This window comes from Podarcis gaigeae (assembly GCF_964106915.1).
Source record: "Podarcis gaigeae genome assembly, chromosome: 17".
NCBI lineage: Eukaryota > Metazoa > Chordata > Lepidosauria > Squamata > Lacertidae > Podarcis > Podarcis gaigeae.
This window is the reverse complement of record NC_139694.1, coordinates 38999664-39121559: the sequence shown is the minus strand read 5'-3', so window position 1 is coordinate 39121559 and position 121896 is coordinate 38999664. Positions and strand designations below refer to the sequence as shown.

The 121896-nt window shown below is 47.9% G+C and overlaps 6 protein-coding genes across 10 annotated transcripts; 3 read left to right on the top strand and 3 right to left on the bottom strand.

Moving 5' to 3' along the window:
- The first annotated feature begins 548 nt into the window (after positions 1–548).
- Positions 549–4821, top strand: NUDT16 (nudix hydrolase 16). 2 transcript variants are annotated; one of them, XM_083719935.1, is made up of 3 exons: positions 549–765; positions 2526–2798; positions 3525–4821. In XM_083719935.1, the coding sequence occupies exons 1-3, from the start codon at positions 625–627 to the stop codon at positions 3708–3710; spliced, it is 600 nt and encodes a 199-aa protein (XP_083576061.1). In that variant the 5' UTR covers positions 549–624; the 3' UTR covers positions 3711–4821. The 2 variants fall into 2 exon arrangements, with proteins under 2 accessions (XP_083576061.1, XP_083576062.1); XM_083719936.1 differs by having other exon boundaries at positions 579–765; positions 2526–2814.
- Positions 4822–19763: 14942 nt separating this feature from the next.
- On the top strand, positions 19764–67594 carry ARHGAP4 (Rho GTPase activating protein 4). Of its 3 annotated transcripts, none has more exons than XM_083718629.1 (23): positions 19764–20214; positions 38068–38263; positions 41393–41555; positions 42497–42559; positions 44386–44577; positions 46227–46355; positions 46771–46992; positions 47071–47172; positions 50958–51152; positions 51654–51738; positions 52510–52537; positions 52778–52865; positions 55951–56011; positions 56200–56277; positions 58355–58489; positions 58976–59081; positions 59192–59422; positions 59612–59688; positions 60275–60428; positions 63369–63455; positions 63639–63794; positions 65763–65844; positions 65965–67594. In XM_083718629.1, exons 1-23 carry the CDS (start codon positions 20148–20150, stop codon positions 66187–66189), a joined length of 2922 nt encoding a protein of 973 aa, XP_083574755.1. In that variant the 5' UTR covers positions 19764–20147; the 3' UTR covers positions 66190–67594. The 3 variants fall into 3 exon arrangements, with proteins under 3 accessions (XP_083574755.1, XP_083574757.1, XP_083574756.1); XM_083718630.1 differs by lacking the exon at positions 52778–52865 and adding an exon at positions 53061–53088 and having other exon boundaries at positions 19766–20214; XM_083718631.1 differs by lacking the exon at positions 63369–63455 and having other exon boundaries at positions 19765–20214.
- Positions 67588–74135, bottom strand: LOC310835178 (caveolin-3-like). Its single transcript, XM_083719981.1, has 2 exons — positions 73879–74135; positions 67588–68605 (listed from the first exon to the last, which is right to left on the bottom strand). Exons 1-2 carry the CDS (start codon positions 74020–74022, stop codon positions 68255–68257), a joined length of 495 nt encoding a protein of 164 aa, XP_083576107.1. The 5' UTR covers positions 74023–74135; the 3' UTR covers positions 67588–68254.
- Positions 74136–81295: 7160 nt separating this feature from the next.
- On the bottom strand, positions 81296–84738 carry LOC310835182 (caveolin-2-like). The gene is made up of 3 exons (XM_083719986.1): positions 84259–84738; positions 83739–83926; positions 81296–82272 (listed from the first exon to the last, which is right to left on the bottom strand). Exons 1-3 carry the CDS (start codon positions 84409–84411, stop codon positions 82122–82124), a joined length of 492 nt encoding a protein of 163 aa, XP_083576112.1. The 5' UTR covers positions 84412–84738; the 3' UTR covers positions 81296–82121.
- A 2641-nt stretch (positions 84739–87379) lies between these two features.
- AVPR2 (arginine vasopressin receptor 2) lies at positions 87380–94731 on the bottom strand. 2 transcript variants are annotated; one of them, XM_083717965.1, is made up of 3 exons: positions 94464–94731; positions 90605–91460; positions 87380–89047 (listed from the first exon to the last, which is right to left on the bottom strand). In XM_083717965.1, exons 2-3 carry the CDS (start codon positions 91452–91454, stop codon positions 88845–88847), a joined length of 1053 nt encoding a protein of 350 aa, XP_083574091.1. In that variant the 5' UTR covers positions 91455–91460; positions 94464–94731; the 3' UTR covers positions 87380–88844. The 2 variants fall into 2 exon arrangements, with proteins under 2 accessions (XP_083574091.1, XP_083574090.1); XM_083717964.1 differs by having other exon boundaries at positions 88360–89047; positions 94480–94731.
- An 11103-nt stretch (positions 94732–105834) lies between these two features.
- Positions 105835–109171, top strand: LOC310834473 (EKC/KEOPS complex subunit LAGE3-like). Its single transcript, XM_083717961.1, has 3 exons — positions 105835–105964; positions 107069–107197; positions 108791–109171. The coding sequence occupies exons 1-3, from the start codon at positions 105906–105908 to the stop codon at positions 108900–108902; spliced, it is 300 nt and encodes a 99-aa protein (XP_083574087.1). The 5' UTR covers positions 105835–105905; the 3' UTR covers positions 108903–109171.
- The last annotated feature ends 12725 nt before the right edge of the window (positions 109172–121896 follow it).

Sequence of the window (121896 nt, the reverse complement as noted above, 5' to 3'; positions counted from 1 at the left end):
AAGGTGGTGCACAACATAAAAACGGAATATTAAAAAACTAAAAACACAACGAAAACAAACCACTAACCCCCCTCGCCTCAGGCTTGGAACTGGGTAACCCTTCAAAGAGAGGGCTTCTCCAGGCAGAGGGCTGGTTCTCTTTAAGTAGGCCACCCGGGCCGCTTTCTGGCGGGTCACCTCGCAGTCTACCAGCCACACTGCTGGGGTTCCTAGGGGAGCTTGGAGGGCGCAGGCCTCGGTGCTTCTTGGCGTGAGTTCGGCCTCGACCCTTAAGCGATCCTGAGCGTGCACTTTTGCTTTGCGCATTTAAAGCAATGAGGCGGGGGCGCAGACCAGAGGGGTTCGTCCTAAGGAGGAGAGGAAAGGCGACGGGCTCCTGCGTCGCCTCGCAAGGTTTCGCAGGAGCGCGGCAAGCAGGCGCCCTCGCGCGGCCACCGCCGCCGAACTGCATGAATGGGGAGACCCCGCGCGCCTCCACGGTTTCCTCCTCCGGAGCCTCTGATTGGCCGCAAGGAAAGTTCGGTGCGCGCTGATTGGAGGCGCGGTTTCCTCTCCGGCGCGGGGGCGGCCGTGGCGGGGGCGCAGCTGGTGGACTCGGAAGCCGAGGGGCTCCAAGTTAGGGCGATGGGCGAGTCCCGGGCTCTGAGCAGGGCCGAAGCGCTGCAGCTGGCGCCGCCCGACTGGCAGCACGCTTGCCATGCCCTCCTGTACGCGCCTTGCCCCGGACGCCTCTTCGGGAAGTTCCCGCTGCGTTTCGCAGCGCTGGTGAGAAATGAGCTGGGGGGGGGGGGGAGACGGGTGGAGATCTGCCGGTTAGCAGGAAGAGTAAGCCCCCCGCGAATTAAAAAAAAATGGGCGTTTGCAGACCACGCTTGGCTTGCTCAAAGCTCCGCAGTCCCGCGACCCGTTTTTAACGTCAGGGCTGCTTGCCTTGAACGGAAAGCCAAGTGTTCCTGGATGTTGCCTTTCGTTCACGGGCTGCTTTGGAAGGGAGGGCGGGATAGAAATTAAATCGTGAATGCTTCCTGCGGGTCAGGCCTATTTTTCAGAGGAACAGCGTTGTAAATCTGTTGCAGCAGGAAGCGACGAAGAGGCTTGAAGACTAACGCATTTATTGTGCCACGACAGATTTGTTAGACTTTAGCGTGGCCATAGTTCTGGTTTACAATGGCTTATGGCTGCAAGCAATATTTATTGAGGCTGCAGTTTGAGGCAGGTGTGATTGAATCACTGCCGCACTTAGATAATTTTAGATCCCGGACTTAAGGGTCTTCCGTCCCTGCTTCTTAGAAGGCAGCGTGTATTATTTAACTTAAACCTGTGGTAAGCCAGTCGTGTTGCTTTTGAGGGCCCGCCTGCTTCTTGAGCTGAGCTGGGGCCCTGGACCTTTGCTTCCAGGCCTGATGGTCCCACAGGACTGAATGCTCATCTGTTAAAAAAACCACACCACTAAGAATAGTGTCCTGGCAGGGGAAATGATTATCCTAGCCTAGCCTTCTTTTTGATAGCTCCCCCCCCCCCCCAAGTTTAGCAACTTAGTGATAATTACCGGTAAGCTTTAGGGGGCAAAAGTTATGTGCCAGAAGGTGTGATTTTGAGGCATGTATTTTAGAAATTAAACAGTGCTGTCTCAGAACTCCTGGTATAAACACTGGGGTTGATTTTGATGAGTTTGAAGTGGGTGGGGAGGTGGGCTGTTATCTTAAGACAGATGAGCCATCAATAAAACGATGGTTATTGTCTGGTGACAAGAAACCAGGTTGTGCTTGAACTCTGTAAACCTGTGGGCTGCATTAGGGATCCAAGTGAGATCAGCAGGAAAAACTAACAGTTGCCAATAATTTCCTTTCTCAGCCTTTTCTAACAAGGACATAAAGCAGCCCCTCGAGAGCACTTCTGTGTCAAAGGGAAGGGCAAGCAACCTTGCCAAAAGGGGGGCAATACATAGAATCATAGGGACCCTGAGGATCATCTAGTCCAACCCCCTGCAATGCAGGAATAGGCACCTGTCCCATGTACTGGGAATGGAGGAGAAAGGCAAAGAGTGTGGAGTTAGTTGATTCACCTTTGTAACAAATGGCCTTCGCTGGAGCACACCAGTAAATAAGAGGGCAGAAGAAGACCAGTTCCAACAATCTCGGTGAGCAGGGATGTTGAAAGCCTTCTGCAAAAGGCGAAACTGTACTGGAGAAATTTGCAGGTGATGATGAACAGGAGACCCAGAAATTGAAAAAAGTGAAGGTTAAGTGTTACTGAATGGCAGATGAAACTGGGTATGTTTTAGAGCTATCTTAGGGCAGTTCCAGACAACCTACCTCACAGGGTTGTTGTAAGGATAAAATGAGGGTGTGGAGGATGATGTATGCAAACTTGAGCTCCTTGGAGGAAAGATGAGCTATAAATGCATTAATTAAATAATAAGGGCAGGATCCCAAATCCAACCCACCATTTCATAAATCCAAAGTCGTATCCAGTGTTGCTGCTTTAAGAGACCCAAAGCCTTGCTTTGTCTGTTCCCTTTGCAGATGCAGATGCGGTTCGATGGGCGCCTGGGGTTTCCCGGTGGATTTGTGGACCCGCAGGATGTGTCTCTGGAGGAGGGTCTGAATAGGGAGCTGCATGAAGAGTTGGGCCCTGGCGCTGCCTCCCTGCACGTGGCTGAGGACCACTACTTGAGCTCCCATGTGCCCGAGGGGCCACGGCGAGTGGTGACGCACTTCTACGCCAAGCAGCTTACCCTGGAGGAGCTCCGGACCCTAGAAGACAGGGCCACGCAGGCCAAAGAACACGGCTTAGAGGTGTGGGAAATACAGGGTAGGGTGCGGCTGGTCTTGTCTGGTTTGGGGACTGCCACACACTGGGCTGGTGTATGTATCCTGCATTACGTATTATGAACTTCTGGGCCAGGATAATGCCAGTTTCCCCCCAGAATCAGCTGAATTCTGCAGCTTGCCTGAATTACGTGAATTAAGAAGAATTATGCAGATTTTCTTAATTTGAACAATTTTCTCATCTATTTCCCCCAGTTTTGCATAATTTATTCTGGCCTTAATAGTCATGGAGTGGAAGAAAGAGCTTTGCAGGGCAGTGGCGTAGCGTGGGGGGTGCAGGGGGGGCCGGCCGCACTGGGCGCAACATCTGGGGGTTAGGGTTAGGGGGCGCAAATCCACGGGTTAGGGGGCGCAAATTACTTGCCTTGCCCCGGGTGCTGACAACCCAGGCTACGCCACTGTTGCAGGGAGCTGAAGCCTCATCTCTGATCACTCAGCACCTTCTTTGGTTCCTGAGATTTGACCAGGTTTTGCCCCAAAATATTTGGAAGCCATGGGCGCTAGAAACTAATGTTGTTATTTAAAGGAAGTTGAAATCTTCAGGGAGCTAAATTGTGTGCCCAAATATGATATCCTGCCCTCTTCCTGAACTCACATACTCCTGGTTGCTTCATGGGGGGGGGGGGGAGAAGGAGAGGAGGGAAGGGGTCAGAAGGGCATTTTTGACCTGATTTCCTTCCTCTGTGGCTTCAGGTGATGGGGCTCATCCGTGTCCCCCTCTATACCCTGCGCGATGGCGTTGGGGGGCTCCCAGCTTTCCTTAGCAACACTTTCATTGGCAATTCCCGGGAGCAGCTGATTCACGCCCTGGATGCTCTTCAGCTCGTGCCAAGAGAGCAACTTCAGAAGGCAGTTACCATGACTCAGAAGAGACCTTGAGTGTCATTGGTTGTGGCTGCCACGGTTCTGTAACTGAATTCCCCCGTGAACTTTAGACTCTTGAATGGAGCGGATGTAGCAGAGAAATCCAAGAATGTGGGAAGAGAGTGGCAATGGACCTTTCCCTCCCCCTACCCAAGGTGAATGGCTCAGTTCTGGTGAATCTAGCCCTGAAAAGGATTTAAGCATCCAGATGCCTGTTTAAAATATTGAAGATGGTAGGCAAGGGTTAAGAGAGTGAACCATCTGATCTTCTATGTGTGTAGATATACAGTATAAGACACACACACACACATGGTTTCTTGCACTTGGAGAATGGCACTACAAATAACACACTGACTCATCTGTGGTTTCTGTTTTTCCATCTGTAATTTCAAACCTTCTGTCTCTGAGTTCCAGTATTTGTATATCATGGAAGTCGGGGTTTCCCTCCCCACAAAAGCCCATTGCACACCCCTATTGGTGTATTATTACTTTATCATTTCACAGCTGGAGTCTGCCTTTCTAATCTTTTACTAGTGCTTGAACAATGGCTTAAGACATTTTGTGGCTCTTGACTCCTATAATATTTTTTATTAGCTCATATGGAAGTGGTAAACGGCCACTAGAGACAGTCATTATGTGTCTCCCTCCCACTGGTTTCTCTTTTTCCAATTTTGATGATGTGCTGACATGGGTGTAAGAATTGTCAATTAAAGACTAGGAAGCTGCCATCATTCAGTTCATCAGCAAATAAATAGTTGCATAATTGGTTTTGCTGTATATGGGCCTTGGAAACACAAACTTCTCTGCTTGGAACAAATTATGCACACTTCATGGCACCAGTGTGATTTACTTTTTGTTAAATCTCTGGTTACAGAATTCAGAATACCTTGTTGAGGACTGGGAATGGAAAAGGAATGGAAGAGCACATAGAGATAAGTGCTGTATGTGTCCCATAATAATATCCATGCATCCATATGGCAGTGGGACAGAACTCAGCCTCTGGAAGGTCTCTGCTATCACTTGTTTTTAGGAACAAGTTTGTAAATCTTGTACTGATGAGAAGGGCCTTACAAGTTTTCTTTTTTAAAAAAAATATTTTTATTAAAGATTTTCTTGGTTTACAAAAGTGCCTTGTCTCTTTTTTCAGGCTGTACAGTCTTTTCTACAGATCAGCTACATTTGTTGTGAGACATTAGTGTTGAGTACAGTATAAGGCCAGGAAGAAGATGGGGGGAGAGGAGGGGTGGTGGTGAAATTTTTATTTTTTTACAGTGTACATGTGGGGTTTTGTGTCAGCATCAACTGGGTAGGTTCTCCTTCTATTTGCTTATTACATTTCCTTGGTAGTGAGAGGGATTGGGGGAGCCTAGGGTGTGAATGGTTGTCTGTGGTTGTCTGCAGTGAGGTTTGTTTGCATTTGTGAAGTGGGGGGGGGGCTTGTTGGGTCAAGTAAGCCAGATTGATTTGTATGCTGTTGGTGGTATTCTTCTTGTCATCTTGTTGGGCTGTGTATGAGATAAAGGGAAGCCATACCGGGTTGAAAGAGTCCTCTTCTATTTTTCCCCATGTCAGTTTCAGTCTGTTGCTTAGCTTTTCTAGTAAGGCTGTTTCCCATTTGGTACCAGTGGTCCATGTTTACTCCTGAGAGGTCTCTCCAGTATCTGGCTACGAGGCTTCAGGCTGCTGAGAGTAGGTGGGTTATAAGCTCTGTATAATGTGGGTGGACATTACTATCTTGGAAGATGTTTGGTAGAGCCGGTTCAAATACCTGTTTAGTTATTTTCCATATCTCTTGTAGGACTGATGTCCAGAAAGGTTGTATTTTGGGGCATTCCCACCACATGTGGAGGCATGTGCCTGTGGAAGTGCAGCCTCTCCAACATTTTGGTCCGGTTCCTGGGCATATCAGTGCCAGTTTCCTTGGTGTTAGGTACCATCTGTTGGTGAGTTTGAGTGAGTTCCCATCTTTTGGCTGAGATGGATTTAAAGGGAGGTTTAGATCACATTCTAGTAGGTTTGAAAGTTTTCTGAGTAGTTTTTAATGAACTCTCACAATTCATAAAGGACTAAACAGGTGAAGAGGCAGGTGAGGAGGCAAGAAGAATTCCTGGTGGTCAGATTGCTTGGCCTTTTCCCATGAATAAGTTAAACACAATTTTAAAATTGCATAAATGGTGAGACCTCTCTTAAATTAAATTGTGCAGAATTGTATTGGTATAGGGTCATTTTGAAAAAAATGGCACAGCATCTCTTAGGATTTTCTGTAAACTCTGTCTCATTGTCAACTTCTCTGCAGTTTTGAGAGCTCGAAAAGAGTTGTGCAATTGTACCCTAACCCAAATTCTAAATTAGCATCTCATTTCAATCTGTTCTCCACTGAAATCCCCATTAGTCGGGAGTCAGGACTATAATGGGCCTTAAGTAGATAGGAGGTTCTGACCACATCATGTGTGTCTGCTTGTTTTCAATTAGCAACCCAGAATCTTTGTAGCAAATTATTGACTGCGTGCAGGTTGGGTCACTAAGCACCTTTAAGGGCAAATACTGTTGAAAGAGTCTGCCTAATCAGCCACTTGACGTGACAATAATGTTTCACCTGGCTGCACGCATGTCACACTGGTGTTCGCTGTGTCCCCAGACATGCAGTGGGCATGCTGCCAATGGTGGCTCTGGCCATGGCTGGTCCAAAACATTTTGGCCCTTGACGTGAACCATGAAATGGTGTCCCCCTCCCACCAGGGAAGCAGAGAAGTGAAGATCTACATCAAGAACAAGAGAGGAATAAAGATCTACAACAGGATCTGCAGCCCCTGTGGCTCCTGCCATCTGAGGCAGTTGCCTCACCTCGCCTCATGGGTGGGCCGGCCCTGGCTATGGCTCACCAGCACATGTTTCAGTGTCCCTGGTGACTCATGACTCCCTATCACAGTGTTACGGCAAAATCTGGGTGCGAGGCTGCTCTGCCACCCAGCTCATCGGACTAAGTCCGTGGGTCCCTGCGGAGGAAAAATGAGCTCAGCCGTAGACAGGAGCAAACTGCAGAAGATCCAAGTTTATTGCGCAACAGGTTCAAGGCGAGATTGAACAGTGAGAAAGGGGTGACATGAGTTTTTGAAACTCCCTCCATGTCCCAGAATACAGTGCAAAACACGTCATGAATACATTAAAGAGAGGTTTGGTTACACAGATTACATCATGAATATATTAAAGGGAGGTTGGGTTACACAGATTAACATATGGAGGAGGGAGGGGGGACAGTGGCGTAGCGTGGGGGTGCAGGGGGGGCCAGCCGCACCGGGCGCAACATCTGGGGGTTAGGGTTAGGGGGCGCAAATCCACAGGTTAGGGGGCGCAAATCCACGGGTTAGGGGGTGCAAATTACTTGCCTTGCCCTGGGTGCTGACAACCCATGCTACGCCACTGAGGGGGGAATATGCAGAGCTGGAGATATGCACAGATAAACACTTCCTGGGGATGAGAAAACAATGGTCTCAAATATGCATAGTCTGCCACCTGACATTGCCTGGAGGAAAGGCTGATCAGAGCGATTTGACAGGATTAGGGTCTTAACACCTTGCTTGAGGGATTATGCTGGACAGGGGAGGTGTGATGGAGTCCTAGAGAAATTGAGCAAACTGGCACGTTGATTTTCTATGAATTTTATAGATTTTAGTCCCTTTTGACATTGACAATTGGAAATAAATTGATATATTGCAGCGAAGAAGAAGGTGAAGAAGACATGCCCCCCCCCCCATTCCATATCAGTCCCCCATTCGGAGATAGATTTGCATTAAAGTTCTGTAAGAACTTGCAAATCTTTTCTCCGCACCCTAGATCTCGGTGAAGGTAGGGGTGCCCTGTGAGTGGGAATAGGCCCAATGGAAAAGGAGGTGGGTTGAGCAGGGCAGCAAAGGAGGGAGCAACACGGACCAATACAATGTATGTGTATGTTATATAGATAGGCATTAAATAATAACTTTGTATCTACCGTACTAGATGTGTGGGTTTGTGCAAACCTGAAGGGGACTTGCAAATCATGCCTCTTAAGGCCATTTGCAAGTATAGTAGTGCAGATAGCTGGATATAGGATATCGCATAAAAGGACACCTGTTGTATTTTGTTCAATAGTGGTCTATGCTTTACATTTAGCAGGAAGGTCCACTACTGACTGGAAAAAATGCAGTTTGCTTTGTCCCCCGCCATTTTTGTGTTCTCAGGTGTCAAGGTAGCTCTTCTGTGGTCTCACAGTAGTGGCAATCCCTGGTGAATCCACTTAGGGCTTTCATATTAACCATGTTGCCTGGCACTCACCCCAGCTGGCACAGGTTTGGGCACGTCAGGAGAGAAATGTCCTTGCCTAGCCATTCTATGGGATTTTATTATCATAGGCTCTGGTCTTGCAGTCATGGGAAGTTGCTCACTTGTACATTAAGGACCAAAAAGCTAATTGCAGCCTGGATACACTTGCCCAATTCAAACTGAGTCCAATTTGAATTTATCTTGCCCCATGGTTCTTAACTTTTAAAATAAAACCATTCTTAAAGGGCACTCGTCCAAATAAGTCAATTTAACTCTATAAGGGATTATTCCTGCTAAACCAAAGCATATTCACCTTCATGTATCTTAGAAGCTTCTCCTTGGTAAAGTGAGTTTTTAGTACATTTTAAAATGGGTAGGGAAGTTGGCAGAGTGCCAGGTGAAACAACGAAATGTGGTTATAAATTTATCTAATTCTAAACATTGGACTACATGATTGCCTGATCTGTGAAAAAAGCATAAAATGTATGAGGATCCTCCACTGGGGTGTAAGGAATAAGACATTAGACATAAAACACTTACACACAAAAATAGCCACAAAAATAGCCCCCCCATTTGTGGAAATGACACACTGTCAGACACATTTGAACATTCCTACGTAATAACACATAATACAAAACAAACTAATTAAATATCAGTTGCATATCTTAAGACAATTGGGATATGTTATGTATGTATCTTGAGGTTCAAAATTCAGAAATGTCCTTGTAATTCAACTCCACCCCCCTTTGTCAGCCCCACTCCCCCGGCAGTCTATATCCTTTGAAAGAGATAGCTGTGGCCACTTTGAAAACTTTGGTGTCTTCTGTTGTGGTGGCGAAGCTTTTCATTGGATCTGTAGTAACACACTTGTAGAAGTGATATCCTGTAAGGGCAGGGTGGACTTAAAAGACACAGTTAAATAATAACACACACACACACACACACACACACACACACACACACACACACACAATGACCTATGAGGAACCAAAATAAATAAATGCTAAGACACAGAATTTTAAGAAATCTGAAGTAACAATGAAAATAAAAGAGTGTTTCTTGATGTGACAACATCGGCTAGAATGTTAATAGCAAAATACTGGGAAATGACTTAATACCATGAAAAAATGAATGGCAATTTAAAGTTGTGCAAGTACCTTGAACTAGCCAAAATGACAGAATTAATAAGAAATGCTCAGGCAAAAGGTAAACAAATACCATTCCACAAACAATGTTTGGTTGTGCTTCGATTAACTTCATAGACATCATGGAAAAACGGATTAAATAAATGAAAACAGATTATTTGTAACTTAAAAAGTGTCAAAGAAGCCTGTCAGGAAATGCTGTTCCTAAAATGCACACAAACAAAGTATGCTTTGATATTTACCTGTGAAAATAATTTGGCATGTTAAGATTTGGAACCTGGAAAGCTCTTGACTTTTGATGGGCTAGGGTTTTTTTTTGTTTTTTTTAACCCTTTTGTCTTACGTAGCCCTTGGAGCAAAAGACACATTAAGGGTGATTTCCCTCAATGGTTCCAAGATTTGTTGTTGTTGTTTAGTCGTTTAGTCGTGTCCGACTCTTCGTGACCCCATGGACCAGAGAACGCCAGGCACCTCTGTCCTCCACTGCCTTCCGCAGTTTGGTCAAACTCATGCTGGTAACCTCGAAAACACTATCCAACCATCTCGTCCTCTGCCGTCCCCTTCTCCTTGTGCCCTCCATCTTTCCCAACATCAGGGTCTTCTCCAGGGAGTCTTCTCTTCTCATGAGGTGGCCAAAGTATTGGAGCCTCAGCTTCACAATCTGTCCTTCCAGTGAGCACTCAGGGTTGATTTCCTTCAGTATGGAGAGGTTTGATCTTCTTGCAGTCCATGGGACTCTCAAGAGTCTCCTCCAGCACCATAATTCAAAAGCATCAATTCTTCGGCGATCAGCCTTCTTTATGGTCCAGCTCTCACTTCCATACATCACTACTGGGAAAACCATAGCTTTAACTATACGAACCTTTGTTGGCAAGGTGATGTCTCTACTTCTCAAGATGCTGTCTAGGCCTGTCATTGCCCTTCTCCCAAGAAGCAGGCGTCTTTTAATTTCGTGGCTGCTGTCACCATCTGCAGTGATCATTGAGCCCAAGAAAGTAAAATCTCTCACTACCTCCATTTCTTCCCCTTCTATTTGCCAGGAGGTGATGGGACCAGTGGCCATGATCTTCGTTTTTTTGATGTTGAGCTTCAGACCATATTTTGCGCTCTCCTCTTTCACCCTCATTAAAAGGTTCTTTAATTCCTCCTCAGTTTCTGCCATCAAGGTTGTGTCATCTGCATATCTGAGGTTGTTGATATTTCTTCCGGCAATCTTAATTCCGGGTAGGGATTCATCCAGCCCAGCCTTTCGCATGATGAATTCTGCATATAAGTTAAATAAGCAGGGAGACAAAATACAGCCTTGTCATACTCCTTTCCCAATTTTGAACCAATCAGTTGTTCCATATCCAGTTCTAACTGTAGCTTCTTGTCCCACATAGAGATTTCTCAGGAGACAGATGAGGTGATCTGGCACTCCCATTTCTTTAAGAACTTGCCATAGTTTGCCGTGGTCGACACAGTCAAAGGCTTTTGCATAGTCAATGAAGCAGAAGTAGATGTCTTTCTGGAACTCTCTAGCTTTCTCCATAATCCAGCGCATGTTTGCAATTTGGTCTCTGGTTCCTCTGCCTCTTCTAAATCCAGCTTGCACTTCTGGGAGTTCTCGGTCCACATACTGCTTGAGCCTTCCTTGTAGAATTTTAAGCATAACCTTACTAGCGTGTGAAATGAGTGCAATTGTGCGGTAGTTGGAGCATTCTTTGGCACTGCCCTTCTTTGGGATTGGGATGTAGACTGATCTTCTCCAATCTTCTGGCCACTGCTGAGTTTTCCAAACTTGCTGGCATATTGAGTGTAGCACCTTAACAGCATCATCTTTTAAAATTTTAAATAGTTCAGCTGGAATACCATCACTTCCACTGGCCTTGTTATTTGCAGTGCTTTCTAAGGCCCATTTGACTTCACTTTCCAGGATGTCTGGCTCAAGGTCAGCAACCACACTACCTGGGGTATACGAGACATCCATTTCTTTCTGGTATAATTCCTCTGTGTATTCTTGCCACCTCTTCTTGATGTCTTCTGCTTCTGTTAGGTCCTTTCCACTTTTGTCCTTTATTATGGAAATCTTTGTACGAAATGTTCCTTTCATATCTCCAATTTTCTTGAACAGATCTCTGGTTCTTCCCATTCTATTGCTTTCCTCTATTTCTTTGCATTGCTCGTTTAAGAAGGTCTTCTTGTCTCTCCTTGCTATTATTTGGAAATCTGCATTCAATTTCCTGTATCTTTCACCATCTCCCTCGCATTTTGCTTGCCTTCTCTCCCCCGCTATTTGTAAGGCCTCATTGGACAGCCACTTTGCTTTCTTGCATTTCCTTTTCATTGGGATGGTTTTCGTTGCTGCCTCCTGTATAATGTTACAAGCCTCCATCCATAGTTCTTCAGGCACTCTGTCCACCAAATCTAAATCCTTAAACCTGTTCCTCACTTCCACTGTGTATTCATAAGGGATTTGACTTAGATTGTATCTTACCGGCCCAGTGGTTTTTCCTACTTTCTTCAGTTTAAGCTTGAATTTTGCTATAAGAAGCTGATGATCTGAGCCACAGTCAGCTCCAGGTCTTGTTTTTGCTGACTGTATAGAGCTTCTCCATCTTTGGCTGCAGAGAATATAATAAATCTGATTTCGATGCTGCCCATCTGGTGATGTCCATGTGTAGAGTCGTCTCTTGTGTTGTTGGAAAAGCGTGTTTGTGATGACCAGCTTGTTCTCTTGACAGAACTCTATTAGCCTTTGCCCTGCTTCGTTTTGATCTCCAAGGCCAAACTTGCCAGTTGTTCCTTTTATCTCTTGACTCCCTACTTTAGCATTCCAATCCCCTATAATGAGAAGAACATCCTTCTTTGGTGTCACTTCTATAAGGTCTTGTAAGTCTTCATAGAATTGGTCAATTTCAGTTTCTTCAGCACAAGTAGTTGGTGCATAAACTTGGATTACTGTGATGTTAAAAGGTCTGCCTTGGATTCGTATCGAGATCATTCTATCATTTTTGAGATTGCATGCCAGTGCAGCTTTCGCCACTCTTTTGTTGACTATGAGGGCCACTCCATTTCTTTTACGGGTTTCTTGCCCACAGTAGTAGATATGATGGTCATCCGAACTGAATTCACCTATTCCCGTCCATTTTAGTTCACTGATGCCCAGGATGTCAATATTTATTCTTGCCATCTCATTTTTGACCACCTCCAACTTACCCAGGTTCATGGTTCTTACATTCCAGGTTCCTATGCAATATTTTTCTTTACAGCATTGGACTTTCCTTTCGCTTCCAGGCATATCCGCAACTGAGCGTCCTTTCGGCTTTGGCCCAGTCGCTTCATCAGCTCTGGATCTACTTGTACTTGCCCTCCGCTCTTCCCCAGTAGCATGTTGGACGCCTTCCGACCTGAGGGGCTCATCTTCCAGCGTCATATCTTTTATATGCCTGTTGTCTTTGTCCATGGAGTTTTCTTGGCAGGGATACTGGAGTGGCTTGCCGGTTCCTCCTCCAGGTGGATCACGTTTGGTCAAAACTCTCCACTATGACCTGTCCATCTTGGGTGGCCCTGCACGGCATAGCTCATAGCTTCTCTGAGTTATTCAAGCCCCTTCGCCACGGCAAGGCAGTGATCCATGAAGGGGATTTACAAGATTTACATAAGGAAATTTGGCTAAATTTCCCCCTTCAGCCCAGGCTCCTCTCACTCCCTACAGTTCCCCCTCCTTCCTCTCTCTCTCTCTCTCTCTCTCTCTCTCTCTCTCTCTCTCTCTCTTCTTTTCCTATATCTTTTTTTTTTTTTGGTTAGCTGACCTAGTCTCTGTGCATGTGTGGAGTTCATGTCTCAGGAAACCTTTTATACTATTGAAATGTTGCATCTTTTGGCAAAATTAGAATTTGAATAAGGGAAGGGTAAGGAGTAGATTTTAAAAGAGGGTTAGATTTAAAACAAAAAAGAGAAACTCAGCAATTGAAGTATTCAGCAACAAAAGCTAGCAATTTCAGCCCAAGCAAAGCGACTGCTTCCTTTATGTACAGGAAAGGGCTAATATCCCTCTGGCTATTCCCGGAACAATGCCACGCCCTTATATATGGGGGAAAAAATGGCCAGAGAGTCAGAATTCATAGGATATTTTTTTTTAACATTCTAAGTTATTTCGGCCTTACCATTTGCAGACAAAATTTTTCCTGCCCCTTTATTTACAGGATTGGTCAAGGCCCATATGTATTTGTATGTGTTTAAACTTTGAATTGAATTTGAAGTCTGATTTTTAAATAGTAGACAAAATGATAAACACTGTAATCACTCAAATGCTTGATATTACCAGTTGTGCTTCAAAACATCACAGCTTCACCTCTCACCTTTTTAAAACTAAAGAGCAAAGCTAGGCTGAATTTCAACTCCATCACCACACCAGAATTTAAGAATTACCCTGCAATGCTTGCGGACACATGTCCTTCCACACAGCCACAATTTGGGAGAGTTGAAAGGGACCCTGGGGTCATCTAGTCCAACCCTCCAAAATAAAGGGTACACAGCAAGATTTCACAGCAAGATTTGTACTACACACACATACTTATGTACACAGGCACTACTGGGGAAGAGAGCACAATCAGTGCTCCTATTATGTACTAAGGAAGAGGGAAATAAAAGTACCCAGCTTTATCTAAGCATAGGGTTATTTCAGTTGATATACCCACTCAAATAATAGAACCAGTCCTGGATTTGATTTAATGTCTCTGAACTTGCATAGGAATGGTACGCCTAACTACGATTTTTAAATAACGATACATAGAAAGGTGAGATGTCGGGTACTTTAACAAAGAATGTGCCCCCTCCCTTGTTGAAGGAAGCTTACTCAGGAGTAAATTCACTTGGCACAGAAGTAAGAAGGGGGGGGGACCTGAAAGAGACAGAAACAAGTGGGGGAGGTATTTTCCACTAAGAAGCCAGGAAACCCTGGTTGATTTTAGAGACTGGTATCAGGACTGGACTCTATAGATAGACTATCAAAGCTGTTGTCTACCAAAGCTTCTACCTTTTATGTGCTTCATGAAATAAATACACTGCATTTTAGCTTGAGAGAGCAGTTGTGCTCAACTACGCTTTTGCAGCAGAAACATCTAGTTCACATTAGAAACATTCACATTCCAAAATAGACTGTAGACTCACAATCTGAAAAGTTGCGGCAAAGCAAGAGGTGGGGTAAACATTTGCACCCTTCATTCTCATTTGGTCTTATTTAAGACTGATAAGGTCCAGCATGGCTTCCTTAGATTTAAAATTTTGAAGCAAGCTTGCAGTTTAAACTATGCGCGCTTAAGAAAGGCAGTCTGTCAGAGACAGAAGGAACAGACAACACACATAACAGACAACATGTAAACACACATATTCTCATATATGTATTAACACACAACACACATAACAGACAACATGTAAACATATATACTCTCATCCTTTAGTTGGTTATTGCAAGGAGTTGGGCTGCTTCCTTTAGCTTCCAATACGTGATGACAAATTGAAGAGGAGAGTCAGGGTCCTTCTGAGACCGGGATGGCTTTCTAGAAGCCTTCCTCCCAGAGTGAGCCCGCTCGTGTTTGGAAGCCTGGGTACCCATTTTATGTCTTACGCGCGTCTAGACAGAAAGGAGGGAAGAGAAGGGGGTCGGTAAGGATTGGTATATCTAGGAGATTGGTATAATTAATACAGGGATTTATAGTAAAGAGGGGTCTTTCGTCACTTGGCAACTTCCTTAGAGAGTTTTTTAAAGAGCTCTAGCTATCCGGTTCCTTATATTTCCTTCCTATTTCCTTAGTCAATAACCTGGGGTCCTTTTCCACTCTGCCGATCCCGCCCAATTCCTCATGGGCTATCCCTCCTGGCAACCTCCTACCTATCGTCAATCTCAGGAAAAGGGGCCCTACTGAACGCCCGCGCCGTGCGGTGCCAGATCGGGTGATCCCTGGATAGAGTTTCGAACCGAAAATCCCCCTTGCTTTTGGAAGCGGGCTCACGCACGATACACGTGTTACGTGGCACCGACCAGTGCGGCTGGGATTGGATAGAAAGCAAGACCACTTCCTGCCCCCTAGCAAGGACGCTCGGGAAGTTCGGAAAAAGAACTCCAACCCCTTGCTTTCAACTGGGATACCCGTTGCGGAGAGTCGGCTATCTTTCAAGTCGGGTCTCTCCGTCTTACTTTCGGACTCCCAATTGGTGCGGCTGGCTGGAGGGTTTTTAGAGAAAGAGATAGAGCTCAGAACCCCCCTTTCAGGTCGAGCAGCAGTCCACGGTCTCTCTCACCAATTGGACCAAGAGACAGGCGAGAAGGAGCGATAGAGAGGAGGGCAGAGAATTCAGTTGCCAGGAGATTTCCACCCCTTTCCCACCAGTGCACTGGATTTTTCCTTTTCCTTATACTCACGTGTCTTCTATGATGATCCCGGGATTGATGAATAAGCCGGCTGGATCCCTCTTTGCTCCCCGGCTGAACTCCTGGGGCTTTCAATTACCGCCCGGAAGATGGCCGGGGGTCCAAAGGATCTTCCCAGGCAAAATGGCCTGGTGCCGGCTGAAGATTTCGGGGCCCCCGGTCAGCAACGCGGGAGAACCGCATGCCCCACGTTCGGGCGCCAACTGTTACGGCAAAATCTGGGTGCGAGGCTGCTCTGCCACCCAGCTCATCGGACTAAGTCCGTGGGTCCCTGCGGAGGAAAAATGAGCTCAGCCGTAGACAGGAGCAAACTGCAGAAGATCCAAGTTTATTGCGCAACAGGTTCAAGGCGAGATTGAACAGTGAGAAAGGGGTGACATGAGTTTTTGAAACTCCCTCCATGTCCCAGAATACAGTGCAAAACACGTCATGAATACATTAAAGAGAGGTTTGGTTACACAGATTACATCATGAATATATTAAAGGGAGGTTGGGTTACACAGATTAACATATGGAGGAGGGAGGGGGGAATATGCAGAGCTGGAGATATGCACAGATAAACACTTCCTGGGGATGAGAAAACAATGGTCTCAAATATGCATAGTCTGCCACCTGACATTGCCTGGAGGAAAGGCTGATCAGAGCGATTTGACAGGATTAGGGTCTTAACACCTTGCTTGAGGGATTATGCTGGACAGGGGAGGTGTGATGGAGTCCTAGAGAAATTGAGCAAACTGGCACGTTGATTTTCTATGAATTTTATAGATTTTAGTCCCTTTTGACATTGACAATTGGAAATAAATTGATATATTGCAGCGAAGAAGAAGGTGAAGAAGACATGCCCCCCCATTCCGTATCACACAGTTTTCCAGGTGCACTGCAACCAAACCAGTTAAGTACAGTTGCTGTCTGATGATGACACTCCCTTTCAGAAGCACCCAAAAGCTGCAACCGCTTAGTAGCTGTGATTGATATTAATTGATCATACATCTCCCCACTTGCATGTGACCACATATATGTGCAGCATTAGGAAATAAATAAATAAATAGATTTGATATGCAAAAAGACATAAAAAGGACAAAAATGGCCCGAAAAGAGAGAGAATACAGCTAGCTATCCTAGGAGCCTTTGCAACGGCAATCCCATGAATCTTTGGAGCTGGTTTTTTTTTGAGATGGCGCCTAAATGCATGGCATCGTCCTCTTCCTCTGGTGCTGAGAAACCCAAGAAGCAGTGTGTGGCTTAGAGGATGTTTACAGGCGTTTTAGATGGTGTTCCCTCCCCACTATGCATGATTTCATGTATAGGAGTGGTACCCAGGAACGTAAGCCCTTTGTAAGGAGGGAGATGCCTGTAGCATTGCTTTTCTAGAGCTCAGATCAGTGCTCAGAAATAGATTTTTAAATGTATAAAACTTATTAAGGAAGCCTACTGCCTCCCGGTAGAAACAGCAGCTTGAATAGAAAGAGGAAGACCTATTTCCCCTCCACAATTTCCCCTCCTGCTGAACCCCAGCTGCCCTATGCATGTAGGGCTCTTTCTGCCTAATTATGCGTGTAAGGGAGGGGCTGGACTGGGCCTTAATGTGAAGGCAGCATCAAAAATTTGACATAGTAAGCACATCTTTGCTTGGTGAAAGCTCTGCAAGGAGGTTGTCAGACAGGACCTTGGTGATGTGGCAGAGAGCCCTGCTCCTAGCCCCCACTTCATCAGCGTCCCCAGCTCCTAACTACCTTTTGATTTGCTGCTGCTGAGAGCTTCAAACACCACTTTATTATGAAAAACCTCTGTTAAGTGTGAACCCTGTGTTTACCTAGTCATTCCCCAGTGGCTCTCCATGTGCCCCCATTGACTGGATTATACAAAGTGCTAGCAGGGGTGCTTTAAGTGTGTGTGATGGGCAAGAAAGAATGGGCTGGATGACCAGGGAGAGGAAAGCCTGTGGTTTGGGGGCCAAAAAGTGAGGTTGTCACCATCCCTCTGTCCCTTCCCCTCTCACCGAGTTCCTCATTTTTCCTCAAGTGCCAGCTATGGTCTGCTTAGCAGCCCTGCCGAGGCCTCCTGGCTCCTGAGCGGCAGGCATGTTGCTCTTGCAGCTTTTGCCAGTGCACCCCCTCCCTGCCTCTGCCCCCCACCCTGCTGCCTCCCTCCAATCCCTTTTGCCTGTGAGAGGAGTGTGAAAATACTCTCTGAATAGATCTTCTTTGTGTATGTGTTTATATATAAATAAAGCCTCATATATGTATAATTAGAGATGTGTGGTTTTGCAGGCAGAGGGTAGATAATCTCCACTCTGAGAGTGCCTGTTCAGCTGCTCTGGGGGGGGGTGTGCATGCAAGAGGACATCTGAACTCTGCTGAGACAGCGCAGGGTGTGGAATTGTAAGCAAATCAGCTTCCTGTGCTGGGAAGTCCCACTTGCAGTGGACTGCAGAGTGTGGAAGCTCCAGTTGCAGCTTGTGGGTGTTAACTATGGAGAGCTACAGTTATATTGGGTCACACAGCTATCGGTCATAGAGGGCACAAAATCAGGGACATTAATCTTTTAGTTGAACTGTCTTCCGTTTGTCTTTTCCAAAGAGCAGTGCAAAGTTGTGAATTCTACAATTTAAAGACTTACATAATGTATTGGTTTATTTATTGCACTCTGCCTTTCTGCTATAACCCATCCTCAGGGTGACAATTTCATGTTCAATCATAACGGTTCAAGTAATTAAATATCATAGCTGATTAGTATCTGTACATTTGCATGTTGCTGAAATACTAGATAGAAATATTGAAGGGTAGCTCCAAGCACTTAGCTATATTGCTGTTAGCGATGTCCTGTGAACCCAGATCTACAGGTGATGGATGCGACACCACTGGCAAATAACCAAGCATTTGATGGATAAGTGAAATGCTGCACCAGGGGCCCAAAGCAAAGAATTCATCCCAGAGTAAAGGACCATATACAGTGGTACCTCGGGTTACAGACGCTTCAGGTTACAGACTCCGCTAACCCAGAAAGAGTACCTTGGATTAAGAACTTTGCTTCAGGATGAGAACAGAAATCGTGTGGCGGCAGCAGGAGGCCCCATTAGCTAAAGTGGTACCTCAGGTTAAGAACAGTTTTAGGTTAAGAATGGACCTCCAGAATGAATTAAGTTCTTAACCAGAGGTACCACTGTAAACAAGAGCATCCTGGTTCTGAATGTAAGTTCACAGCTCTGTGGAGGTGTAATCTATCTCTCCAGAGAGCTTCTGGGTTTTTCAGTAACACACTAGGACCCAATGGAAGGAACAAAGCGCCTCATCCAGCCTTTCCCAACCTAGTGCCCTCCACATGGATGCCCAACTCCTATCAGCCATTGACCAAGCATGATGGGAGTTGTAGTTGAACAGCATCTGGAGAGCGCCAGGTTGGGGAAGGCTGATCTAATCCAGTGTTTGTGGAATGCTCCCCGAGGGAGGCTCATCTGGCGCCTTCGGTGCCTATATTTAGATGCCAGACAAAAACATTCCTCTTTCCCCAGGACTTTGGCTGATTAAACTATCTATATGGCCTTTTAATTTGGGGGGGGATTATTGATTTATTTATTATGTTATGTGTGTTTGTGTTTTTATACTGAAAACTGCCCATGATCCTTGGATGAAGGGCAGTATATAAATTTAATAAATGAACAAATAAACATATGGCACTCAATAGACACAATGGTCTGACTTGAGAGCAGGCAAGTTCCTGTGTTGCTGATTCAGTCAGTCAGTCGCCCTGGAGTTTGTTCACAGATCCCCACAGGATGTATGTAACAAGCATGTAACAAGGTGGCTGCACCTTTCCCTGACACCTCTACCCAATGTCCACGCGCGTGCCTACTTTGGGGTCGCGATGCCTGCTTAAATGAGCCCAGGCTAACTGACCTAGGTCATATCAGCCTATGCCTGAACATTTGGGGCAACCCACACATTGCTGCGGTGTGGGTGGCTGGGTGGGGGGCGCTCGTGTTTCCGAAGAAGAGCCCTGCTGGATCACAGGTCAACCATCTCGCCAGCCCCCTGCTCCCCCAGCAGCCCGCCAGACGCCGCCGCCGCCGCCGCTAACGAGTGCAGTTGCCCCAGTTGTTGAAGAGACCCGTGTGAGCCGAGTTTTAACTCGTCGCTAGTAATTGCCAGGAAACGGGGCGGCGGCGGCGGCTTTTCAGTTACTCCAGCTCAATTGATGCGCAGAAGGCGGAGGAGGAGGAGGAGGAGGGTGTGATCTGGTGGTGCAACCGTCGCTCCCGTCTCCGTGGGGCTTGTGGCTGGCCGGGCCTGCGTTGCCACAGGCTGGACAGGGCGACACAAAGCCTTTGGCTCCAGCCCTGGGAGAGGGAGAGCGAGCGAGCGCGCGCGCGCCTGGCACGGGCTGCGCTTGTGGCTGGCACGGCGAGGAGGGGAGCCGGAGCGCAGCGGGTTAACGGCGCCGCTCCAGCCCCAGCTTCTGCCTCTGGGGAAGGGAAGCAGCAGCAGAAGGGAAGGGGGCGGCGCCTCGCCCGGGAGCGCGGCACACCGCGCCGCATCTGCCGGGCGCATCTTGCGGACAAGCCGGCCCTGCTGCGCCCCGGCCCGCACCGCCGGCATGAGCGCGCCGGGGAAAGCGCGCCGCGAGCGGGGCAGCCTGGCCGAGTACGAGACGCAGGTGAAAGGTAGGACGGGGGGCGGGGGGGGATCCTGGGGGGGGGGGCGCGGCCGAGGGAGGTGCGCGGGCTGCAGTGGGGGAGCCGGGGAGAAGGGGGCAGCCGGCGACGCCTGCGGGCCGGACAAGGGGCATCGCTGCGCGGGGAGGGCCGGGGGTGGGGCTGCGGACGCAAGGGCAGGCCAGGGGTGGGAGGGCATTGTGTGCCAGGGGAGGCATTTGCTGGCCGGGGTGGGCAGCTGTCGGGTGGCCGCTGCGCCAACAGCGCCGAGGGGCGGGCGTCGGGAGCAGCCAGCCGGACATCTGCCTGCAGGTGCAAGTGGCGGCGGCAGCGCGCTCTCCTGGCCCCCCTGGGCCTCGCTCGGGGGCGCGGGGGACCCGGGCGCCGTTGCTCCTCCGTCCTCAGCTGCGTGACCGACCTCCAGCCGGCCAGGGGCCTCCCCCCCGCCCACACGCCGCCCCCTTCGGGGGCTCCCGCGTCAAATACCAGCCGCGCTGGATTTCACTGCAGCTGCATTTATATGGCTGCGAGAGGAACGCTGTCTCTGTCTCTCTCTCCCCCACCCAAACCTAGAGAAATGTGACCCAGATTTTGTAGACGGGAGAATATTGTTGGTGGTGGTGGCGAGGCGTGACTGCAAACTCGGGTTCTTAGCGGGAGAGACGTGGTCGAGGGGTTGGAGCAAGAGGTGAGGTTCTTAAGGTGCAGAAAAAAGAGAACCGTGCGCCGTGCCCGCGTGCCGAACTGACAGGAAAAGGACCCGGGCGTCCTCTGCCTCCCTGTAACCTCCCTCGGCTGTAAAACACTAATTTCCACTTCCCCTGTTAAGACACCCTTGCACAGCAAAGCTGTTGATTGTAACGCAACATCCCTTCTTGGGTTCCGGTCGTTCAACTTCCTCTAGGCTGGGTGAGTTGATCAGCCAGCAACGCTTCTCTCTCTGCCCCAGCGCTCCTCTGCCGCTCACCTCCTCCTCAGGATCACAGCACCATTCCGGACCTGCCTAGGCTCACTGCTATCTTGCAACAAACCTCGACTGCCAACTCAAAGCCCTTCTAGAGCTCAAAATGCTACAAGCACAGACACCAGCAAACCTGGCACCAAGGCAGTGCCCCGGTCCCACTAGCAGGGCTGGTTCAAGGCGCTTTGGGTATCGGCGCCAGGAAGGCCAAGTGGTCCCAGCACCACACGCAGCAGTTGGCGTGGAGCACAGTTTTGTTGAGATGCTCTTGTCCTCTTGCATGTGCCCTGCGAAAAGACAGTTCGTCTTAATGGATATTTGCACAGTGCATTGGAGCCTAGCTGGTCACCTCTGTACATGCACACCATATATTCCCAGAGTGGCTTAAAAACTAGTCCCTCTTCCCAGGCAGTTCTGGGAACTGCAGCTCTGTGAGGGGAAGAGGGGTCTCCAAACAACTCTCAGCAGCACCCGTAACAAACTGCAGTTCCCAGGACGTTTTGCAAGGGGAGAGGAGCCATGACGGTCACCGTGGGTTTAATAGGGCTTTAAATGCATGGTGCAGATGGGGCCTTGTCTCCCTTTCTGCCACTGGAAAATATACAAGGCGGAAGGCAGTGGTGGACCTACGCTTCTGGGGCCCTGAGGCTTGAAGTGTCATGGGGGCCCCTTTGCAACCAGCAACAAGGTCTGGGGAACCGCTGTTCTCTTCTTCAATGGGGTTGTTCCACGACAGGCCACCACACTTTACAATATCTGTGCTACCAACTCTCAAACTTTGGGATTGTTACAATATATACAACAAAAATTGATCAATTTTACTCAAATCAGTGAGCCTCAAATTAGATCTACTAGACCCCAAAATTTTAAGCAAGGGGACTAAAGTCACTTCTGGGGCCCTTCTGGGATTAGGGGTCCTGAAGCTTAAGCTTCATTAGTTCCATAACAGACCCGCCCCTGCCTAAAGGAGCTGCTTTGTCTTATGGCAGCAGCCTCTCCCTGCTACTAGGTCTAATTTCCTCTTTGAGTACCTCGCCAGACCTCTTGTTACCACTACTCCTATACCCCCAATGCTTTACAAAGCTGGGCACCATTCCCACGGTTGGTGCCTGCCCCACTCTGCCATTCTGCATCTTAGGTGAGCAAGAATGTTTCAAACTTCATACTGTAGTCAGGTGCTTTGAGCAAGAGAGAAGCTGAGGTTAAATATTCTGGAAAAACAAACCCCTCTCTCTCCTGCTAACAGAAACTGCCCTGCCAGGAAGCAAAATGTGGCACAGCTGTGCAGGGCTGGCCCAGGATGGTTGCTGCCTGAGGCAGAGCAAGAAATGGCTTAGCCCCCACAACCCACAAGTCAAGCTGCATAGGACCCAAGTCCAGTTCAGTTATTTGGCACCTGAGGTAAAAAACCCCCCTCCCAGGCAGCAAAAACACAACGCTCAATAAATGAAAGAACCAACAACTGCAAACCTTCCTTTCTGCCAGGCAAAGAAATAGTTCTGCTGCCGCCTCAGATATTATGTCAGGTTTTGGCTATTTTGATTTGACAAACTGACAGGTTTTTACTAAGATGGTCACTTCAGGGGGCTGTCATCATGGAGATGGACACCAAGCAGGGTGTGTGTGTGTGTGTGTGTGTGTGTGTGAGAGAGAGAGAGAGAGAGAGAGAGAGAGAGAGAGAGAGAGAGGCTGCCCTTTAGCTTCAGGAAGAGAAAAGGCTGAACCAGCCTGTTTTTAAATGCTGTGATCTAAATATCAGCTGAGGTGGAAGCTGGCAGGTGAACTTTGGTGGAGTTTATGCCCAACAGACATTATTATTAATTCCATACCCTGCCTGTCTGGGTGGGTTGCCCCAACCACTCTGGGTGGCTTCCATAATAAAACCAAACATTAAAACAAAATTGTTGTTTATTGTGTATTTATTAAGATGAGTTACTCCTCATCCTTCTATTGCAATCACAATATTCAAAGTGGCTTACAACTTTATTTTATTCTTTTTAAAAATAAGACCACAAATTTCAAGCAGGGCAATCAGTGAAACCTCTCCCTCTCTTAATAAGCCATGTTTTTATGAATGAGAGAGCAAATATTGTTTACCTGCGCTGATGCTGTGGGATACGGTGGGCTATAAATCTGACTGCAGGCCCTTGAACTTCTGACCTCTGCACTTGTCAGTGCAATCACACACACCCTTTCCCCCTCCCCTCCTCCGCCACCACCAGGGCCGACTGGTACAGATGCCTCCAAGAGGGGCTCAAAGCGCCTTCCGATCTTGTCTTTGGTACCAAGCCTCCAGCACCTCCACCTCTACACCATGTTCTCATGCAAGTATTAAGCCATACACAGTGGGGGTTGGACCTAGATCCCCCTAATTCCCCTCTCTGTCTCTCTCTCTCTCCAGCCAACTCATTCCCCTTTCCCCATTTCCCCAACTGAGCTTTCTCTCTTCCCTCTTGCTCATTGGGTTGAGTTCAGCTTCCAAGTTGTCAGTTCTGATTTTTCAGAGGCTTTTGTGAAGAGGGTTGGGGGAAGGGCTGCGGACCATTTCTCCATCCCCTTGCTGCTTTGCCTTGGCTTCTGCTGATAAAACTGGGAAACGAAGGGGTCTCTCTGTGCCCTTGCTTCCTTCTGCTAACCCAGCAGACTCCTAGCTGCCTTGGCCCTGCAGGGCTGCGAGCTTGAACTCTTGCGTCCTGAAGAGAGGATTGGGGGAGGTTCAGCCAACCCTCTTCCTTTTGTTCACTTTTGCTGTTTTATTCTTGTTTTGCTGCTTCCTCTACTTCATTGCGGCCCCTTTTCTCTGTCCAGGCTATGAAATACACCATGGGAAGAACATAAATGGGAATTAAGTAAAATCAAAATTCTGCACAATGGCAACCCAAATCCTTCATCAACAAAAGCTGAATCATGTATATATAGCAGCTGGGATGGCTCAGTGGGTAGAGCATGAGACTCTTAATCTCAGGGTCCTGGGTTTGAGCCCCACAGTGGGCAGAAGATTCCTGCATTGCAGGGGGTGGGATGAGATGACCCACATGGTCCCTTCCAGCTCTACAATTCTATGATTCCATGTCACCCAGATAGATTGTGGAAATTGAGAAATTATGCTGTATTACTCTTGTACTGCTGAATCCTGCAGTTATATACTGTATATAAAAACATTTTATGTAAATCTACCCTTGTTTTGGTAATCATGTGGAAAAGTGAGAATGATGCATCTCACTTACTTCCTGACCCCTAGAAAAATTATTCAGCCCACACTTTCAGGCACAACTTCACATTTGTGAGGAGTAGAAACTTGCTTTAAAAAAGCAGCAGGTCAGATTCCCAGGAAGCTTAATTGCCCCCTGATACCACAATCTGCATTGTTGCTGCTCTCATGCAGAACTGCATCACTGACCCAGTCCCCTTTACAGCACAAACTCCAGGTGTGGGCACATATGGCTGTCCAGAACCAAGGGGAGCCATGTTTTGTAAAGGAACAACTTTCTATGCAGATGAAGCCTTAAGCTGCTATCTTACTGAGATGATGTCAGCAAAACTTACTTGCCCACAAAAGTTTTTACTAGCCTGTTTGATCTCATATACCTGGTTAGCCATCTGCGTGTGAAGTGGAGTGGGGTATGTCTTCTAAACTATGAAAGCTTCTCTGCCAAGTCACCTGGAGCAAATTCTTACAAGCTGCAGGCAACTAGTAACATGGTTATTTACAAGCCTGCTGCCTCTGAGTAAATCAGTCAATTTCTTAGACCAGCCTTCTCCCACCCACCCTCCAGATATTTTGGACTACAATTCCCATCAGCCCCAGTCAGCAAAGCCAACAATCTGGGCTGATGGGATTTGTGGTCAAAAACACGTAGAGGGCACCAGGGTGGGGAAGCTGCCTTGGACAAAATTACCAAGGCCTGTAGTGCACCCAGCTTGGATGATCAGCAATTTGCCCATTATCCAGCATGGCTGGAGCACCTGCAAACCCTTTGTGTGAGATGCCTGCTGTCTAATGTGTATGTGAATCCGGTCTTGGGTGTTTGATTTTCGTTGTTGTGTATACTGTGTATATACGGACAATGACAATAAATTTATCTATCTATCTAACACTTGATGAATCAAACCAGTCATAGCTGTACTGTTTGTCTCAGAGCATCACTTCTTAGGCCCTGCAGTCTTTCAATACAGTGGTACCTCGGGTTACATACTCTTCAGGTTACAGGCGCCGCTAACCCAGAAATAGTACCTCGGGTTAAGAACTTTGCTTCAGGATGAGAACAGAAATCGTGCTCCGGTGGCGCAGCGGCAGCAGGAGGCCCCATTAGCTAAAGTGGTGCTTCAGCAGGTTAAGAACAGTTTCAGGTTAAGAACGGACCTCCGGAACAAATTAAGTACTTAACCCGAGGTACCACTGTATTAACTTTCTGCAAGCATGGTGGTTCTTGAGTCTGTTTGCAGCCGGCGATCAATGCCAAAGTACAAAACACACGCATGCTGTGAGATTTTTTGAGTGGTACACACTTGCCTGTATAAATTGAACCATTTCTGTTCCCAATGAATACAAATGGCCATGGAGAAATGATTGGATTCCCTTTTGCATACATTTTAATGCCATGATTTATATGCATGTGTGGCTTTCCTATTTGTGTTTTAATGTCTGGATACATGGGAGTTGCTCTCAGCTGAGCCAGTACAGTAGCGTTATGCATGTTCATATACCTTGGTGGATATATGTATATGCTCAAAGCCATGATTTTTGCTTGGCTTTGCATTTCTGGATACACCAGTGCTGCTACAGCTGTTTTACATGTGTTTATCACACATTTTTGTCTTTCTGTTTGCTGTTGTTTGGTTGGTGTTTATGGTTCCTCCTTTGTATGTGTCAAGTTTGAGTGTGTGGATCAACATTTAATGTCCTGCCAGGTATTCTAGAATGCAGTGACTGTCTGACCTGTTGCTAGATGGTTATTTTAAAAAAATACTTGGTATGTGGAAAATGCAAATACAATGATTGGGGTTCCCTATCTATTTTTGTAGGTACTGTATACTTTAATTGTTCTTTTAAAACTTCCACCCCCCAAATTAGCTTTCCATATGATGCTTTTACGAAGGTGGTTCTGCCATGAGGTTAGTGAGGTTTTTGTGAGAGAATTTGCCTGAAACAAAGCAGTAAATCACACACAGAGAGATGCGCGTCATGATGCATATAGTTGATATAGTTTGGTCTGTAGAAGCATATTTTTTAGACCAATGAAAAGTGAGCATGAGGTGTTCCCAAGCTGTTCGTATGCTCAGATAAACAATCAGAGCCTTGGAAAGGATCAGGCACAATGAAATCGTGTATGGGAGGGTTACAACATCATCTATAAAACCGAGGAGTGTGTACACAGGTCAGAAAGCTTGAATAAGCATACAGGTTTTAAAGAGCTGTTTAAATGCCATTACTGTCTCTGCTTCTTGAATTACCTGAAGGAGGGCATTCCAGAGGGTGGTAGCTACGACTTTTATCTTAACAAAGGCCCAATATTTTTTGTGTAAAAACTTGAGTGGGTTTTTCTGTCAGATTAATGAAATTTATTGAAATTTATTAGAGAAATTTATTATATCAAATATACCAATACAGAGCAGTTCTATACAGTACATCAACTACACCTGGGGTGGACAAGACATTTGCTCCTGTGGCTACACTGGTGGAACAACTGTCATATCCTATCTTCCCTCTGCCCGGGGGGGGGGGTGCGGGGGGGTGCGGAATGGCACAATCAGAAGACATGAAAGCCGTGTAAAAATGGCAGATCTGGTTCTCAGCATCCTTGGAAACATGACCATAGCCCACCAATTAGGGAATGTGCTGGAGATGATGCCCATGCGTCACCCATATGTGAAGGGAGCCAATTCATTCAATACTGGGACAGTGAGAGTTTCTTCCCCTTGTAAATAGAAGGGGCATGGTGTTGGAGTGGGCAGTTCCAGTCAGGACTGTGGCAAGGGCCCCTCCCCATGCTGTGGCCCTGATTCTGCTCCTCCCTCCACCCCAGAGTGTAGTTAGGTAATTTTAGATTCTAGACATAATGCTGAATTAGATGGTAATGTATATTACTTCACTGACTTAAAATGGGTAAGCCAGCTCTGCTGTGTTCAGGGGGCTGTTCTGCTCAGTGGGGCCCTGGATGTCTGTCCTCAATCCTGTCCTGATGGCACCAAACTGCCCCCCACAATGTGCTGTTAGTTAAAGTATTATGAACTACATAATGCCCAATGGTCCCATTTTATGCAGGACATCCCAGATTGACAGAAGCCTCCCCAGCCTCTGATCTCAATCCCAGATGTCCCATTTTGGCCAGAGCCCAGGACCAAAAGATGGGCTTTTTTTGGTCCCACCCTGTGGCATGAGCCAGTTGGCCCATACCAGAGTGTGGAAGAAAATAAGGGAAGCAATACCTACCTTGGCCCCGGGCATTACTGCTCTTCCTCTTCCTTCCATCTCAGCACTTCCGGAAGCTGATTTCTGGAAGTATGTCTGTGGCGCTGGCAGAGGGGGAGGAGGAGGCCATGGACAAAGGTACAATGGAGGAGGGTGGGTGACAGCAAGCAAGGGAGGCAACAAGTAGGTGAGGGATGGAGGTATCGAGAGGGTGGTGAGGTGCCTCGATTTGCCCTCAATGGCAAACTATAGTCACCGCTAATGTAATGCTTAGTCTGATCTTAGTTTAACACAGTGGTGTTTAATTTCTTGCCTGCAAGGAACCCTTTCTGTTATGTACTGAGTCGAATAGGATCCAAACTGCAGCAGTCTGATTGGTCCTAGAACAATAGGATTCAGAATGCAGCAGTCTGATTGGTCCTAGAACAATGCAGCAGTATGATTGGTTGGCAGGAACCACCCAATCATGCTCCAGATTGAAGTGAATCCACAACCTGATTGGTTTACAGTACAATTCCGGAATTAGCCAATCATGTGCAGCCCATTGTGTAAATAATGTATATAAGGCAGATACTTTGAGGGGACTTTCATTCATTCCTCCTCACCACTATGAGCTGAATAAAGAGCATGAAATCACTTTGCAACTCCGAGTATATTTCACTGGCGACGAAGGTGGGATCCCGCTGAGCTGACTGCCACACACAGCACCGCAGCACCGCCACCTGCCACACTGCTGCCTCGCACCGTGTATCCAGGCTTCAGCTCCGGGACACAAGGAACTCAGAATGGCAACTGACAGCAGCTTCTCGCCTTTCAACCCAGCATCTGGAGACTGGGAAGCGTACGCCTCCCGTTTCACCTTCCTCCTAGAAGCCAAAGGGGTCACCGATGATGAAGACGCCAAGAAGAGGGCAATATTCTTCAGCGTCTGCGGAGAGGAGACATTTGAAATCGCCCGGGCTCTCCTTGTGCCTGAAGACGTGGCTACTGTTCCATACAAAACAATAATGGAACAGCTGAAGGGGCACTTTTCGCCACAGCCCTCAGTGGTGGCTCGTCGAAATGCCTTCTACGCAAAGCGGCAAGCCCCTGGGGAAACCATAACTGGGTTTGTGACCTCTCTCCGCCAAGCCGCCCGGTTCTGCAACTTCTCAGAGCTGGAGAACATGCTTCGTGACCGCCTCGTCGGTGGCCTGAGGGATGAGAGGCTGCAACGACGCCTCTACGCTAAGAAGAACCTAACGTTCCAGGTCGCTCTGGAGGAGGCCCTGGCAACGGAAGCTGCCGAGAGGTCGACACAAGAGGCACGGCCGAGCCAGCCGTCCCAACCGAGGGTCCACCATGAAGACCTCACCGACGACTCAGGATCTGACAGGGAGGAGGTGCACCGAGTACAGCAGCGCACTCAAGCAGCCCACATACCACAGCTGCCTCGACGAGAAGGAGGGAACTGCGCAAGCTGTGGAGAAAGTCATGAGAGGAGGACCTGCCGTTTCCGCAATGCAGAGTGCAGACAGTGCAGAAAATCGGGACACATCGCCCGGGTGTGTCGGGCTCGGCCCACCCGACGCCAGGCATCAGACGACCAATCCAAGAGCCCCAGGTCCCGGGGCCCAACGCACCAAGGCAACTCGACGGAGCTCACGGACTTCCAGGGATTCCTGGCGTCACCCCCTTCTTCGATGATGTGTTGATTGCCGGGCCCACACCAGAGGAGTTTGAGGACCGCCTCCGCACCGTTCTGCACCGTTTCCAGACAGCGGGTCTCAAGGTAAAGCGGGAAAAATGTCTACTAGGAGTGCCCCAGGTGGACTTTCTGGGATTCATGGTGGACGCAGAAGGGGTCCACCCGACTGGGGACAAGGTACGGGCCATTTGTGATGCCCCAGCGCCCAAAAACAAGACTGAACTTCAGGCCTTCTTGGGACTATTGAACTTTTACCATTCCTTCCTTCCCCACAAGGCGGCGGTAGCGGAGCCCCTACACAGACTCCTGGACAAGTGGGCCCCTTGGGTGTGGGGCCAGCGCCAGGAGGCCGCATTCCAGGCAGTCAAGGACTTGCTTGTCTCAAACTCGGTCTTGGCACACTTCGACGAGAGGCTGCCGGTGGTGCTAGCATGCGACGCCTCACCCTATGGCATTGGCGCTGTCCTGGGACACCAACTCCCAGATGGAAGAGAGGTACCGGTGGCATACTTTTCCCAGACACTCAACGCAACTGAGCGGAACTACTCACAAATCGACAAGGAGGGCCTGGCAATCGTGAAGGGAGTAAAAAAATTCCATGATTTCTTGTACGGGCGGCCCTTCACCGTGGTGACTGACCACAAACCGTTGCTTGGCTTGTTTGCCCCCGAAAAGCAGACCCCCCAAGTGCTGTCTCCTCGTGTCCTCAGGTGGTCAATTTTCCTTGCCAGCTACCAGTATGCACTGATTCACCGCCCTGGGAAGGCGATGGGCCATGCGGACGCCCTCAGCAGGCTACCACTACCAGAAACAGGCCCCGACCCGGCACCTGCACAAGAGGTTATGAGCCTGGAGCTGCTTCCCGACCGCCCCATTCAGGCACAAGAAGTTGCACACCATTCCAAGAAAGATAGGGTCATCTCCCGGGTCCTGGACTGGGTGTGGAGGGGATGGCCCAGCAGCAGCCCCGGGCCAGAATTCGCCAGCTACACAACCCGCAAACATGAACTGTCGGCCCACAAGGGGTGCCTGTTATGGGGAAGCAGGGTCGTTGTTCCCCAGCCCCTCCGCAAAAGGGTCCTCACAGCCCTACACGAGACACACCCAGGGGTAGTAAGAATGAAGGCCCTTGCCAGGAGTTATGTGTGGTGGCCGGGGATTGACGGAGAGATAGAGGCCTGGGTCAAACACTGCCAGGCCTGCCAAGAATCCCGCCCAGATCCCCCAAGGGCCCCAGTCCAGTCCTGGGAGTCCGCCCGAGCACCATGGTCACGCCTGCATGTGGACTTCGCTGGCCCCTTTCAGGGGAAAACATTCTTCATAGTGGTGGACTCCTACACCAAATGGCTGGAAGTCGCACTGGTACCGTCCACTTCTACATCCGCAGCCATCCGGGTACTACGCAGGCTGTTTGCAACCCATGGGCTCCCTGACACTCTTGTCTCAGACAACGGGACTACATTTACGTCAGGAGAATTCCAAACCTTCACAGCGCAGAACGCCATCCGCCACATCCGTTCGGCGCCATTCCACCCTGCCACCAATGGCCAAGCAGAACGCATGGTGCGGACCACCAAGGACACCCTTCGCCGCATGACGCAAGGGGATTGGGAGTACCGCCTTGCCACATTCCTTCTAGCACAGCACAGCACCCCCAGCTCAACGACTGGCCGGAGCCCCGCTGAACTACTAATGGGTCGGCGCCTTGCAATCAGATTGGACCGCCTTCACCCCGATAGAGCTCAGGATGAGGTAGTGGTGGGGGAAGGCGGGAACCCCCGGACCTTCGAGGCCCAGGACCCAGTGTACGCAAAGAATTTTGGGGCAGGCCCTGCATGGGTACCTGCCACAGTCACCAGGGTCACTGGCCCCGTGTCGTACGAGGTGCTAACGGATGGGGGGCAATGCTGGCGCCGCCACTGTGACCAGATACGGCGACGATTCCCGGGAGAAAACCAGGAGGAGGAGGACAGGTCAGAGGAGTCCCAGGGGAACAGTGGGGCAGTGAGGCCCATAGAGCAGCAGGGGCCAGCAGGAGAGGCAGAACCAGTAAATACAGAGAGGTCCCGGGACGCCGAAAGGACACCGGAACCAGAACCACGACTGAGCGAGCCGGTGGCGCCAGACCAAACAGCCCCATCACAGCCAGCATCCTTGGAACACGAGCCAGAACCTGAACCCCGGACCAGGGAACACCCCAGGCCGCAACGCACACGTAGGCCACCAGCGTACCTTGAGGACTATGAATGCGACCTCCCGGGCAGGACTGGAACTTAGAGGGGAGGGGTGTTATGTACTGAGTCGAATAGGATCCAAACTGCAGCAGTCTGATTGGTCCTAGAACAATAGGATTCAGAATGCAGCAGTCTGATTGGTCCTAGAACAATGCAGCAGTATGATTGGTTGGCAGGAACCACCCAATCATGCTCCAGATTGAAGTGAATCCACAACCTGATTGGTTTACAGTACAATTCCGGAATTAGCCAATCATGTGCAGCCCATTGTGTAAATAATGTATATAAGGCAGATACTTTGAGGGGACTTTCATTCATTCCTCCTCACCACTATGAGCTGAATAAAGAGCATGAAATCACTTTGCAACTCCGAGTATATTTCACTTTCCTTGCCTGCCAAGGACTCTCATTGTGTTGAAAAGATTTTTCAGACAAGTTCAATGGTGCATTTTCAGATCACGAAGGGAGCTCCTGAAGTTTTATGGCCTCACATGAGCACAGAATGCTCAGTGCTCTTCTTCCCTGTGTCCATGTGCTGCAGAGAAGTTACTAGTGCTAATGGCATGCAAGGTTGTCCATCATTCCTGGTCCATCACTACTGCCCCTTCCCCTGCTCTCCTGGGATTAATATGAACCAGGGATCAGCCCCTGAACATGTATGAAATAAGTATATGCATATGTATGTATAAGTATGTTCAGAATGCATTTTCCTGGTCACTAAGTAACATAAAATCCCTGCATATGAACTTGGAATTATGAGAATAGGACTCTTAATTGGTGACATTAACCTGGTAATTACCGTATTTTTCGCACCATAACTGTTATGTAGTGAAGTTTCACCCTGGGCCAGCAGGGGGATACTGTATATAGTTTTCACTCAGGTCTGTAGATAGTTTTCACTCAGGTCCACGTCAGTTATTTTAGGCGGGAACTCTGGGCTGTTGTTGCTACAATGTTGACAGCCGGCTGCCTATAAAAGCAGGCCGGCTGAGCTGTTTGCAGTCAGTTCTATTCCAGCTTACAAAATAAAGAGCTACTTGGAGAAGTCGCTGTGTCGTCTACTATGTCAACCCACAACTTAACACTGGCGACGAAGGTGGGATCGATGGACATCAGAGCACAGCCAGATGCGGCCATCCTCTGAACTGAGCTGAATCACTGAGCTGAATCACAGAGCGAAATCACTGAGCGAAATCACTGGACAGAACCAATTCAGAGCTGACTGTTCTGGCTAGAGCACGGTGTTCCATCCATCGCCCTTCACGCCGGCATCGGAATCATGGCTTCACTTGTGCCTCTACCGCCGTTTGCGCCAGCCTCTGAATCATGGGACTCCTACCTCGCTCGGTTCGACTGCTACCTCCAAGCCAACGAGCTGACAGCAGTATCAAAGGATCGGAAGCGGGGCCTATTCCTCAGCCTCTGTGGGCCTGAGGTGTTTGAGACGGCCCGAGCATTGGTTGCGCCTGAAGCAGTCCAGGCAACACCATGGGACACGATCCAAGAGAAGCTCCGCAACCACTACGCACCAAAGCCGTCCAAGATTGCTGCCCGCCATGCGTTCTACCACCGGAACCAGGCAGAGGGGGAGTCAATCAACAACTACACCACCGCCCTGCGACAGGCTGCAATGCACTGTGAGTTCCGAGACTTAGACGATGCCCTGATGGATCGAATCGTCTGCGGGGTCCGGGACATCCATCTGCAATGGCGTCTCCTTGCCAAGCCAGACCTCACGCTGCAGAAAGCCATTGAGGAGAGGAGGCTGTGGCCTCAGAAGCTGCTGAACGCTCCGCCCAGGAGATCCGCAAGTCCAGCAGCCCGTGTCTTGCTAGGGAGCCAGTTCCGGTGCATCATGAAGAGGCCAGCAGTGATGAGGCATCCTCCAGTGAAGACAATGACGTGCACCAGACAAAGCGGGAGCGCAGGAAGTTCCAACAGAAGTCCAAGGGCCAACCGGAATGTGCCGGCTGCGGAGGCAACCATTCCCGTGCCAAGTGTCGATTCAGAGACGCCATCTGTAGGAAGTGTTCCAGAAGGGGCCACATCGCTAAGGTCTGCCGATCGGCTCCGTCTGACACCCCCCCTTCATCGACTCGCAAGTCCAAGTCTTCACTCCAGTCTGCCAAGGAAAGTTGTTTCGCTCTCACCAACTGCCGCTGCCCGTCTGGAACCACGATTGGCCAAACCGACTCGCCTACGCGACGCAAGCTGAACGTCACGGTGCTCATTGAAGGAGCTCCATGTGACATGGAGATCGACACCGGGTCTGCCCTGTCCATCGTGTCATGGAGCACCATCAAAAGACTGGTACCCAGAGTGTCCAAAAGGCAACTCGACTCTCACCGCGTACACCTGAGAGACTACCAGGGAAACGACATTCCCGTGGTAGGCGTTGGCCGGTTCCGGATCGCCTTCAAGGATTTTTCGGGCCTGCTCCGGTTGGTGGTGGTCGAAGGTCAGCGGCCAAGCCTCCTAGGGCTAGACTGGTTTGATGCCCTCGGCCTGGAAGTCACCGGCATCAACTGCATCTCTAACGCAGAGACTGAGGGTCTGGTCAAAGACTTTGCCGAGGTTTTTGACGGCACCTTGGGGCAATATACAGGTACGCCCATCTCCTTTAGCCTTGATCCACAAGTCGCCCCCATCAAGCTAAAGCCACGCCGGGTTCCCTTTGCTCTCAAGGCTAAGGTGGATGAACAACTGGACAAACTGATCGCCCAATGAGTTTTGGAGCCGGTTGACCACGCCAAGTGGGAAACCCCCATCGTCACGCCTGTCAAGCCAGATGGGTCGGTGAGAATCTGCGCTGACTACAAGTGCACGATCAACAAGGCACTTCAGCAGCACGCTTATCCGGTTCCTGTTGTCCAACACCTGCTGCATTCCCTGGGTGAGGGTAAGGTCTTCGCTAAGCTGGACCTTGCCCAAGCCTATCAACAACTGCCGGTCGATGATGCCACTGCTGAAGCCCAGACGATCGTCACCCACCGGGGGGCATTCCGTTGCCACCGGTTGCAGTTTGGGGTGAGTGTGGCTCCTGGCATCTTCCAAAGCCTTATGGAGCGTCTCCTGCAAGGGCTTCCGGGCGTGGTACCATATTTTGATGACGTCTTGGTGTCTGCAGACTCACACCAGCAGCTGTTCGAGCGCCTCCGTGCCGTGCTGACCAGGTTCCAAGAGGCCGGGCTCAAGGTAAAGGGGGAGAAGTGCCAGATCGCCGTTCCACAGGTAGAGTTCCTGGGCTATCTTATCGATGCCTCCGGCCTTCACCCGACCACATCCAAGATCCGCGCTATCCAGCAGGCCCCCACCCCAAAGAACAAGACGGAGTTGCAGGCGTTCCTGGGGCTGCTGAACTTTTATAACATCTTCCTGCCCCACAAAGCCACAGTGGCTGAGCCTCTTCACCGACTCCTTAGCACTAAGACGCCTTGGGCCTGGGGTCATCGGGAGACGGCGGCCTTCAACGCGGTCAAGGCTCTCCTTTCATCAGACAGTGTGCTGGTACAGTACAGTGAATCCAGGCCGCTGGTCCTTGCCTGCGCACCTGGACCGGGGAGACTGGCATGAGCGGGTCGCCGAATACTTGTTCGTGCAACACATCACCCCTCATGCGGCCACAGGGAGGAGTCCTGCTGAACTGCTTATGGGCCGCCGCCTCAGGTCGCCGCTCGACCGGCTACACCCGGACTTTGCCGTGGCTGAACCCCCAGGCTGTGCCAACGCGCCACGGTCATTTGTCCCAGGAAACCAGGTCTTTGCCCGGAACTATGTGGGGGACATTCCTTGGGTGCCAGCCACAGTAGTGGGAGTCACTGGACCTCGCTCGTACCAGGTGGCACTCGAAGACGGACGCTTGTGGCGACGGCACATTGACCAGCTTAGGCACAGGGTTGGGGACTTGGACACTACCGAAGTGCCCCCAACTTCGCTTGCGGCTCCAGAAGAGACACGTACAGATGGCGAGGCCCCACCTACACCTCCCTCGCAAACTGCCAGCGTGGAGCCAAACCAAGCCGCTTCAGAGGGTCTGCCAGACTTACCACAGACTCAGACTACTCCACTTGCGGAGGCTCCACCCACAGCAGCGGATCCAGGGGATTTGGTTCCAACGCCACCTAGGGTCGCACCACAGCCTCAGCAAGAACTGTGTGGCCCTTCGGACTTGGCTACCAGTCCCCGGCGGTCTGGCAGAGTTCCCAAGCGCCCAACTTATTTAAAGGACTATGTTGTTGGACATGTATCACTGTTGGTCTAAGTATGGGAAATGTAACCGATATGCTTTTGTGCCTAATTGAACCATTACGCGTAGTGCTGTATATAAGGAAACCATTACGATTGTAACTAACACCTTATCTCGGTGGGGAGGGGTGTTATATAGTGAAGTTTCACCCTGGGCCAGCAGGGGGATACTGTATATAGTTTTCACTCAGGTCTGTAGATAGTTTTCACTCAGGTCCACGTCAGTTATTTTAGGCGGGAACTCTGGGATGTTGTTGCTACAATGTTGACAGCTGGCTGCCTATAAAAGCAGGCCGGCTGAGCTGTTTGCAGTCAGTTCTATTCCAGCTTACAAAATAAAGAGCTACTTGGAGAAGTCGCTGTGTCGTCTACTATGTCAACCCACAACTTAACAATAACACTCACTTTTTTCCTCCTAGAAAGTAAGGGGAATTGTCTATGCGTGTTATGGAGGGAATGCCTACGGGTGGCATGCCTACGGATTTTCCTCCTCTAAAAACTACGTGCGTGTTATGGTCGGGTGTGTGTTATAGAGCGAAAAATACGGTAATTGTTGCCTCGTTTTCTATTCTCTCCCCTCCCCCACAAAAAAGTTTGCCTTCTCTTTAATCCTTCTGCTGGCAAAAGTTTTAAAACTAGTAGTAACATTTCATTTTTTATATTGATGCTATCTCTAAAAATGTAGGTGCCGTCAAGAGAGCTAACATTGTTTTGAAGACGCAAATCGTTAGGAGCTGAACGTGTTTGCAGCTGACTTTCTTTGCACATCATCACTAGGTGTAGTAGCGGAAAGGTTTTGGTGTATGTTTAGCTTAAATTTGCCAACATACACTGAGGTGTTAGAGAACTTTCCTATCTGGTCTGTATCATTATTTAACTTTCCAACCAAGCTGGCACTTTGGGTAGAGTTAGGAAAGTGAGGGTATGAATATGTGCCTCTGTTTGGAGAGTTGAGTGCCTATGTGAGCGTGGGCGAGAGAGGGAGAATATGAGTGTGAAAGCATGCATGCACACATGTCCTCAGGCCAAATAGAGCTGGCAGGGTTCCTCACCTGCACATCTAGGGATATATGCTTCCTCATGTGAGGTGTGAGCGCTCTTGCCTGGACCTTTTCCCAACCTTGGCTTTTGTACGTGTTCATTTGAGCAAGGAGGGGAACTTCTGATCTGTTCCAGGCCTAAGTCATTAGGAGTCACTCATACCAGATATTATGCACATGAGAAGCAAATCTCGTTTGCTCTGTTATACTCGGCAGGCAGGTACAGCAAACCGTGGTGTTTCTATCTTAATCAGAGACGTGATTTTCTAAAAATATGTATGTTAGGTTCATCGATACATGTTTAATAGTTTCATAGCAACCTAAACAAAACTTGGTGCTAAAATTATAATCATAGTAAAATATATAGGGTTGCCATATTTTGAAGAGCAAAAAGAGGCCACATTTGCCAGCTTCTACTTAATCCATAATTCAGTTACGCATATACAGCTTAGAACTGCTTATAACCAGATTCTAAACACATTGGTCACAATTTGGCATCTCAGAATCAGAACAGGGCTCTGGAATAAGCTAATACATATTATTATCATTATTATTATTATTTATATCCTGCCTTTATTCAGGACTCCAAGCAGCTTACACAGATAAAACAGCACAAGCTAAAAGAAAGCTCATGCCATAATTAAAGTGTTAGTCTTCAAGATGCTGTAAAATCATAATCACCCACGTGTCATTAATATAACTGTTACAAAAGGTGAATAATTGTTTTATTAATCCCATGTGGGTAATTTTGATTTTTTGAGTGAAAAAAATATGAAAAATCATATTTAAATTTGTTAAATTGTAATGATTTTCAGCCCAAAGTTACAGTTAACAAATTTCACTAATGTGATTTTGTGAAATTACGGTGTTTATTGGAGCCTCAATTTAATTAGATTGAAATCACCTCCATAAAACAAGTTATTTCTAACTTTTCTTATTTAATTCTAATACTGAATCTGTGGTTCTAATTTAAATAGCAATCAACAGCAATAAATAACAATATGGGGGAGGCTTACAAAATGTGGTTCACACTGGGCATAATTATGTTTACTTACAGCATGGTTTCCTATTCACTTTCCAAACTGCAATAAATCTGATTCTTTTGGAAAGTCATGCTAGAGTAACAGAGTGCTTTGACCCATTTTAACTGTGAAAGCGTAAAGTTCCAGGAGGCTTGAATCCTTTCCACAAACCAGCGGCAGTCTGGATGTGCCCAAAGAGCGTTTGAGAACCCTGTATCCTAGAGCAGTTCAGATGCTGATAGCTTTGCTCCTCTCTTTCAGAAATGCGCTGGCAGATGGGGGAGCAAGTCCGAGGTCTGGACTCCCAGGCTGAGAGTCGGCAGCAGTTGCTCCAAGATGTGGCCGACTTCTTGCGCCGGAAGGCGGAGGTGGAGCAAGAGTATTCCCGGGGACTGGAGAAGCTGTCAGAGCGCTTCTCGGCTAAGATTCGTGGTTCCAAGGAACACCAGAACTTCAGGTGGAGACGGGTATATGCTGGCAGAGGAGGTCCCAGGACAATGATGGTGGGGGAATTGCGGAGGTGGTTGGGGGGCAGGAGCTGAGGACAGGACTACTGGAATACTAAGTTCTAAGAACTGAAGTTATTATAACTTTCCTTTGAGAAGACATGAGGCATTCTGCACTGACAACACATCAAGGAATGCCTGAATTAGCCTTTGTCTGAGTGATTGTTTTATCATTTTAAAATGTGTTCTTAAAACTGTTTCTGGTGGGGGTGAGCAATGGAGGAAGATACTGGCAAATGCGCAGCTTATTTTCACTTCAGTTTCTTAAGCTAATTGTATAGGTGTTCCAGCTTAGGTCTTAATATTTGGGTTCTTAAACAAGGTGGCACTTTTTGTCAGTTTCTCAGCCTTCTATAAATCTCATCTCTTCGGCTCCTCTAGCAGTGTAACAGGCCCAGGAGGTCATCACATCCCTTCCAACTGGTTTGGGATTTTCCTCTTTCTAGAAGACCTCTAGCCTTCTTACTGGATGGAGACCCAAGTAGAGTGTTCCCTCATACCTTTTCTTCTCCTGTCCCCAGTTCAGCTTCCTAGTTTTTCTCTTTTCTTGTTTGTATACTCCACTCATTGTCTTTTGATCTTCCTTCTCTGGATATTGATGTTTTCCTCAGAGTGAATCTTACACAGTTCAAGAGCTAAACTCCTAACCAGCTGAATGCCAAGAATGGCATCTCTCCATTCTCCGCTGGGACTCTGCCCCCCCCAGCTACCTGTACCTGCAGCCAACCAGAGAGAGGCTCCAGACAGCATTTTGGTGGAATTCTGAGGCATTGCATCACCAAACTCTGGTCTGGCTGAGTTTCCCGTCACATCATCATATGAAACACTGTTTCTGTTCCACTGCAGTTCAGTTTCTGCAAAAACCTACAATATTCTTCTCACTGCAGAATTAACTGACATAATTAATTACATAAATTACACAAATTATGTAAATTACATTGTTGTTATGTTATTCTACCCCGTTTGTTACAATGCAAAAGAATAATGTAATCGATTACAAATCATTTGCACACTGAAGGCAACAACAGCATTTCTGTTTTTGTTGGAATTCCCTGACATCCTTATTTTTTATATAGCCATATTTACAACAAAGAACCAAAAGATCACATTCATCATGATACTTCCAGGTTACCCCATTACTGTGCTGATGCATAATTGGTCCCATGCCACCACAGCAACATCATCCCCACCCTTTGAGAGAGAACTCGGATCCTGCATAGTTAACAAGCAGCTCCTGCAGAGCAGATGGCCAAATCTTTTCACTCTGATGAGGCAACAGAAAGTGGAACAGGAACTCAGTGTTTGGCATTCTGTGAAAAGTTATACTTGTTAACATCACATGGTATATGGTGGGAGTGAGACGAACATATATTAGTTTTACACTTCTTAGACCACTATGGCTGCCGCCAGTGAATCCTGGAAATTGTAGTTTAGGAAGGGTGCTGATAATTCTGTTACTGATTTGCAAGTGCCCTGGATTTTGGGACTGACAGCCAAACCAGTTTTTAGCTTGTGGTGTAGGTATGTCTGAGGAGCAGCTGACCAGTGAATTGTGTGACATTGTGTGTGCCTCTCCTTATCAGACTTGGAACTTGAACTACAAGTTCATAAGGCACAGCAAAGCTGTAGGACACATGGCTGGCCATAAACTGCAGTTCCAACAACTGACACATGACCTGTGCTTTCTTTTTGAAGAGCAGGGCAGGCTTGACTTGAGACTAGCCAAGCAAGGGGCATTCCTTTGAGTAGGCTGAGCACAGTGTGTCTGTTCACACTGGCACAGTCCCCTCTGCATCTTCAGAAACAGCTCACTGTCAGAGCTATCCCCAGGTGCCTCCCCTTAGGAGGAAGGCTCTCGTCTTTATTGACAGTGAGTGGTGCCAGAGACAGGGCCAAAGCCTTGCAAGGTAATGCTTGGGGTATCTGATGGCACTGGGGAGGGCTGTTGTTCTGGCAATACACTTGCTTCTTCCCTCAGGTCTACACCACTGGGACCCTCTTCAGGGTCCAAGTCCTCCTGTGAGTTTTGACCATGGCCTCCTAGCCTGTTGGGCTCCTTCCAGGATCAGAGACCTCCAGCTTCCCAAGCTCCTTCTACACTTCCTCCTCATTGACCAGTCCATCAGGATGTTTGCATGAAGCTCAAGAGTGAAATGTGTGCTCGGGGGTGAATCAAGTAGTGATCAGTGGTGACAAAATGAATAGTGATAATCCATTCAAAATATTATTGGAAATACCCTGCTAGGACAACAGGAGACCATTATGTAACTTACAGTTTACAGAGTGTCATCACTGCACATGACAGCAGCTATTTATTTAAAACATTTGTATCCAATAAGGCTTTCATAAATATTTTTAAAGCAAAAGGCCATGCAAAGACAATCAAAGGGTGGATGGGCCTGTCAATCTGGGAGGGTAGCCCATCTAGAAGAAGGAAAACGCTGATCATAAACCTCTACTGCCTTGCAAGATATCTTTGGGAGAAGAAAAGGCTAAGGAGTAAACCCTACACAGATCTGGAGTAGAGGCCCCAAGATGGTTGGATGGTGCCTTGTACACCTCCTTCCGTCAACTCCTGCAGCCAAGCTTCTGCCAAATGTATTGCTCTGCTTTCCTTTGGACGATGTCAGCAAGGCCGAGAGGGGAGTCTTGACATCTGGTCAGTTCAGGACCTCCATGCACACTGCCCTGGCTTGTGCCCTGGGGAGGTCACTTTGGTGCTGCTAACACAGTGGTTTGATTTCACCCCTGGAGGCACACTCCATTGTCTCTTGAGGCAGACGGATGCCAACAAGTGAAAAAGGAGACATAAGTAAAAGATAGGTCAATGCCCTGGAAAGTTTACAACAGGGATGGGAGAGCCCATGACCCTCCACTTGTTGCTGGACTCCATTCTCCATCATCTCTGACCATCATCTACATCCCTGAAGGGTCACACAAGTTCCCCATCCCTGGCTTACAGTTCAAACAAAACAAAATAAAAAGAACCAGAGGCTTAGGAGAGACCAGGAGAAGGCACAATAGAGGTGGGTAGTTCATCTAGTCAAAGATTAAAAAGCATCTCTGCTTTTTCCCTGCAGGAAGGACCAAAATCTCCCATCCCCTCTGAATTGTTGGTATACGATTCTCAACCAGACGCGGCAGGCAAGCCGGGATCACGGAGCACTGAGTGAAATCTACACTGGCCACTTGGCACTGCGGTTGGTGCACATCAGTGAAGATGTTGGGAGGCTGGCTCGGAAGGTAGGTAGTCTGGATGATAGAAGGGCAGGTTCCTGATAAGGAAAGAAAAAACGAGCTGTTTCCCAGGATGCCAGGCCTAAAATAATGTGCCATGTGGTGGCAGCTGCTGGGAATTTAGCCCCTGCTGAAGCCACACTTTGTCCTCAGCCAGCTATTTTGTTTGCTTTAAAATGGAAATGTCTTAGAAGAAAGCCTCTCTGTGGGTCTTCAGCATCTATGCCACTACATGCTCCCCAATTACTTCCAGGTTAATTTCAGAAGTGGTTGGGAACCATTTTTGTTTGCTAGGCGACTGTGGCAAACACCTCCCTTATTCAGCCCCTAAGCTGGGAAAACAGCAGCTGGGGATCTCAAACATGGATGTAGAAGCAAAGAGCCAATAAAAGGGGTGGGGGCAGGGTGTACTTATGGAGGAAGGGGCATAGTATCACGTTTGACTACCATACCTTCTGGGCCTAGTATGTTGTTTGTATTTAGGCTCTTCTCAAGTTGCATGTGTGTGTAAACTCAGACTACTCGACAATCACTTGAGTTTGGATATCACTTTCACATAGTGGAAACTATGGTTTACCATTGATCTTATCTGGACCTGCACCTTAAAAATATGCACCAATGTAGTCCATGCGCTCAGCAATGAAAAGCTGAATTCTGTAATTTTGGTCAGTTATGGTAATGTATACACTGAAGTCCTGCCCTTTGACTGTGGGATTGCCTACTTAGAAAGACTCACACAGCTGATATTTATTAAACCTTAATCACACAACTGCAAGCTTATTTCACAGCTATAAGGATTAGAAACTTGTTTTTATTAAACATAAAATCTGAGATTCTCAGCATGCTGCAGTCCCAAATTCCATGTTTTTTCCTGTGCTTGTCCAGAATCTCAAGACACACATAGAATACATTGTGTTGACATGCTCACCTTTATATTCCCTGATCAGAGCAAAGAGATGGAGCAGCAGATGCAGGACGAGCTACTGAAGGCAATTTCAGAGTTGCAGATGGTGAGTGTCAAGCAAGATCTCCCACCGGTGACACCACCCTTCTGGGCTCTTGCAGTACAGGACCAGTGATGGCGGTTCTTGCAGCAATGGGCCTAGAAAGACTTTTGTTTGTGGTTGTCTTTGTGTTTGCTAGAAGTGCATTTGAGTTTGGAGGGCAAAATCCCCATCTCTCTTCTAGGGATATTTGGTGGATATTGCAGTTTTTTTAAAGCAGTGAAATGAAATCTGCCTTGTGCTGATGTTGTTGAGGCCGGGCTGTGACCACGGATAGCTTTATCCAAATCTGGAGGGGGAATGTGCATGTTCAGACCCAGGGTCCCCAAGATTCAGGACTGTTCCTAATAGAATATTTATCAGTATGAGGAGTTTTGATTGGCCTACTACTATTATTTGGATGACAGTTTACTTCCATTTCGTTGATATATTTTGCCTTTTAAATTTTCTGTTTTCTCTCCCGACGTTTTGAACTACTTAGAGTTTGGTTTGCTATGGAAAATCAGCGTACAAATAAGTTAACGATGCTGATGCTCCACTGACCAGGCTTCAAAGCCCAAGTGAGCGCACTCTCACAGGTAGCTCAGCAGGGGCAATCCTAGCCTGCAGACTATAATGGGGTTCCTGATACAAACCACGTCACGTGGCTTCGAAAATGGTCAGGCTAATGGTCTTTTGTACAGTACTTGGGTGAGAATGCAGCACCACCTTGATTACCATTTCAACAATATGGTGTGGTTACATGAGTGTTGCAGGCAACTATTATATTATTTATGACTATTTATATAATAGTCATTAGGGACAAGCATTATTGTCCGGCAGAGAGGTCTTTCCTAGTGTAGCCTTATGAGGCTTTGCCCTCGGGTGGGAAAAATATTGTGCCCGGGAAAGGGAGATGGGAGTCAACAGACACTCAAGGAATAGTTTCGGAGAAAAAACTTTTATTTCTACCATCCATGAACTGGTAGAAGGAGCAAGTTCACAAAAACATGCACGGGTTCACAGTCATTTGCACAGAGTATATATTCCCCTTCCAGTTCCCTTCCCTTTCTCCTCCCTCAGGAGTCCTGCCCATGAATTCCTCTGAGCATGAACAGAAAGCTGTCTGTTCATTAGCTTTTTGAAGCCTTCTCGTAACGGTTTTGCCCTCGCCACAGCATCTTGTGAGAAAAGCAGAGAAGAGCAGAGAAAAGCTGTTTTGGATTTTTAGAAGACGAAAGGAATTTTGGACAGTTTTGAGGCCTGGTTGGGGGGTGTGACTTCGGGCCTAGGTGGGGTCACCTGTCCTCACCTCCTTCACTAGCATAGCTGTCAACTTTCCCCCTTTTTTAAGGGAAATTCCCTTATTCCGAATAGGATTCCTCGCAAGAAAAGGGAAAAGTTGACAGCTATGCTTTCCTAGTCCTGCTCCCAAGATCCTTTCACCTGGGGCTGTCGGGGATTTATCGCTGAGCCCTGAGAGCGCAAGGCCTAGGCTCTGCCACGGAGCTCAGGCCCCTTCACATGAACAGTCCGGCTCCTCCATAGCGGCAGCCACCTCAGGCCACAGATTTTTCAGTGCTGCTGACATTGCGCAAGAAGGCAGTGTGATAGGCAGGTGACATTGAATGCAGCTAAACAAGGCCACTTGGGGGATATATAGTGAGGACCCCCTCTCTGCCCCAGTCTGCGTCTGCTCCAAAGACTCTTGGCCCTGGGTCTGCCCAGGGGGCTGGAATGCAGTTTGGGGCCTGCTTTGCGTGGCAGGACCTGGGGCTCCTGGCTGGACATTCCTGCTGAGCCTGGGCCAGCTGTGAGTCCGTCTGCTTTTGATGTCCACTGTTTCCCTGCAGGCCATGAAGTCTTATCAGACGTACCGCATTGACTGCCTGAACGCAGAGGCGAAGCTGCGTGAGGCTGAGCGGCAAGAGGAGAAGCGTGGGGGCGGGAGGCATTCTGACCCTGGGGGGTCCCCCGGTGGGGCAGGGCTGGATAAGGCCCCCCGACGCACCTCCCTCAAGAAAGTGGAGCGGCTGCTGGAAAAGGTAGGGGAGGGGGCCTCATGGAGCTGGGTGCCTTTCTCTAAATATTCCAGAAGGTTCTTGGGGTAACAGTTGGCTTTTAATAATGAGGGCTACAGATCCATGCACACTTACTTTAGAGTAAGCCCATTAATGTTACGGAAGTTAATAAATGTGCATAGGATTGCTCATGCAGGCCAGTCTGTTTATTAAATAGTTTAACTTCATTGTCTGCCTTTTAAACAGATTGAAAATCTAATCTAATGTGTCCTTCTGAGATATTGAGGGACTGTTAGGGACACCCGTTCCCTCAGCTTCCCTTTCTCAACAGAGGTTTAGATCCCAGTGCTTCTCCTATTTTCCTCTGTCACCAACACACTCTGAAACTTTGGTGTCAGATGATGCCAGAGACAGGATGAGCTTTAAATTAAGACTGTTGGCACATTAAAAGGGGTTTTTATGTTTTATTATTTTTATTTGAAAGCCACCTTGAGTCCTGCCAGGGGAAAAGGCAGGGTATAAAATAAATTAATTAATTTAAATAATAATAATAAAGATCTATAGCACAAGTAACTTACCGTACATCTCATGCAATGGTTGGTCCTAGGTGTCCACATGTAAAAGCAAAAGTGCTTAAAGCCAGGAACCCCTGGAACCAGCCCCATCCTTCCTCTCCAGCTCTTTCAAGGTGCCTCAGAAGAGCAGGGGGTGGATGGCAGCTGATCTTCATTCTGTTTCACAGGCACAGCAGAAAGTGTGGAGCAAGTCCTCACCCCTTGCGGACTCCTGCTCATTAGTCCTCATGTCAGTCAGTGAGCTCCAGGCCACAGGCCACTTCTCCGCGGGGGCTGGCTGATTTAGCTCCTTCGGCCCCACGCTTGCTCTGCGACCTCATGCTCCTTGGCACAGACTGGCTGGGGCCATCTCCCAAGGCTGTTTTTATACAAAAGCTAACTCATATCTTAAAAGGATAATAACATGGGTTACATACTCTGCAACTTAAACACAGTTCTTATAATACTCTTAGATAACCAATGAATCATTCTCTGATGTCAGTGCAACTCTGAACCTTTGTAGAAGCAGTGATGGCCACCCTCTTGAATGGCATTAGAAGAAGATGAGATAAATCCATCAATGAGTGGCTCTTTATCCTGAATCTGTATCTCCTTCCCCTTCCCCTCCATGGTTAGCAGACTTATAGTACAAGTCCTACTGTGTTCAGTGAGGGTTACTATTAGGTAACATGCAGCAGCCATTGGGGAAGATTATGTGATATTAGGATGTTGGGAGGAGAGGATCTTAAAGGGGTTAATTTGAAGCAGGAGGTGGTTAACTGTCTTTTGCATCCTCCCCACAGTGTCTACCTAAACAAATAAAGATAGTGCAAAGCTACTTTTTCTCTAGCTCAACAGTTTGTCAAGCTATTGCTATAGAAATGATGCTAGTAAGCAGGTAGACTTATGAGGGGAAATTGCTGCCGTTGTCAGAAAAGAACATAGCCTGCACAGGAACTAGGTTTCTAACTGTGGAAGGTGGGAGCTGATGGGAGGGAGGGCTGGCTGCAGTCTGAGCCTAACTGAGTCTCCTACGAATTCCTGCATCACAGGAGATTGGACTTGATGGTTCTGGAGGTCCTTTCCAAGTCTACAATTCTATGATTCTAACCCCTGCAGAGACAGTCCAAGTTCATGGAGAGCAAACTGAAATGTGCCAAGGCCCGGAACGACTACTTGTTGAGTCTGCACGCTGCCAATGCTGCCATCAGCAACTATTATGTGCGCGATGTCGCTGACCTACTAGACGTGAGTCCGTCCTCCACCCAAGCTGGTGCAAGAACCATATAATTTGGCAGTTCAAAAATCAGTGCCATGCATTTAGTTGGGCTGTTTCTGTGCTGAGACAATTTTCACTCTTTTCGTCACTAAGAGGATGTCCACATAACAACTGCATATTGGTTTTATACCAACTATCATGGTCAAATCATGGGAATTGTAGTTTGGTGAGAACGTTGAGAGTTCTGTTAGCGCTGCCCAGCTACTGTCATGGAACTACAGTTCCCAGGATTCCTGGGAGGGTGGAGGGAGAAAGGAGTATGACTGTCAAGCTACTTCAGGAACATCTTTCAGAAACAGAGTTGACCAACCCATTCGACAATTCACTTTAGGGATGAGTGCAAATGTGGTTTTAAGGGTGTCTCTTTTGTCTCATGCTTCCCAGTGTTTTGACCTTGGCTTCCACCTTTCCCTGGGCAAAGTGCTGAGGACTTACCTAGCAGCAGAGTCCCGGGCCCAAGCGGCTTGGCAGCAGGGCCTGTGCACCATTGAAGGAGCCATTGATACCCTTGACCCACTGGGGGACAAGTCCAGGTTGATGGAGGCCAACCCTGCAGCTTACTGTCCTCCCCTGTGCTTCGACTACCAGCCTCATGAGGGCGACGAGGTAAGGGGCTGCTCATTCCTGGCTCCCTATAGAACCTACCCTTTTGTCTGGTACTTATTCTCTCCTTGCCATCTTCAGGTGTCTGAGGTCCGGGCCGAGGGTCCCCTGAGAAATGAACTAGTTTCCCGCTTCCAGCATCTCCAGTCCCGTCTCAATTCCATCACCCTGGAGACAGACGAGGTGAGTGTCAGCAGAGAACAAAGTCAAGCCCCCTCCCCTCTCCTCTGACTTGCTTGAGCCCAGAAATTTCCAAATGGTAGCCATGGATTCTGGTGGCGACGAACTGGGATTAATATTGTGCAAGACATAGGCCTAGTGTCTTCAGACTGTAGGCTGGGGTTCAGCTGACTGACTGCTCCTCCACACAAAGACAAAACATTAAATCATGGCTTCACATTTTAAAGAAAACACATTTAGGCTGAATTCCTTGCTGGGGAGTAGCAGTCTCAGACAGAGTGGCAGAGCCGCCACCACAACCCTGCTGCTCACTCAGGCTGCAGTAGTGATCTGGAAACACTCTGCATGTCTTCAGAAGCATTAAGGACAAACCACAAGGCTGAGTACTGGCTCAAACGAAGCGCAAATGAGCACATAACCATAAGCAGTGGGCCTGCAACTTACACCCACTTTACACCTACTACCACAACCTTTTGCAAGTGGTGGAGAAATAAATGAATTAATGGGGGGGGGACTTGATATTCCTCTGTCTCCATTTATTTATTTCCCCACCACCTGTGCACCCAGTGGGTTTTCCTTGTTTGCCAGGCTCTGGGAAGGTCAAGTCAAGTCATTTTATTACGGTCAATGACCCATATCAAGATAAAAACACCAATTACAAAATTTTAAAGCTCAGCTAGATAAAACTAGATGAAACAATATAAAATCACATATACATTTTTAAAAAGCAGTTCTGTATGGTCATTTACCTGTCAGAAAGGAAACTCTGGGCTCATATTTGGGAAGGCATCGCAAGGGCTCTGGGAGTATCCCCGGGTTTCCTTTCTGTAAGGTATGTTAAGTTTCCCTCTGCCTTACGGGGGAGGAGGGGGCAGTTTTGGGGGTTCCTGATTTTGCATGATTTTGCCTTTGTGCGCGGACCCCCAGAACAGACCCTGGTGGGCCAAGTGTATTTGATTTTTTTTAATGCAATAGTGAAAGGTATCCTTTTGTATTACACAGCTTTTCCTGCCTTTCATGTTGCTTTCTAGTGCTTTTCTAGTCCTGGGACTGTTTCCTTTCTTTTTGTTGAAGGAAGTGGCTTAGAATCATAGAATCATAGAATCATAGAGTTGGAAGAGACCACAAGGGCCATCGAGTCCAACCCCCTGCCAAGCAGGAAAGACCATCAGAGCACTCCTGACATATGGTTGTCAAGCCTCTGCTTAAAGACCTCCAAAGAAGGAGACTCCACCACACTCCTTGGCAGCAAATTCCACTGTCGAACTGCTCTTACTGTCAGGAAGTTCTTCTTAATGTTTAGGTGGAATCTTCTTTCTTGTAGTTTGGATCCATTGCTCCGTGTCCGCTTCTCTGGAGCAGCAGAAAACAACCTTTCTCCCTCCTCTGTGTGACATCCTTTTATATATTGGAACATGGCTATCATATCACCCCTTAACCTCCTCTTCTCCAGGCTAAACATGCCCAGCTCCCTTAGCCGTTCCTCATAGGGCATCGTTTAGAGGCCTTTGACCATTTTGGTTGCCCTCCTCTGGACACGTTCCAGTTTGTCAGTGTCCTTCTTGAACTGTGGTGCCCAGAACTGGACACAGTACTCCAGGTGAGGTCTGACCAGAGCAGAATACAGTGGCACTATTACTTCCCTTGATCTAGATGCTATACTCCTATTGATGCAGCCCAGAATTGCATTGGCTTTTTTAGCTGCCGCGTCACACTGTTGGCTCATGTCAAGTTTGTGGTCAACCAAGACTCCTAGATCCTTTTCACATGTACTGCTCTCAAGCCAGGTGTCACCCATCTTGTATTTGTGCCTCTCATTTTTTTTGCCCAAGTGCAATACTTTACATTTCTCCCTGTTAAAATTCATCTTGTTTGTTTTGGCACAGTTCTCTAATCTGTCAAGGTCGTTTTGAAGTGTGATCCTGTCCTCTGGGGTGTTAGCCACCCCTCCCAGTTTGGTGCAATCTGCAAATTTGATCAGGATGCCCTTGAGTCCATCATCCAAGTCATTGATAAAGATGTTGAATAAGACCGGGCCCAAGACAGAACCCTGTGGCACCCCACTAGTCACTCTTTTCCAGGATGAAGAGGAACCATTGAAGAGCACCCTTTGGGTTTAGTCAGTCAGCCAGTTACAAATCCACTGAGTGGTAGCATAGTCAAGACCGCATTTTACCAGCTTCTTTACAATAATATCATGGGGCACCTTGTCAAATGCCTTGCTGAAATCAAGGTAGGCTTCAGGTCAACAGCTAGAAATTTCACAGTTGGCGTTCCGTTTGGTTGAATGGATGAGAGCCAGGGATGCTTCATGATTTCGCCCTCACCAGCCATGCAACGCTTTGCTTCCCCCAAGCATGCTCCTCTTGGAGTGAGTGGCAGTTTCTCATTAGTGTGGGAGAAAGTGAGGAATGTCTGTGCAGGCACCAGTGGATTTCAAGGGGTGGGGAGTCTTCTCCCTTGGTGACTTCGCTTTCTGTTTTGCTTCCCCTCTGCTCTTGATTGCTCTGTGGCAGCAGAGATCAGTGGGTGTCCCTGGTCAGAGGAAGAAGCGCTAGGGGGAGGTTGTTACTCACCCATCTAGGCAAATACTGTGTACAAACAGCTGCAAACTACACTCAGAATCCCTGCTGTACAGGGTGCTTTGTGGGGCTTTGTGGAATATTTTGGAAAACCCAAGCCCTTTGGTTTTTATTTTAGGAACACAGGAAGCTGCCTTATATCAAGTCAGACCTCATCCGCCTCCAGTACGGAGGCCGTGGCTCTCCAGGGTTTCAGGCAGGGTCTTGCACAGCCCAGCCTGGAGACTCCACTGGGGACTGAACCTGGGCCATTCTGCATGCAAGTCAGATGCTCTGCCACTAAGCCTCCTCACCCCCAATATTTGAGATGAATCTTATTCAGATATAGAGCATATGAATGAACCATGTCCCACATCCCATAGTGGTCAGTGGGATTTGGTGAGAACTAAGCCCGCTGCTTTCTGCCTTCCGTCTGCTACAGCCCTGCTCCTTTTTAGCAGGAAGCAATGTACACATTTAATAAGCCTAGAGCTTAACCTGCACTGCACCACCCAAGACCCAGGGGATGTGTGTGTACACTAATATGTCACTTAAGACCTTACTAGGTAGGCATTATGGGGGCAAATGTTTGGTCCCAACTCCACATTTGCTGTGATAAAACAGGGCAGCGGGGAGGCACATACAGTAGTTAGCTAGCTTATAGTTTGCCAAATTTATGAATATATTATCACAACTAAAAGTCTCAGCAATTTAAAACAAGAAAGGAGAGGATTAGCAAACGGGAGCCCTCCTATCAGATGTCAAAGAAATAAATAGCTATATGACATTTAGAAGACATCTGAAGGCAGCCCTGTTTAGGGAAGTTTTTAATGACTGATGTTTTAATGTATTTTTAATCTTTTGTTGGAAGCCGCCCAGAGTGGCTGGGGAAACCCAGCCAGATGGGCGGGGTAGTAATAAAAAATTATTATTATTAATTATTGGAGTATAACCCTTCCTGATCCCACTGATTTGCCAGTGTCAGCTGCCCCCATGACTTACTTGGGTTTTGGTTCCTTCTTGTTGCTTTTTTCCTTTAAGAAAAGAATAGCTGGGTGTCATTTGCAGGGAACAATTATGGGGCAGGGGCAAGATAATCATTCACCTTCCATCCGCCTTCCCAGCTCCTTCATTTGTATTATAAGGGAAACATTCATTCCCTTTGTTAAGCGCCAGCAGTCCACTGTCAATGGCTCTCGGTGTAGAGTTTTCTGCTTCCTTCCACAGGTAAACAAGACTCTGAAGGCCACACTGCAAAGCCTGGTGGACCTGTTGGCAGCGGAGGAGCCAGAAGCACTGGATGCCTTTCAGGGCTGTCAGTCGACGGAGTCGCTCAAGTCTACCGGCTCTGACGCTGGTGGGAAGCAGGCCTTGGCAAAGCGCCGGGCCAACCAGCAGGAGACGGAGAGCTTCTACATCATGGTACCCAGCCAAAGATTCTTAGAACCATGAACATTCAAAGCCGTTTTGATAGATGGTATCCAAAAGGAATGGGAATCCCCATGGCCCAAAATGTGGGCCTGGCTGCTCATCAGCCTCTTGCAAGTCCCACCTCTGCAGTCCAGACCACAACGTTTTGTGATGGAAAGTGGTGCATAAGTGAAAGAGCATGAGAGCCAAGCACAGGACCCCTTGCATTTGACACGGGAGCAGATTCCTTTCCAGGCTGTGGTCATGCGGGGGATCCTGCTCTGGAGATCTCTCCCCGCCCCCACTTTTGATTAGGCCACCAGAACTTATGCCCCTGCTGGCCATGGCAAGGCTGTCCCGAGTGAGGTCCCTTTCTCTTCCGCTTGCCTCCGGAAGGCTTCTCTAGGCCTTCCCAGGGACAGAGCTGTAATCCCAGCCCCTCTTTCTGTCTTAGAGCCTGAGGTCTCCCTGCTATCTTCTCTGATAACAGATTTCTTGGTGTCTCTTGTGCAGAAATTCAAAGAATATCTCTCCGGACGAAGCATTCAAACCAAACTACAAGCAAAGCATGACCAGATGAAGGAGGCGATAGAGAAGGGTGAGAACATGGGGAGTAGATTGCCAGTCTGGGCACTGTAGCCTTGGGCTAGATGAGGCATGGGAATTCGGGAAGGCTTGGAGTACAAACATTGCCTGTAGTTTTATACCTGTTTAATTGCCAGCCTTTCTTGCAAATAAACCCAAGAGTTTGTGAAGTACTGAGGATCTGAGCTAAGAATCCTCCAGGCTCCCCACAAAACTGTTGTCTCCAGGGTTTCTTATAGGAAAAGTGATTGCAGGCATTCCAGTGTCAGGGTGAAGACAGCTGTCCCTTTTTAGAGTAGCTTTGTTCCCTCACCTCCACTCATTTCAAAGACACACACAGCACATGCATCCAATTCTAACTGTCTGATCATCATACTTTAGGAAGGCTGCCTGTTTCTCTTACCCTTCTCAAACTCCTAGCAGCTGGCACATTTAAATTCAGCATTTTAAACTTATTTAGGATTTTACGTTGTTTTAGAACACTATAAAAACTATTCCAAGAGGTGAAGGATTTGGCTTTTATAGTTGAAATGTACCCAGTCTTGCTTAAAAAAGCAGGAGAGGAAGAAGCCTCGTTTCGTTGGCTAGCTCTTGTGTCAATCTGCAATTCCACTTTCTGAGAATGAGCAGGCTGTAAATGGCAAATGGAGGTGCTTCCATCACATGCTTGCTGATGAAGCTGTGCACATTTGTCTTCGTCATAAATTTGAGGTGTAGATATGGCCACAGAGATCCAGGACTCCAGATGCTAACTTCCCTGTCTTCTATTTCCTTGCTCTCCCAGGTGCTGCTGTGGACCGAGAACTGGCCAGGTAAAAGGAAGCCGAAGGGGTCATGAAAATGGTGGATACTCACATGGCAGTGTTGGGGGTGGAGAGATGGGCACTCTGCGTGTTGCCCCTTCCCCTGTGCCCAGTGGGGCAGTGAAGGCTTCCACTGTGTATTCTGTGCTTGAGGAACCAAGCAGAACGATGGGAAGGAGTCCAGTTCCAGCTCTGGGGGAGTCTCTGACATCTTCCTTCCTCCCCACCCTACACAAACCTTGGTTCTAGGCCACAGTCCCAGCGCGTCCGGCGTTCCCGCCCGCCCTCGTGCTGCCACCACAAGCTCTTCGGGGGTGACCTGCAGGCCTTTTTGGAGGTACTGGCTGCTGCCCTGAGCTATGCCCTCCTGCCCAGCTCCTTCTAGCCCCGCTTTCTTGCCCTCTGCCTAGTACAAGAACTCTCTGCCTCCCTGGCCCTGCTTTTGCCTCTGGCTCTTCCCAGTCGCACCCGCTGCTCCCGCTGCTTGTAATGTGCTTGCTGACTCTGTCTCTCCTGTCCGTGCTGCCCCAAGGAGGAGGAGGCTGCAGACACGGAAGCAGGTACAGGACTGGGGTGGGCAGGCAGGGGTGGGCAGGCAGAGCAGATGGGACCAGCAATGCGACAGGCACGGAGAGGATGCTTCGCTAGTTTTTGTGAAGAGAGCTTGCACATATTTGTTGTGTGTAACTTGTGCACAAGTGTTTGTGGGAACATGAAGTGCTGCCTTTGCATGTGTGCATGCTTTGCACACCGAGGTGTGTGAAGATGCATCCCTGCGGGTGCATGTGTGTGACACTCCTCCCTGCTTGTGTGTTTTGGACATGCTGCTTCCAATCTCCTTTTGTTCTTCTTCTTTGTTTGCTTGTAACAGGGAGCTCTCGGCCTGCGCTTGTGATGAATAGCGACTGCATGTTGCAACCACATGTTACCCTGAGTGGATGGCCCCTTCCAATCCACTGACTGAAATGGAAGGAGGAGAGTGTGCTTCAGATTGCGGCGGTGGGGAGAGCTTTTGTCGGGTGGGAAAGGCTGGCCAAGACGGTCAGGGACATTTTCCCAAGCCCTCAGAATGGCTTGGGGAAATTACCTAAGCTCCACCTCTGATTTCTGGTAGCTAAAGCCAAGTCCTTCCCACGGAGGTGAGCTTGAGAGAGCATGTACATTGTGCAACATGTGTGACATCACTTCAGGGATAGAAGTGCACAGCATGAGGGCATCTCTTCACACAGACATTTCCAGGAAGAGGGGAGCAAGACACACAGCGGGGGCAGCTCTGTGGCGCTTTGAACCCGTAGCCCCACCCATGCACACCTGCAAACAATATATAATAATAATAATAATAATAATAATAATAATAATAATAATAATAATAATATATTATTTATACCCCAGCCACTCTGGGTGGCTTCCAACTGAATATTAAAAACAATACAGCATCAGACATTAAAAACTTCCCTAAACAGGGCTGCCTTCAGTTGTCTTTTAAAAGTAAAATAGTTGTTTATTGCCTTGACTTCTGGTGGGAGGGCATTCCACAGGGAGGGCACCACAACAGGGAAGGCCCTCTCAGTGGTGTAGCGTGGGTTGTCAGCACCCGGGGCAAGGCAAGTAATTTGTGCCCCCTAACCCATGGATTTGCGCCCCCTAACCCATGGATTTGCGCCCCCTAACCCTAACCCCCAGATGTTGCGCCTGGTGCGGCCGACCCCCCTGTACCCCCCACGCTACGCCACTGGGCCCTCTGCCTGGTTCCTTGTAACCTCACTTCTTGCAGGGAGGGAACCGCCAGAAGGCCCTCGGAGCTGGACCTCAGTGTCTGGGCTGGATGATGGGGGTGGAGACGCTCCTTCAGGTATACAGGACTGAATCTCACATGCAAAGAGCAGACAATAGTGTGTCAGCCCCATGACCTATTCTTGTGAAAAAATAAAAAAGGGCACCAACTTCCTATCCCTCATGGTGGTCCAGTATCTTGTTTGGAAACCCCTAAGTGGCCTGACAGGACTGAGGGAAGTTAATGTTTGACATCCTGTCCTGCCATGGTTCATGCCCTGGTGCTCTCCAGATCACCCCTGCATTCACTCTGGCACCATCTAGTGGGATTTCTAGGCCATAACACTGTTCTTTGCTTTGTCAGTGCCAATAAGCTTGAGTGTGACATGACTGTAAAGACTCTTCCTCATTATTCAGAGGTCTCTCCCATTTGCAGCGCAGAGGAATGACATGTAAATGAGAGATTCCACTTATGCCTGCTTAGCATTTATTTTTTGCACATCTGTAAGAGTCGCTTCTTCATTGTTGTAGGGTGCATAATAACAATAACAATAGGAGTGGGTATGTATTTATAACCCGGAGCTATATAATAATATTCTGGACAGGGTGGAGCCATTTTCCTAGGTGGGACATGGTCAGAGCTGTGTATATACTGCTCTGAAAAAAATAATAATTCTGCTATAAGTAGAACCGATTTATTTGGCCTGCGGAAATCATGAAGGCGAAGGGAAATTGTGCACAATTCATCCTGGTCTTGCTAACCTTGGGGAGGTGAGGAGCTGCATAAGGCACTGAAGACCAGGAATCTGATGGACTGATTTGCATTTAAATCCCACCCTTTTGTCAGGAAACTTAGGGTAGTGCACATGGTGGCTCTTTCCTCCGCTTTCCATTTTGCCTTCACAGCAACACTGTAAGGCAGCTTAGGTTGAGAGACAGCAACTGGCCCATGGCAGGGCAGGGGGAGGGATCTGAACCCAGGTCTTCCAATCAGCTGGTATAGCACTAGCTGGTAGTCGCTCTCTCTCTCTCTATATATATACATAAGACAGAGAGAGAGAACCCTTGCTTTTTATAGAGCTGAAGGTGAGAGATCACCTGCTTGTGCCTTTGCATGTCTGGGAAACAGGTTTAGGGCTTGAACACTATGGAAATCAATCAATCAATCAATCAATCAATCAATCAATCAATCAATCGTAATAATCATATATATGGCATTTCCATTATTGCATTTCTTATCTCTTATCCTAGTAATCCTAACAACAGCCCAGTAAAGTAGGTCAGCATTACTCTTCCCATACTGAGGATGGGGGGCTGAGACTGGAGAGTGGTTGGCCTAAGGCCAAGTAATGATTCCAAGGCTAAGATAAACTCTGGACAATGTCCCTTCCACACTATACTGACTATGGGAGAAAATAAATGTAATGACTGCATTAATACAGTAAATAAGTATATTCACAATCAAGAGAGCTGGGAACTTTTTTTTAAAAAAAAATGAAAGCTGGGATTATCAGGAAGCTGAATTCTGCCCCCCAAATTACGCTCTATGCTTTTGATGGGCTCCTGTGGAAAGGGAGCGTCCACACAGTCCTGGTTGTTCTGTGATGAAGCTGCTCTGTGACATTTTCCTTTCCTTTCCGTAACTCCAGAGCTCAGGCCAGGCTGTCCCCCTTGTCGTGGAGAGCTGCATCCGCTTCATCAATCTCCATGGTAAGCTGAGCCCCTCTCCCCTCCCAGCAAATGCTTCCCTTTGGGGATGTGGACCAGACTCCCAGGTTTCAAAAGGATCTCCAGCTTGTGCATAGCAGTGCGTGGATCCCAGCAGGAAGGGGAAATTTCCTTGCTGAAACATGTGACTGGGTTCTCTCCCCCCCGACCTGTCTTCTTCTTCTCCCCAGGGCTCCAGCATGAAGGTATTTTTCGAGTGCCAGGGTCCCAAGCACAGGTATCAGAGATCCGGAATGCCTTTGAGAAAGGTGAGTGAGGCATCATCATCATAATCATCATCAGGAGTGCTGACTTATAAAAAATATTGGGGGGGCGGGGGCCCATACCGACTTATAAAAAATATTGGGGGGGCCCAAGACCTCCAAACCGCTGCTGCTGGGGGAACGAAAGGGGCGAGCCCCGGGCTGCCCCGACCTTAAGTGAACCTGTGAGCGCCCGCCCTTTGCGGCAGCCGATTGGCTGCCGCCGTGGGCGGTGAATATTAATGAGCTAGGGGGAATCCCTGCTTCTCGTGGGGCTGACGCCAGCCTCGCGAGATTGTTGATGGGTCGAGAGCCCGCAATCCCACCCCCTCTCTAGATCGGGAGTGGCTTTGTTTTAACTCATTACTGAATGTATTTTAAAAGGTAACTATCGTCAAACAAGGAAAATAAAAAATACCAACATAATTTTGTGATTTTACAAAGCATAATATAACTAATAATTTTCTTAAATTATTGGGGGGGGCAGAGCCCCCCAAACGATTTTTTGAGGGGGCTCGGGCCCCCTCAGGCCCCATGGAGTCGGCGCCTATGATCATCATCATCTCATTTGTATACTGCCCTTCACCTGAAGATTCCAGGGTGGTTCACAACAAAAACAAAATACAAAATGAGCATGCAAAATGCCTAATAAAAAAAAGACAAAGACAAACCAATAACCCCACGTCCCCAAGGACATTAAAAAGCTGTAGAATGCTAATCAGCCAAACACCTGGCGGAAGAGGAATGTTTTGGCCTGGTGCCTAAAGGTATGTAAGGAAGGCGCCAGGCGAGCCTCCCTGGGGAGAGCCTTCTGCAAGTGGGGAGCCACCGTGAAAGGTGATGAGGTGTGCAGTGGAGAGAGAGGAGTAGAGGGCAAATTTGATGAGCCTTAGAGTTTGCCAGAAGGAGGGGAAAGGGCAGTGGTGGGGGTCACAGTTTCCCATGGGGCACAAAATAATGAGCAGAGGATGTACAGCAGCCTGGAGTCAAGGGAGAAAGGACTTGGAAGGATGTTGCGCCAGGGAGGAAGGCGTAGCTGATGTGCAGGTGAAGAGCGAAGTCAGTGTGCTGGCTCTGGAAGGAGCTTGGGCATTTAACCTGAGCCATGAAGCCTGTTTCAAAGAGGCCTTTTCTTCATTGCCTAGTTCTCAATTTATTTTGTTTACAGTATTTATATGATGCCCAATAGCTAAGGTTCTCTGGGTGGCTAACAGTAAAAGTTTACACCATAGCTTTCCTGCAGATAAATGGGATTATTAGTGGGAGGTGATTCTAGGCTAAAGGGAATGCAAGACGTTACCTCATAGCAAGTCCGACTGTTGGTACATCTAGCCCCCTATTGTCAACACTGACTGGCAGGGGCTCTCCAGGGATTCAAACAGCCCGGGGTCTTTCCCAACCCTGCATGAAAATTCCAGCAGTTGAGCTTGCATGTATGTGCCTATGAAGCCTGGTTCTACCCACTGATCCATCGCTCTTCCCCTAGGACAACCTCCTCTGCAGGCGCTTCTTCTGAAAGACACCCACCTTTCTCTCCAAATCAGTCACTCTGCTTTGACACAATTATGTATTTATTGCTTCTATAGCATTCTCTTTTTAAATATCATACCCAAAAAGAATCTGAATACAATTTCCATGCACAATTCTTTCCTCCTTTATGCTCACAACAGCCCTTTGAGGTAGTTAGTGGGAGAGGCTAGTTTGTCCAAGGCTGAGGAGGAGAGATTGTAAAGACACTGTCCTGCGTCCAAATGCTTTTGCTCCTGCAACACAGCTGTCCAAAGAGGATCAGTAAACAGATTTATATCCCGCTCTGCAAGAGAAAAAAATTGTACTCACAAAATTAAGTCACAACATAATAAAATATAAATTAGAGTCATTTAAAACTTCAAAATATTACTTTAAAAAGTGCAAATGTAACAATAATTCAGAACAGCCTAAACATACAAAACTAGACCATAGCAATGTTTCTGGAACTCACTGCACCATCAACCACTGAAGGCCAAAGATCTTTGGGCTCATGAGAGACCATGTGATAAGGTTAAGAAAGGGATTGCTGTAATGACTGCTCCCTCTTCACCAGGCGAGGACCCACTGGCAGATGGCTACATGCACCATGACTTGGATTCAGTAGCTGGAGTGCTGAAACTGTATTTTCGGGGATTGGAGAAGCCACTCTTTCCTTGTGACATTGTCCCTGAGCTGCTGGCAACAGCCCGTAAGTTTGTGCGCAGATGTGCAGACCCCTGTTTCATTATTATTGTTTGTTTGTTGATATATAGTGCCTGTAGTAACTAGCATGCATACAGTTGACATTAGGCACACACATACTTGATCCTAGTACAGCTTATAGTCCCAAATGTTGACAGTGCTGTACAGAAGTGACAAATGGAAGTGAGGGGAAAGAGGAGCAGCTTTTGAGCTGCTGAGACTCTCAGCTGGGCAGAATGGAAAAGCCTCTAGGTCTCAGCTGCTGGAACAATGGCATGACTTAATCATGGAAACATTTCAGATACTTCTGAAGGTTAAAGCACAAATAACACACCAAGAAGCAAGAGGAGGAGACTTCAGCTGTGTGTTTGTTTGCTCAGCAAGCTTACAAATCCCGACTCAAATGCGGGACCTCATGGCCTCTTTCTTTGTGCATGTGTTTATGTGAATCCAAGTCCATTACATGCTGCCCCCTCTGATGGTCTCTTCTCAGAACTCGAATCTTCGGCCGAGCGTATCTCCCACCTCCGGGCTCTTCTTTCCCAGCTCCCCCCTGCTGTGTTGGTGGTCCTGCGGTACCTCTTTGCTTTCCTCAACCAGTGAGTATCCAGGTGCTGGGTGGCCAGATGGAGACGGCGAGAGAGAGAGAGAGCGCTCCCTGGGGCTAGGAGGCCCCTCCCCTGTAACACACACCTTCTTCCTCCCTCAGCTTGTCTCACTATAGTGATGAGAACATGATGGATCCCCACAACCTAGCTGTGTGCTTTGGCCCTACCTTGGTGACCGTCCCTGCAGGCCAGGATGCTGTGTCGGTGCAGCCCCACATCAACGAGGTGGTGAAGTGCCTGATTGTGCATCACGAGGCCATCTTCCCTGGGACCAGCCAACTGCCCGGACCCCAGTATGAGAAGGTCATGGCCCTGGCTGAGGAGGAGTACTGGTATGAAGGGGTGATGGGGAGAGGGTGGGTGCTGTGAGCAAAGGAGCAGTGAGGGGTTGTTGTGTGTGAGAGAAATTTGCATGTGGTTCAGCGCAGCTGCTAATGCTCATTCCTCCATCCCACTGGAAAGACCCCTGCAAGGAAATGGTAACTGTCACACTCTCTTATTTCCCTCCTTCTTGCTGACAGTGATGTGTTGCCACTGGAGGCCACAGCAGAGGAGCCTGAGACGGAGGGGACCCCCGAAACACCAGCTAGCGAAGATGGTGAGTGGTGGGGAGTTATGTGCAGCTGGGGTTACCACATGCCCCAGATTGCAGCCCAGGTGGTAGGACCAAATCTGCCCCTCATCCCAGTTACTGAAGGCAGCGCTACTGGAAGGACTTGGCCTGGGTCACAAATGCACCCACAGAGAGTACCGATACATACAGTGACCAGCCCATCTCCAGGTTTTCACAGTAATATTAGGTGAGCACCCCTACAGTATACATTATTCCAACCCATAAAATAACAATGGCCATTTCAGAAGCCACTTGAAATAATATTTGACCTCCTGTTTAATAATGTGTTATGGATGCCTCTTCTTTTTTTTATGGACACGCAAGTACCAAAACTGGCTCGATCTGCTTTGTCACCAAGAATTCTCTGGGATCATAGTCTAGCTCAGGCTTTGCCTTGGCATCTATCACAAGCAAATGACAACTACCCTGAGGTGGGCGAGGTCCTTGGGAAGAGCTCTCAGTCCTCCGTTTAAGCCACCATGTGTCCTTTTGGGATCTGCAGAAACATCTTGCCCAGACCCAAATTGAGAATATGTCCAGCTTCTGGTCTTGTGCCTTCTTGCCCTCCCAGAGTGTGACTCCCAGTCCGAGACGGTGCCTCGCTCTGTTTCTGCGGTTCAGCATGAGGAGCGCTTTACGCCACAGCGAGTGGGCCCAGTTGGCTGGCGGCGAGGTGAGCGTGGCAACAACCGGGGACTAGTGCCTCCCATTGTCCTGCCTGACAGGTGAGTGGCACACCTTGAAGGGAAGACCTGGGGAAGAGAGTGGCAATTGGCCTGTGTGAAGAGAGTTACTTACTCCTAAACTGTAAAGCTAGGTTTAATGAAATAAGCTGGAGAAGTGGAAGCATCAAGGTAGCCGGGGGTGAAGTCTTCCCGAAGTCCTCTCTGCTAATCAACCAAAGCACATTCAAAGCACTGGATGAGTGCACTCCCTGGGATGGGTGCTAGTGGGTCCCTAACTCTTCATCTCCCACTGCAGCCCCAGTTCATATCACTATATAGATATGGTAGCTCAGTGACAGAACTTTCCATGCAGAAAGAACCTGGTTTGATCCCTGGCCTCTCCAGGTCCCAGCCTGAAGAGAACCCTGTCTGTAATCTAGACAGCGGCGGTCAGTCCATGTAGACAATACTGACTGAGGTGGACCATTGGTCTGATTTATTAAAAGGCAGCTCCCCTGTGTTCCTATGCTGTTGACACTGGGAACGCAAGGGAGGAGCTCCTTCTCAAAAGCCAGTAGAAGCCATGCGGGGCCTGGTCGAGATGAGGGATGTGGCTGGGGGCAAAGAACTAAAGCTACATCCCTGCCCCCCCCACCTAATATGCCACATTCTGGATTCCTCTCCCCTTTGACTGCAATTTACTTTATAAAAAGCCACTTGCTAATTGCATGAATGGCGTCCTGTCTGAATCTTGGAGTGTCTCCACTCTTGGGCTGTTGTTGATGCCCCCCAGTGACTGCAGTTCACTTGTCCTATTTGGAAGAAGGGTTCATTCCCTCCCTCTTGGGGGCGGGTTTGCCAAAAGAAGTTTATGGAAACCTCTGGCACCATCAACTGTCCTATTACCACAGCCTTCGTCTTTATCGTTTCTTTGGGGCTGTCCTACTATATACAGCACCTCATTGTTCCAGGCAGTTGGTTGTGACACCTTGTAAATGCTTTCCTGTTTTGGAAGGGAAACCCTTTCCGTTGCTGAGGTAGCTCTTTTTACTGCTTTTGACAAAGAATGGCTGAAGCCACACAAGCAGGCTGCCAGTCACTAGCTAATATGCTGGGCCACAGCATGCGGGTTCCTGTGGGTCACTTGTGGGATGAGAAGTGGTGCAAAATGTATGAGTTGTCTAAGCAGGACTACGCAGGGCCTCCCCTGCAGCCCTGAAGCCATGCCTGGACTCAACTGCAGAACAGAAAGGAGCTGTTTACAAGACAGGCCACGTTTACCACTGACCAATAACCGCAGCCTGTGGGGAAGGAAAAGGGTCTGTGGCTTCCCTCAGCCCAATTAAGGCTGATATGGATTTCCTTTGATTACTTTGTGGGTGAGTGGGAGCTGGGTTGCATTCTCCTCTCTGTATCATCGGAGTTCTGCATTTTGCCCAGAACCCACAAGTGCAGTTGTGAGTTAAAATGTGCCTGTCTCTTTAAGGAACCTTTTGGCCTTGTTCCACGAAGCAGCTTTTTACAGAGCTGAAGAGCTGTGATGTTCTGTGATGGTGCTGTGCCAGGCCTGGTCTAGGCATGCAGGAGCCTGAGGTCATAGAGTCCTTAGGTGGCAGATTGGGCTGCATTGGTTGGGGGTGGGAAATGACATGAAGAAGAAGAAGAAGAAGAAGAAGAAGAAGAAGAAGAAGAAGAAGAATGCCAGTCTAACAGCAAATTATACATTTTAGATAGATTTTTAATATTAGTATCTAACAACTCCGTTTCCAATTTGGTTTTTTCCGTTGCAAAACCATTTTTCTTATCAAGCTTATACAACTCATTGATCTGATAATATTGTAACCATCCATCCAGTTTATCTTTAATTTGGTCAAATGGTCTTAATTTAAATCCTTCATTGTGCATGGAGTTCTTTTATGTGAGAGAATGTTTTTTAAAAGACAAGTTCCTCCATTTGCAGCCTGAAGTAGCACAATCCAGTCTACCACACTCAGACTCTAGGGCCCTTATTCTGCTGCCTCTATTTATTTAAAAAGTATTCTGCCCTTAAATCATAAATTTCCCGGGTAGATCAACTAACAGAAACACTGAAAAGCAGTGTTTGATATGTTCGTGGCCCAGGGAGCAAGGAGGAGAAATACATTGGAGGTTAAAAGCCTGGTAAAAGCATAAAGGGGTTTGATATAGAAATATATTAGTGTAGGCACCAGGCAGGCCTCCCTGGGGTGAGAATTCCACCAGTGAGATGCCGCTACGAAAAAGATGCTCTCCTCAGGGGCCCTTGGTGGGTTTACCTGATACATAACCTCTGAGGCTGCTTGATGTGAGAGAAGGCAGTCCCTCAAGTTTCCAGGTCCCAAGCCATGTGGGGCTTTGAAGGTAAGCACCAGCACTCAGCTGCATGTGTAGACCAAGATTCAGGAGGGCAGTTCATGGATATTTAGAACTAATGGGCAACAGAGGGTCATAAAGGTACTGGAAACAGGTGCCCCGTGATGCTCCTATATAGTGACTTTTTATTTCCAAGAGGACTAGAGACTTAGGGTGCATACACAACATACATGGAATTGCACAATTTCCTCCAAATAATCGTGGGAACTGTAGTTTGGTAAGGCTATTGGCAGTTGTGGCTGTTGGCAGAGTAAACTACAGTTCCCATGATTCTTTGCAGGAAGCAATGGGCTTTAAATATATGCTGTGTATGCTGTGTCAGAAGCTTGTTTGTTTTAAGAAAAATAAAAGGGAAAAGAGTCAGGGTCCTTGCAGCAGTGGGAGTGCTGGGTAGATGCCCCTCTGTGCTGAATAGTTACTTCAGGACTCCCTGTTCCTCATGGGTGGGCTAAGCAAAGTTAGTGTTTGCAGCTCCCCACTGTGGCCGTGCTCTGAGGACCTCTAGAAAGGTGACCGTGGGGAAGCACCTTAGGCTAGCTCGGGAGGAAAATTCCTCCCACCGGCTTTTTTTAACAAGTTTCTATTTCCCCCTGTCGCTTACCCTGGCAGCGAGAAACAATCTAGCCCCCGGAGTTCCAGGTTAGAGATTGACACGGGACCCTCTGTGGATGAGCCGCTCCCTGAACCCGCCAGCAGGTAGGAGAAGGTGTGGCAGACAGACCTCTTCCCAGGAAGTGGCAGCATCTCAGCGCTGGCTGCGTGGTGGAGGATGACGGCACCTGTAGGAACGGTTGCATTCCACCCCAGAGATGGCTGTGCCTGGGCACCTTGGGGCTGGATCCGTCTTATAAGCAGATGCTCTTTCTCTCTCTTTCCCAGGCTGCGGATGAATTCGGATGCGGGTGGTGGGGGTCGCCAGCGTGGTGGCGGGAGCAGCCCCATCCGCAAGCTGGCATCGCCCTTCATGGATGGGGGCCGCCTGTCCTTCCCCCTCCTGCAGCCTGCCCACTCCAGGACCTTTCACCCAACTGAAAGGTGAGAGCAATGAAGAAGAAAGCATGGGTAGGTGGGTGAAATTCCTCGTGGTTGCAAATGTACGTTAGATGGATAGCAATCTCTCCATGGATGATCTAGTTGAGATTCCTGCATTGCAGGGGGCTGGACCTTCCAACGCTACAATTCTATGACTCTTGTATTACCAGGTGTCAGGGACTGGCAGGGTGTGTGGCAGAGGCGGGGGAAGGGCTCAGCCATTTGGGGGGTTTTGTGCCTCCCACGAGGCAGGAGTCGGGGCTGGAGGAAGGGAAGAGGCTGAGCAGTTGGAGACAGGGGAGGAGGTGCAGAACACGCCAGGAGCAGAGGAAGAGACAGCTCCTGAGAGAGGTGGCTGGTCGAATCCCCAATCCCCTCCGCCCTCTTCCCTGCTGTCTCCAAGGACCAGGAGGGGTTCAAAGAGGCAGGCACAGTGGCAGCAGCCATGTAGGAGAAGCCGCAGGCTGTTTGCACACATCCCATCAGGCAAGAGTACCTAAGTTGGGTGGAGATGTGGTCGCCATTCTGCTCAACAGCTTGCAGCGCTAGCCTGGGAGGGGATGCCAGCTGCTTCGCCACCAGAAGCGTACGTGAGTCTTCGGTGCACCTTAGGAGCTACCACAAGTTCATGCTTTGTAATAAAGAATTAAACTGCTGTCTGTCTGCCCTCCTTCAGCTGGGTGTGCTCAGGGCATCAGAGCTCTAGTAAGGTCCATGGGAAGCCCTTGCCCAGGGCAGAAGAAAAGGAGGTGGGTTGCTTCTCATTAGAATCATAGAATTGTAGAGCTGGATGGGACCCGGGGCTCATCTAGTCTAGCTTCCTGCAATGCCAGAATTGCCACTAAAGAATCCCTGATAGACGGCCATCCGAACTCTCTTTTGAACCTCTCTTCAAACTGCATTGATGATACCAGAGTGCCCTGGGATCTGGCCATGCAGAAGTGACTCCACCACTCCGGCAATGTAATAGTCGGGCCTTTGGTTAGATCTACAACCTATGCAGCAGATGAGGTGGCAGAGTCTTGGAGTGGTAAAGTGACCGTAGACATGAGATTCTCATTTTAGACTCAAACATAGGAAGAAGGCTTATAAGAAGGAACACCACTGGTCCATCGAGTTCAGTACTGGCTACACTGACCTGCAGAAGCATTGCAGGATCCCTGGCGATGCTGAGGATTGCCCCGGGGATGGCATGCAAAGCAGCTGCTCTGCCCCTGAGCTGTGTCACTGCCCCATGGATGCTTCCTTATGCTAAAAAACAACAAAGCTCACTGCAAGTCGAAATCTTTTATATATATATGGGAGAGCATTCAAAAATGGTTTTCCTCTGTAGGCAGATGGAAATGGAATAGTCCATTCTGCCATCTCATTCTGCCACTGCTTGAGCGGATCCAGCCATAGGGATCCATTAGTAGGGAAAGAAGAATCAGATGAGCAGCAGAGGTGCAGGTAAGATGATGTTGGAAAGATCAGGGAGAGTTTGGCAAAGTGAGTTTTATGCTGAAGAGAAACAGCTTGCTGAAAACATAAGGAATGCTGGTACTGACACCATAAGCCTTGTCAGAGCAGTGTCAGAAAAAAAGCAAAGGAGGCAGGCAGTACTTGAGTTTGTATGGAACAGAGATCTAGAATAGAAGTAAAGGCATCTTATCTCTGTTAATCTGTTCCTGTGTTGCACAAAGATAAGGAATGTCCCTCCATACACTTGTCATTGTGGTTAGAGAAGTAATTTGCAAAATGCAAAGGCACCTTAAGTCTCTAGCATTCTCTTTCCCCAAGGAAATGTGCCCTGTGACCCTGCCCATAACTTCCCATCACTCTGGGAAACGGAAGCGCAGAACAACATAGCTGAGAGGCAAGCAGAGAAGTGCAGAGATTTAACTATGTGGACTAGAATCCTGATGATGCAGTTAGGGACAATAGGAGGTCTTAAATCTGATACTCTCTTCTGTGCTGTTTGCTTTGCCCCAGGCCAGAAGTTAGCCCACGGCCCTGGGGAGTCAACAGCTCAGAGAGGCAGGGGCCGATGGAGAAACGGGTGGAAGTAGATAAGGTAAAGTGCCAATCATTTTCTCTCTGTCTCCTAATAGAACATTTCTGTTTCCTCTGCAGTTCCCCCCCCCCACCTCCCCTGATCCCTCACCAGTCTTTTTCTCTATTTCTCAATTTTTAGGAGGTTGCCAGAAATATGGATTCTGTGTTCAAGGAACTTCTTGGAAAAACTTCTGGCTTGAAGCACATGGGGGCTGACGATGCCCTCACCCACCCTGAGCAGCCAGAGCCCCCAAAGGGCACCCCTGCTGGCAAGAAGGGAGCCATCCCTGCCAAAACGGTCTCTTCAAACAGGGTGCTCCTGCGGGGCAGAGGGGTCTTCAAATCCTCTGGGAACGGAGAGTGAGCCAAACTTGGGCTGGGGGGAAGTGTCCCCAACATGTCTTGCCCAATACTGTGATAATCTTCCCCTTCCCCTTCATCTTCTGAATACCAACTCAGGGCAGATGTGTGAGTGTCTCTTTCTCTCTCTCTCTCTCCTGTTACAAAACGATTTGGGAGGGTGGTGATCTGATTTTTATGGGAGTTTAATTTCAAGCCGAATGCGTTAAGCGGAATTTGCTATCCAGTGTCCTTGTGCACCCTGGAGGCGAGTCTGGAAGTTTTAATGTTGTGGATTCGGGTGTGTGTGTGTCGGGGGTGGGGGTGGGGAGCTGCTTTAAACATATGGCAACTTTTAGGATTGTCTGCCCCCACCCGATCCGCCTCTCCTCTGCTACCCATGGTTTGCACTTGGATTTGCATGTGAAAGTGGTGAGGTGGGGGACCAGGGTTCCTTTGGATCTGTTCTTGGCTAAGGGCGGGTGGGTGGGGGGCCAATAGTGACTAGTGTGGGTTACAATGCAAGGTGTTGAAAAGGAGGATTCTCTCTCTTGTATGTGTGTTCTGTTCCTGACATGATTCACACAAGCCCTCGCCAGCTGTGTTCTCTTCTTCCCTCTCTTCCCTCCCGCTTCCCAAACCCCGCAATGTATCCCTTGGTGCTTCTCACATTTGTCTGGATTTGTAAAACTCTTCCCCCCCCCCCCACACCTGTCCCTGGTGCAACCTCATCCCTGTGCACATCACCCTTTTACATTGGGGCAATAAGTAGTTGGGGGAGGGCATCCATGTGCCAATATTTCCCTTGCATTCAAGGAAGGTCTACTCAGTTCCTCTCTCTCCTTTTTTAAATAAAAAGTCTGAGCTGCTCAGTATTAATCAGGGCTGTGTGTAACTCTATGCTTTAAAATTCTGTGCCAAGAAAAGCTGAATTCTTCAACCTGTATAAATTATGCAAATCAAGCAAACTTGCGTGGAGTCTCTTTCATAACTTATTCTGCTTGGGCTAGTCAAAAAGAGGGGGAAGCATCTGTACAGAGCTCTGAGATTCCACCCCATGGAAATCTTACTAAGCCACTCCTGTGGTTTCTAAAATATCAACAGGCTTTGGACCACACACTTTCAAGCATATCTTTGCAGCCATTAAGGCTAGAAACTTGCTTTAATTATTTTTTTTTATTAAAAAATACAGCTGAGATTCTCAGGAAGTGGAATTTGGTGGCCAATACCACATCCTGTGCCTTTTTGGTTCTCTCACAGAATCACAGCATACACACAGCCCTGGTATTGATTCTCTTCTCTATTACCAGAAACAATTCTGTACTGTGATCTCCCCCTGCTGTCTCTTGCAATAAACTGGATTTGTAAACTCTCCGCAGATAGCACTGTCCAGCCGGAATTTTTTATGGAATAAACACGGCACTGAAGGATCTCTTGGGCTTTATTTTCATACAATGCAGATTTGTTTTTGTTTATTTTAACAAAAGGAAAATAGTCACCTTTCTTTTCAAAGCAGGAATTGACACTAGTGGCTGAACTTGGATTTTTGTAACTGTGCAGTTGCCACCGTGCTGCTGTTTCCCCTGCTTGGAAAAAGAAGTGTTGAAAGGCTGTCCCTGACGGCACACCGTAGCGTTAAGGGACGAGAGAATAGACGGATGAAACCTTATGTCTTGTGACTGTCGGTCCTAGGAGAGGATGGAGCTAATCGCAACATGAGACATGATGCTTTAATTCTGTACACAAAGGAATTCATACTGTGGCACACAGTGAGACAGAGGGCTGCTTCATGGGGGCAGAAATAGAAGACAGACAGATGCATGACCCATAGGGCATATCCTACTCAGAACGCCTGCCATGCCAGCCTAATTGATGAGGTTTCTGCAAAGTACTTCCCACTAGATTCTGTCATGTGTGTGTGTTTAGGGGCTATTATTTGGATTTCCCATTCCAGACCACCACTTTGGCTTGGCTTGTGGAGGACAGGGAGTTAGAGGAATAGCTCCACCAGCCGGAAGCTCCCACCTAGATCCGGCCTCTAGCTGGAGGAAGGCAAACCCCGGAGTCCTGTCCTGGTCCCAAACAGAGCCTCAGTCCTTGGCACGTTCCTTGCGCAGGGCCACTCGGACGTCGCCGCAGACCTTCCCCACAGCTTCGAAGAGTGGGTCGCAGAAGGTGCGTATGCAGAGGGCATAGCAGCGCCCACAGCACTGCACCTCTATGAAGTAGCTCTTGATGCAAGGCATGGCTCCCCAGATGTGGCAGAAGGAAATGCAGGCAAAGAGGAAGCCCCAGAGCAGGGCGAGGGGCACGCCCAGGGCCCCCGACAGAATCCGGTAACACCAATACTTGCTGACAGTAAAAGTGGTGTTGCTCGCCTTCCACACCCCGTCAAAACTGTGCGTGCCCTCTGGCTCAGCAATCACATCTTCAAAGTCCACCTGGCAAGGTAGGGGAAAAAGCCATGAGTCAGGCAACGCTTAATTTTAACCAGGATATGAATTTTAAAATAGACGGTGTTGTTGAGCATCTCTGCCTCTGGGGGAGCTGCAACCAGCCTTGCAGATCTGGGTTCTAGCGTGTGATGGATGAGTGCTCTTTGCCCTTAGCTAGGCATTTCACACAGCTGCATGTCACAAAATGGCCAGGCCAAAGCAGCTTCTGGTATGGAATGGCTATGAGCAGAGAGACAGCAAGAGACGGTGCTTGCTGAAAATCCTCTCCCCAAAGCCGTTTTTCCTCTTGGTGAAGCTCTAAGCCTGTGCTCACCCTCACAGACATTTGTCTTCTCCCCTATGTGGGGAGTTTCAGTCGTCAGGATAGGGTTACACAACCTCCCATCCCAGCTGCTTCAGTACTCCAAACTGTTCCACACAGGAAGCTGCCTTTTCCCAAGACAAGTGGCCAACTATGTTTTGTCACACACATTTGCATCATGAACATCTGAAGAGTCAAAAGGAAGCTCTTCATAGTTAAACTATGGAATCCGCTCCCATGAGAAGTGATGACCACCAACGGATGGCTTTAAAAGAGAGTTAGACAAATTCATGACGGACATGGCTAGCAGGAGCTACTTGCCATGAAAGTGCCTCTGAAGACCATGAGGAGAGGGCTCTTCTGTTCAGGTTCTGCTCACAGACACCTTTTGGGCCCCTGTGAGAACTCGATGGGATCTTTTGTTCTTAGGTGGCCTGTCATTCTGCCCTGGTTCTGCCCCACTTCTAGAAGAGCCAGGAGGTCCACAATCAATGGGCAGAAATGTATGTGAGGATGAAACACCTTTGGGGAAGATTCTGTCCCAAGCAGGATATGTGCCAGCCGACTGGCCTTTCTTGTATGTTATTCTGGCTATGTTCTCATGTTTCATTCTTTCTATTTTCCTCAATCATTTACATGGGCAATTTTTTAACATACTGCAATGTAGTGATTTTTAAGGCTCTTTGTGGCCTTGGGTCCAGCTTACCTCAAGGATCTCTCCTAACCATATGAATCCTTTGGGCTGTTCAGGCAATCAGGAGAAAAGCTTTGCTTTGGATGGCAATTTCCTGTGTAGAAACCTCAGTGGGCTCCTTTGACTGGTTCTGTGAAACCTCCTTCCTTGGGAAACTTGCCTTTACTAGCTCTACAGAGCCTTTACAGAGCTATGACTGTTGTTTAAGCACACCTATTTAATTTCCTTGCAGAGGCAGACCTCTCATGCACCAAGAAGAGGCACCTGCCTCAGTTAACAGAGTTGAAATCCACCATTAGAGGTGGCAGACAGATCAGACTGATGAGACCAAACCCAGAGGAACTTCTGGTAGAACCTCCTGGTGCATTGCACCTCCCCCCCCCCAATGTTCATTTGTGGGAGAATGATTGTCATGTAGGTTTTCCGCCCCCAGCACTAAAATAGTCCCTGGACTTCTGTGCAAATGGATCATAATCCATCCTAGATTAGAGAAAGTGTGAATTTACAGACTGCTTTTAATGGTTGGGAGCTGTCCAGGTTCTGCCAAGAAGGGCAGGGTTGGTGCACAGTTGTACCTTGGAAGCTGAACGGAATCCGTTCCAGACATCCGATTGACTTTCAAAACATCCGGAAACCAAAGTGCAGCTTCTAATTGGCTGCAGGAAGCTGCTGCAGCCAATCGGAAGCCCGGTTGGATGTTGGGGTTCCAAAGGACGTTCGCTAACCGGAACACTCACTTCCAGGTTTGTGGCGTTCGGGAGTCAAAACGTCTGAGCACCAAGGCGTTCAGGATCCAAGGTACGACTGTATTTTAAATCATGAGCAAAAGTCAGATTAAAATGTGAAGAGATGAGAGCAGACCTCCCAAAGGTAGAGCAACGTGATCAGCATTAAGTGGATTAAATGTCAGCATTATCCTTCCAGAGTGCCATTTTCTTTCTTCTTCTTTTCAATCTGTCCTTTTTATAGCCTTGTTAGCTTCCTTGCACGGTGGGATAACCACCCGTTGACAGAGTCATAAAGCTAAAAAGAGAACTGCCTCCAGTTCTGCTTCTGAGGGCCAAACATGGAACACAGAGAGAGGAGCCTTTGCTTCCCCACTGCAGTTGGAATGACCAGACACACACAAACACACACAGCTTGGAGCCTTGGGGAGTACAATAAACAAACACCACACCACTTGCCTGGTCACCTATGGGCAGTAAGAATTGCCATGAGGTGACCTGTAAGACTGGAAGCACTTGCATAGGGAAAGAGATTGCTTCCTTCTCTTTTCCAGGCTATACATGGGCTTGTAAAATTCATGAACCCACAGCATTATTGACCATTTCCTTGTCAGTGCACACCACACATTAAAGCACATGGCTTTCCCTGCAAAGCAGTGCTTTTTTCTGGAGGTACTCAAAGGTATGCACTGCCCAGAACAATCCTGAGAACTGTAGTTTTTGAAGGGTGCTGGGAACTGTAGCTCTGAGGTGGGGAAACTACAGTTCCCAGGAATATTTTAGGGGAGTTGTATGCTTTAAATGTATGATGTGGATGCAGGAAAAATAAGTCACTGGGAATCAAACTCACTTCAGGTGTATGACATACCATATTGGCCTGAATATAAGCCTCACTTTTTTCCCCAAATTCCGACCATGAAAAGTTAAAGTGTGTCTTAACTTCGCGACCTTTCAAAAATTGGCTTTTACGATATCGCTGCAGACATAGTGTAAAACAGAACGGGTGTGAGTGTGCGGAATTTTAAGGGAGCGGCTTATATTCGGGTATTGTCTCTTTTTCCTTTCCCCCCTTGAATTTTAAAAGTGCCGCTTATATTCGGGTGCAGCTAATATTCAGGCCAATATGGTAATATGTGGAATATCGCAAGTGTCTCTTTTAGCAATTGGGGGCAAATTAGCTCCTTTTAATCTAAACTACCTTGCAGGGCTGTTGTTATGCTGTGAGCATTGCTCTGAGCAACATGCAGGAAGGATGGATAAACAAGGAATCAAGTGAGGAAGCTGGCTATCGTTTTTATACAACAAATAGGCGAGGTTATAGTAAGTCCACTGGGAGATGAAGATTGCATTACTTATTCTTAGGACCTCCTCCACCCTGCCCCAGTTCCTGAGGACAACTGGAGTGGCAAGCCAGGGTCCCAGTCTGCTCCCCCTCAATATCATGGACAGCAAATCATATGCCCCTGATTTGGCACCAAAGAGCATTTCTCAAAGGGCCCCATGGCCACCAATTGCCAATTCCTACCTGTGAACTTCCATGAGCCTCTGGTGCTTGGGAGAAATGAATGGATGTGGGTCTGAGTTACAGAAATAGCCACCACTCTGAATTTTTTGGAGGTGACCAATTCTTTCTAAAGATGAACTAGGAGGAAGCGACTGCCACTATGGGCTGAAGGACTGTTCCAGCTGCCTTTGAGCTCTCCCATTCACTCTCCTGTTTTAATTCTATTCCACAAAAACATTATTTCATGTTTATGGAAATTTTAGCTGTAGGCAGCTTTGCAGTCCTGCACCTGAGGCTCATGTCTTTGGAATAAATGCAGTGAGTGTGTCAGCTAAGGCATCTGCACTCTGTTTCTGGCTCAGTGAGAGGTCCAGTATATTGGCCATTCTCTCTCACTGCCCTTAGGCCACAAACTGCCTCCTACCTCTTTCTCCCTCCCTCTTCAAATCCTTTTCACAGCCCAACCTTTTCTGCAAAGACCTAGCTGACTCTTCCTCCCCTGCCGTGCCATCTTCACTCCAGCTGCCCCAAAGCCAACCCTTGGCAACTAAGGGCTCATCCACACTTCGGCTTGTCCTGCGCTGAGAAATCAATGGGTCTGGGTGGTTGCCCTGCTCCTTTCCCAGGGAAAGCCACTCTAGCTCTAAATCGGAGCAAATGGCAATCTGCAGAAAACCCAAGCTGCCTTTTGCTCCAATTGAGTGCTAAAGAGCAGGGGAAAGCAGCGGCACAAGAGGAAGTATGGATCAGCCCTACCTGTCCACAAGGACGTTGTTCTGAAACAAATATAAGCACTGAATGGACAGCAGCATTTGCTTAATGGCCATATCCACCCAGACACAGGGCTCAGCCACACCTCTGTGGTCCTAAACCTGCCCTTTACTGCTGTAACCTGATTGACGTTTGTTCCAGTTCAGCAGTAAAGAGCGGGCTTTCCCGGGAAAAGCAGCAGAACAAAAGAAAAACCTCTCGGATCAAGGGAAGTGTGGGTGAGCCCACAGACAAAAGGATTCTTGGAGAATCTACTCTCTTTTCCCGTAGCAAATAGCAACAGACTTTGGGCTTTTGTCTGTATGGGCTTTTTGTTGGTGAAGTGCTTCATGGATTGAGTGCAGAAGAGCTTCTGCTGTTTATACTGGAAGGAGAAAGGGCTTTAAAGAGACCTTTGCCTGGGTCTCTCCTCAGGAGAAGGAGGGAAAGGGTGGGTCAGTGCTGGGACCCAAATGGGAAGCACTTGAGGGCCACATTTGGCCCTAAACAGCCACTGACCTATTCTTCATCTAAGTAACTGCATTTGCTGCTCATCACTACCCATCCCTATTCTTATGTTCTCACCTTGCTATATATATTATGAACAACAACATTAATGTCCTGCCTTTCTGCCACAATACGAGATGCTCAAGGCGCTTTTAGATTGTATGTTCCATGGGGCATATATGCCACTCTCCCTTTTTTAGGGGAGTTTTGTGTCATAGCAGAGATGAGCAGAAGGTTGATCAGGATCTACAGGTATTGCAGTAGGTCCCAATTGTTTTCACAACAGCTGCAACCCACCCACCCCAGAGAGGCTGGTGAAACGAAGAAAGCTTGCCAAGGAAAGGAGGGATGGGTCTTCTGCCTGAAAGGGCTGTGAGCTCAATTCTGGCACTGAAAACAAGCTCTTCAGAGGAGCACTGTCCCTTAATCTCCCCCTCTCTTTACAACATTTGCACCCGGCTCCCACTTGTGGACTTTAGGGTTCTGGGGAGGTGGATGGGGGACAAAGCACATCCCTCAAGTTTTAAGTCTCACTTGGTGCACAAATGAATATCGTAAGGGGGAGGGTAGAGAGCACACTCTGCTTTCTTTAAGTTACTGCAAAGGAGCATTGGTGCTATCTGCAGAAGAAATTTTCTCTTTTGTTCCTGGGCTATTTTTGAAAGCCCCCCCACCCCCACCTCCTCGCTCCATCTGCTCTCAGTCTAAAGGGAACTTCATCATTTTGCATCCTCAGGAGTGTGCTTCTTTCTGCCATTAAAATAGGAATGCTCTCACCTTTACCACTTCTTGGTTGATCTGCTTGGGGTCTCTTTCCACCAGATCGATCTCTTTGGTGAGGGGGTCCCGGGAGTCTATCTTCCCCAGGGTCACTTCTTCTTCTTCTTCTTCTTCCTCTCTTCCTCCTCCTTGCTGGGCCATGGCTCCAGGCCGTTCCCTGCTTAGCTCCTTTCGCTCTGAAGAGCGCCAGCCAGTTGTCACTGGCTGTCAGGACGGAGCTCCCTCTCCCCACCTGCTGACTCCGTCTGGACTGCCGTCCACAGATAGGGGAGTCTCTTCTGAAAATAGTCTGCTTCAAAGCCAGAATGCATCTGCCTCTAGGGTAGGGCAGAGGTTTTTTTTGGTAAGGCTTAGTATAGTTTATGGTATAGTTAATGGCTCTATCCCTTTTTTATTTCATAGCATAAAATAATTGCAAGAGAATGTTGCTACGAAGGGTCTCTGTCCAGCTGAAAATAACTATCCAGGTGGCAGCCAGGATTTCAGAAGAAAATTAAAGGGTATCTGTCATATCTGGGTCACCTATATCTTGTTAAAATAGAAAATATCTCTCCTCCCTGTTTCTTTTTCTTTTGCTCCTGATTACAGCACAGGGAAACTAATCACCTTAAATGTTAAAGGACAGAGGACCCATAAATTAGATTACTGCACTGCATTAAACCCGGGGCTGCCTCTGAAGAAAGTTCAGAAACTTCAGCTGGTGCTGAATTCAGCAGCCTGGTTGCTCTGGACAGGATGGTTTGAGCACATAATGTTGATCCTGGTCTGACGGCACTGACTGCCAGTTAGTTTCCGGGTTCAATTCAAAATGCTGATTTTGACCTATAAAGCCTTAAAAGTCTTAGGATTGCAATATCTCAAGGGCCAACTCTCTCCATATGAACTGACTAGGATCCTGCGGTCATCATATGAGGCCCTTTTTTGTGTGCCTCCTCTGTGAGAGGCCCAGAGGGTTGCAGCACGAGACGGGTCTTTTCTGTGATGGCTCCTCATTTATGGAATACTCTTCCCAGGAAGGCTCACCTGCTGACACCATCATTGTATATCTTTAGGTGCAAAGCAGCTGCTTGCTTCTGCAACCAGGCCTTTGGCCTTTGAGAAGTGAAGTAATTGAACAGAATTTAAAGTAAGAAGGTGGAAGCATTGTTGTCCATGGTGTGCTCTCTGCAATGCATTAAACACGGGGCTGCCTCAGAAACATCAGCTGGTGCTGAATTCAGCTACAGCAAAGGCAGCATTTTCCCACCTCTGCCGTGCTAAGCAGTTGGTCCTTTACCTTTCCCGCCCTGATCTTGCCACTCTGATCCAAGTGACGGTCACCTCCAGGCTTGATTATTGTAATTCGCTCTACATGGGGCTGCCCTTGAGACTGACCCAGAAACTCCAGCGGGTGCAGAATGCCGTGGCGAGGCTCCTTATGGGGGGGTCCTTGCCACAGGACCACATTCATCCAGTGCTTTACCAGCTGCACTGGCTCCCGGTGGAGTACAGGGTCAGGTTTAAGGTGCTGGTTTTAACCTTTAAAGCCCTATACGGCCTCTTACTTATGGGACTACCTTTCCTGGTATGTCCCGTGGAGGACCTTATGGTCCACAAATAATAGCACCTTGGAGATCCCGGGCATCAAGGAGGTTAGGCTGGCCTTGACCAGGCCTGGTGGAACGCTCTGTCGCAAGAGACCAGGGCCCTGCGGGACTTGACATCTCTCCGCAGGGCCTGCAAGACGGAGCTGTTCCGCCGGGCCTTTGGTTGGGTCCGTCTGACCCCCCCTCTTTCTACAAGACCTTCATGGAAGTGGCCTCTCTATCTCTTCCCATCGGCCCGTATAAGACCAGCACAAATAGCTGGGCCTGGTGAGCGCTTAATGTTCCCAACCCCTATACTGTAGTTATAGTTTGTGAGTTGCCATCTGATTTTATTCTGATTTTAATTTGATTTTAAGCTGTATTTCAATCAATTGTTTGATTTTATGTTTTAATGTATTATATACTTTGATGTTAGCCGCCCTGAGTGCAGTCTTGGCTGGGGAGGGCGGGATATAAATAACAACAACAACAACAACATTTATTTATTTATTTATTTATTTAGGGCTGGAAGGGACTATGAGGGTCATCTAGTCCAACCCCCTGCAATTCAGGACTCTTTCGCCCAACATGGGGCTCGAATTCACAACCCTGAGATTAAGAGTTTCACACTGTACTGACTGAGCTATCCCACGTATCTATCATTTTCAGATTGTGTTCAATCATAACCCAGCAAATTTGGGCTGCAGAATTAAAGCTGATTTGGAGCTCTTGCAAAAGAAGCCAATTTTTCCCCAAAATCCAATAAGAAAAGTGACAGGAAAATGCCCTGGAAAGTGTGGGATAATGCTCATTTTGACCCAACATCATCTAGCCTTTCCACAAACCAATCAGGACGACTGTTGGTTGATCAGGTCATCTGGAAGTGACTTTAGTCTCTTGCAGCAAAAATAACAGTCTTGTTGTCACCTTAAAGACCAGCACATTCAATAGGGCATCTATATTTGTAGAATTCAATCCTCATCATCAGATGCATGAAGTGTTACCCTGAAGTGTAGCAGTAGGTGTTCATGTGTGTCTAAACACATACACTTGTACACATACATACACATACATGCATACATATTTGGGAGGGGAGAGATTGTAAACTGTGATGTCAAAGGGAAATGAAATGCAGAGAAGTACAAAGGGGGATATTTATGTTGGCTGTTTGCAGATTAGTTGCACTGCAGAAGGCGTGCTGGGGAGACCACACATTACAAGGAACGCAAAAATAACTTTTGCTAGGTTTTAATAACAAAAACAAAAACTCCTTTTACATTAATTACAATATATCAATAAGCATGACCCAGCCCATCTACCAGGGTACTGAGAGAGCCAGGTGCTGCTATTTATATACTATACCCAACAGCTTAATAAACATAACTTAACAGCACCTGCTATACTGCTTCACAGCTGTAATACTAGGTCACGTTATTTGCTCTGGCCCTTAAAGAAATACACATCTTGTGGAACAATGATGAACCTTCAAATTTAAAGAGACCAATCAACATTTCCCCTGCGGTTCATTATTGTGGAACAAAAACATAAAGCATATTTTTTACATGTCTTTCATGTGTAACCTTTGGAAGTGCTTTAGTAAAAATGTCCGCAATTTGATTGTCACCTGGAACATATAGGTAAAGGTTAAGGTATCCCTGCCCGTACGGGCCAGTCGTGTCCGACTCTAGGGTTGTGCACCCATCTCACTTAAGAGGCCGGGGGCCAGTGCTGTCCGGAGACACTTCCGGGTCACGTGGCCAGTGTGACGAAGCTGCTCTGGCGAGCCAGCGCAGCACACGGAAACGCCATTTACCTTCCCGCTATAAAGCGGTACCTATTTATCTACTTGCACTTAAGAGTGCTTTCGAACTGCTAGGTGGGCAGGAGCTGGGACCGAACGACGGGAGCTCACCCCGTCGCGGGGATTCGAACCGCCGACCATAACTGTCCTAGGCGCTGAGGTTTTACCCACAGCGCAACCCGCGTCCCCACCTGGAACATATTGAAATACAAATATTTTGTCAGCAATTAGTTTCTTTACAAAATGTAAATGTAATCTTAAGACTAGTGCACTGCAAAAAACTTCTGAACACAGGATAGCGAGTCTGCTCTGGAAAGCAAGGTAACTTTTTACTGATAGTGTTACTTGCATCTGTAGATCTGCAAATACTTGCAGATACCATTTTATATCACGAATGGCCTGAATGCATGCACATAATTCACTCTCTGTTGTGGAGAGACAAATAATAGTTTGTGTCTGGGACTTCCATTCAAATGGATATCCGTTATGACAGAACGCCATACCAGACACACACTGCATGAGATGCATCGCAGAAAATTTCAAAACCTTTGTCAATACTTGACGTAAACTGCAATCTATAATGTTTACAATGTTGAAGGTATGTTACAACGCTCTTAAGAGCAGAGAAGCATTGCGTAGTGGGCTTTTCCACAAATTTTGCTAGAAAGTGAAAAGCATAAGTTATATCTGGTCTCGAGATTCTTTGAATGAAATTTAGCTTGCCTATAGCAGAATGATACAAAGTTTTGTTAGGAAACCACACACCATAGGTGTTTTCTTCCCATTTGCATTTTTTAAACATAACATTTCAATAAGATCATCAATTTTTACAGTTTGATGAGCCAGAAAAGATCCATTTTTGCCTTTCTCAATTTGCAGGGATAAGTAATTTTTAGCTATGCCTAATTCTACCACAACAAATTTGTTCTGTAACTGTGATACTGCCTGTTCATATTCCTGTTTAGTTTTTGTAGAAATTAACACATCATCTACATACACACATATTTTTGTTACAATTTGCCCTTTCCTTTATAAACACACAATTGTCTGCTTTTCCTTGCGAAAAGCCAATATCCAGCAATTCTTTTGCTAAAGTTTGGTGCTAATTCCTTCCACTTTGGTGCAGACCATAAAGGCTGTGTACACAATACAGTACATTTAAAGCTCATTATTTCCCCCACAGAATCTTGGGAACCGTAGTTTAAGGGTGCTGGGAATTGTATCTTTGTGAGGGGTAAACTACAGATCCCAAGATTCTGTGGGAGAAATAATGGGCTTTCAATGTGCTATAAATGTATGGGGTGCCTGCAGCCTTACATTGTGGACAGTGACCATTCCCAAAAACCACTTGTGTTGATTACACACCTTGGCACCTTGGCATCTGTAAGGCAATTTTCACATAGTGTGATAAAAATCTATCATGCTGGTTCAGTTCACAACTGACAGAAGCAAGTGGCGTGAGACTCTCAATGAACTGTAATTCAACAGTGTCGTTGCAGTCTCTCTTAAAAGTTGTTTTTTTCTATTATGACCAACTTAAGATCAGCTTGTAGATAGTGTCCTAGGAGACACCTACAAGTACCGTGTACTTCACAGGGTTACTGTGAGGTCAGGTGTGTCAGAGATCATACAGCCAATCTAAAGTCAGTGGACCAAAACAGTAACAGATGAGCCAATGGGGGGGGGGCAGCTGCTCTAAGAACTGCTGCTAAAGCTGCTACTAGCAGTGTTAAAAGTCTGCATCACTAGAGATGGGGGAGAAATCTGATTCTGTTCACATTTAAAGGTGAACTTAAAAAATCTGTACTTCTTGAAACATCTGAACCAAATCCTTTGAAATTCACACTTCTCTGGATTTTGGAATGCAGTGCTGCTGTCAGTATTGTTGTTGACATCCGTCTGTCTTGAGAGACAATGGAGTGTGCCTCCAGGGGTGAAGTCAAACTGCTGTGTTGGCAGCACTGAAGTGACTTCCCTGGGGTACAAGCCTAGGCAGTGTGTATGGAGGACACGCCTCACTAGTGTGGTCCAAAGGAAAGCAGAGCAAGACGTTTGGCACCAGCTTGGCCGCAGGAGTTGCTGGAAGGAGGTGTACAAGGCACCATCCAACCAGTCCAGATTTGCCCTACAGCTGAGGGGGAGGCAGTGAAGAGCCATGGGTGGCTCGCCCTGCCCCGGCTGCAAGACGCGCGCACCACACCAGGCATCCGAATGGCTAGCTACGGTATGTTGCTGGTGAGAGGCTGCCAGCTCTGCAGGCAAGGGTGGCATAACTGGGCTCCTGAGCCCCACAGGGGGGCCGCAGAAAGAATGTTGTTGGTTAAGAAGAAGAGAAGAAGAGTTTGGATTTGATATCCCGCTTTATCACTACCCGAAGGAGTCTCAAAGCGGCTAACCATCTCCTTTCCCTTCCTCCCCTACAACAAACACTCTGTGAGGAGAGTGAGGCTGAGAGACTTCAGAGAAGTGTGACTAGTCCAAGGTCACCCAGCAGCTGCATGTGGAGGAGTGGAGACACGAACCCGGTTCACCAGATTATGAATCTACCGCTCTTAACCACTACGCCACACTGGCTCTCCAGTTAAGGGAGCTGTGGACTCAAAAAGGTTGAAAACCTCTGCTCTATGTTATGAAAACTATTCCTATGAGATAATTGATAGAAATACGTTTTTCTCCCTCTCTCATTGTATACAATGAAGCTGAATGTTGGAAGATTCAGGCAGAGAAAGAAAGCACTTTTTCATACACCACATAGTTAAACTATGGAACTCACACCCACAAGAAGTAGTGATGGCCACCAATTTGGATGGCTTTAAAAGAGGATTAGACAAATACATGGATAAGGCTATTGTCTACCTCCACTGCCAGTTAAGCCTTTGATTTGCAGTTGCTGGGAATCGCAATTTGGGAGTGGGCTGTGGCATTTGGTCCTGCCACTGTGAAAGCAGGACACTGGACTAGATGGGCCATTGGTCGGGTCCAGCAGCCTCTTTTTATAACAAAACCACAGTGGTGGGCAGCTGCGGCTGGCACTGAGTGCAACTGTACAGAGCTATAGAAGGGCTCCCAGCCAAGTCCGAGGCATGGCTGGGAAAGGGAGGTATGTTCTCGTAATGCTACCCTTGCTCCATAAGTGCACGCAACAGGCTTGCTGCCAGCCAGCGTTTTCAGGGGTACCACGATGATGGGCATCAGCAGCTGAAGCATACAGTGTTCCTGGCAGCAGCGTGGCATTTTAAGGTGTGGTTCCTGGCACGATCTCTGTCATCTGCCTGTGGGTATTAGAATAGCGAGGGGCTGCCGGAGAAGATAAACAGACTCCTACTGCAGTTTTATGCACACTGGAATCCAGCGGGTCTTACATCTGAGCAAAGTCAAGACTGAACTGGGCTCCATCTCACACAAGATGGAGAGGGGTGTGAATTGCAATCTGCACATTCTTGTTAACTTCCATCCGCCCACCAGCCATTCCTCCAATACCCTCCAACTGCCCTGTTTTAAGCGGGACACTCCCGGATTCACAGACGCATTCCCTGCTTCTGTTTGGATTTGGGAATGTCTTGCTTTCCCCCTCCAGCACCACTGCCACTGAGCTCAGGGAGGCCGAGCCTCTCTATGGCTGCCACTGCCAGCCTCCTCCCTCGGCAGCTCCTAGCGGCCGCTGGAGAGCGGCTGCTGCCACTGAAGCCCAGCTCCAAGTGCCAGCGGACGAGAGGTGTGCCGCCACCGCCACTTTTTCTCCCTGCCACTTCTGTCTCCAGGTCAGGGCTGATCCAGGAGTGGAGCTGCAGGATGTTGTGGCCTGCACAGCTTTCTGGAATGCTGGAGCCCAGTAGAGGAGAGGCCTGGCGCTGCTGCCACTCCATTTCCCTGCCCCTTCTGCCCCCAGCGTTTTGATGTCCCAAATCCAAAGTTAAGGCTGCTGGGGGATATGTCCTCTGCAGCCCCTCTGTGAGGCACAAAACCTTTTCCTCCTTCATCCCGTCCCTTTAACACCCATTTGTGCCTGGCTTGCCAGAACAGAACCAAAAGAATTCAAACACAAGGGGAAGCAAATCAACTTTTTTGTTTTATTAAATAAAGGGGGAGACGACAGAGCTTTACATTTCAGTGATTGCTGTGGGAGGAGGGGCTGGAGGGAGCGGGGGCTGCCTCCCACAGAAATGAACATATCTTCTCCCAGAGCCCAGCACTGGGTCTGGAGTTGCCCTAGTCCCCCTCCTGCCGCCCCCCCATGCAAAATGTCACTTTTCCTGGAGGAGATTCTTATGTGGGCTGTCAGTCTGGGTTAGGCCAGAGATGGCTGGACTTCAGCTCCCATCCACCCCAGACAGCATGGCCAGTAGCCGGAGACCGTCTTGTGTGCAAAGCCAGGTGGATGCCCATCCTTGTCTCTGAGATACTAACCGACAGATGAGCCAGCTAGAATCTCAGGGACGGAGGAGGGTAGTTTTGAAAGTTCCTCACTTATTATTATTATTATTATTATTATTATTATTATTATTATTATTATTAAATGTAGACCACCCTTCATCCAAGGATCACAGGGAGGACTATGGAGAGCCCACTCCTAGAATAATGTGGAATTCTTTCTGCAGGTCTGGACAAAGCATGACAATAAGAGAATAGAATACAGATGTTTCATTTTGAGACTTCTCTCTGAAGCACCACTCCCCTCGTCCTCCGGCCTCCTTGTCTTCCTTCCCTCTGACCTGCTCCCTTGCCCACAATTCCCCTTTTCTGACCCAAGGCTAAAAGCTCCCTGTGAGTTCTACTCTCTGCTGTGAAATTCAGCCAGTTTAGTGGATCTGAGTGAAATGGGAAGGAAAGTCTTTGGCACGTGGGTCTTGGAGGGGGGAGGCGGCGTCTCTGTGTCACTTCTGAGTAACGGTGAGGTAGATGGCGCTGCAGCAGCGGCCCAGACTGGTGAAAAGTGGGGCCACCACAACATCCAGGATGCTGGCCCAGAGAGTGCGAACCGGAGGCATTGCCATTGTGCAGAGCTGGATACAGGGCATCACACACCTGAGAGAGGAAGAGGGGAGAGATGTGGCTGGCAGCCTCCAGGAAGCAACACAGCACCCAACATTTAGACTCCAGTTAGGCAACCTAAGGGCCAATATATACTCACCTACAGCATTGTTAATAAGAATGTCTTCAACTGCAGGCAGGCAACCTGCAACCCAGAGATCAGGGGTTGTAGCCAACACTAGTCCTACTCAGAGTAGAAATGTTTTATATTTGTTTTATGGTTCTCTTTTGTAAGCGATATTGATAATCTTGATCTAGATTTAAAATACACATTTTCAAATAAATAAATAAATTTTTTAAAGTATAATAAAAAAGAGTAGAAATGCGTGGACATGGCTAACTTAGGTCCATGACTTTCAGTGGGTCTACTTTGTGTAGGCCTAGCACTGGATACAACCCTGTGTGCAGCCTCAGACACCTCCAGAAGATGCCTACCATTCTTCCAACTTTTTGAAAGAAGGAAGGCTCCTTTCTGCTTCATGTCCTTCTTTTCCTGGGTCCCACCAAGTGCCCAATTTATTTAGCATTTCTGTCTTCAGATTCCTCCATTCCTCATATCAGTGTTAGGCAGACAGTACTTATCTGCTCCCCCAACTAGCAGAACAAGGACACCACACAAACAGTAGGTGCTTCCAGATCAAGTGTACAGTGGTACTTTGGGTTAAGTACTGAATTCGTTCTGGAGGTCCGTTCTTAAGCTGAAACTGTTCTTAACCTGAAGCACCACTTTAGCTAATGGGGCCTCTTGCTGCTGCTGCTGCGCCGCTGCCACACGATTTCTGTTCTCATCCTGAAGCAAAGTTCTTAACCTGAAGCACTATTTCTGGGTTAGCGGAGTCTGTAACCTGAAGCGTATGTAACCTGAGGTACCACTGTATTGCTATTTTGCAGATCAGATTCAGTCACATCCTGGCAAATTCAGGTTGTGCAATTAAAAGTGGATTTGGCAGTCTTGTGCAACAAACTCACTTTGCCTGCACACAAATGAAGACCCCAAACCTCTCACTGGTGTGTGAGTGCTGGACATGCATGTGGGTTGCGACGCATACTTTAACACCAACTCCCTCTGGGATAAGTGTTTGGCAAAATGAGATTTGTTTGCCATTATTAGTCCACTCCCTGAAGCACCCACAAAACTACAGGACAAGTCAAGTCAAAGTGCTAGAAGAGCCTCAGCCCACCTGGTGCCCTCCAGACATTTTGGACTACAACCCCTATCAGCCCAAGCCAGCAATGAGGCTGATGGGAGTTGTAGTCCAAAGGGCCTGGAGCTTGGCAAAGTCTGTGTTAGAGTAACACAGCCTCCTCCTGTTGGTAGTTCCCCCAAGTAACCACTAGAATTAGCATTGCTAATGGTCAATGAATGTGCAACCAACTGGAAGCAAGAGGCTGGTCGTGAGCCCAGGGCCTTGGCAGAGCCAAGGGCAAGAGGAGGCAGAGCAAAGGGGGCAGACCCTCACCAGATGTGCAGGCAGCCTAGGCAGGCAAAGAGAAAGCCCGAGAGCAGGGAGACGGGCACAGCACACAGCAGCGAGATGATGCGGTAGCACCAGAGGCGCGAACTCTCAAAGACGATGTCGCTCCAGGTCCAAACCCGGTCAAAGCTGCGAAACGAGGAAGGTTCAGCAAGAATGTCGGAGAATTCCAGCTGCCGGGAAGAACAAGGGAATCTGGTCACTAAAGATTCTCCAGCGAAGAGAGAGAATGTTGTGAGGCAGAGCAAAGCATCTTGGGACCAGGAGGACCCATGCCGTCTCCTTCTGTGTGGTTCTGGGGCATGTAAGGAGCAGCAATCAGCAAAGGGGGTGGAGAAGAATCGGTTGTGCTGCAGGTGAAGGGCTGGGAGGAGTTTGGGGGTGAACAAGGATACACCTCCCACCTTGGGTGGGTAGGAGAGAGCTGCACCCTTAGATTTTAGGAAGTCAGAATTTAGGTATCCCCACCCCACCCCAAATCAGGCAGGTAAGCTCCCTTTGTTACCTTCAGGTGCTGGTTGATCCCACGCGGGTCCCGAGGGTCTGCTTTGGGTGGTGTGTTGATAGCGGACTGCAGGAACATGGGAGATCCTGGCTCCTGCAAATGAGGGTCTTCTGGATCCAACTTGCACTCAATCAGATAATCGTTATTGATCATCCTGCGAGGAGGGAGAAGATCAGCACTCGCAGGCACTGCTGCTCTCTCTGAAGGGGGGATCCAGTAACGCTGTCAAGCACCTCTTTATAATTCTGCCTCTCACCCTTGCACTCTTGTTGCATAGGCTTTGTGTTTTACTGAAACTGCCTTGTCTGTTCTTATTTAACCCGCCTGTCCACTCTTCACTTGCACAGTATTTCTCTCCATCTGTGTGCAGGAACTTGACTCCAGTTCTATTCTCAGCCTTGGCCAACATAGATTGGAGGGCGAGGGGAGTCGAGGAGGGAGGATCTCAGCAGTTGCACGCCCCCGCCTGGTATTTGCAGCCATGGGGCGAGTGAGATGCATTGGGACAAGGGGTATAAATATGCCACCGTCCCAGAGTTCCTTTGCTGAGGAGCGGAAACGCGGAATGGCGGCCCAGCTAAATATATGCAAGCCCAGGGTATTCTTGGAACTGGGAGAAGAATGGGGTGCAGTGGGTCGCAGCAGCGGGGCTCAGAGCCAGGTGAACTAAATAGGGTGTATACCAATGGCAGCTAAATGGCTTATAGAAGCAGGGCACCATCTAGTGGCTCTGAGCTACCATTCAACAGGTCAAGAGAGCACATCTTGCCAACTTTCAGCAACACTCGTGGGACCAAAACTGCAGGAATTAGAGGTATTTTGTGGCATCTGAAACTTTCCTTGGGTTCTGTAGGACTGGGATAAAATGCTGGCATTTTCAAGGCTTCTGCTGGGTTCTGGGAAACCCAAATAAAGCTGATGATGAACTGCATTGCTTTCCCCAAACCCATAGGTTGTATTGGACTCACAGAGGGCTTCCTGATTCAAGGTCCACACAGTCAGAGAATTCTCATTCTCATAGGATAGTTCAGTCAGTAGAGTGTGAGACTTTCAATCTCAAGGTCATGGGTTCAAGCCCCACGCTGGGCAAAAGATTCCTGCAATGGAGGGGGTTGGACTAAATGACCTTTGAGATTTCTTCCAACTCTACAATTCTCTGATTTCATGATTCTATGATTTGTAGAGTTGGAAGGGTTCCTGAGGGTCATCTAGTCCAACCGCGTGCAGTGTGGGAATCTCAACTAAAGCATCTATGACAGATCTAACATCTGCTGAAACACTTCCAAGGTAGGAGAGTCCACGACCTTATGAGGGAGTCCATTCCACTGTTGAACAGCTTTTACCACCAGAAAGCTCTTCCTGGTGTTTAGCTGGAATCGCCTTTCTTGTAATTTGAAACCTTTGGTTCCTTCCAGAGCAGGAGAAAACAAGCTTACACCACCTTCCAGGCGACAGCCATTTAGATATTGGAAAATGGCTCTCACATCTCCTCTCAGTCTCCTCTTATCCAGGCCAGTGTTTTTTTCTGGGGGTACTCAGGAGTACGGGCACCCTTTTTTCTAGAAGAAAAGCACTGATCCAGACTAAACATACCAAACTCTCTCAGCCATTCCTCATAAGGCTTGGTTTCCAAACCCTTGACCATCTTGGCCACCCTCCTCTGCATATGTTCCAGCTTGTCAACATCCTTCTTAAATTGTGGTGCCCAGAGCTGGCACCTGCATTCCAGGTGTGGTCTGACCAAGGCAGAATAGAGTGAGACTATTGGCAGGGCCCTGCATTGGCATCCAGACTGCATGTGGGGGGATACAGTGAACAGGGAAACCTTTCCTTACACAGGTGTTCCTCCTGCACAACAGAGTTCCACAGAGTTTTGGGTAGACCAGTTATAGCTTTAACTCACTGCATATTCTTCCTGGGAATCTGAAGAATGTGAGAAGCTGGAGCCCTCACCCAGGCTCCCTCCAGACATCCTTTGGATTCTGCATTCGTGATGATTTGTGCTCTTGATGGTATCAGGCCAGGGATGCCAACTTGAATGAAGTATTTGGGGGGGGGGCAGGTAATCGATCTGCACAATCGATCACGTAATGCGATGCACTCACACCATTTGAACGGCAATGCCCATCAACTTTGGGGGAGGGCTGCCCCCCTCAAGTATTTTATTGGGCATGCAAAGGGACCTCAGCCCCTAGGAGCTGGCTCCAATATATCAGGTGGCTATTCGTGACCCTGCTTTTAGTACTATTTGTGCCTGCCAAAGCTTTGGGGAGGACATACAGCTTCATTTCCTGCAACTTCCAGCTAAAATTCTGTTTTTGTTGTGTTGTGTTGTGCTTTGGTTGTACCCTCTGGATAATAATGTGGTAGCATCAGGGAAACGTCACAGAACAATGAATAAAGCAGAATAAATCCACCACTAGTGCACTATTATTGGGTCAATAACATGTTGCAGAATGAATGCACCTGCAATAAAGCACCCGTCTGGAGGGGACATGTCTTTGGGCAAAGGCTACTTTGGGCAAGGGACGCAGGTGGCGCTGTGGATGAAAGCCTCAGCGCCTAGGACTTGCCGATCGAAAGGTCGGCGGTTCGAATCCCTGCGGCGGGGTGCGCTCCCGCTGCTCGGTCCCAGCGCCTGCCAACCTAGCAGTTCGAAAGCACCCCTGGGTGCAAGTAGATAAATAGGGACCGCTTACCAGCGGGAAGGTAAACGGCGTTTCCGTGTGCAGCTCTGGCTCGCCAGAGCAGCGATGTCACGCTGGCCACATGACCCGGAAGTGTCTCCGGACAGCGCTGGCCCCTGGCCTCTTGAGTGAGATGGGCGCACAACCCCAGAGTCTGTCAAGACTGGCCCGTACGGGCAGGGGTACCTTTACCTTTACCTTTTACCCGATGCTGTGTAAGTAATTCATTCAACTAGCAACTTGTTTTTGTTGCTGTTCTTTTAAAAAGAATTTTATTGAAAATGTTTAACAGAAATAAAGAACAGTTATTTGGGTCAAGTTTGCAGCAGCAGATATAGTTGCCATCTGCAACCGGGTAATGCAGCCACCTCAATAGAACTAGAAATTATTATCAGAGGGAGGGAGGGAGGGAGGAAGGACGGAAGGAAGGCTGTGGGAAGGAGGGTTGAGGAAGAAATTGGATTCAGTTTGCATTTAAAGGTGGATTTACCTATTTCACACTTGCTGAAACAATACATGACCCGAAATGCAGCCATCCTTCAAAATCCACACTTCTCCAAATTTTGCAAGGCTGTTCTCCAAGCTGATTTCTGGTCTTCCCTTCATATGCCCTATAGGCATTGTCAGTATTGACTTGCTACCTTTGTGGTTGCTCGTTTGCCTTTAAGATAGTTTGTTCTCTGAAGGGGAAGGAAACCAGCTCCTCACCAGCTTAACATGGGGCACCACCCAGTGGTAGGTTCTTCTGCAGAAGCCACATTGGAATAAAATAGGGTTGCCATATGCCTGGAATTTCCAGGACAATCAGCCCTCGTCAACAGCTTCCGGCCATATGTCAACCTGGCAACCAATGCTGGAAGTGCAGCTCAAAAAGCTCAACAACTTTGTGTCTGGATTTTCAGCTTTTGAAATATGGCAATAGAATAGAATAAAGGGCAAGCACCTGTTGGGCCCTTGGATCAAATCAATGGCTGATATCTAATGCTAGTCCTACTCAGAGTAGACCCATTGAAGCTGATAAACATGACTAAGGGCTCGTCCACACTTCTACCTCTTCTGCCGCTTCCCCAGAGAAACCTGCTGTTTATCGTTGAATCAGAACAAACGTCCATCGGTTTTTCTGTGGATTGACCATTTGTTTGGATTCTGTGGTAAACAGCAGGTTTCCTGGGCAAAGCTGTGGGACAAATGCAAAACTATTTGGACCTGTGCCTCAAAAGCACAAGAGAAATGGGAAGCCACTCAGACCTGTGTTTTCTCAGCATGAAACAAGCAGAAGTGTGGATGAGCCCTAAGTCAGGTTCCTTAATTTCAGCAGGTAGGAACTAGCTCTGGATACTAGCTGCCTCCTCACCTTCATGGTGTCCAGGAGGCAGCTGCCTTCTTTTGCTCTGTGCTAGGGCTGCCTCTCATCTTGCACCTGCCCCTTCTAAGCATGAAAAAGAGCAAATCCTACAAAAGACTAGGATGTTTCACTTAAAAAGGCTGCAGTGTTTAATAAGGTGGCTTGGTCTAGCCCAGCCTCCCCCAACCCGGTGCCTTCCAGATGTTTTGGGCTGCAACTCCTACCTGCCCCATCCAGCACAGCTGGGGTTGTAGCCTAAAACATCTGGATGACACCAGGGTTGGGAAAGGCATTGCTTTACAGGTTCCAGAGGGCAATGAAAACAATGGTCTTCCGGCCGTCCTAAGTGCCCCTGTGTCCTTGGAGCTGGCTTCTCTGTTAAGCTGGGCATCTTTCCACCCTATAGAGCTGGCTGGTGAGAGAGTGGCGCTCCTCTTTGGGAGTTTCTTTTGCATCCACCTTTCTGGCCAAGCCCCAATGCCTTGGAAGCCACCATTCAGCAGAAGGAACATATTCCTTGCTAGGTGCCCCATTGGTGTTAGTGGCGCTCTGGCTCAGGAAAGGGCATCCCGTCCCAGGGAGAAGCTGGCAGTGAAGGTGGAGTCCTCATGCAGGGAACTCATCTGCTGACGGGCCAGTCTGGGACAAAAGATTTGTCGCAGCTCACCCGAAATACTGCTGCTAAAGGTGGCGTAGACCCAGGGGTTGGTGCAGCTGTTGAGACTGGCGAGGAGCATCAGGAGGGTGAAAGCTGGACCTGGAGAGGAGAAAAGGAGCAAGGCTCAGCCTGGGAATTGCAAGAGCTCAGCCATGGGGCATGCTCTGGAAGACAAATAATAAAGGCAAGGGCACCTCTGAGAATAGATAGAGTGCAATTCTCCCAACACTGGTTAACCACAGCCTGCTCACATGTTTGGGGGCTTCCAGGGGAGGCGATGTCGTTCCCAAAGAGACCTCATATATCCCGAGCTGAAAACAATTGTTCTCCTATAGGGAAGAAATGTGATCCTGTGTGGGATTATCTCCACCCATCTCTGCACTGGCAGGAAGTAAAATCTTTAAGAGAATGCACCTTGGGGGCTGAGACAACCCCCTCCAGTTCTATTCCCTGCCAGCTCCACTGCAGGTTGTATTGCACTTGCACCATTGTTTTGCTGACGGCTTTAACTGGCTTGTGAACCATCTTGCTATTTCTTCTCAAAATGAAAAGCAGTATATAAATTCCTTTTAATCCTCCTCCTCTTCCTTATCCTTGCTTGTCCCCAACTCCCAATGGAGGGTCCTGTAGGACTGTCTGTATTAGGCATAGAATTGAAGTAATATGAGTCCATATTAAATTTCATTCACAGATCATGGAATTCAATACAGTGCATGCAAAGTGCCCACCCTGCCACCCGCCTTTTGCCATGATTTACACTGAGCCCATGAAAATATTATTGCAGGAATCTTTGGTCATGGAGCAGTGAGATAAGAGAATAGGAGGCAGCAGGTAGGTTCCTAGACCACAAATGGGACCCAGCTGGCCAGGCTGAAACTCTGGAGCTTGTTTCAGGCCCCAGCCGCACGCTGACAGTCATCTGCACAGCTGGCCCCGGGGAGTCCTTGTTCTGGATCATGATAGTGGTGCTTAGCCCCCGACCGTTTTCCCAATCATTTCCCAAAGCTGGAGGAAAGTGCAGGGAGGGGGGGCATTGAAGTCCCTCCCTGCCATGCTGTGGTCTGGATTGACAGGGTGTGTAGCTGTGCGTGTGCTTATTTCTTTTAACAGAGTAAACAATGCTTTTATATATGTGAAACATAGCCTGTAGTTTGGATCCACAGTTGTAAACAGAAGGAAACAAAGAAGTGGCAGACCTTTTTAAAAAAGCAAGAGAAATAGTGTCCTAGCCGTAACCTTGAACTTTTTCATGTGCCCTTGTTCTGCTGCTCAGCATACAATAAGAAGGAAGGAGGAAGGTGCTTTTAAGGGCTCATCCACACTTACCATTTGCTTTCTAGGCACAGCTGCACACTTTCCTGCTCCTGGTCCAAGTGCTTTCTTTTTTTGCCCTGCCATTTCCCCCAGGAAAACACACTCTTTAATGCTGAATTGAAAGAAACAGCAATTCAGGTTTGGGGTGGATTGCAGTTTGTTCCAATACAATGGTAAAGAGGGGTTTTTTTGTGGGGGGGGGGGAAGCACTTGGATCCATACCTGAAAAGCCCAGATCTGTGCCCAGAAATGCGGGGCAAATATGTGTGTGGATCGAAATGCTGCGGTGGATGCCAGTTTTGTAGTTTGGAACCTGACACCCTATGCTGCTGCAGGACTCACCGTCTAGTGGGGCCTGAGGATCCCACACAGACCACAGCTGGACTAGGAAAAAGGGGGCCCAGCAAAACACGTAGATAAGCACAATGGCTAGGGTCATCTTTGCAGTCTTGGACACAGCCCCGGAAATGGGGGAGGGCCCCTGCCGGCTGTCCCGGCCCCGCAATGCTCCTTCTGGCCCCAGGCGCAGGCTGCGGTGGACCTCACGGAAAATCATGGCCTGGCAGGTAGCAATGAAGAAAGTGGGGAAGACAAAGACCATCAGAGTCACCCACGTGACGTAAGCCCGAACTCCCCAGGGCTCTGCAAAGTGAGCCCAGCACTCGTGGGCTCCGCTGGGCAGCTTGGTTTTGGAGAAGATGAAGAGCTGTGGGAGGCTGAGGAGGAAGGATGCGGTCCATGCCGCCACCACCAGGCGATGCCAGCTGGCTGGGCCCTTCCGGAAAGCCAGCATGGGCCGGCAGATGGCTCGGTGGCGGTCGTAAGTCATGGCCACAATGACGTAGGAAGAGGCAAACATGCCAACCACCTGCAAGTACTTGACGGCGCGGCACAAGACATCCGGGCCCTGGAAGCGGTCAGTGATGTCCCAGATGAGCTGCGGCAGCACCTGGAAGAGCGCCACGGTCAGGTCGGCCAGGCAGAGGTGGCAGATGAAGCGGTGCATGGGGCTGGCCCGGCGAGCGCGGCGGAAGAGGGCTCCCAGCACCAGCCCATTGCTCAGAGTGGCTAGCAGGAAGATGGAGGCCAAGATGGCGATTTCCACTTGGGCTAGAGCGTTGTCCCGGTCGTCAGATAGAGGGAGGGAGGTGTTGGAGGTGGGGACAGGCAGCGTGGAAGAGGCGTTGAGCATTTGCTTCTGCAGAAGGTAAGAGGGCGAATGGGAGGGGAGAACATCCAAACAATGTTATTAATCCCATTAATCCAACTTCTGTGCCACTCAGCACTTCAAAGGCAAACACAGGGACGAAACACAGAGACGTGATTAAATGATGCACTGCTGCAACTCAAGGGTACACAGGGATGGAATCAAGGGCAGGATATTAGTCTGGTTTATTGCGATATAAGGTTCTTTGGAGACAGCACTTACTTCGCCAACATAGTGCCCTCTAGAAGTTTTGGACTACAAGTCCCATCATCCTTTGCCATGATGATGGGTGTTGTGGTGCATGCAGAATCTGAATTCATCAACTCAGAAGCATAAACAGACAGCAAGTATAACAATCCCTAATAGGAAAGGGCAAATCTGCCAACTTCAGGTTCCCTCTACTTTTCATTTTCTCAGTTGTAGCAGTCTGCTACATTTCCACATCAGTGTGTGATTTTTTTAAAGGTCCTTGTGAAAATTCATTGGCATTTTAATGTGAATTTCTCTTAAGATTTAGAGTCTTGTATGCAACTTAGCCTAGTATACACATTTCAGCAAAGCAATTTCCCCTAATGCAACAGATTTCTGCATGTTATTTTAATATTTGCACTTGTATGCACACTTTGCCCTAGCATGTGCATTTTTGTACCCAGAACATGGCCAGAGAATAGCACTGCAAAATTTGAGGAAGTGTGAATTTTGAAGGGTGGCTGTGTTTTGGTTCAGAAAATGTGAAGTAGGCAAGTCCACCTTAAATGGGAACTGAATCAAATGCCCCCCCATTGCTACCCCAAAATCACTGCTGCCCCATAGCAGCTGAGCTAGCCTGCCTGGGCAGTCAGCACAGTCTCCCATCCAGCCCAGTCTCCCATATCGGCTCTCCTGCAGGTCAGGGACAGAATGTTTGGACACTCCTGGTGGTCCAGCAACCATTCTCTTCTTTCACTTCAGGCTTCCGACACCAACTGCCTTGACCTCCTCAACTGCGAATGGCATGCTTTTCATATTTGACAAATAAAAAAAAACAATAAAAACCCAGCTCAGGTGTTTTACTGAAAGTTGGTATTGTAACGGCTGCCATGTTTTGTTTGCATGGTTTGTTTGCTAACAATCAGGGATGGTTGACTGATGTTTCCTCAGCGGGAGCTAATGGCTGGGGATGTTTCCTGAATGCGCAATTGATCAGCAGGGTGGGAACGAAGCCCAATGCACTGTGTGTGTGTGTGTGTGTGTGTGTGTGTGTTTGACTATGACCAGAGAAAATCAGAACTGGCCCTGACTGGAATTCAACTGTTGCTCTTGGGAAATCTGACAGAGGATTAGCCTGCTGTTTAACACTGTGTGAACACTAAGAGTCTGAAATGCATGGGGCTTGTTCTCCACCCCAGAATTCCTCTGTTCACATCACTTTGCGATACTGGCACGCTACCCCAAGAGTGCAAAGGGAAGCTCTGTGCCTGCTCTCCATACACAGCAGAGGGGGGGGGGGGTACAGAGAGTGAACTTTACAAGAAGTGGGGGTCTTGACTGCCTCCCCTCCTCAATGTCTCCACGCCCCATTGTGGGGCATTTGTTTACCTGTGTGTGCACTATTTTTTATCAATATTTGGGATGAACATTTTCTGAGATATAAAACTTCCACAAAAGTAGAATTTTAAAAAAGTGTGTGGCCTTAAGCCCTACCAGTTGCCCATTGGTAAAGCAGAAAGGGGCAAAAATCTGCATTTAAATAATACGTCCCCCCAGCTCAGCATTTTGGCACAAATGTCTTCTAATTTTTCCATGCGATTTTGCCTAAGAAACACATTTTTTGCAAACCAACTGCATTTTATATGTAATTTCAACTAATAAATGCTTTTTGGTGAGCACATTATGCTAAGATATGCATGGCTGTAGACATTACATGGCTGGAGAACTGCACTGCAAACTTCATAGAAGTGTGCATTTCAAAGGATGGTTGTGTTTTGGAACACACAAATTTAGTAGGTTTTACTCTGAAAGATAACATAAATTGAATTCCCCCTGCCCGTTACAAGCCACCTTAGAGGCCACTGGGCCAGGGGTGCCAACTTGAATAAAATAGGGGGGGGGGGCTAAGTAAGCCCTGTCTTGCATAATTGATCACTTGATGTGGTGCACACACAACTGCTGAATGGAAATACCCATCAAATATTTTATTGGCCCCTAGGAGTTGGATCCTATGCACTGGGCAATGTGAACAGATGGTTTTCCCTGGCAAGTGTCCATAATTTCCTAGGGAAATGCAGGAGTGTATGAACAGATACGGCTAAGCGGGAGACAGCAAGTGATGGCATTTCTCCCCCAGCCCTTCACCTTGCAGATACATAGATCAACTGCTTCCTTCAAGTCTGATGGTACCCCCATGTCAAAGAGCTGCTGCCTTGCAAGGAGTCAGACATCGTCAGCCCATCCAGCCCAGTCCTGCCTATCCAACTGGTAGCTCTCCAAGGTCACAGCAGCACAGATATCCATCAACCAGAGAATCCAGGGATTGAGCCTGGGACACTCTGCATGCAACACAATTGCATTATCCCCCTCTTTTCCCCACAAGCAACTGGCTCCTCCACAACCTCCCCCAGATGTAGTTATAATTCATTTGCACTTGGGGGCGGAGAGTTCACCAAACACCTAATTCTACAGATGCTGATGAAGAGATCCTGTTCCCAAGGCAGTCAGCATCAAGCCAGCCAGACATGTGACAAAGTCCTGGTTTATCATGTCCCACAAGTTGCCTCATAGGAAGGTTGTTTCTGTAGCAGAGTAAAAGTGGTTTACACTCTACAATCAAGCAATATAGAAATTTAATGAAATTAATAATGAATAAATAAAAACAGAGGGTGGGGTGTGAAGAAGTAGGGGCATTGCAGGAGTGCCCAGTAGAATAAAATGAGGGTGCGTGGGGCAGACAGTGGGGCTGGACTCTCACCGAGAACAAGAATGCAAGAGCAAACTTGGGCCACCTTGGTGCGTTACCTGTTCAAGCAGTTACCTGGTCATCCATGGTCAGAGCATCAGCTGGCAAGTAGCTTCAGAGGTGAAACCTCACCATGTTTGCTGCCCACAGCTTGTTTGTAGAACCCACCAGGGAAAGAGAAGCTGTGGTCCATTCAAAGAGATGCTGGATACATCCCTCTTAGAGGCATCTCCTGAAGCCCTCCGAGTTCTCTCTCCTGAGTCTTGGCAGTGAGGATGCTGCAATGCTCCTCTCAGGGAGAACGTTGGTGAGAAAGTCCGTGCCTGAGTCTTGGGTAGCTAGGAGGGAGGGAGGGAGAGAGGGAGGGGCAGAGGAAGGGTGGGGGCCAGTGAAGGGGAGAGGGCCAGTTGAGCCGCCCTTTTCCCACCCCTGGGCAACACAGCTGACAGAACTTGACCCAGTGCCAAACACACTGACTCTGCAATGGGTGGATTCTCTCTGGAGGGAAGGAGACCCTACAGGAAACAGGAGGAGCAGCAGGAGAAGGGCTGGTGGATGATCACGCCACCAAATGTATGAACGGTTGGATCACAACATGGACCTCAGTGCCAACTTCACCCCAATTCTGTGCTTGGAAACCTCAACATCCAGAATGGTTTGGCTTTTGTGTGACTGTATTGGGCCTCCTAGGACCAAAGCATTCTACCTCCAAGCCCCTCATGCTCTAACCAGCAAGACTCCACGTTCCCTCCAGGGCAGGCCACACATGACCCACACATTGTGTAGGCCTGAACTAAGGCCATCGCCTTCTTTTCTGGCAAACCTTGGTGTGTGCACGCTTTGGCTTTTAGCAGCTCCATGACAGACAGGAAATCAGAGGGGCCGGGGGAAAGCCAGACCTGCTGAATGCTCTGCCTGCTCCATGCAGCTATTAAAGGCAAAGGAGTCCAAAGTAGGAACCAAATGCTAACTTGGATAGAAGCAAGAAGCCCTGGATTACCAATCCAACGTCTGCACATGTGCTGCTCCCCAAGCCTTACTTTAAAGGAATGAAGTTCCCTCCTTTCTTTTCCACATCAGTTGGCACCTTATCGGACAAGGGGTTATGGGGCAGAGAGATTGTATCACCACTCCAGGCCTGAAAATCTCACTTTGGGTAACATGGGAGAGAAATATGAATGCCCACCTCCCTACCCTACTTCCCATCCTCCTCTCCAGGCCCAGGGATTCCAGTTGCGCCTTCTAAGCCACCGCTTGGGGGGGGGGGAGCTCCCTAAACCCAAGAAATAAATGAATGACAGAATCTAGATAATATCTGGCATACTTTGTACCCTCCAACATTCCTCAGGTGAAAATAGAGACATTTCCTCCACCGCTACACCAACGGGACATCGCACACAAGCCCTCCAACATTCTGAGAAAACCCCTTAACCTGACTGTATTTTATTTTATTCTTTGGTAGATTTACAAAAAGAAAAACGCACACCATTAAATACATTTCAGAAAGGAGCAAGATTATATGCAGGTGCACAAAGCATTTTCAGGGGGCCCTTCCTTCTGCCTCTCCTCAGAGCCCGCGTGTCATGTGAGGCTGGGCCTCAGGGGTGCCAGCCTCTCCTCTTCCTCCTCGCCTGCTCTCCCACGGGACGAGAGGAAGTGCAAATAAGCCCTTTGTCTCCTGAGGTTGCCACCTTTTTCTTGGCCTTTTGGACTACAACTCCCAAGACATCTGGAGAGCCCCAAGCTGAAGATTGTCAAGGATGGGGAACCAGCTGCTGCTGGAGTACAGAAGCCAACCCATTGCCCCATGATCATTGGCCATGCTAGCTTGGACTGATGGTAGTTAGGGTCCAGCAACATCCAGAGGGTCCCCTGCTCCAAGTACCTCCTGAAATTCTGCCCTTCCCTTGCTCCCCACCCCCAGCATTCCCCCAACCCTCTTCTCAGTCCTATCCCTTTTATGGCCTTGTTGAGAGCCGGGAGGGGCAGGGTTGAGAGGAGTGGGCAGCCGGCCAGTGTCTTGTGTGTATGTTCCCACTTTATCTGCAGAACATAATTTATGCAACTCAGGGTAGGTCCTGGCCAACTGGCAGAGGAGAAGCAATTCAGAAAATTGGACAGCACACTAGCCTCCCGGTCCTCAGCACTTGACCCTTGATGTACCAGAGTCCTCCTGCCCTGATCTCTTCATTCTAGAGGTCTGAAACAAGCTCCTTTGCCTCCCCAACCTCCCCCTCCTTAGAAGTACTAGGGGGCTTCCAGATGTTCCATTTTCATTTGTCCTGACTGCTTTGTCCAAAGCTGGCATGGAAGTGATGCCATGCCTGCTGTTCACTGGGCATCCTATCTGCTTAGTTTGGATTCAGGGCCCCTGTGTGCTTATGATTCTACTCCCAAGAAGTGAGGTGACCTCTCCTCCCTCAGTTAGTCATGCTTGATGCAGTTCTTACATCTATGTTTGTGTTATGTTTTTGCTTTTATTGTATTGCCCTGCTTATGGGAGCCCATTGCCATCTTTACAAATGGGCACCACACACTCATGTTGCAACTGAGCCCACACACAGCCTAGCTGACTGGCTACCATAGAAATGCTTTTTTTTAGCAGAAGGAGGGGCAGGGGCACCAGGTGCCCTTACAGGTGCCATATTGGCAGTCCTTGATATTTGTTGTATGTATTTGGTGCATATGGGCTGTATGGAGTGCAAGGGGAGGGGTCATACGTCTGGTGGGAGGAAATGTCATGCTCCACCTGAAGCAATTCATCCACCTTTGGTCCCCACTTTGCATTCAGCTCTCACCTGTGGCTCCTGGAAGCTGTCAGCATATGACAGTGGCCACATCCTGGGAAACAGCTTTGACTGGCTGGCAAATCCAGGTGAGGGTAGTCAATGGGTCTCAAACCTTTGGTGAGGAGACAGGCTCCGGCAGAATGAGTGGACAAGACCAATAGTGGATTCAATGGTCAAGAAGGCAGTTTCTGTACGTGCTGTAAAGGGAAGTAAGGGGTAGATGGTGCTCGACCACCAGGAAAGGTGGCCTTGTGGGATATCTTCGGGGGAAGAAAAGGCTCAGGACAAGCCCTACACAAATCTGGAGTGGAGTCCCTAAGACGGTTGGATGGCACTTTGTACGCCTCTTTCTGGCAACCCCTGCAGCCAAGCTGGTGCCAAATGTTTTGCTCTGCTTTCCTTTGGACCACATCAGTGAGGCCAAGAGGGGGGTCTTGTCGTCTGGGCAGCCCAGGACCACCATACATACTGCTCAGGCTTGTGCCCTGGAAATGTCATTACAGAGCTGCTAATGCAGTGTTTTGGCTTCACCCGCAGAGGTGCACTCCATTGTCTATTGAGACAGATGGATGCCAGCATCAAACACACACACACACACACACACACACACACACACACCCCTACCTTAAGTTCCTTCCAATGATGTAATGGGCATCACAGAGCAACTAATAAAGCAGAATTCATGTGTGGAAGGTCCAGTATAAATCTACCATCAATGCTATCATTCATCAGTGATATGTGGCAGAATAAAAAGGTAAAGGTAAAGGACCCCTGACAGTTAAGTCCAGTCGCAGACGACTCTGGGGTTGCGACGCTCATCTCGCTTTACAGGCTGAGGGAGATGGTGCTTGTCTGCAGACAGTTTTTCCAGGTCATGTGGCCAGCAGGACGAAACTAGAGCAGTGCACAGAAACACCGTTTACCTTCCTGTTGGAGCCATACCTATTTATCTACTTGCACTTTTTTTTTTGGCATGCTTTTGAATTGCTAGGTTGGCAGGAGCTAGGACCAAGCAATGGGAGCTCACCCCGTCACGGGGATTCAAACAGCCGACCTTCTGATCGGCAAGCCCAAGAAGCTCAGTGGTTTAGACTGCAGCACCACCACCCACGTCCCCATGTGGCAGAATACACCTGCAGAAAAACAAAACAACCCCCCCCCCAACAGTCTGGAAGGGCCCGAAAAGACAGTTCTGGTATTAAGCGGTATATAAATATATGAAATAGATAAATAAATGGAAATTTTGGAACAAGAAGGGGACAAATTTGAATTGCAGAGTTTTGAGAAACTAAAAGATAAGGTGCGAGACTGGCTTCATTATTATCAAATAATGGAAGTTTATAAGATGGACAGGAAAATTGGCTTCCAGGTGGAAAAATCAAAATTGGAAACAGAACTGCTAGAATCCAATACAAAGAATTTGTCAAAAATGTATAACTTGTTGCTGAATTTGCCCGATAATAAATGTTGGAAATGTAAAGAAACTGAAGGAACTTTCTTTCACCTTTGGTGGACGTGCCCAAGGATTAAGGCTTTCTGGGAAATGATCTATAATGAACTGAAAAAGATATTTAAGTACACTTTCCCTAAGAAACCAGAGGCCTTTCTCCTGGGCATAGTCAACCAATTGGTATTAAAGAAAGATAGAACATTTTTCATGTACGCCACAACAGCAGCAAGAATACTCATCGCAAAGTATTGGAAGACACAGGATCTACCCACCCTGGAAGAATGGCAGATGAAGGTGATAGAATATATGGGACTGGCAGAAATGACTGGCAGAATCCGACACCAGGGGAAAGTGACAGCGGAAGAAGATTGGAAGAAATTTAAGGATTATCTCAAGAAACATTGTAAAATTAATGAATGATAGAATGACGTTGATTTAGAAATTACATGGTTTTCAGTGATAATGGACAAGTAAAATGAAAAGAAAGTTTTAAAATTAAGTTAAAATTAAGGGTAAGGATTTGTTGAAGAAATGGTCGGAGCGAAACAATACAAACTTAAAGCTTTTGCAGATGACCTAGTTTTGACCCTGCAGGAGCCAGAATCTAGTACGAAAAGAGTATTACAACTGATTCAAGACTTTGGTCGGATGGCGGGATTTAAATTAAACAAACAGAAAACTAAGGTGTTGGGGAAAAAATTGACAGATTCAGAGTCAGAACGGTTTCAGAGAGAGGCAGAACTAACTGTGGTTAAAAAAGTAAAGTACCTAGGGGTAAACATAACAGCAAAAAATCTGAGTCTTTTTAAGGATAACTATGAAAAATGCTGGTCCGAAATTAAGAGAGACTTAGACAGTTGGACAAAATTGAAACTTTCTTTGTTAGGCCGAATTGCTGCTATTAAGATGAATGTATTGCCAAAAATGTTGTTTTTGTTTCAAACACTACAGATTGTGGACAAGACGGAGTGCTTCCGGAAGTGGCAGAGAGACATCTCTAAGTTTGTCTGGCAGGGCAAAAAGCCCAGAATTAAGTTTAAGATATTAACTGATGCGAAAGAAAGAGGGGGCTTTGCCCTGCCAGACCTAAAGCTGTACTATGAGGCCGCAGCTTTCTGCTGGCTAAAAGACTGGCTACTTCTCGAGGACACTGACGTTCTGGATCTGGAAGGTTTTAACAATGCTTTTGGTTGGCATGCATACTTATGGTATGACAAGGTTAAGATCAATAAGGCCTTTAAGAACCATATTGTCAGAAAAGCAGTGTTTAATGTCTGGACAAAATATAAAGACTTATTGGAAAATAAAACTCCAAGGTGGCTTTCACCGCTGGAAGCTAAGGCCCGAAAAAGACCCAATATGGAGGCCAAATGGCCAAAATATTGGGAAATATTAGAAAAAGATGGAGACAATTGGAAATTGCAGAGTTTGGAGAAAATGAAGGATAAAGTGCGAGACTGGTTACACTACGCTCAGATTAATGAAGTTTTTAAAAATGACAAAAAGTTAGGGTTCCAGGTGGAGAAATTGAAATTGGAAACAGAACTGTTAGAACCTAAGACTAAGGTACTTTCAAGAATGTATAACTTGCTGTTAAAATGGAATACACAAGATGAAATGGTTAAATCGGCTATGATAAAGTGGGCACAGGACATTGGGCATAATATCATGTTTGAGTACTGGGGAAGGTTGTGGACCAACGGGCTGAACTTCACTGCATGTAATGCTTTGAAGGAAAATGTAATGAAAATGATATATAGATGGTACATGACCCCAGTTAAACTTGCCAAAATATACCATTTGTCTGATAACAAATGTTGGAAATGTAAAGAAAATGATGGAACATTCTTTCACCTCTGGTGGACCTGCCCTAGAGTGAAGGCCTTCTGGGAAATGATATATAACGAGCTGAAAAAGGTATTTAAGTATACCTTTACTAAGAAACCAGAGGCCTTCCTTTTGGGTATTGTCAGCCAGAAGGTGTTAAAGAAGGACCGAACATTTTTTATGTATGCAACAACGGCAGCAAGGATACTCATCGCTAAGCACTGGAAAACTCAAGATCTACCCACACTGGAAGAGTGGCAGATGCAACTGATAGACTATATGGAACTAGCCGAGATGACCGGCAGAATCCGAGACCTGGGAGAAGAGAAGGTTGAAGAAGATTGGAAGAAATTTAAGATTTATTTAAAAAAGCACTGTAATTTGGTTGAATGTTAAGATGGAGGCTAGATCATAAATAATTGAGCACCACTAAATTAGATGCAATTAGGATGATAAGTGAGATTGAGGAAAAATCATAAACCTTTGGGAGAATTATTCGATTATATTCTAAATGAATGGGACACAAGAATGTAAACAAGATGATAAATTGCGGGCAAGAATTGACAACGATGCAAGTGGGAGTGGGAGACGTGAGGGAGTCCAAAGAAGTTAAGAAATTATGTTATGATATATGTTACATTGTTCATTATTTTTGCATTTATGTTTAAAAATCTTAATAAATATATATTTTTTAAAAAAAGGATTTGTTGAAGAAACAAAATTGAATTTGGAATACAGAGAGGGGAGGTATGGGGAAGTCGGGAAAGTAAGGTACAAGAAAGTAAGGGTTTGAAATTATACTTGTTTTTTCTGTTTTTCTGTTTTTCTGTTTTTTTCTTTATTTTTTATATTTTGTGTTGTGTTATTATGATAAAATCTAATAAAATTTCATTAAAAAAAAGAAATAGATAAATAAATGCTGGTTAACGAGGACTTGCTGCCTCAGTCCCCCAATACTCATTTTCCTCCTGAATTGTGGGGTAGGGCCTTTTGGGGAGAGCTGGAAGGCAAAAGAAAGGCTCTCTCCTGCTCAGAAGTTCTCCCTTGGAGTTGCACCACCATTGGCAGTAGGACATAGCGTGACAAATGCAGGGTGAGGAGGAAACCAGCAAGTGCTGTGTTGCTCTGCCTTTAGTTGTAATGCGGAAACTCAAGCAGTAGATTTCCAAAATGTTAAGGAGGCTTTTAAAGTTTGAGAGCCCTGTAGGAGATCTGTATATTTCAGGCTGCCCTCTCCCAGGGACCCTGGCTGCTGGCTGTCGCCGGCTTCACTGAACACATGGAATCCCCATTAAAACAATTTCCTCATCTTTCACCTGTTTAATCTCTCATTCACCGCACTCAGTAGATACAGATCACACTGAGGGGTTATCCATTTTCTCACAGGGAACTCCTTGGACAGCCTTGAAGGTTCCTAGCAAGGCGCAGCCTCCTGTCGCATGGCTCAGTCCTCAATTTAAGTTTAAATAAAAAACAAAAAATAGACAGATACACAGAGAAGAGCTAGCAGCGGTCTCAGTTATGAAAACTAGGGGGGCCTCCAGGTGCAGGCGCAGTATACCTTGGAACAGGGTTGGTTCAAAGTCTTAGGGGGCCCTCAGCAAAGCTTTTTGCTCTATGTCAGTGGGTCTTGCCAGAGACAGTGGGAGGCAGCACCTTTGCAATCCATGGTGTACAGCTTAAAGCAGTCAGCATTTAAATTTCCCACCACGTCCCTGGCATGCGTTAGTAGACCAAGGGTTGCCCGCTATTGCAAAAGAGGAATGTCCTCTGTAAAGCAGGGCACATGGCCACAGTAGCCCAAGGACCAGAATGGTTTATGTCAAGGTTTGGCAACTGGTGGCAACAAGATGTCTTGGGTCTACTCTCATTCACACACACACACACACACACACACACACACACACAGTGCCTCCAGACTGCCAGTATTTTGGCGAAGGGATTCAAGCACATCCCTGAGAACTTTAGGTTTGCACCCTTAAATTGGATTAAAGGCTCTGTCGCTCTAGCATAAGAAATCTACTTTTTCCAAAACAAACAAACACCCACAGATAAGCTTTTCACAGTTTAGATTGAAAGGAACATGAAAATGCATTGAAAAGTGTTGAGTGAGCAAACGACTAACAGATGTAAACACCCTCAAGCAAATCAGGATAAATGCAGAACAAATATTCATTGTCATATAATCAGCCAACATCCTGAGTGTTGTTCTTTGCCTGCTTCATTCTCAAGCTTGTAACCAGTGAGACGCTTACTGTCCTCTGGGAGCCTCACCCTGCAACAGCCCACTCCCTGGAGCGCTTGCCCAGCTGGCAGCTCATCATGCCTGCCTCCTGCTGATTCCCTACTGAACTTTGCAGCCTGCTTTGGTGGGGACACTTTGCCAAAGCCCCCCTAAGAAATGGCGCCAGCCTTGTTCCAAAGAATACCTGGAGGATCCATTCAGTCTTCATGTCCAGTGCCATTAACAGACTCTCTTCTCCATGAATCTGTCTCTTTAAAAAAAGCATGGGGTGGGGTGGGGGGGTTATCACCATACCTGGGCACTTATGGGCTGGACGGACTAACACTCAGCATCTCCTTATTCTTCCAACCCCAACTTTCCTTTTCCATTCACTGTTCACTGTGGAAGATGGCGCAGCAATAAAACTGCTAGCACATTTGCAAAGCTAAGCAGTGTCTGGTATGGTTTCAGATTGGATGGGAGAGCGTGTGTTAAGATCCCTGCATTGCAGGGGGTTGGACAAGATGACCCTCAGGCATAGCTGTCAACTTTTCTTGAGAGGAATCCTATTCGGAATAAGGGAATTCCCCTTTAAAAAAGGGAAACGTTGACAGCTATGCCCTCAGGGTCCCTTCCAACTCTACAATTCCAGGGTTCTATGATTCTGGAAAACTGCACTTTTCTTGAGAGGAATCCTATTCGGAATAAGGGAATTCCCCTTTAAAAAAGGGAAACGTTGACAGCTATGCCCTCAGGGTCCCTTCCAACTCTACAATTCCAGGGTTCTATGATTCTGGAAAACTGCACTTGGCTCGAGAACCACAGTGGTCCAAGCAAGGAGTGCAAATGGTTTGGTTCCCTGGCAGGCCAGTAAACAGGGAGCGATAATCATTCCCTGATGCCGATGATAGGAGGAGGCATGAAATTTCCTGGCATAAAGTTATTATCTCACCGCAAAAGTTTCTGAACTTCAGAAAGATTGGAGGAAAGCTCTAGAGTAGCAACAAACAGTTGCAGCTATGGGAAAGTCATATGCTTGTGCCTTGCGGGTGGCCATTGTCAGGTTCATAAAATGTTAGGGTTGGGAGGGACCTTAGAGTCAACCCTTCTACTTAATGCTGGATCTGCAATGCCTGCAATGCAGGATGCAACGACAGCATCCCTGGCAGCTTCCCCCAAAGAATCCTGGGAGCTGTAGTTTCTTAAGGGTGCTGAGAGGTGTTAGGAGCTCCCCATACTTGTCACAGAGCTACAATTCCCAGAGTTTCATTGGAAGAGAGGTTGACTGTTAAACCACTCTGGGCATTGTAACCCTGTGAAGGATATAGGGGTCTACTAACTATTCTCAGCACCCTTAACAAACTACAGCTCCCAGGTTTCTTTGAGGGAAGCCATGACTGCTTAAAGTAATGCAATAATGCTTTAAATGTATAGTGCCGATGTAGGGCTGCCGTACATCTGTAATTTCTTGGACATATCTAGAATACCGCAGTGAGCAGCAGAAATCAGTTAAATGTTCAGGGGAAATCTGGATGTATGGAGAAACTAAAGAAAGCTCAACAGCTTTTCTGTCTGGATTTTCACTGTTTGAAATGTGGCAACCCTACGGCCTAAATGGTCGAGCAGACTCAGCAGTTTCTAGTAAGGCCAGGCAAGTGGACCAATACTCTACATCTTTTGTTGTTGTTTAGTCGTTTAGTCGATCTTATGCCATAATAAATTAGTGAATCCTTAGGACGCCACTTCACAAGGCTCTTTACTCACTTCCAGGCATGCTGTTTATTGAGCACACATCCTGATTTGTTTGTAAAAAAAAAAAAAAATATGTGGGGAATTTCTATGACAACCACTGTTTATCACGCATTCATTCTGATTTCTTTGTGCAGCAGTTATAAAACATCACATCAAACGTTATTATCCCACACTTTCCAGGACATTTGCCTGTTATGTTCCTTGCTGCAAAAGGTGGGCTAGGCAGGCTGCAGAGGAACAGGAAGGACAGGGCAGGGCAGCTCCCCAGGAACCATCCTGATCCGCTGCTGCCTCCCTCCTTCTCAGGGGCCAGCACTGCTGAGGCCAAAATGGCAGTGTTGGTGTGAGGTGCATGGTGGCAGCAGAGCTACCTCAGCCTGTCCTTGCTGTTCATCTGTGGCTTCCCTGGGCTGCCTGCCTGCTGCTCCACCATCCCATTGTACTGTGCGTGGCCATCTATTGGTGGCAATGTGAACTGCAGGGTGACAACAGTCTTACATTTCTATGTATACAGCAGGCATGTCAAACAGGTTGATCGCAGGTTGATCACTCTCCCCTCCCCGTCAAAAAAGCTCTTGGCAATGACAATGGGTAGATCACTGCCATTTGTTTTAATACTGGGAGTAGATTACACTTGCTTGGGAGTTGGACATGCCTGGTATACAGGAATAAAGAGTGGTCTGCACCAGTAACAGGAAAGACATAAGAGCCAAGACCAAGAAGAAGCATTTTTAATTTATTCAGATAGATAGATAGCTTTATCAGTTTCTTAGCATTTTCTTAAAGCGATAGGCTATTATGGGCCCTCCCACAAGGAGAACCTCCAAAAAAGCCACTGTGGAGGAGAGTTTCCTGGCTCCCACTCAAAGAAGAATTCAAACTCAGGCTGCAGTGTCTACCAAAATCTTTAATGTTCAGATCAGTGCGATACTTGGGCAAAATGTCATTAAAAGGCACAGCACGTTCTACAAATAGCCAAGCAAACAAAGACATTGATCCAGCAATGACACATACCCTGGCTTAGGAGCTAATTCTTCTTAAGCCCGCACCCCCCCCCCAAATTGAGGGGGCCGTGAACCCCCCCAACTGTTGATGGCCATTTCCATTTAATTGTGTGTGCCGTGTCATGTGACTATGTAGGGCAGGGCTTACCCTACACTTAGACAGTTAAATACACTTAAATCGCGGGATTGCTGTACTTTATACCAAAAGTGACTGGCCGAGTGACAAGTTTTGCTTTTGTGTTTATTGCTCTTCTGCGGAAAAACCAACAAAATAGATTAAAAATAAAAGCAAACCCCAACCCTCCACACATTGGGTCTCTTTCCCTCTAATATTCATGAACGCCCTCCTCTCCGACGCTGCTACAGCTACGGCTGGTGGATTCCGAAGGATCCTCCCACGTGGGCTGGCCGCTCCCTGGGATCCGCCCCCGGGGGAGGAGGGGGAGGCGGCGGCGATGGAAGGAGCGGCGGCGGCGGCCGGAGGGAGCGCTGTGTCCCGGCCAGGCCTCGCCTTGTATCCGGCGGAAAAGCAGAGCATTGCGCCCGCGGAGGAGGGGGCGGGCTGGGCTCTCGGACGCCTGGGTCCCTTGGAGGGAGGCATCGCGGTCCCCCCCCCACTTGTTTCCAAGAGGGGCGGGCATTCCTGCTCGGGGCCTCATTTCCTCGGGGGGGGGGAGTAGTTTCCCGGACTAGGTTGGGGGGGGGGGAGGACAGCGCCGGGATCGCGGGGCGAGGGGGGGGATCAGGCCCCCGGCTGCCTCGGTGCGGCCTCATCCTGCCTGGAGGAAGCGGGAGGGGCAAAGGCCATTGAAATGGGTTTCCCCGCTTGCAGATCGAAATGGGATTTAAATTAAAAGTGCGATTAGGACCCGGCAGGTTGGGCACTCTTGCTGGGAGGGGGCAGGGGGCCGGAGCCCCTGGTCACTTGCCGGGGTCTTGCTGAAGGGACTCTAAGCGCAGACCCACCACATGCATTTGAATGAAATGCACGTGTGCTAAAGTTGCATTTCCAGAGCTGCTGGGATATCAAGGTGGTGGGTTGCAAGGGTTTCACCCGCAAAGTATTATGGGCACTTTGTAGCTTTGTGAGGGGTAAGCTGCAGTGCCCAGGATTCTTTGGGGAGAGAAATGGGGATAAGTTGCCCTTTAATGCATTTTGACCCCTAACTGCAAATAGGACAGAATGGTGACTGAGAGGGGTGAAGGGAAAGAGGGAGGAAGGCCTTGAATGAAATCCACATGCCCTGGGCCCCCCTCTTCTAGTTATAACACATCTTCCCCTGCTTCCCTGATGCAACCCCCCCCCAAAAAAAATATTAAGCAAAAGAGATCGGCACAAACGTGGCCCCCCTCTGCCCTCCACCCTGCAATTTGAACATTGGTCTTGAGTTTTCTCCCATCCACAGTCATGGAGAAGCAGGGATTCAAATCCGTGTCAGAGCTCTGCAGTCAAAAACCGGGGACTAGACGCTCTCCCAGAAATATTAAACATAGAATACAAAGGTGACCTTGAATAGAGAGAGTGTCTCTTGTTGGAAAGGTAGGCAGTGTGTGCCTGTGTGTGTGTGTATGATTTTCTTGTTCGTTTTATGCTCCTTATCGCTACCCCCAACATCAGTGAGCTGCGGATCCCTTTCCCATCATCATCATTGGCCCAGATTGCGCTGGGCTCCCTGGCCCCTGACCCCGAGCCCCGCAAAGGAGGGATCAGCAAGGAACTGGACGTGACGGAGGACATCTTGCATGTGTGAGTATTGGCCAGGAACCCCCTTCTACAAGAGGCAAGGTGTGGCGGCAATCGGGACACATTTTGGGCTCTGAGTCCTGGGTGCAGCCTGCAGGAAAGTCTCCTGCACAAGCTGCAGGAGGATGAGAGACAAGGTGGATGATGTGTTGGACTTGAACCAGGGTTTAAACAACAACAGTTTTATTATTTGTACCCCGCCCATGTGACCAGGTTGCCCCAGCCACTCTGGGCAGCTTCCAATAGATATAAAAATATAAAACATTTAAAACTTCCCTATACAGGGCTGCTTTTAGATATCTTCTAGAAGTTGTTTATTATCTTCTTGACATCTGATGGGAGGACGTTCCTCAGGGCGGGTGCCACCACCAAGGAGGCCCTCTTCCTGGATCTCTGTAACCTCATTTCTCACAGGAGGGAACTGCCAGAAGGCCCTTGGAGCTGAACCCTTTTGAATGAGTCTGTTTCTTGGCCTGACCCACCCTGCAGGGCTGTTTTGAGCATAACTTGGAGGCAGAGTGGGGTGCAAGTAAAAGAAAGAGGTGTGCTGAGCAAGACCTGCGTTTGGATCCTTGTGCTTCTGCACAGAGGACAACTTCCTGGGGACGGAGGAATCTGCCTCTCATCCATTAGCACAGGACCATCTGCAGTTTTTCAGGTGGGCAGACAGGCGTAGCTCCCAGACCTACCAGGGATTGACCATCTGCATGCAAAGTGGCTGCTCTCCCACTGAGTTGGGGCCCTTCTGCACCCCGACCTTCTGTTGTCTCCCCTTGCTGACTTAGCTGCCAAAATCACTCATCTCTCACACCACTCCCATAACATGATGCTCATCCCTCGGATGTATCACAAACGCCTTGCTCTTGCCTTCAGAGCCCTTTGTGGTCATGCTCTCCCATCCTTAGGACAGCATTCTTGTATCCTGAGACATCTCTGCCTGTGAACTTTGCTCCTCAACCTCTAGATGTCTTCTGTTCCCCAAAACAACTCTGCCTTTTCCTCCCTGGTGCCCCATATGCCTGGTACCCCCTCTCAGAACCCCTCTGGGCATCCTCTTCGCTTATTTCCTTCAAGTCCTTCCTCCCATCACCTTTCCCATGAAGCCCTTGGAGCAGCGACACTGCAGCAGCCAGGCCTCTAACTAAACCTGAGCACTTGTCAGTCAAATCATCGCCTCCTTCGCCTGCCCCCACGTCCCTCTCCTTCCCTGTTTTAGCCAAATTTTAAACTGTAAGCCTGTCAGGGCAGAGATCTATCGCCTCCTATTTTCCGCAAAGTGCTATACAAGCTGATGATACTATATAGAGGAGGAGGATAATAAGAATAATTCCTCCCTCTCTGTTGAGTACTTTGCATTCAGGTGGTGGTATGGCAAGAATAAATTAATTAAGTGGAACAGTATATTTTCTGGCATCCAAATGTATTGGACCAGGTGCCCAGTGTCTGCCAAGAGTAAAAGGGAAGCTCAAGGACTGGAATAGAATGGGGATATTGGCAGAAGGAGTGGCATGTTCATTGGACTCTTAAGTGTAGTGCAAGTGTTGACGTTTTATGTTTCAGTCTACACAAAATACATATTTTTTTATTTTTTTGCAGTCAATGGAGAGCAGATGAAGCCCGGATTCTGCGTGTGTCCATCAGCTCCTTCCTGGAGCATCTCTCCTTAGTGGCGGAAACGATGGACCTCTTTGGGCCTCCTGTGGCTTGATAGATGGTTGCAACAGGAAGCTTCCCCATAGTCTTGGCCGGACTCTGGACTTGCCCATGGGCTACTGATGTCAGAGGAGGCGCTGAAGATGCCATCCTTAGAGCCAAGATGTTGCTTTGTGTTCTGGAGCCAGCGGAGAACTCTGGTCTCGGATACTCTTGGACATTGATAGATTTTGGGTGCTGAGAAGCAGGCAAGCCTGGGACTGCCTTAATATAAGACAAAGTACATAGAATCTGGAGCTTTAATAAATTGTCCAGTGTGCTTTACTTTATAGTCTGCATGTGTTAACTGATTATATATATTTGAGCCGGCTCACCATATTGATTAATCAATTACACAAACCCAAGCAAAATCTTAATCAGAGTGTTTCTCCAGGTGTTGCTGGACTCCAGTTCCCTCCAGCCCCATCCAGCATGGCCGAGGGTCAGGGATAATGGGAGTTGCAGTCCTTGCAGCACCGGGAGAGACACAGGTTCCCCATCCCCATTGCTGCGTCTTCCTGTCTCTCTTGCCGCCAGGGGGAAAGCAGCTAATAGCTGGCAGTGAGGAAGAGGAGGGGGCCAAGTGGCAGAGGAGCCAAAACGGATGGCGTGGCCTTGAAGTCCTATTTATATAGCAAGATTAGCCTTTTTTTCTTTCTGGCAGGGCTCCTACTTGTTAAACAGCAAGCAAAACTTCCCCACCTCTGTCGCCACCTTTGCATTCTGGTGAAAGAGGAAACAAAAATGACTGCTTCCTTGTCTCTCCATTGCTCCAATGGTTTGTAAAGCCCCATCCCGGTGGGGAACAAATGGTGCAAAAACACTTGTGTACCATTTTGGCTGGCTAGCTAGCTAGCTAAATAAATAAATCCTGAAATCTCCATCGTAATTGCTTATAACAGGGACCCGTGGCTCACATTTTTTGGTTTTTGGGGGGATCTGAACCCCAATATTCAATCTTTGACCATGGTCAGTTTTTTTAAAAAAATATTTTTTATTAACAGGCCAATCACATCACATTAATTCCAAATAACAATAATTCCAAATTACACAGCCAAATTGTTAAAATTTTTGTTGGGGGTACCCATGCTTCAAGCTCCGAAAGGGATCCGATCATCTCTCTTGCTGCTGCTTTAATTACACAGTTCTGTCAAAATAATATTCACAGTTCTGTTCAATCTTTGTTGTTTTCCTCATCTTCTTGTTGTTATCTCCTTTCTTTGTGATCTCTGATAATCTCCACAAGCGGGTTGAAGACGAACGTCGTTATTTCCTGTGTGGATTTTACACTCATCCAAGAGCCATAAAAGTAGACAGACGCCATTTCAACACCTCCGTACAAAACATTCCGACAGTCTGTCCTGATCTCCCCATGGCAGGTGGTCATAGCAACAGTGCCAATTTGTTGATATAATCAAGGAACAATTACCATGTACTTAGAAATCTATCCTTTTTGCCCTGCCCATTTATCATCATGCTGCTGTGTTGATTCAAACTCCCAGGTAGTGCCATTTCCCATACCTGGGTAAAACCAAGATCGTGAAGTGAGGGCCTCCCCCCATTTCCCACCTGACAGCTATTTCCATTCTGGCAGTGGCTGTCAAAAAAGAGACCATGGTCAAAGATGGAATATTGGGGTGTTTTTATCCCTGCCCCCCACCAAGAACCCAAAAATGTGAGCCACGGATCCTTGTTTATAACCAATTACGATGGAGATTTATTTATTTGTTTGTTTGTTTAGCTAGCTCGCTAGCCAAAATGGTACACAAGTGTTTTTACACCATTTGTTCCCTACTGGGATGGGGATTTGCAGATGCAATAGAGAGACAAGTAACCAGTCATTTTTATTTCCTCTTATTGGCAGGCCTGTTCACACAACATGTGCACGGTTGGTCCTTAATGCAGGAGCTGGGAAGCTGTGACCCTCCAGACCTTGGAAGCCAACTCCCATCATCAGCCCCAGGCAGCAGGGATGAGGGAACCTCAGAATACTGTGGTTTTGTTCCCACAATGTTCGTCGCTGGACACCGTAACATGAGAGGATTAATTGCTTGTGTGAATCAGCTGTCTCAGATTTAAGTTCATATATGAGACCTGCTAAAACAAAGGAAAGACTGTTAATTCTGTAAGCAGGGCCTGCATTGTTTTAGAAAATGTTAAAGAGAAAACATTAGACACTTTATAATGAAAATAAAAACCCTCTCCATAATTTCGCTTCTCTGCATTTACCTGTTGAATGTGCAAACAGATTTCATTGAGGGGAAACTATTGCATTTGAAGCGTAGTCAAAGTCCATTCACAGGTGAAACTTATTGCTGGGCGTTTCAGGGATCTGGTGATGAATATTTGTGTGTGTGCCAAAAGACGCTGGTGGTTGGCGCTCCTGGTTTCCAGGACAGCGTTTAAGCCTGATGCGCAGCGTAGATTAATAATGCAGAGTTTTTAAGTGAAAGAATAAGAGCTTTACTGAGTTAAAATAAACTTCTTCATAAACAACATGCTTTCAAACAGTTTGACTGAGATTACATACTGCTCTGCTCACAGCTGAGGAGGACAGACTCTGACTGACATCTTACAGAGAGCAGAGAGAGACAATGGCTGCTCTTATAAGGAGAATGAGTCACATGCCAGAGTGACTCCACAGTTAGCAGTTAGGCCTAGATAGCTTGAGTAGGCCCATATGATTGTGCAGTCCCAGCACCTCCCAGCCTGCTTTGCTGCTTCTGCTCTTGTGTGTCTTTGGCACATGACAAAGCCCCTGCCACGTCCCTGCTTCCTTCCAGTGCAACCTCTCTCTCTCTCTCTACCCCCCTAAGAACCAAATCAAGCAAGGTGCTCCTCTGATGCATCACTGGTTTGTGTCTAAGACAAGGTGGATTACATGGATGCTTCCCATCCTAGCACTCCTTGCCATAGGGAACAAAATACTTACTTCTTTTATATATAAATATAAAAAGACTGTTTTTCATTGTTTGTTTAGGAAGTAACCTAAATATACAAACAAACAGGTCCTATTTAATTTAATAAGACATCTGCAATGCATTTCGGCTGCTGTCAGCAGAGGAATGCTTTCTGAAGTTAGCTAAATTGCTTCTCCCTCTAAATATCTAATTTATATAGGTGGTGTGACTTCAGACGTGACCTCCATGCCATCATAGAGCCAAATGCACTGGGAATGACAAATTATAACTGGACCTTACTGGCTTTGCTTCTCTACATTTTATTAAATCTCTCCTTGATTAAATAAAATGTGAGAGGGCTGCTGAGAGTGTGGAGCAATCAAAGATGCTTTGCGGACAGCCTCCAGCCTATAGGTCAACACCACTTGTGCCATCCCAGTTCTCAAGGAACTATAGAAATCAGGGCTGCTGAAATCTTTCATCAGCCTTGTAGCAGATTAATCAACTAAAGCATTAGTTGAACAATAGCTGGGAGCATGATTTTAACTGAAGGAGGCAAATTTCAACTGGGCTGAGATGGGAGGGCAGATTATTTATTTTTTGAGGCCATTTTGGCTTTGTTGTGGCCTTTGTGCAAAGAGGTACTTTCTGCAAAGAGCCTATCTCTAAAACATACACGGGAACTTGAGCACACATCTTCACCTAGGATCCCAAGAAGCACCTCATTTTGGCACTGGATGTAAACACACACCAACCACAGGTGGTGCCAGGACAGAGCACTTCCCATGGGGGGGGAGGGAGGGGGAGAAATGCAGGCTGCAATGCCAGAGTGAGAAACTGCTCTGAGTCTGGCACCCTGGACCCAAAAGTGGCCAGGCCATTTTTTGACAGGTAGCTGAGTCCACTCGCTGCCCACCTGTCAATCACCCGTTTCCGCCTGCGTAGATTGGCTCTCTCTGTGCTATGTGAATACCAGCACCAGCACCATGCCTGATGGGTGGGCACTGGTGATGTTTCAAGGGTCCTTGAGGATGTGTCTCCAGTTTGTATGACACTTGGGGGCTTTTTAAAGTAGCGTATTTTCTCCTAGCCTCCTGAGCTGCTCTTGAGTGTGTACTGGATCAAGTGGCCATTCCTGTTGCAGCGTGAAAGTGTCCCTCACCTCCCCACTCCTAACCCCCCAGTGCAAAGTTACTCAAGAGCAGTATAGGATGGTTTGCCAAGTTACCTTACTTTCCCCAGTGCCTCAAAGGGACAGTAATACTTAGATTTCAGCAATATGCATTATCAAAGAAATGTAGATTAATGTTTTAAAAGGCAGACAACTACCCAACTAAGAAATCTCCAAGGGTTTGATAACTAACAAAAAATGGCAACATCGTTAGGTAATATCACCGTGTCTGTTTGTTTGCTGTAGGCCTGCTACCTGGCGTGCCCACCCTCATCCCTCAAGAAATAATATCTAACTTCCTCACATAAAGGGCACCCTGACTATGCTTCCCCATAGTTCTAGGAGACCTGAAAGGCTTTGCAGATACAGATGTACCTTTGCTCTTGTTTGCCAGATTTTCAGAGGAAATGGTGGTTGGTTTTTTTCTTTTCATTTCATTTAAAGCTTTGTCCCTGGAGGGAGTTTTTGTTCACTGAATATTACCAACATGGCCTTTTGGTAACCTAATTAGCAGTATCTGCATTCAGCTAACTTCCTGCTTCATTGTTTTCAAAAGCACCAGATATCTGCCTAACAGTGTGACATTGATTTCTCTTCTTTTCTTCCCCTCCTCATCTTCCTTCTGAACATCAATACAGGATGAAGAGTTACTTTAAGATCTGAAAGATCACACCCAGCATTTTAAATTCTGTAGGGGACCATCACACAGTATCCAGTATTTCAGGGATGAAAATGAGACACCCTTTTGTTGTTGCAATAAGCCCCCCCCCCAAAAAAAACCCTTCACTGTCTGAGCACCCCATTGCCAAAGGCTTTTCTTTGCCTGTTGTATATTAAAAGTTATATGCAGACAGACAGTTATGGGGGTGGGGTGTAAAGGAAGTTCTGCACTGGCCTTTTGCACCAAGGTGTGTGCCTTCACACAGTTTACACTTATCAAAAATATCCCTGAACTCTCTTTTCAGCTGCTTCTGCTGTTCTCAAGGCCTGTACTCCTTGTGTTGACTTATGACTCTTTTTTTGGCAAGCATTAGCAATACCCAATGGGCTAGCTTTGGTTGCACAGAGAGGCTCCATGGCAGTGGGCTACTCCATCTTTTATTATTGCATACCCTCCAACATTCATCAAAGGCAAATAGGGACGTTCTCATTCCCCCCAAATTGACCCTCCTCAATCCCCCCCCCCGCTTTCCCCCCCCAAGGGACACTTGGATGGAAGGCTACTGCATTGGGCTGTTGCTTGTTCCAGGCCAGCCCCTCGCATCCCTGCTAGTGTGTTCTTCTTCACTTGTTGGTTGCCTGCCTGTAGCAAGTGGTGTTTGAGGACTTGCTTATAGGGCTACAAAGAAATAAATGCTTCTAAGGAATGAACGGCTGCCCTGCATGCACAAACAAGCACGGCACAGATGCCTTGCCACAGACAAAACGATAATGCCAACCCAACCTGATGCGCGTGTTTTTCCCTCCACAAGATGTGGAGCCTCATCTTGCATTCAGCTGAGAGACATCAAGCGGCGCGAATCTGCCTGAATGAACTGAGCTGCGGTCACTGCCTGCTTCTGGCAGGTGATACTCCGTCTCGGCTGTTTGGGGGGCTGGGGGGTAAAGGGTTATCAAGGACACCCATGTGGACGACCACCGGGCGGAAAATACGTTTCGGTGGCCTTGTTCTTGAGCTCGAACCTATGCAACATTCCTTGGCCTGAGCACTAAGAAGAATAGTCCGCGTGTTGCACGAGGGAGGGAAGGGAGTCACCAGGATCACCCCCGCCCGCTTTTCTGAATGTGCAACAACCCGGACTCCCACTAGATGGCAGCAGACAGCAGCACAAATGGGCCGAGAAAGGGCGTGGTGAGGCTGGATTCCCAGCAAGGCTGGTGATGGGCGATGGGGGGGGGGCAGTTCATCCGTCCTTCCTACCCGCCTCTTTCATTTCACCAGCGCCCTCCTCTGCGTCTCTCGTCCGTCCTGCCGCTTCCTGAAGCTCGTTTACAAAGAATGAAATAATTCAATCTGCGAGCAGCTGAGAGAGAGAGATGGAGAGGCCGAGCAGGAGCTGAGGGAGATTTGCAAATCTAGGGGAGAAGCAAGGGAGAGACAGAAAAGGGAGGGGGGAAGAAAGAAGGCACCGGTGCAGTGTGGGCGGAATTGGGCGCGGAGGATCGCGGGGTTATTACCAGATGCTGCAGCCAACGCTAGTGGCGCCTGGTGCCTCGTGGGGTAGCGTGGCGGGAGGCCAACAGTAGGTGGCGCCAGAGACAATGGAAGGCAGAGCCAACTCGTTCTAGCTTTGCCCCCACTGTCCTGCCTACTGAGTAAAGGTAAAGGGACCCCTAACCATTAGGTCCAGTCGTGGCTGACTCTGGGGTTGCAGTGCTCATCTCGCTTTACTGGCCGAGGGAGCTGGCGTACAGGTCATGTGGCCAGCAGGACTAAGCCACTTCTGGCGAATCAGAGCAGCGCATGGAAACGCCGTTTACCTTCCCGCTGGAGTGGTACCTATTTATCTACTTGCACTTTAACGTGATTTCGAACTGCTAGGTTGGCAGGAGCTGGGACTGAGCAATGGGAGCTCACCCCGTCGTGGGGATTCGAACCGCCGACCTTCTGATCAGCAAGTCCTAGGCTCTGTGGTTTAACCCACAGCGCCACCCGCGTCCCTACTGAGTACCGCAAGGGAAATCTTGAGATGGAGGAGGGGTGTTGGTCCACTGGTGTGGGCTGACCCCACGCATACAAAATGCAAAAACACAGGCGTGGAGTGCAGAGCTGATGCAGGGGTGACTCCCAAGGACTGCTTCCTCCTGCCGCCTCCTCCAGCATTTTTTCCTGTTTGCTGCCACCTTGATTAGCACTGGGGCAGGCTGAGAAAACGTGCTCGTGGTTTCCCCAACCCAAGTCCCAGGATATTACATCCATAGGGTTTGGGGCAATAGGGGGCCACTGTGTGCCCCAGTCACCAGGCCTTCCCTTTCCTTCAATTACCTTTGGAAGGGCAGCAATGAAGAACCCCTGTGTTCTGTTGAAGGAGGGGGCAGTCCCTTCTGCCTGCCATCCCATGTGGTTGGGAGAAGCAGAATTCATTTTCACCTAAGGCAGCAGTCCAGCTTGAGCAGTACCCAGCCCTGGAACGGACTCTGTGCCACATGCAAGGGATGGATTGAGGACTCGCTCCACCACGCAAGTGGTCCAATTTAAGTTCCCCCACAATCTGCATATAGCAGTCACTCTGCCCCAGCCCAGTGCAAGACCTTGAAGAAAACTATACACTACTGCTGAGTGGAAGGTGTTAGGTTGTGTTTATTTATACCAGTGTTCAAATTTATAATCTGCCGTTCTACATAATTTTCACAATGCAGCCCACAGCTCAGATATAAACGGCCATGCATTTAAATTACAATGATAATACAATTTAAATATTTCATTTTCAGTGAGGGGGAAAGAGAGAGAGAGAATAACTACATTTTGCCCTGTCTCATCATATATTCCATTGTTTAGATGGGGTAAGTGTGGGAATGGTTCCTTTGTGAAAAGGAGGAGGGTTTGCTACTCACCTCCCAAATCCAGTATCTCTGGGCACCAAGTATTTGCTGTGGGGATGCAGACCAGGCTTGAACTCCTCCTGCAACTGCTTCAGGGGTTGCCTGCTTCTCTCCTCTTGAGTCAGTGCAGCTGCAGCCAGAGCCGGGAGGCACTGGAAATCTCTGGGACTTTTCTAAGCAATTGGACCTGTCAGGTTGGATTAGTTGCTGACGCTGGCCAGGCTGATGCACCCACAAGGCAGACAGAGAGAGACCCAGCTGGGCAGAGTCACTCCCCATCAGCCGAAGACAGCTTGTCCCAGGATGAGAGTTGGCATGCTGTAAAATACCATGCCAAGCCATAGCTGGAAGACAGCAGTCGCCCTCCTAGGCTGTGGGGGCACGGCGGAGGTTTCCTGGGGTGGGGTAGAGTCGCACAGCAACAGACATGCGTTGTGTCATGTGTCATGTAGCAGAACCTGTGTGAACTGAATGGTGATAGTCCTCGTGAGGACAGGTGAGTTTCCAGGGTGATGGAGCCCACATGCCGGATGGGGGTGCTTTTCCCTCTCGGGACTAATTCTGCCATCCCTGGTTATATTTCTAAGGATTGGGCTGCACCTGATCAAGAAATGTGGGTGTAAGTCAGATATGCTTCCCAGCACAGATTTCGGGCTTAGAAAAGTGCAAAGTGCTTCCTATTTTTTTGTGTGGTAACATGCCTCAAACCATTAGAAAATGATACCAAAGCAACAAAACACAGTAAAGCATGCAGCCTGTTGTATGTGTCTGAATAAGCCTGCACAAACAAATGTTTTCAGCTGACTATTAAGGGAAATAGACTGATGGCACCTGCCTGGTGCCAGTGCTTCCCTTGAGGTCATGGCGTTAACACCAGGCAGTTGGATAAGACTTCTGTGAAACACATGTTTTTACAATATTCTATGCTTACTAAGTTTTTGGGGGAAAGCATTGGATTGGATAAACATGACTGTGTGGAAAAAGGTAAAATTTTCAGAGGAAAGTGTTCTTTTTGAATTACGTACCTACTGTATGGAATTTGACAACTGGACAATGTAAATGGATTCTCCGTGCCTTTACTATGGCCAAAGGACTGATATGGATGCACTGGGAAGATAAATCTAGGGCCCCTTCAGCCAATGAATTGACATTGTGACAACACTTGCAAGTTGTGAATGGATTGCTTATGTGTATGGACAATATTTGGAACATGTTTATAAAAAATATAGTAGGTTATAAATATCAGTATATGTATTTGGATAATAACAACATTTATATACCTGTACTGGCACTTAATATTCTAGAAAAAAAGCACTGCCTATGTTCTAGACAAGCATATATGGAATTGTAGTTGTTTGCATTTATAGTGATATAATATACATTTCCTCCTTTTTTCCTCTTTATGCACTTTTTATTTTTATTTAATTTTGTTCAATTGGAATAAAAAGCAAATTAAAAAAAAATAAGGCAATTGACAGGTGAGCAACTCTACCCACTCTTGGCAAAGTGGTCCAGGTGGTGGAGGGCATCAGGATCTGGCCCACTGGCCAGATCAGCCCCTCCCTGACTCATAGCAGGATAGTCAGTGGCCACTTATCTTTCCTTTTCATTCTGCTTTTATGATTGTGAATAGTGCCCACTTACTCCTTCTCTGAGATAACGCGGCATGACCCATCTGCCTGTGTAGGCTACGATCATGCTGCTGTATGTCAACGGAACAATCTAGCCATTTTCCACTGAAACCACTTCACACAGGCTTTCCAGTGTGGTTGTCATGCTATGTTCACCACCTGAAAAGGTTGGCTGGCTGCGCATGATTATTTTTATCAGTACATGCACACTTAAAGGCCTTCGCTTCAAATGTCTCTTCAGACACATTTTCACTCAGTACTTCCATGCAACACACTGTTTGCTCAAAAGAACACTAATGGTACCTGGCAAGATTGCTGTATGGAATATGCTGGTGGCATACCTGCAGCGGTAGAGGAAGCTGCTCGGGCGGCGTGCCCAGGGGCGGGGCGGGGCGGGGCGGGATGAGCCTCCCATAGGGGCGGGGCGGGGCGGGATGAGCCTCCCATAGGGGCGGGGTGAGGCAAGGGCGGGACCTCTGGAGTCTGCCTGCCTCCTCCCACTCCGTTGCCCTACAGTTGGGGGGAGGCAGCAGGTGGACAGTTTGGGCAGGAGAGACAAGTGGCAAGGGCGTGCTGCAGGCCCCGCGGTGAGTGCTGTCCAGCATTTTGTCACCCCCCCTCAGTGGTGACACCCGGGGCGGACCGCACCCACCGCATCCCCTTCCTCTGCCCCTGCATACCTGAACACACAGGAAGAGCACTTTAGATATGCTATAAAGTACCTACATGCAGTGGTGTTGCTTCCTTTATTGGTGCCTGGGGTGCACATGTGTGTGTGCACCAGACAGGCAGGGAGTGAACAAAACCTGCCGCGCCAGCCAAACCCTCACTGCTGCCAGGCTCACGGGGCTGTGCTGTTTCGCCTGGCCAGCTGCCGTTGCCCTTGGTGGCTGGGGGCATGGTGGCAAGGCCAGGCTCCAGGGCCAAGAGACCCCAGTGATGGGCAGGGCAGGGATTCCTGCATGGGGGCGCCTGGCTCACACCACCGCAAAACCGGTACCCAGGGCTATGGCTCCCATAGCCCTCCCCACTCTACACCTCTGCTTACATTGTGACAGAATGATGGAGGATGTTTAAGCTTCTCAGTCTTGGGAATCTCTCTCTCTCTTTTTGTGTTTTAATTTAGAGAGCTAGACCACATGCAGCAAATTTATGGTAACAATGAAGGCTGCTGCACAAGCAGTGTAGACATGACAGTTGCAGCAACAGGCAAAGTAGAAGAGGTCATTTTATCAGTACCAATAGGATCCAACCCATCTTGGTCACTGAAGAAATGCTGCCATCTTGTGGAATGCTTCAGAGATTTGGTGCACCTGCAGTACAGCAATAGCTTCCTCAATCTTAGAGTGGAGGGATTCAGGTGACTCCAGCATCAGCAGCAACTCAGAGTTATCTGTCTCCAGCAGCATACCTGAGATCTTCCCAGCCATGGAGGGGTGTAATGAGTGAATCAGAGGGTAGAGATCATAGTAGTATCATAGAGTTGGAAGAGACCACAAGGGCCATCGAGTCCAACCCCCTGCCAAGCAGGAAAGACCATCAGAGCACTCCTGACATATGGTTGTCAAGCCTCTGCTTAAAGACCTCCAAAGAAAGAGACTCCACCACACTCCTGGGCAGCAAATTCCACTGTCAAACAGCTCTTACTGTCAGGAAGTTCTTCCTAATGTTTAGGTGGAATCTTCTTTCTTGTAGTTTGGATCCATTGCTCCTTGTCCGCTTCTCTGGAGCAGCAGAAAACAACCTTTCTCCCTCCTCTGTGTGACATCCTTTTATATATTTGAACATGGCTATCATATCACCCCTTCACCTCCTTTGCTTCTGCTCCTGAGGAGGGGCTGCAGCCAACATGGATGTTATCAGGGCTCCTGTCCATGGACACAAACAGCTGGTTCTACAGCCTGATGCATTGGTAGAGGTGCCATGATGGTGCCCAGGGGCTGGACATTCCTCACAGCTGAAGTGTTCTTGTACTGGGGAACACCATGAGAGAGGGCTGTTGAGGAAGATGCCCGAGTGCTGATAGTCTGGCTTCCTATGTTGGCCACTCTCTGGGCATTGGGAGATACCCTGGGAGCCTGAGTGGAAGCTTGTCTCATGGTGCCCCCCCCCCCAAGTCAAGGTGCAGATTCACAACTCACTGGAATGTGTTTGCTTGGAAGAAGAAGTGTTTGCATAGCTTTATCCTGTGGTATACAAAGCAGCATATAGGAAGAAGATAACCTCGGCCAATGCTTTCCCCTAAATGACCATTTAGAAACAGTGCTGATTTTTTTATGGGTGTGAGGATGGAAGTCTCTGGGCTGAGGTGGGCAGTTCAGCAGGATGCCTCCTATGCCAATACATTTCAGTGGGATTTATTGGGCATTGGGAAGGGCACTTCTTTTCTGTATGGCCATTTGGAGATGGTCCTTGAAAACACTTTGAAAGCAACAAACCACCTTTGGATTAATCATCATTTCCTCTAATAGCAAACTTAGCTGCTTGAGTGCCAATAGCATTGCAGCCAAAATTGGACCTCTGGGAAACAAGAGGAAGGTATTGCCATGCTTAGATGAACCCCAAGGCTTGCAGAACAGCAAAGCATTAAAAAACACTCCCTGTATGGGGCCCTTTCAACATCCCAAAGAAGGGCTGGCTGGACCCTGAACAGGTGTAAGGATACACTGCAACATTTTGTAGTTCGTAGAATCATTAGGCATGCCGTTGTATTCCCACTGGCCTTTGGACAGTGTTCTCGAAGCTACCAGCATGAGTTTGACCAAACTGCGGGAGGCAGTGGAAGACAGGAGTGCCTGGCGTGCTCTGGTCCATGGGGTCACGAAGAGGCGGACATGACTAAACGACTAAACAACAACAACAACAATGTGTGAGGCTATAAAATGCCTGGAGCAGGGATGGGGAAACTCAAAACATTCATGGGAGTCTCAACAACCATCAGCCAGTGGTCAGGGATGAGGAGGGCTGGAAGCCAACAACATCTTGAGGGTCACAGATTCCCCATCCCTGGTTTATTAGTGCAGTTAGAAGTCATATAATAAATGGAAAACAACAACAATATTAATGATAATCATAATAGAATGGATTTGGTCGCACAGAGCATATAGCTGTCTATTGTTTTACATGGCTGCAAAGAGATCTCGTTGGACAATTTTTCAGCAACCTGGTGCCTTCCAGACAGTCTGTGAGTGCTAGCTGGGACTCGTGGAAGCTGTAATTGAAAATGTCTGGAAGTGGAAGGCACCAGGGCTGCTGAAGGAGAAGCATGGACGGCTGCTGCTAGGAATTGTTTTCGAATGCCGGTGTTGTTCATTGCTCCATGTAGATTTAAAGTGAAGAGGTAATTAATAAATATGGTGAAGGCTACGCGCGCGCGCGCGCACACACACACACACACACACACTATAGCTTTAAAGCTATTCTTTCCCTCAAAGAATTAAGCCTGGTTCCTCTCTGCCCATGTCTCAGCTCAGTACACTAGAGCAAAACCACCCCAAGGAACAGCGGGCAGCATCTGTCATGGGCCTCAGAATTGCCTTGTTTTACGCTTTTTACCTGCCTTTTTTACTAGGTCAGACTGTTTGGACGTGTACACACTAATCCTTTACATCATACTTATTCCCTCAAAGACTTATGGGCTCTGTAGTTTGCCCGCTCATAGAGATACAGTTCCCAGCAACTCTTAATAAACTGCAGTGCCCAGGAGTCTTTGAGGGAAAGAATATGCTCCGAATGCGCTCTAAAAGTACAGTAGTGGGGAGGAAT

What these genes read in the sequence shown, in the direction of transcription:
- AVPR2 (XM_083717964.1), bottom strand. An exon ending in TCCTCAGGCCCCACTAGACG is followed by an intron (nt 89,048 to 90,604) that starts GTGAGTCCTGCA and finishes TCTCCTCTCCAG; the next exon opens with GTCCAGCTTTCACCCTCCTG.
- NUDT16 (XM_083719935.1), top strand. Translation starts at nt 625, where the DNA reads ATGGGCGAGTCCCGGGCTCTGAGCAGGGCCGAAGCGCTGCAGCTGGCG. An exon ending in CGCTGCGTTTCGCAGCGCTG is followed by an intron (nt 766 to 2,525) that starts GTGAGAAATGAG and finishes TTCCCTTTGCAG; the next exon opens with ATGCAGATGCGGTTCGATGG. An exon ending in CCAAAGAACACGGCTTAGAG is followed by an intron (nt 2,799 to 3,524) that starts GTGTGGGAAATA and finishes CTGTGGCTTCAG; the next exon opens with GTGATGGGGCTCATCCGTGT.
- LOC310835182 (XM_083719986.1), bottom strand. Translation starts at nt 84,411, where the DNA reads ATGATCAATAACGATTATCTGATTGAGTGCAAGTTGGATCCAGAAGAC. An exon ending in GGATCAACCAGCACCTGAAG is followed by an intron (nt 83,927 to 84,258) that starts GTAACAAAGGGA and finishes TCTTCCCGGCAG; the next exon opens with CTGGAATTCTCCGACATTCT. An exon ending in CTAGGCTGCCTGCACATCTG is followed by an intron (nt 82,273 to 83,738) that starts GTGAGGGTCTGC and finishes TTCCTCTCTCAG; the next exon opens with GTGTGTGATGCCCTGTATCC.
- LOC310835178 (XM_083719981.1), bottom strand. Translation starts at nt 74,022, where the DNA reads ATGGCCCAGCAAGGAGGAGGAAGAGAGGAAGAAGAAGAAGAAGAAGAA. An exon ending in TCAACCAAGAAGTGGTAAAG is followed by an intron (nt 68,606 to 73,878) that starts GTGAGAGCATTC and finishes CTACCTTGCCAG; the next exon opens with GTGGACTTTGAAGATGTGAT.
- LOC310834473 (XM_083717961.1), top strand. Translation starts at nt 105,906, where the DNA reads ATGGAAGGAGCGGCGGCGGCGGCCGGAGGGAGCGCTGTGTCCCGGCCA. An exon ending in TCCCGGCCAGGCCTCGCCTT is followed by an intron (nt 105,965 to 107,068) that starts GTATCCGGCGGA and finishes CCCCAACATCAG; the next exon opens with TGAGCTGCGGATCCCTTTCC. An exon ending in ACGGAGGACATCTTGCATGT is followed by an intron (nt 107,198 to 108,790) that starts GTGAGTATTGGC and finishes ATTTTTTTGCAG; the next exon opens with TCAATGGAGAGCAGATGAAG.
- ARHGAP4 (XM_083718629.1), top strand. Translation starts at nt 20,148, where the DNA reads ATGAGCGCGCCGGGGAAAGCGCGCCGCGAGCGGGGCAGCCTGGCCGAG. An exon ending in AACACCAGCTAGCGAAGATG is followed by an intron (nt 59,689 to 60,274) that starts GTGAGTGGTGGG and finishes TTGCCCTCCCAG; the next exon opens with AGTGTGACTCCCAGTCCGAG. An exon ending in CTCCCTGAACCCGCCAGCAG is followed by an intron (nt 63,456 to 63,638) that starts GTAGGAGAAGGT and finishes TCTCTTTCCCAG; the next exon opens with GCTGCGGATGAATTCGGATG.